General features: G+C 40.5%; 2 protein-coding genes across 13 annotated transcripts in view; both read left to right on the forward strand.

Annotated features, from left to right (window-relative positions):
• The window catches only part of TENT2 (terminal nucleotidyltransferase 2), a 74071-nt gene extending 67510 nt beyond the window's left edge, over positions 1-6561 (forward strand). For all 11 annotated transcript variants that reach the window (XM_054489747.2, XM_063665440.1, XM_054489748.2 and 8 more), the window contains 2 exons: positions 2240-2319; positions 5118-6561. In XM_054489747.2, coding sequence (XP_054345722.1) covers positions 2240-2319; positions 5118-5192 — 155 coding nt within the window. In that variant the 3' untranslated portion in view covers positions 5193-6561. The remainder of the gene's footprint in view (positions 1-2239; positions 2320-5117) is intronic.
• Positions 6562-9672: 3111 nt separating this feature from the next.
• CMYA5 (cardiomyopathy associated 5) lies at positions 9673-112571 on the forward strand. Of its 2 annotated transcripts, XM_054488478.2 has the most exons (13): positions 9682-10018; positions 48502-58993; positions 63461-63556; positions 64861-65094; positions 66720-66742; positions 72460-72578; positions 78530-78679; positions 81587-81733; positions 82837-82984; positions 102690-102823; positions 104687-104786; positions 107145-107318; positions 111712-112571. In XM_054488478.2, exons 1-13 carry the CDS (start codon positions 9870-9872, stop codon positions 111956-111958), a joined length of 12213 nt encoding a protein of 4070 aa, XP_054344453.1. In that variant the 5' UTR covers positions 9682-9869; the 3' UTR covers positions 111959-112571. The 2 variants fall into 2 exon arrangements, 1 of the variants encoding a protein (XP_054344453.1); XR_008502663.2 differs by lacking the exons at positions 66720-66742; positions 81587-81733; positions 82837-82984; ... (2 more) ...; positions 107145-107318; positions 111712-112571 and having other exon boundaries at positions 9673-10018; positions 78530-78643.
• The last annotated feature ends 31608 nt before the right edge of the window (positions 112572-144179 follow it).

Genomic DNA, 144179 nt, shown 5'->3' on the forward strand with positions numbered 1-144179 from the left:
GTATGAGAAATAATAAACATAAACTTTAGGCATTCACCCTTTCTAGCTGGTAAGATTCGAGCTGTCTTTATCCCTCTTACTTGTGGTTGATGGACAATTTCATGACTTACAGATGGAAGAAAATAGAATCTTTATGTGTGATTCTTATATTGACATAAAATGAGTTATATTCTTTTATACTTAAAATATTAGTGCAAGTTGGACTTTTATAAATAGAAATTGATTTTGCTTTAAAAATTAAATGATCTGAAAAAATTTTCTTCTCTAAAATTAATTTACATGTAGTTGAATATATCCTTGAGACATTTTGAATAGAAAACTGACTTCAAGGGATAAAATTATTCTCATAGATGCTAAATTGAAGACCTTTGTAAATCTGGAGGTTAAAAAGTATAAATAGTTGAGAATCAGCATTTGTAGAAAACATCAGATTTTGGATGTTTTAATCTTGAATTATATGCAGTATTTTAAGAGTTTGTGAATATGAAATTAAATCTCCTGCTTTGGTGTGCTAATAAATTGCACTGGGTGGGCATTATTTTAGTTACTTGTGTTCAGTTGAATACTAAACCCTGTTCTGAAGTGCTATGATGATGCAATTCGGTATAATTTGGCATATGACCTTATTCTGTTAAGGAAAAGAACCCCACAATACTGTGATAGTAAACTGCTTTTTAACATAGCCTTTCTAAGCAATAAAAAATAAGCAAAAGGAGTATTTAAAATTATGGGCCTGTGTAGATTATATGACAAATCTAAAAGTTTTGTCCTTTCCATCAGATTCCCTATTCTTCCATACTTTTTCTAGGTCTTTCCCCTCAGTTACCTTTCCTCTTACCAACAACTTCATTCTTTCTGCCTCCAGTCTTTTGCTTTCAGCTTTAAGACATATATAGGTCTTCTCATTCTTGAAAAATACTCTTTATTTGGTCCTACTGGTTCTTCTATGCATTTTTCCTCCTTTTTCTGTGCTAAAATTCTTAATTTCTAGTAATTTTTACCTACTGCTGGCATTATTTTAGACATTTCATCTCATTCCTGATGCCTTTAGTTATCCTTGTCTTCTCATTACTATCTTCAGTTTCCTCATACTCTTCTGGTTTCTTCCTATCTCTCTATGTGGATTCTTCTTTCTTGTGGGTGAAAGGTGAGTGGGATGGTGGTGTGAACATGGAAAGTATGTATATTGGAGACACACATACATAAAAACTGTTCCTTTGTTTTTTTCCTATCTTCTGTTTGCTTTTCTCTTTTTCTATTTTCTTTTTCTGCCAAATTTCTCATGCAAGTTACTTCTTTTTTCTTTTCTTTTCTTTTTTCTTTCTTTTTTTTTTTTTTTTTTTTGAGATGGAGTCTCTCTCTTTCTCCAGGCTGGAGTGCAGTGGCGCGATCTCGGCTCAACTGCAACCTCCACCTCCCAGGTTCAAGTGATTCCCCTGCCTCAGCCTCCCGAGTAGCTGGGACTACAGGCGTGCACCACCACGCCCAGCTAATTTTTGTATTTTTAGTAGAGATGGGGTTTCACCATGTTGGCCAGGACGGTCTTGATCTCTTGACCTCGTGATCCACCCTCCTCAGCCTCCCAAAGTGCTGGGATTACAGGCGTGAGCCACTGTGTTTGGCCAGACTTCACTGTATCTTTTTCTAAACCATCCAGTTGGGCCATAACTCCCTGCATTGTCTTCCATTTTCTCCAGTATTGAACCTCTACCTTCAAAGGACAAATCAGCTTTTAAGTTAAAATTAAAGTTACCTTTCTGTGATATTTAACATTAACTGCCTCTCTTCGATATAATGCTTTCTTCTTTTTGATGACTTTTTATTATTTTCCTAAGGGTAGGTCTTTGACCCTCTGTAATTTTTCAGAAACCTTATCCACATTTATGATTTAGACTTAACACACCTATGCTGATGACTTTCATTTTTGATCACCCTCTCCCTTGAATTCCATCTACCTTATTAGGCAGTTCATAGTATATTAAGCTTTTCTTTATTTTTTTATTTTCTTTATTTATTTTATTTTATTTCTTTATTTCTTTATTTTATTTATTTTCTTTATTTATTTTCTTTATTAGATTTATTAGTATATAAATCTAATAAAGATATTAGGCTGACCCATCTGAAATTGCAATTTTTGTAGGTCAAAAACTGTTAACATATTGACAGCATCAAACCTAAAAAAGAAACTGTAGCTCTCATTTTAATATTTTTTTCTTTACATTTGCATTTAACATTGCAGAACCTTTTGATGGAACAAATACAGCCAGAGCAGTGCACGAAAAGCAGAAATTTGATATGATCAAGGATCAATTTTTAAAGGTAAACAATGCATTAGATCAACCCTAGAAACATTGGTAGACTAGTATGCTTTAAACAGGAAAAAATACGTGTGTAATAGAACAGAATGGTTTCTCTTCTGTGAATCCATTAATATAGCATGATAGGGAACTTATTATTTGAATTTAGTTAAACTTTTCCTTCAAAGAGATCTGGCTCTGTTTTTATTCACATTGCTTTCACTTTCATAGAAATAAGCATTTTCTCTTTTCTTTTTGAGACGGAGTTTCACTCTTGTTGCCCAGGCTGGAGTGTAGTGGCACAATCTCAGCTCACTGCATCCTTCACCTCCCAGGTTCAAGGGATTCTCCTGCCTCAGCCTCCCAGATAGCTTGGATTACAGACGTGTGCCACCACACCCAGCTAATTTTTTTTTTTTTTGTAGAGACAGGGTTTCACCATGTTGGTCAGGCTGGTCTCAAACTCCTGACTTCAGGTGATTCACCCCGCTCTTCCTCCCAAAGTGCTGGTATTATAGGCATGAGCCACCGTGCCCTACCAAAATAAGCATTTTCATAGTGACCTTATTAAATTTCTAAAATGAGTGGATAAAACCTAATGGACTCTTTTCCCTCCTTAGTATATTGGGGAATTTATTGTGGCCTTAGAAGGAAGCTGATGTCTGATCCATGCTTTTTCTAATGTATACCCCACTGTCACAGGAATTAGAGTGCTGTTTTATCTTTGTTTATATTTAGTAAAGTTAAAATTTATGTATATGTCTGTGTCTATAGTATGAATTTATTCATCAGTGATGTTGCTAGATGTGGTCTTAATCTTCAGGGACTTCCACAACACATTGTAGAAATGCCTTGATATATGTATTGAGACATGGAGGGGAGGGAAAGCTTTGTAGAAGAAAAAGATGAGAGAATTGCAAAGATCATTTTAGAGGCATACTTTTTCATTATCTACACATTCAAGTGGACTTTATTTTAATGATAATTTAAAATGCAAGTATTGAGGCATGAGTATCACTGGAACCCAGGAGTTCGAGGCTGCAGTGGGCTATTATCAAGTTGCTGCACTTCAAGCCTAGACAACAGAGTGAGAGACTCCACCTCTAAAAAAAAAAATGAATAAAAATAATGGCCAGGTGCAGTGGTTGACACCTGTAATCCAAACACTTTGTGAGGCCAAGGCAGGAGGATTGCTTGAGGCCAGGAGTTTAAGACCAGCCTGGGCAATGCATAGCAAGACATAGTTCACACACACGCACACACGCATGTGCGTGCACACACACACACACCCCCCCCCACCCCACCTCACCCCACCCCACCCCTGGGTGTAGTGGTATGCACCTGTGTCTTAGCTACTGGGGAGGCTGAGTGGAGAGAAAAGCCTTGAGCCCAGGAGGTTGAGGGTGCAGTGAGCTGTGATTGTGCCACCGCACTCCAGCCTGAGCATGAGTAATAGAGTGAGACCTTGTTTCAAATAAATAAATAGATAGATAAAATATAAGTATTCTATTACAAGCTGTCCTTCAAATGAGACTTTCTTAATTTGGCAACCAGAACAGAAAATTTGTCTTATAGAAATTCTTTAATTTTAAAACAAATATTCAAGAGAATATTTTTGTCTGTCAGATTAAATTGAGAACTCAAAAACAGCAATGCTACATTGGTGTTCTTATTGATGAGTGAGCTTTCATTTAGGATTGTTTAGTTGTAAAACCAGTACTTTTAGACAATTGAATAACTGACATGAGACTAGAATACAAAGATCTGCAGTCACCAAGTAGTGAGACAGATTTTTAGCTTGTGAACAAGTTTCTTTTCTTCTCCTTATCAATTCAAATCACCATTTGAATTTTCCAGAGGCATACATAAAGTGCCTTATTGTAAATTTACTCTCTCCTTCATAAATACGATATATTTTTTTGAGACAGGGTCTTGCTCTGTTACCCAGACTCAGGCAGCCTCAATCTCCTACGTTCAATGATCCTCCCACCTCAGCCTCCTGAGTGCTGGGACTATAGGCGTGTGCCACCATACCCAGCCAATTTTTGTATTTTTTGTACAGACAGGGTTTCACCATGTTGCCCAGGCTGGCCTTGAGCTTCTGAGCTCAAGTGATCTGCCCACCTCAGCCTCCCAGAATTCTGGAATTATAGGCATGAGACACTATACCCAGTCTCATAAATATTATTTTTAATGGAAAAAGCTAGTAAAGATGTAAGACAGTCAATCAAATAATTGAAATAATCCTCTCTTCTCAAATCCAAAGGTTTTGTCTTAATTACCTTGCTATTTTTAGATCGAATTAATCCGTGAATAAATATTAATATTGTCAGTTGTATCTTTCAGTACCACCTATGTGCCCATTTCTTTATTAATGAATTGGAACCATAAAAATATAGAGTTTTTAAATAACATTTTCTTTTCTGATGACAGAAACAATACTTACACTGTGTTAAAAACTTGGAAAATAAAAACTCAACCAGCCTGGGCAATACAATGAGACCTTGTCTCTACAAAAAAAGTTTAAAAATAGCTGAGCGTGATGGCACACACCTGTAATCCCAGCTACTCAGGAGGCACAGGTGGGAGGATCTCTTGAGCCTGGAAAGTGGAGGTTGTAGTGAGCCGAGACTGCACCACTGCACTCCAGCTTGGGCGGCAGAGTGAGACCTTATCTCAAAAAAAGAAAAAACTTGAAGGAAAAAATTATTCAAAATTTTATCACCTAGAGAGAACCAACTATTAACATTCTTTTAAACTCTCAGTCTTTTGTTCTGCATAAATTTTAGGTTTTAAGAATGATTTTTCTTTTTCTCCCAGTCATGGCACAGATTGAAAAACAAGAGAGATTTGAACAGTATACTACCTGTAAGAGCTGCTGTCCTGAAAAGATAACTGGCCTCTATTTCTTAATAAATTCTTCCAAGAAATAAAGAACAATAGTTTCATCATAATACATTATGTTTACCTCCATCATAGTTGCTTTTTTCATAGTTCTTGTTTTCATGTTTTATTTTTAAAAAGACATATAAAGATTGCATATTTTATTATGACATTTCCTAATAAAACCCTTTGATTTAAAAATGTATTTTTGAAAATGTTTACATTGATGATGAGTAATATTGCATGTGTTTTCAGGTGATCAGATAAAATATATTTTGGGAAATTAACTGAACAAATAAAAAGTTTTTGATATAACTTCAATTAATTGTACCACATGCTAATCCTGAAGAGATGTGTAGAATTTTGGAAAGGGTCTAATTCATACATGCTTAAAGTATAACCTACGTTAGATAGTTTGTTGTCAAAGTCTGTTCTAGTAAAGTGAAGATTCAAGTCAGTTGTTCAGTTACTTGAAGCAAAACGAAATCTTTCATTTCAGTCAAATCACTGCAGTCATGAAATACTGAACAGTTGCCTTAAGTCTTTGCTTGACTCACTGGGGTAGACTGAGGCTTTGGGTGTGTCTGTATTAGCATTTCATTAGTACTTCACATGCTTTTGATGTACTCTTGAGATTGCTTTAAATTTTGTATTGAAACAACAATACATTTTGCACTGTAGTAATAGGAGCACTAACTCTTACAACAGTTAGTGAATTGTTTTAAAGAATCAGTTCAGTGTAGACGTTTTGAAAAGATTGTTTCCTGTGCTTTATGATAGCTTAGTGCAATGTGCACTTCTGTTTTACTTGTCATTTTCCTGCTCTATTTTCTCTGTGACATGAAGCAACAGAAACTGAGATCAAAGTTAAGATTATATCCTGTTTGTAGTATCACATATTTTTCTGTGTACAATTATAGGATTGTAATCTAAACTGGAATTTTTAGGCAGTAAGCCACTACAAAATGTTTTAGATAAGACACAATAAAATTATTATAAATAAAAGCTAAATGTTTGTAAAAAAATCTCTTTTTTAGTATTTCTTTTTTCACGTGAAAGAAGTGATAGCTGCTAAAAAAAAGCTACAGTGTTTATTAAGGTTCTTTTTGATTTATGTAAATATTTGTAAATTGGTCAGTGCCTGTAAATTTAAATATAAAAAGTAATCTTGAAAACAGTTTTAACTTTTTCAAAAGGACTATGTCCAACATTTTTTAGACCTGCTGTAGTACAGTTTTGTACCTCTAATGTATTTTTTTTTGCAGACCAAATGCTAAAACTTTTGCTTTTCTTTGACTTGTAAAAGGTGCACATTTTCATTTTCTTCTTTAAGTTCAAATTTTTGTATGATGTCAAATGCAATAAAATTTATATATGGACATTGTTGAGGTGCTTTTTTTTTCTGTGAAAATCTTTGCTTTGAGATGAGACCGAGGCTATAGTTATCATCTAGAACTGAACTAAATCTACTTATTAGCCAGCTAACCACATCAATATCTTATGTCTCTGGCATTATGAGGAATGAAAGTTTACACATAGTGAATTTTTTAGATTCCTGATGTGTAACACTTTTTATGCATTTGAGCTTTTCATATTTTGGGGGGAATTTTTCCTAAAATTGATACTGTGCATCTCTTAATCAGAATGTACTGAGTAGAGTTAATATTCTAGTGATGACTGGGTAATCATTATAAGCATTAGTCATAGTACTATTCAGTAATACTGTGCAACTTTCAGGGATGGGTAAGTATGTACCCTCTGCCTAATAAATGCATTTCCATTTATTAGGAAATGCCAGTATTATGACATTTCCTAATAAAACCCCAGAATTTACCATGGTGTGGGTTCCTTCACTGTCACTGTTTTCTCAGTTTTCAGTGGCCCCACCCTTACTACTGCTTCTTTTCATTTGTTTTACCACGAAAAACAGATCAAGAAGTCACTAAACTTAGACCCAATTCTGTATCAGTAGACTGAGGCCTGAAATTATGCACATGTGACTGGCCAAATATGTCAGATAAGTGAACTGTTAATATATGAGAGAATTTTCTAGACTTTTAAGTTATTAATCTCAATTATTTGTGTGGTGAGTACTAAATTATTTTCTGTTTGTGTTGATCTGTCCATTTCTGTATATAGTTGTCCCTCAGTATATTGAGGGATTGGTTCCAGGTCACCCTGTCCTCTTCAGATACCAAAATCCACAGATGCTCAAGTCCCTTATATAAAATGGTGTAGTGTTTGCATATATCCTACACACATTCTCTTGATACTTTAAATCATCTCTAAATTACCGGATACCTAATACAATGTAAATGCTATGTAAATAGTTGTTATACTGTATTGTTTAGGGAATAATAATGACAAGACAAAAAGTCTATACCTGTTCAGTACAGATGCAACCATTCTTCCTCCCTCTCCCTACCCCCTCCCAAATATTTTTCATCCTTGGTTGAATTCACATCCTACATGGATACGGAGGGCTGACTGTATTTGCATATGTTGTTAAAGTGGTGTTTAAAATGTGCAATCTGTACTACAATTCTAAATTTTAGATTGATTTGAACTAGGATCTTCGCAAATAAATCTCATAGACATTAATGTTTGTAAGAAATTTTTAATTAAATGATGGAAGGAACATAGAATGGCTACCTGTGATTTTGATTAGTGTTTAACAGATTGCCACAGCTGCGATTGAATTCCTTTTGTCCTTGGGGACATTGGGGATTACTGATGGTGAAGTCTAGCTGGTGTTAAGAGAATAAATATTGCTGATGCTAAACCTGGTTTAGTGAGCTGTGGAAGCCTTGACTCTGCTGTTTTCCCTCCTTATGCCCCACTAGCTGATGTATCTGTACTGTAATTCAACGATTTACAGTTCATTACCTCCAGACATAATGCATGCATACCAGCTAGTGTAACTGGTGAATAATCCCCAGCTTACAGTCATATTTAACAACTCTGTGACTTGCTATAATTAAAAATAAATGTTAACTCTTCTAGCCATCAAATCATTCTCATGAAATGAATATCTTTATTGTAAAGTTACCTCAATTTGTACATAGCAGGTCTGGTTCTGTTCTCTTCAGGGAGCATCCATTATATGTACCTGCTATGTGCTAGCTACTTTGCTAGTGTGTAGGCTTGTAAGGGATGAGGATGGTGGGACAAAGAAGAGTAGTAAACTTACAAAGTCTTCTGGGGAAGGAGATACAAACATAATTTGAATATAGCATTATGTGGGAACCTGGAAGAGAGGTACTGAGTTTAACTTTGGGATTTCAGAGAAAGGTGGTGATCTTGAATGATGGGTATCCTGGTAAAAATGGGACCAACTTTTGAGGCAGAAGGAATTGGGTTAATAAAGACACAGTGGAGTGACCTGACAATGTTGGGAACTCCTGACTTCTAAAGACACCTGACTAGCTGGGCGTGGGGGCTCACACCTGTAATTCCAGAACTTTGGGAGGCTGAGGTGGGCAGATCACCTGAGGTCAGGAGTTCGAGACTAGGCTAGCCAACATGGTTCAACCCCATCTCTACTAAAAATACAAAAATTAGCTGGGCATGGTGGTGCGCGCCTGTAGTCCCAGCTACTCGGGAGGTTGAGGCAGGAGAATCGCTTGAACCCAGGAGGTGGAAGGTGCACTGGACCGAGATCGCGCCATTGCACTCCAGCCTCGGCAACAAGAGCAAGACTCCATCTCAAAAAGAAAAAAAAAAAAGAGTAGACAGGTAAAACATGGCCTGTTAGGCAACCGTTACCTTTGTGAGGATGTTGGGGTTCAGTCTTTGAGCAGTGGGAAGCCATTGAGGGGTTTTAACCACAACTTGATCCGGGGAAAGGTTTGGGGCATTTGGGCCAGTTTCAGACAAAACTTAGCTTTTTGCTAACGTGGGGGAAATTGCTCCTCCTCAAGGTTTAAGATGAGTGGAGATAAAGTTTCTTGGCTCAATAACAGGGACCGCTGAGCAAGAAAATACACAGTATATTGACTTGCGATATAAAGAGAGCCGGGACGGAACACTGGTTCAAAACTGGGCTTTTGAGCATGGCACACCTAGCTTTATTTCTCATTGGGTCATTTTACTAGCAATGACAGCCTAAGCTGCTGGAGCTCTTCGGAGCCTCAATTTCCTCATCTGGGAAACCAGCACTACAGTAAAACCTTCTACAGGTACCACCGCAGAATCGAGGTAATGAAAGCGAGACCCTTAGCAGAGTGCCTGGTAGTTAAGTGCCCAGCTCAGGATATTGTTTGGGATAAAGGGTCCAAAAAGTAGCTCAGCTCAAAACCGAAAAGACTCACTCTGGAGGAAATAAGAGACGGGGCTAAGTTGCCTTTCCTCCTTCGAACCCCCTGGTGCAGCCGGAGCCCGCGCCCCTTAAAGTGATCTCCAGTTGCCCGAAAGGCCCGCCAGGGATCTGGCGAAACGGGGGCGGGGAAGGGCTCAGGGAAGAGGAGAAGCTGAGCCCGGGCCCCAGAAGGTTGGTGGCGAAACTTTGACGCCTTCTATTTAAAGTCGCGGGGCTCGCCCGTCCCCGGCGCCGGGAACCCGAGCCGCCCCCGCAGGGGCAGGGCTGGGGAGGGCAGGGGCCAGAGCAGTCGGAGGGAGAACACCAGGCGCGGCGCGGGCGGCTCCGGCTCCGGCCCCGGCCCCGGCCCCGGCCCCGGCCCGGGAGAGGCGATGGCGAGCCGCGATAGCAACCACGCTGGCGAGAGCTTTCTCGGCTCCGACGGGGACGAGGAGGCGACCCGGGAGCTGGAGACCGAGGAGGAGTCGGCGGGCGAGGAGGACGAGACGGCGGCGGAGTCGGAGGAGGAGCCGGACACCAGGTAGCGCGAGCCTCTCTCCTCGGCCCAGGGCCTGCAGGGCAGCTAGCAGCACCCTTGCTTGTTTGCTTTAAGTTTTTAAGCTCTGGGGTTCGTTTTCCTCGAGCTAGGCACTTTCTGGGTGCACTGTCGTTTAAAAGAACTTGAAGGTGAAGGTGCTCGCTGTCAGCTGGAGTGACAGGCCCGCCTGCAGCAGAGTTCATTACCCCCGCCCCCAGCTCCTTGTGACTCGCTGCTCTTGTTTATTCCTGAGGATTTACTTAGGTCCTGCCTAACTGCCGAAATGTGCTGGAACGCGTACATCTGGCCCGAGGCACAGGAACAATCGCGAAATCCTGCGCTAGAGGAGAAGGGGGTGGGGTGGAGGCGGTGAAGGCGCACTGGTACCTTCCGATAAATGGCGGTCTCCCTGGGGGCCTAGCAGTAGGCTAGGCTGCAGTAAGGTGACCTTATTTTGATACAAAGGCCCATAAATTCTGTGGGGGGAAAGAAGCATGAGTTTCAGTAATCCCTGTTCTTCAAGTCCTGGTCCCAAATATCAGTTTCCGTGAATGCAATGAAGTAATACTATGTAAAAAAGATGCACCTCCCACCCTTCCATCTCCCACCTTCCATCCCTTTAAGAAGGCCCTAAAATGAGAATAATATAAATCATCTAATCTCTATTTGGATTTGCTTCTACCTTCACTTGTTTTCCTTGAGTATGGGTTTTGGGTTGTTTCCTGACTGCGTGTCAGTCAGTAATGTCTCTTCCTCAGTCTGTTCGTAACAGTAGAAAGGCTTTGAAGGTGGCAGGTGGGTGTGTACCATCTCAGAACGCCCAGCTTACCTAATCAAAGCCAGCAGAGCCGATGTTGAAGAAGTAGCCCATAGAGGGGCATTGAGGAGGATGGATGGTCAGACAAGAAGTCCTGAATGTATGTCACCTGTTTATCAAACAACTACCAAGTGGGAAGCAAGCACAGTCCCTGGCCTCAAGGACCTTGTGGAAAAATTTTCCTAACTTTTTCTCCTATGGGGAAACGTTTCCCTAACATGGGGAGTGTGAGACTATATAGAGGTGGAAGGGAGGACTATGGGTACTGTGCAAGGGCAGAAGAGGGAGTGTTGAGCTGGAGCTGCCTCGAAGTAGTGGGCAGGGACTACAAACAGGAAGAGCAGAGGAGAAGGCACCTGTAGGAAGTGGATCAGGGAGTAGGGGACCTGTGATCCCTTGGCAGTGTTGAGAAGGGGAAGTCTGTCAACCTCAGCTTTTATAACCTTTCCCTTACTGTTGCCTGGGATCCTCATATCCTTGCCCAACCACAATTTACAACCAACAGAATCTGAAAACTCATTTACACTAAAATGTGAGCAGCTGACAATTCACCACTTTGGGGTTGCATTGCCATTTGACAAAGGTCAAGGCCTTCAGAAAAGGATGTGATTTGTCTGCAGTAAACTTCAGCCTGTTCTGAGTACAGACAGTAAGGTGGACACCAGGGAAAGAGGTCAGAATAAATAGAGTGGAGGGAAACATGAGGGAATATGGAAAATGGAGGCCTGGAAAAAGCATCCAATTTATTTTTTATTGGATGATAAGGGTAACAGGAAGTCAGCAAAACTTCTGGATTTAGGAAAAACACATATCGACAAAAAAGCATCAAACTCTGTAAAATATTTGAAGAGATTGATTCTGAGCCAGATATGAGTGACCAATGGCCTGTGACACAGCCTGCAGGAGATCCTGAGAACATGTGGCCAAGGTGGTTGGGGGACAGCTTAATTTTACACATTTTAGGGAGACATGAGACCTCAATCAAATACATGTAAGATGTACATTGGTTTGGTCCAGAAAGATGGGAAACCTGAAGGGCATGGGGGCTTCTAGGTTATAGGTAGGTTTAAGTTTTTTCTGATTGGCAATTGGTTGAAAGAGTTAAGTTATTCTCTTAAGACTTGGAATCAGTGGAAAGAATGTCTGCGTTATGGTAAGGGGATGTTGAGACCAAAGTTTTGTCATGCAGATGAAGCCTCCAGGTAGCCAGCTTGAGAGAGAATAGATTGTAAATGTTTCTTATCAGACTGAAGGAGTTGTTCTATCAGTAATTCCAAAAGGGAGGGGGGTGTAGTGTAGTGAGGCATGTTCCATCTCCCCACCTCCACCATCACGGCCTGAGTGAGTTTTTCAGGTTAGCTTTGGAATGCCCTTGCTGAAAGGAGGGATCCATTCAGATGGTCAGGGGGCTTAGAATTTTATTTTTGGTTTGCAAACCTTCATTTTTAAAAATTCAAAAGGCACAAAGTAATCTGTAAACTTTACCCTTTCAGGTATAGTATATATAATTATCTATAGTTACCTTTCTGAATTGAGGAAAAATTCTCTTTAATTATAAAATGCTTTTGTAGTGCAGGAAAGCTCATCATTTACATACACCAACATGGATATTGGATCAGAGAACTATCCTTCTGATATATCATCCAGTGATATGAATGTGACATGTAGCATTAAGAGGCCTGTGAATCCTATTAGTTGTTCCATAATGGGCAAATCCTGTCCTCTTTGAGCCCAATTTTCTCATCTGTAAAATAATAAGAATTCCTAATTCATAAGGTTGTCATAAGGATTGCATAAATTATGTGAATGTGTGTAGGAGTGCTTGGTTCTTAGTAGGTTCCCGTTAAGGTTTAGTTTCTTTTATTCCATCAGATGACTCATTATTAGCAGGAAGGCTCTACCTTCTGCCCACCATTCAACCATGAAGGGAGAGATGGTCCCAGCTTTCAGTATAAATAATGATCCTATTTCACTTTGTATTCATTCATTCACTAAACATTCATGGAGTGCCTACTATTAATATTTGCCACAGACAATGCAAGGTGCTGGGGATACAAAAATAAGAATCCATTACTGTCCTCATGTTCACATTCTAGTTGGAGAAACAGAAGAACATAATTATGTCGTTAGCTGTTAGAAGAGATTTAAGGAAGAAAAGGTGTGTATGAAGCACCTCAAAGTCTTGGGATCCATACTACCTGGAAGGGTTGGAGAAGGCTTCATCATTGGAGCAGCGTTTTGAATCATAATAAAATGCCTCACAGTGCTTGTAGTATGTGGATATCAAAAAAGATTTTTATGTTTCTAAAACTTCACGGGAGAACTTTTGTGAAAGGCAGATTATAAAACTCACAGGATTTTAGAGCTAGCAGAGGCTTTGGAAGTATCTGTTCCCAACCGATCTGATTTTAGATTCAGAAACTGTCAGGAGTCATTTTTTGAAAGTCACACAACTTTTTTTTTTTTTCTTGAGGTAGGATCTCACTCTGATTGCCCAGGCTGGAGTGCAGTGGTGTGATCACGGCTCACTGCAGCCTTGACTAACCAGGCTCAGGTGATCCTCCCATCTCAGCCTCCTGAGTAGCTGGGACTACAGGTGTGCATCACCAGGCCTGGCTAATTTTTTGTATTTTTATAAGAGACAGGGTTTTGCCATGTTGCCCAGGCTGGTCTTGAACTCCTTGGCCCAAGCAATCCATCTGCCTCCAGCCTCCCAAAATGCTGGGATTACAGGCATCAGCCACCGTGCACGGTCAGCCACAGAAATTTTTGGAATAGAATTAGGAGTAGACCCCAGGTGTCCGGACTCCAATTTAATGTTCATTAATTTATTCATTTGGCAGATATTTATTGAACTCCTACAATGTGCCAGAGACTTCCTAGGCACAGGGAATACAGCTGTGAACAAAATGAATAAGGTCTCTGCCCTGCTAAAACTCACTCCAGTTTGGGGAGACAAATAAATAAAACATATAGTATGTCAAGTGGTAATAAATTATGAGGACAAATATAGCAGGATAAACGGATGGGGTATATTTGGATGAAGTGGTGAAGAAAGCCTCTCTGATGAGGTGACATTTTAGCAGATACTGAAGGAATGAGTTTCTAGGCAAAGGGATGACCAGGTGCAAGGGCACTGAGGCAGGGATATGTGTCTTATTTGAGGAACGCAAGTTGGTCAGGATGCTGGAACAGAGTAAGGTAATGGGGTGAGTGGTCAGAGTCAAAGCTAAGAGATAGTTGGGTTGCAGATCATGTAGGGCTTTGTAGCCCATGGTAAGGACTATGAATTTTATTCTGAGTAAAATTGGAAGCTATGTTCTGTCTACTGTACCAGTCAGGATAAAAACAAACAAACAAACAAAAAACAAGGAAAGCACAGTGATTGCAATATTCCTTTAAATAATAAGCACCTATACATTTGTATTTTCATTTGACTAATATTTATTAAACACTTACCATGTGCCAAACTCATGGTTTCCTGTATGGAGAGGAGACAGAAGTAAATAGGACTGTTATTTTTGTATTTCTTTTGCTGTAGACCAGTGAAAGCCAACTCTTTCAGCCTTTCCCACAGATCACTTAGAAACTTTTCAGCATTTTTATTTTGGGTCATTCTCTGTTGATCAATTTTCATTTCTCTATTTAAACACAGAGGATTTTTGCCACAGCAGTAACCAAAACTTAAAAATCACCTTCAATTGCAGCTTTGCCAGTGCTTCTATAAAACAGGTCTGTCTAAGCTGACAGAATTAAAATTATTAGTGACATTCACATTTAACTAGTCCTTGTAGGAATAAACCTTTTGGAAGGTGCAAGGAATTTGTAAATGGTTTTTGTTATCAGTACAGAGCACTCTGTTTCCATATATCTATTTATATGGTGTCTCCCACAGATATGCTTACCTAGGTGTTTTGACAAGTGTGTTATTTGAGCCAGCCTTCTTCGGAGGTCAGTGGAAAGAGCTCAGAATGGGAGGGGTGACTGCTCAGGATGCCAGAGGCTGAGGGAGGATAGAAGATAACAGAGTCACTTGTAGCCAGAAACTGAAGAGCTATTTAAGTGTTGGCTGCATGGATATTATATGTCCTTGGTAAGACTTTGACTCAACGAAGAGTTAAACTCAGCAAGAGTTGGAATTATTATTATTTTTTCTTTAAAAAGGCAAACTTACTAAAAAGTGTAGGACATACTGATAAAATTTTACACACAAAAAGTCCATAGTCCCTGGATATTCTGAAAACAGGCGTAATGAAAACCTTATTTTTTTTAGTCATTAAACCAAATTCCCCTTCCTACCAACATGACTTAAGAGAATCAAGTACAAGAGACGAGCTGTGGCTGTACATGAAAATAAGCTTTGATTTAGTCCAGCATTAGCATATAGAAATATAAGGTGAGCCACATATTTAATTTTAAATTTTCTAATAGCCACATTTTAAAAAGTAGAAAGAAACAAGTGACATGAATTTTAGTAATCACTTAACCCAATATCCAAAGTATTACCATTTCAACATGTAATCAGTGTACAACTTATTAGAGATATCTTACATTATTTTGTACTAAGTCTCTGAAATTTGATATTTTTTAAATACTTACAGCACGTCTCAATTCATCCTGCCTAACCACATTTTGAGTGCTTCATAGCCACATGTGGCTAGTGGCTATCATACTGGACAATGCAGGTCTGAGAAAACCTAGAAATCTGTTAGCTTCATTGGAATCTGGAGAACTGCTGCATTGGTAATAAATTCTATATGCCAGGCCCTGTGCTGGATACCAGGGACACAAAGAGGACTGGATGACACAGTTGTTTTTCCTCAAGGAGCTCAGCCTGGTGAGTGGAAGTGGTTAATTTCAATGTAATATCATAAGCACTACACTAAGGATATTAATAGAGGAATATCCAAAGACATTCTTCCTAAAATGAGATTTAGAAAGATTTCTGTAGAGTGACACTGCAGTTGGGTAGAAAGATATTCCAGGCACAATATGTGGTTAGGTATTCCTTTAGTTCCTGGTTCCAGTTCTTGTGCTGCTAATTGCTGCTGTGTCTAAACTTTCTTGTTATTATCCAGAATCATCTCAGGATTTTTTAGGGTTGAGAATATTTGTTGATTGGATAAGTGAATGGTGTGAATAAATAAATGAATAAATGAGTGCGTGAGTAAAGGGCAAGCCTTCCAGACTTCTACAAGAAGCAAGTTTAGTTGGAATATTGAACTTGTTAGATCAGGTAAGATTTTTGTTGGTTGTTGACAGCTCATTTACCAGGGATTGACAATGCCCAGTGAATGTGGAAAGTCAGTAGCTTGGAGGGAACAGTGATAAGTACTGAAGGATTGTTCAATTAAGGTGTCTGCAGTCATCAGTGCCCCCTTCTGTGACTTGTCAGAAAGCCACCCCTAGACTGACCCTTCAGCCAGATCATAGATGGAAAAATAAGAATAGGCTTTGCTTTTTGCTCAGAAAATTTTTCTATTAAGACAAACAAAGTGGATTCAGTTCCAAAATTCTTCATCCTAATCTGATAAAGTCCAAGATATGTGGGAAGATTAATTGATGCTACTGTTCAGTCCACCAAACTAAATATTCAGAGCCCTCTCAGGGAGCTGTTAATGTGTTTTCTTCCTGTTAAGTATGCCTCCTTTTAAGAAAAATTCACTTGCTAAATAGAAATTTACATTCACTGTTGTATACCAGAAATATGTACAATTTTGATTTAAAAAAACTTTTAAAGAAATTTACACTCACTGCAAATTTCCTCCTAATGGCTGATTTCACTAGGGCACTTAAATTGTTGGTTTATGAATAAAATTAATTTCTTCCATTTAAAGAAATGTTTTTATTGGCTGGATGCGGTGGCTCATGCCTATAATCCCAGCACTTTGGGAGGCCAAGACAGGCAGATCACCTGAGGTCAGGAGTTCAAGACCAGCCTGGCCAACATGGTGAAACCCCATCTCTACTAAAAATACAAAAATTAGCTGGGCGTGGTGGCAGGCGCCTGTAATCCCAGCTACTTGGGAGGCTGAGGCAGGAGAAGCACTTGAACCCGGGAGGTGGAGGTTGCAGTGAGCTGAGACCGTGCCATTGCACTCCAGCCTGGGCAAAAAGAGCAAAACTCCATCTCAAAAAAAAAAAAAAAATGTATTTACTGTAAGAAAAGAGACTTATTCATTCAAAAGATATTTACTGTGGGCCTACTGTGTGCCAGGCAATATAAACATGTAGTGAACAAACAGGTAAAGTTATTAATCCTCAAAGTTTAGCCTCTGGGAAGGGCAGGTATTAAATAAATAATCTCATGAGTAATTAGCTAAAGCAAATGCATTGGTACAATGAATCAGACCTAGGAAGCTGAGGTAGGGGCCTGCTAGGACCCTCAAGTCCCAGTCTCTGAAGACTCCTTGCTCATTCCCCTGGGAGTTTTCGGTCAGCCTCTGGGTCCCTCTTGTTAGTCCTCCTCCATCTGCCTACAGCAAAAGGTTTCACTGTCTTGTAATGAGTGTCTGGCAAGACAGCCTGGCTGCTGATGACTCTTATCCTAGAAGGGACTTCAGACGTTATCTCCCTTACCCTCATGCTTCTGATGAGTGAACAGAGGCCCAGATAAGAGGAGGGAAACCGTCACTTAGTCAAGGAACATCTAATCTCTTCCAAGCGCTATCACTTGTTATTTTGAGTTATTTTTACAATAGCTGTCTGATAAAGGCATTGTTTTCATTCCCATATTGAGTAATTTACCTAATTTCAGACAGCTGGTAAGTAGCACAGCTAGGACTCTAACTCCAGTCTACTGGCAGGGACCGTACTGGAACCATCATCATTTCAGGGCTCACCTCAAGATTACGTAATATATATATTATACACACCTGTTTTTATTAGCCAATTTATTTCTTTTACATTTGAGTACAATTTTGCTATTTTCAAATAATCATTTCAATTTACTTCAAACTTTTTTAAAGGCAGAAGCATCAAAGACCCAAAAAATCTGCATAGTAGCTAATCTTAGCAATATTAAGTTTCCTGATGTGTAATAAGGAGAGTAGATCTTATGTTTAAAATAGACATTAGGCAATCCAGTGTGATTGCATTTTCATAAGGCCAAAGATAGTAGCACCAAAATAACTTCCTTATATGCTGTATGGGATCATGTAACAAACTTGCAACAGTTATTTACCATAATATGTATAAAATTCAGATCCTCTGTTTAAAAGACAATTTATATTAGTTTTGGGGTCATGAACTTTGAAGTTTTTCTATTTATTTATTTTTTCCCTAGAGGACATGAGAAGAGATTGAGACAACTGACTTCGGCTCTTCTTAGAATTTTGGGAGCTCCAAGAAAAGCTTCAATAAATCCCCTAGTCATCCATCACCATTTTGGGCATAAATCAGGTTACATTGCATTAAAAAAACAAAAAACAAAAACAAAAATACTCCTGATAGAACTGAGAAGACCAAGATTATCATCCTGGCTGTGCCACTTACTAGTTGTGTGACGTGGGGCGGGATACTTCACTTCTCTGTGTGTATCACAGCTTTCCCACAGCTTTCCCACTTTCTCCCTGATTGGCCCCTGTCTACCTCTCTCAGCTCATCTCAAGCCACTGTGCCATTTTCACTACATGCCAGCCAGCAGGCTAGTGAGCTTGTTCCTCATCCAGGTCTTTGCTCTTGCTGTCTGCTGTCTCTGGAATGCTTCTTTAAATCCACTCTTCAGGTTTTGGTGCAAATGACACTTTCTAAAAGAGGCTTTCCTCAACTGCCCTGCCGCATGGGCTTAGTTCACTCCCTTCGTGTCTTTCATGGTCACATCATTCATTATTTCACATTGCTCTTCATAGCACCTATCATTATCTGAAATTTTATTTATTATTGCCACCACCAGAATGTAAACTCCATGAGGGAAGGGGCCTTGCTTCTCTGTTGCATTGCCAACAGCTAGAACACAGTGCCTGCTACACAGTAGGTGCCTAATAAATGGTGCTTATGGCCGGACACGGTGGCTCAAGCCTGTAATCCCAGCACTTTGGGAGGCTGAGGCGGGTAGATCACTTGAAATCAGGAGTTTGAGACCAGCCTGGAGAACATGGTGAAACCCCATGTCTACTAAACATACAAAAATTAGCTGGGCGTAGTGGCGTGCACCTGTAATCCCAGCTACTTGGGAGGCTGGGGCAGGAGAATCGCTTGAACCCAGGAGGAAGAGGTTGCAGTGAGCTGAGATGGCACCACTGCACTCCAGCCTGGGTGAGAGAGTGAGACTCTGTCTCAAACAACAACAACAACAAAAAAAAAAGAAAGGAAAAGAAAAAAGAAATGGATGTTGAATGAATGAGTATTGGGTTTCACCATAACATTTTATCCCTAGGATCTCAGCTCCTTCTGTCTGATGAACACCATTCGTATTACCACCCTCCTAACAAATCATCTTGTTCTTTATTATCCTTGTGCCAAGTTAATAAAGGGCACGGAGAATGAAAACTGAGCAGTGGTCATTGAATCTGGCAAAACGCGAGTCCATAGGGAGAGATGAATAACAGAAATGCAGACACCTTTGAGAGGGTTTGAGCCTATCAGCATCTGCTTTAAATTGAATCCATTTTTGAATAGATCCTTTCAAATACAGGATCTAGGTTACTTTCCTGAGAGAAGAGGACACTAGAAAGTGGAAAGAGGGAAGTGGGTGCCTAGAAGAGGAGAGGGCACCCAGAGCAGACTGGGTGAACAGGAGTGAACCTGGGTATCACCCAGGAAACTGCAGAAAACTGGCTACAAACTCTTGGCCTCAGTCACTGATAACTGCAGGAGGGGTGACATTCTTATTTCCCTGACTCCTCAGAGAATCCGATACAGAAGGGGAAGAGGAGCATGCACAGAGTTAACCGTGTTGACTTATAAACTAGAACTGCCTGAAAACCAAATGTGGAGTTAAAACATCTGATAGAGTTAGGACCCCTAGTGTATTTACATACTTGACTCCTTAGAAGAAAATTCTAGTGGAGTCCCTGGACACCATCCTAGGTGGTCAGGGAGATGCAGGATAATACAGCCTTTGTGGCTGGAGGGCCAAGCCCAAGAGAGGAATGCTGGCATCTGAAGATCAGGCCTTATTTATCTGAATAACTGACTGGAATCAGTGGTCTACTTTACCTTAGAGAGAAATGGCAAGAAATGGCAACCACTCTTATATTTTTCTTTCTCTTTCTGTTCCAGTTCATACTTGCTGCTCAACCTGCTACAGTTTTCACTTGTCAATCTCATAAGTTTCCTTTGACTGAGTTTGCATAGTTTAACACTTTAGAATCATGAATTCAGAAACCCAGGCTTTAGTGACAACACTGCCACCGAAGCGGTTTCAGTTTGCTAGGAAAGCCTTATGTAAGTTATTTTCTGTAGGTGAGAGGTGCTGCCTTGGGTTCCAGAATCTTCGCCAGTTAGTTTTGATTTGCAATAGAAGTAAACTGTGATCAATTTATAAGCAGGAAATTGGTTGGTAGCTCATAAATCATGGGAAGGTTGGAGAACTAGTCATTAAACAGGAACAGCCCCTCAAACCATGCCTTAAAACTGGTCTGATGAATTATTTCAACTCAATTTTAAAAAGACAACCCAATTTAAAAATAGGCAAAGGATCTGAATAGAAGTGCTCTAAAGAAAATATACAAATGTCCAGTGAGCACATGAAAAGATGGTCAACATCATTATCCATCAGATAAGTGTCAAATAAAACCACAACAAAACCTGAGTGTCTATTAATGGATGAGTGGATAAGGAAAATGGGATATATAGACACAATGGAATATTATTCGGCTATAAAAAACAATGAAATTCTATCATTTGCAGTGATGTGGATGGATCTGGAGATCATTACGTTAAGGGAAATAAGCCAAGCACAGATAGACAAATATCACATGTTCTCAGTCATTGGGAGCTAAGAAAGTAGATCTCATGAAGATAAAGGGTAGACTGGTGGTTACTACAGGCCAGGAAGGGTAGCAGGGAGGCAGGGATGAAGAGAGATTGATTAATGGGTACAAATATACACTTTGGGCTGGGCGCAGTGACTCACACCTGTAATCCCAGCACTTTGGGAGGCTGAGGCAAGCAGATCACTTGAGGCCAGGAGTTCAAGACCAACCTGGCCAACATAGTGAAACCCCATCTCTACTAAAAATACAAAAAAAAAAAAAAATATAGCCGGGTGTGGTAGTGCATGCCTGTAGTCCCAGCTACTTAGACAGGAGAATCACTTGAACCCAGCAGGTAGAGGTTGCAGTGAGTCAGGATTACGCCACTGCACTCCAGAGCAAGACTCTGTCTCAAACAAACAAACAAACAAATACACACTTAGAACAAATGATACCTGGTGTTTGATAGATCAGTAGGGTGATTGTAGTTAACATTAATTGACTGTACATTTCAAAATATCTAGAAGAAAATAAATTAAATGTTCCTAGGGTAAAGAAAAAATAAATGTTTAAGGTAATGGATATCCTAATTACCCTGACTTGATTATATAAATGTCTCAAATGATCACATGTACTGAGAAAATATGTACAGCTATTACATATCAATAAAAATAAATTAAAATCTCTCACACACACACACAAAACCACAATAAGATACCACTTCACACTTTCTAAGATGGCAAAGACAGATGTTGGGAGAGGATGTGGAAGTATCAGAATCCTCATATAACACTGGTAGGAATGTAAAATTGTACAACCACTTTAGAAAACAGTCTGGCAGTTTCTCAAACAGTTAAACATAGAGTTACCATATGACTCTGCAATTCCACTCCTAGCTATGTACTCGAGAGAAATGAACACATTTGTCCATATAAAAATCTGTACATTAATATTCATAGCAGCATTATTCATAATAGCCAATAAATGGAAACAACCCAAATGTCCATTAACTAATGAGGAGATAAAGAGGCCAGGCGTGGTGGCTCACACCTGTAATCCCAGCACTTTGGCAGGCCGAGGCAGGTGGATCATGAGGTCAGGAGATGGAGACCATCCTGGCTAACACGGCGAAACTCCATCTCTACTAAAAATACAAAAAATTAGCTGGGTGTGGTGGCGGGCGCCTGTAGGCAGGAGAATGGCATGAACCCGGGAGGCGAAGCTTGCAGTGAGCTGAGATCTTGTGACTGCACTCCAGCCTGGGTGACAGAGCGAGACTCCATCTCAAAAAAAAGAGATAAAGAAAATGTGGGCTGGGTGCAGTGGCTCACACCTGTAATCCTAACCAGTACTTTGGGAGGCCAAGGCAGAAGGATCATTTCCACCCTGAGCAACATGGTGAGACCCTGTTTTTACAAAAAAATTAAAAATTAGCTGAGCACGGTATTGTTCTAGCTATTCTGGAGTCTGAGATGGGAGGGTTGCTTAAGCCCAGAAGTGTGAGGCTATGACAAGCTATGATCGGCCACTGCACTCTAGCCTGGGCAACAGAGCAAGACCCTGTCTCAAAAAAAAGGGTTATATTCGTACAATGGAATATTATTTGGCCATAAAAAGGAATGAAGTACTGATACATGAATGGACCCTGAAAACTTTATGCTAAGTGAAACAAGTCAGATACAAAGGAAAACATATTATATGATTTCATTTATATGAAATGTCCAGAATAGGCAAATCTGTAGAGACCCAGAGTAGATTTGTGTTTGCCTAGAGCTGGAAGGGAGATGTGGAAGGGATTAGGGGTGATGCTTCAGGGGCGTGGGGTGTCTTTTTGGGGTGATGAAAATGTGCTAAAATTATCTGTGGTGATGATTGCACAACTCTGTAAATATACTAAAAGCCATTGAATGGTACACTTTAAAAGGGTGAATTTTATAGTATGTGAATCATACTACAATGAAGCAGTTTTTAAAAAATCATCTGGTGAGGAAACTGTTGCCATGGCTGGGGCACTAGATGTCACAATTTGTGTTATTGCCACATCTGCACCAGCAGTTCCATATTGCAGCAACTGGGACCCCTGCTACTGCCAGAGAGAACAAGGAGCTACACATCTATTTCTTTCCTCAGTAGCTCTCAAGTCAGTCTAAAAACGGATGTGAAGGTCTTCCCTAGGAGAGTATCTAGTGCTGTCAGCTCTGTCTCCCCAGGCCCCCCAAGGTGGGGAATTCATCAACTGGGAAGACAGATCATTTGCTCAACTGTCTTTTTGGATGTCAGATGTCTGCTGGATCAGCAGGGGGCCCCAGGCTAGACTTTTCTTCAGATTTTGTTACCTGACCCTCAGATCATTTAACACAGGATGCAGTATATTTTGCTATTTCTGTGGATGTACAACACTTTGTTTAAGCAATAGAATAAACTAGTTAATATTTCCCAAGGAAATTTAATTGAAAATACAACATAGGTCAGTGAACAGATAAAACCATATGAGGTTGAAGTTTTCCCCCATTAAATATCAGCTGAATCTGAGTATTCACTGTTTATTCCAGCATGGACATTCCATTTTACAATAAGAACAAAGAAGTCTTTCACTCTGGCCTCAATATGACCTGTATTACACACCTTGGTATTTCTGCTTTGGGGTTTCAAAACTCCTTTGAAATCCTGTCACTGTTTGCTATTATCAGGAAGTTAATTCCTTCTAAAGCCTTTTGGTCTGTATGCCTAGGGTAATCCTCCTTTGGAGAATTGTCACCATCTCACAGGTGGGCTATAATAGAGTGTATGTATATGACCCTGGTTCAGGGGAGAAATCAGACTGCAGTAGTATCAGATTTTCTTCTCTGGTAAGTTGGAAATGGAGGCAGAGATTCTCTTTAGTTAGCTTGCAGGTTTGGAGGACGTTTCTCAACTTTTTGGAGATCTATTCAACTTTATTTTGATCTTTTCTTGAAAATATTAATTTTTCTATCAGTCAAAAAATATTCTAGGGCTGGGAACAGTGGCACATGCCTGTAATCCCAACACTGAAAGGCTGAGGCAGAAGGATCGATTGAGCCCAGGAGTTTGAGGCCAGCCTTGTCAACATGCGGAGACCCCATCTCTACAAAAAATTAAAAAATTAGCTGGGCATCGTGATGCACACCTGTAGTCCCCAGCTACTTGGGAGGCTGAGGTGGGAGGATCATTTGAACCCAGAGGTCAAGGCTGCCGTGAGCTGCGATTGCACCACTGCACTTCAGCTTGGGCAGCCAAGTGAGACCGTGTTAAAAGAAAAATTCTAAATGTACATCTGTGAAACTGTCCAAACTGTCCAAGATGTGGTAAAGAAGAGTATTAGCTAAAATTGCTGAGCATAATTTGGTATCTAAGATGGTGTCCAGGAAAAAAAAAGGTATTTAATGCTAAATAAAAACTCTCTGTCAAGGCAGGAATCCCAGAGTGTAGAAGGGTGGGGAGGTGACAATCTGTAGGGAAAGGGTATGACCCCCACTGTGGGTCTGAATGCTGTATCACACTCAAGTGTGTTTCTGAAACCTTAAAACAGTTCACCCAAAGTAGAGCGACCAGAATCCTGTGAGCAGACCCTGTGTGCAAGGGTCTGAAAGCCATTCAAACTGGTCCTATCACCCAGGAGAGGCTCCATCCTTCATCAAAGCAAGTCATGCCAACAAGCAGAAGTTTTCCTACCCCTTTATTTTCATTCTCTTGGATATAGAGATTAGAAGAGGGAAAAGCAATAAAATATCTTTTCTGAAAGCCAGGAGTCCCTGCCTTTGTTCTTGGTTGATCTCTTAATCTCTTTGGGAAATAATTTTCTGTTACTGAGGGTGCCATTTGGGGGATAGCCATGTTGAGAGAGAGAGAGGGAGAGAAAGAGAGAGAGAGAGAGAGAAAATACTTGCAGAGACAAGGAGAGACCAGAGCCAAATTGACACATCAGAGATAGAGTAGCTCCCTTGACTCCTGATGGTTTACCTGTTTGCCCTTCACTGGGAGGCCTAAATATACCTCTGGCCCCTGGAACCTATGAGAAGTCTCTATTTCTTTAAAATAAAAACCGTCTATTTAACGTAGCCTGAAAGAGTTTGTTCTTTACCACCACAAGGGCCTTAACCCCTTCTTAACATTTCTAACAGCTTTTAAAAATTTTTCTTCCGTCTTGGCACAGTGGCTCATGCCTGTAATCCCAGCATTTTGGGAGGCCGAGGTGGGCAGATCATGAAGTCAGGAGTTCAAGACCAGCCTGGCCAATATGGTGAAACCCTGTCTCTACTAAAAATACAAAAATTAGCCAGGTGTGGTGGCGCATGCCTGTAGTCCCAGCTACTCAGGAGGCTGAGGCAGGAGAATCGCTTGAACCCAGGAAGCAGAGGCTGCAGTGAGGTGAGATCATGCCACTGTACTCCAGCCTGGGTGATAGAGCGAGACTTGTCTCAAATAAATAAATAAAATAAAATAATTTTCTCTTGCAGGCCTTGGCAACACATGTGCTCTAACCAGAGCTAGCCAAAAGAACCCCCTAAAACTGGAGTTATGCCCTACATGTCCAGAAATACTATAGATAGATAGATAGATAGATAGATAGATAGATAGATAGATAGAGTATTTTTTTTTTTTTACAATCAGGAATGTTTTGGACATCAATAACCCCAACACTGAAACCCAAAGCTACCATTAGTCCTTAATCACCACAACATGTCTGCAGAAAATTTTTAAAAACCTGCTTCAGAATTGAAAGAACTTTTATTTCCCACCCACACATCTTCCCACTGCAAATATTTTAAACTTGATTGAAGAGAGTTACAGACCTGAAGAAATGTCTATATTGACCTAACACCAACTTAAGCATATATCATCCAGGAGCTGGTAGAGAAAAGGTCTTGATCAATCTCAGTTTGATCTCATGAATCAGAGTCTAGGACTTTCTTTCAGTCTCTCCTGGAGTTCTCTTGGAGAACTGAATACTAGCAGTTCTCTGGAATGCACTGTTGATAGCCACTTGACGTCTTTAAGCCTCAGAATCTGAAAGAAGCAGGTACTGCTACCTGCTTCACAGGTACGTGTGGGGGTAAATGAGAATGGAGATGCACAAGGACATCATATGTTCCTGGCACAGAGTGGGACATGGACGAGTGTCAGTTTTCTCTTCTCTCCCTTCCCCATCATCTACTAGTACCCTAAACTATTGCAGGATCTGGCCAGCAGCCCGCAATGCAACAGGGCTCTTTGTTCCCAGGTGGATCTGCAGGTCGAGAAATAATAGACACACACAAGATAGTGAAAGCTGGGTCCAGGGGAGTCACCGCCTTCTGGTCCTGCAATGCCACCAATGTGCTGGATATACCAGCATTTATTATTAAGTTTATTGAGGGCGGAGGTAGGTTAGTGAGGGATTTAGGGTCATTTGATTATGAGGTGAGATGGTCACATGGGGATGAAGTAATTCTTTAACATAACATCTGTATGCAGAAGTACAGTATACAGAGATAAGAATTTACAATATAGTGTGTGCATCAGTAATTTCTAACAGACCCTTAAAACAGAAACACAGTCTTTGCATAACCTATGATTAGCAAGATATTAATCAGCAGTAACAGTTGCAGCAAAAGCTGGTTACAAACAATCCGTAGAAACAGGACTTGAAGCTAGACAACCGGTTAGACCAGAAATTCTCAGAAGGGAGTGTGCCTTAACCCTAAAGAGGCCTAGAAGAGCCATGGCAAGATCAGGGCGTTTATAGCCCTATCTTATCCATATGAACAGGTGCCCCTCATGCGTCCGTTTATAGGCTCTCCACAAGGGTCGCATGCCATTCCCAGAGCTGTGAACATCTGCTTTTCTGGGATAGGAATCTTGGTGATGTGAAACCTCCCTGACTGCACGTCCATTCATAGGCTCTCTGCAGGGGGAAGCACATCATGTGCTGTTGGCTCATTCTGGCAGTCCAACCTGGCATTGTCTTTACACAGTCCTGCATGCAATTTTGTATTTACAATAATCAGGAGCATTTCATCTTTTATTCCATAGCAATAGTTTCAGGGGGTCTCCCTACACTGAACATGAGTTGTTTCCTAGGTTCATGTTGCCATTTCTAGCAATGCTATTCCTCAGCCAGCACTCCTTACCCTGCACCCTCAGTTGAGCTGCACTCCTAGATGTACAAATAACTCTTAGTTTTTTTGCTTTGTTTTAATTTTAAATCAAAACTAGGTGTGAACTCCGGTGTGGACTGCACCTATCCTCATTAGTGTCTTTTCTCTAATTCTCTTGGTGTGGCTTGTCGGAAAATGTTAAAGCTTTCTAGTTAGTATTTGAATACATTTCAGGGTCCTAAATGGTGAGTTTTAAAGCCCCACTGCAAGAATTGTCAGCTTTGAACAGAATAGAGCCAGGAATGATGCACCTGCAGCCACTGAGACATACAACTGGAACAGCCCACTCAGCATAACTTTATGAATGTTTCTGGCACTAGAAAGGATTTCGTTTTACATTTCTGTTTGTTTAGGGACCGTGTGTAGCTTGCCTTTGGAACACGTAATACACACTCAAAGATGTTGACTAAGTTAATGAATAATAAATGATGATGAATCAATGAATTCAATGAATAATGAATGATACAGGGAAGAGTAATTAGAAAACATATTAATTTTGCTTAGTTACACTTTCCAGAGGTAATCATTATTAAAGAGGTACCTTTTGTCTTAATTATAGGCTTATTAATAAATTAAAGTGGGTTTATGTATCTTCAAAGTTTGGACTTCAGAAGGTTAATTCAACACTGAAAAGGAAAAGGAAGAGAAGAAAAATATTTTCATTTGTCATTTGCCAAGTATGACACCAGATGTTTTACATATCATTTCAACATAACTACCTTATAAAGTAGATATTAGCCACCTGTTGAACTGATGATGACCTTCAAGCCCCGGAAAGGAAGGGGAAGTAATTTGCCTGAGCTCACATAGTGCCTTAGTCTGTTCATAGTGCTATACCAAAATACCTAAGACTGAGTAATTTAGAAATAACAGAACTTTACTTCTCAGAGTTCTGGAGGCTGGGAAGTCCAAGATCAAGGCAGTGCAGATTCAGTGTCTGGTGAGGGCTTGAGCCTCCTTGCTGAGTCCTCATACAGTGGATGGGCAAAAGGCCCTAGGGTGCTCCCTTCAACCTCTTTCATAAGATTGCCAATCCCATTTGTGAAGCCTCCATCCTTGTGACTTAATCGTCTCCTAATGACCCCAGCTGTTAGTACTGTCACATTAGTGATTATGTTTCAATATATGAATTTTATGAGACACATTCAGATGATAGCACATAGCTAGTAAGTAATGAAGCCAGGATTTAAACCTAGGCTGCTCTGAAGTCAAAAATGCTATTTCTACCACTACCCCTTGCTGTTTCTATCCCATGGGCTTAGCACTGTGGTGTATATTAAGATAATGACACATAGTTTCTGCCTCAAGAAACTTATTGTTAAGTAGAAGACACATGGCAAATTTTAATCATAATAGAAAGTAACATTTGGCCGGGCATGGTGGCTCACGCCTGTAATCCCAGCATTTTGGGAGGCAGAGGCAGGCAGATCACGAGATCAGGAGATCAAGATCATCCTGGCTAACACAGTGAAACCCTGTCTCTACTAAAAATACAAAAATAAAATTAGCCGGGTGTGGTAGCGGGTGCCTGTAGTCCCAGCTACTTGGGAGGCTGAGGCGGGACAATGGTGTGAACCTAGGAGGCGGAGCTTGCAGTGAGCCGAGATTGTGCCACTGCACTCCAGCCTGGGTGACAGAGCGAGACTCCATCTCAAAATAAAAGAAAGTAACATTAAAAAAAATGAGCTGGGTGTGGTGGCTCACTCCTGTAATCCCAGCCCTTTGGGAGGTTGAGGCGAGTAGATCACTTGAGGCCAGGAGTTCGACATTAGCCTGGCCAACATGGTGAAACCCTGTCTCTACTAAAAATACAAAATAGTTAGCCAGGTGTGGTGGCTCACACCTGTAATCCCAGCTCCTCGGGAGGCTGAGGCACAAGAAACGGTTGAAGCTGGGAGGTGGAGGTTGCAGTAAGCTGAGATCATGCCACCATACTCCACTCTGTCACTCTGGGTGACAGAGCAAGACCCTGTCTCAATTTTTTTTTAAATTAAATTAAATTTAATTTTTAAAAAATGGTAGTTACCAGAGAAGTACTCTACTGAATTCCAGTAAATCTCAAGTATTGTATTTCATAGAAGAAAGTGAGATAAAAGCCGGCTCAGTGACACTTTGGTTTTCTACAAACAGGTATCAAGACAGGGCTCACATGGTACTCAGTGTTGCTAAGAGTATGGGTAAGAATGTGTGGATCTCGTACACACTACTGATAGGAATGCAAATTAATCAACCTCTCTGGAGGGAAAACTGTCAATATGTGTAAAAAGCCTGAAAAAATTATTTTGCTTTTGAGTCTCAAATTCTACTGCCATATTATTCTAAGAAAAAAAATGTGCTGAAAGATGTACCTGTAAGGATGTTTGTCAGAGTTATTACAGAGAAAACTTGGAAACAATCTAAATGTTCAACAACGGGGTACTGGGTAAAGAAAGTGATACATGATGGAATGCTATGTTAACTATTAAATAGGAAGTTGTGGAACTGCAGTGATCAAAGTGTGGTTTTCTTTCAGGGCATCCACAAGATCCAAACTATTTTTATAGTAGTTCTAAGACATTATTTGCATTTTCCACTTTCATTCTCTCATGACTGTATAGAGGATGAAAAGCTCATTGATTTTTTTTTTTTTCAGATTCCACATTGCAACTAATCTTATAAAAAACTACTACTTTTTAAGTTTTGGTGTGGTATAAAGAAAATATCAGCTGGGCACAGTGACTCATGCCTGTAACTCCAGCACTTTGGGAGGCCAAGGTGGGTCGATTACTTGAGGTCAGGAGTTTGAGACCAGCCTGGTCAACACGGTGAAATCCCGTCTCTACAAAAATACAAAAAAAAAATTAGCTGGGCCTGGTGGCGTGCGCCTGTCATCCTAGCTATTTGGGAAGCTGAGGCAGGAGAATTGCTTGAACCCGGGAGGCGGAGGCTGCAGTGAGCCAAGATTATGCCACTGCACTCCAGCCTGGGTGACAGAGTTAGACTCCATCTCAAAAAAAAAGAAAAAGAAAGAAAGAAAAAGAAAATATTCAGAATTATCTAAAAATTACTCCTCCCTTTTCCAACTACATATCTCTGTGAGGATAGATTTTCTTTATATATTCCTACTAACAGAACATATTCACATTTTGAATGCAGAAGCAGATGTGAGAATTCAGCTGTCTTCTGCTAGGTCAAACATTTAAAAGATTTGCAAAAATATAAAATAATGCCATTCTTCTCACTAAATGTTTTTGTTTGTGTGTTTTGGAAAATAACTTTTTATAAAATATGTTATTGATCTTGACATGAAGTAGGTTATTATTATAATTTTTAGATGAATTAATAAAAATTTAAAAAATTCTGTTTTAATTGCTAGTACCCTAAATATTGATAAATATAACCCACATGAACAAAAGCTTTTTGAGGTCCTCGATAATTTTTAAGAGTATAAAGTAGTTTTGAGACCAAAAGTTTTGAGAATAGTTGTTGTGGACAAGTGTATTTAATAGCATGAAAAAATGTTCAGAATGTATTTTTTTATTTAAAAAAAGCACATTACAAAACATATCATTTGTGTAAAAGAGGCACATCTCAGGATAGACCAAGAATGAAGAATGCTGATATATTAAAAGTGGTCATCTGAGTGCTGGGATTACTGGTTGTTTTAACTTTCTTTTTTTGTGTGCTTCTGTTTTCCTATACATCCTACAGTGAAATTTATATTTGGTAATCAGAAAAATTTCTTATTTTTACAGATAGGACCTAAAAATCTTGAGCTTTCCCCTGAGTTCAACTGAGGAATGGGGGAAAATGTATTAAGGGTGGCCTGTATTATGGTTTTTAAAACATTTTACTGGATCAAATGCACATCATTTTTAATGGGTTTTTCTGTCTTTCTCTTTTGTGCGTGATTAGTAAGAGAATATTATGGGAAATTCATCTTAATTTTTAGAACTCCTGAAGAGATGTAAGTGCTATAAAGTCTTATAACAATGATTTTGGGGATGCAAAGTTTTCCAATAATCTCACTTATTCCAATACAATCCTCTATAAAAACAAACAAAGTTATTGAATCTCCAATTCTGAGGTTTTACAAGTCAGAAATCAAAAGGCTACTAGCAAGTTATTTCCTAATGTATCAATAAGGATTTTACTTAATCTCTTTGTTTTTCCTCCTGTGCTAGAGACTTCTTTTTATAAGTTCTGTTTTACTGTCGGTTATGTTTTAGGTAAGAGGTTTCTTGTGTTTTTCTGGTGGTGCTGTTTGAGCCTGATGATGGGTCCATCAGGTAGGTCTTTTGGGTGCTTTTCACTGGCAACTCCGCCAATAGCCAGGCTGCTGCTGATCTGCTTTCAACTTCAGAGGAGTCAGGCACCCCTGCCACTAACCGTACCTGGCAGAATTTGTCTAAAGTGGAATAGCCACTAAAGATGGTACAGAGAGAAGAAGAATGTTAACTATATAGACAATTGCTTGGAAAGTTGAAGAGGAGAGAGGCAAAGTTTAATTGTCAATATAGGTTTTGTTAGCAGACTTTGTAAATTATGTTCTTGAGAAATGAATCTTTCAGGTCGCAAAGGCTACATTGGAGAAAGAAATTAACCACTTTCAAAAAAAGATAAAGATTCCCGTACACCCTTTATAGATCACTGGTTTGAGAATAAAGAAAAAAATGGGGGCTGGGAAATTTTCTAAACATTTTCTGCATGCACAAAAGAACATACTTTCTAATACTGTACTTGAAGAAAACACAAAGTTAACGGCGCTAATAAGTTATCATCCAGAGCTGATCCAGCAGAAAATGTTTGAGGATTTGTCAGTAACCATAATATAATGATTAATTTTTCTTGATGAATTATTGGCGGCATTAATTGTGGGCCTAGATCAAAATTCAGTGGAGGAGCACCCGGAAATTAAAGAGAACGTGTATGGTTGTTGTTCAATCACAATTTTTTCAGTCTGATCCCCTTGCATCTTCACTCCCCCTTCGCATATGGTACAGCAGTATCTCAAGGATGCTTCTCTCCATAGCTGGAGAGTGCCATCACTGGGCCTCCAGAGGACTCTCTCTTAGGTTTATCCAAACAGGCCCGGAGAACCAACACACTGCCACCCAAGTCTCTCTGCTGGCACCAGGCAAAGGGGTCCTCTCTCCTGAAACTCCAGGGCTGGGATGTACTTCACCTATCCCTGTTCATCCCAGCAGCATCTGCTGGAGTGAGGCATTGGTGTTTTATTTACTTATTTGTTGTTTGTTTATTTATTTTTGAGTTGGAGTCTTGCCCTGTTGCCCAGGCTAGAGTGTGGTGCGCGATCTTGGCTCACCGCAACCTCAGTCTCCCGGATTCAAGCAATTCTTCTGCCTCAGCCTCCCAAGTACCTGGAATTACAAGTGTGCACCACCATGCCCGGGTAATTTTTATATTTTTGTAGAGATGGGGTATCACCATATTGGCCAGGCTGGTCTCGAATTCCTGCCCTCAAATGATCCACCCTCCTCAGCCTCCCAAAGTTCTGGGATTACAGGCATGAGCCACCGCACCCGGCTTATTTTTTTTCTTCTTAAAAAATGACAGAGAAAAAAAGAAGTGTTGCCAAACATTATACTAGGTATATGGACAAACCCCGATTCCATCTAATAGATGAGCTGGGCTTTATTTTTAAATGTATTACTATTATTATTTTCAAGGCTACAATGTAAGGGCTCTTTCTCTGTTGCAAATTTAATACAAAAAATTGCTGGAAGGCCATGAAGGAAATCTGATCAGATTTCTCCTACTTTTTGGACCAATTTGCCCTCATACTTCATGTTTTTATGGAGTTATAATTGTATTAGGAAAAAAAAAGTCAGTGTAGCAGGTGGGGAGAAGTCTATCGTGGCTCACTGGTTTATTTTAAAAAAGATCCCAACCTGACATATTCTATTCAGATGAAGTGCTCTGTCTCTTAGTAACCACCACTCAACATTCACAGGAATTTGACAGCAGTGGCTGGCTTCTGCTCTGTGCTAATACTCAGTAGCTGTTGAAGAATTCCAGCACCAAACAGTTAAGCCTATTTAACTCCTTTGCTGGGAATCCCAGGAACCTGAACATTCTCATCCTCCATGGTTTTTCACTTGTATCCTCAGCCAAGGTTGGTGTTGCCTATGGTTGAGTGTCTTTTCTCACTCTTGAGTCTGCCTACACCAGTGGTTCTCAACTATTACATATCTGGAGACATTTTTTATTGTCACAGCCTGGGATAGGGTACTAATGGCATCTGGTGGATAGGGGCCAGGGAGGCCATAAACATTCTCAGCACACAGGACAGTCCCCACCCCGCTCCACCACCCCCCCAACCCCCCACCCGCCATCACAAAGAATTATCTTAGCTCCTAATGTCAATAGTGTCACTTGCGGAGGTGGAGTGCCCACCTCCCAAGACCACAAATAATTGAGTTTCCTATGTTTTGGTCTGAAGCAGTCACTAAGCTATGTAATAATGCTGTCACGCCATAGCTTATTTATTTTGGTTCTCTGGACCTGGTGTCTCTTTGTCCTTAGTTTTTTATAATAGTGGAGAATTTAGTGGTTGAGTTTTATGCTTTTCGCTGGCAGATTTGGATGTGTGCTTGCAGTTTATGTAATTGAATAACAGCCCCAGCTCACGGCCAAGACCTGAATAGATAGATACTCCCTAAATATTTACAAATTGATTGTGCATGCTAAAGCCCAAATGGCTCTTTTTTAACTCTGGAGAGAGAAATGATTTCTGCAATTCCAGAGTTCTCAATGGGTCATGTTAACACATTTACCTACTACTATGTAGATACTTCCTACTTGGAATAAATGGAGTCTATGCATGTGGCCCACATGTAGTATTTTGGTTCGGGAGGAGTGGGGGTAGGAAAGAAGATACTCAGTACTTCGAAATCTACCTTCACATGGATTGCATCTTCATCTTGTCCTGGTTGTAAGGAAGGCACATGTCTTAGTCACTCAATGACTCAAGTTACCTTGGCTGTTAATAACAAGTCTATGTGTATCCCACCGTTAGCTAATTATCAGGACTGTCCAAAGCCCTAGGAAAGAAAGAATGATGGTCGTTTTCCAGTCTGCTTGGAGGTTGGAATAGCATTTGGAAGCATCTGCATAATACGAACATATATATCACTGGGTTTTACAACTTTCAAGAAGATTACAGACTTGCAAAGGTGCCCCAAAGAATAGCCAGACACACCGTATGGTTTCACACCCCTCTTCTTTTGCACATGTTGTTCCTTTTACCTGAATTGCTTCTAACCACCTGCATCCTGGTTTTCCTGGAAAACTCATTTTTATCTTGCAAAACCTCACATCCGTCTGTCATACTCTGTGATTGTATTCCAGACCCCTCCTCTCACACATGTATTCAAACAGCATGCCCCACTCTATCCCAAAGTTTAAAGATGTCTTTCTCTGTACCACATCTGATGTCTTTTTTCTTTTTTCTTTTCTTTTCGTTTTTTTTTTTTGAGATGGGGTCTTGCTTTGTCTCCCAGGCTGGAGTGCAGTGCTGTGACCATGGCTCACTGCAGCCTTGAACTCCTGGGCTCAAGCCATCCTTCGGCCTCAGCCTCCTGAGTAGCTGGGACTGTAGGCATGTGCCACCACACCTTGCTGGTTTTTAGAATTTTTTGTAGAGATGACATCTCACTATGTTGCTTGGGCTGGTCTTAAACTCCTAGGCTCAAGTGATCCTCCTGACTTGGCCTCCCAAAGTGCTGGGAGTACAGGCATGAGTGGCCATGCGCAGCCTCACATGGGACGCCTTTTGCACATTCTATTGAAGCATATGTCACACTGTATGATAACAGTCTGTTTTCAGGTATATCTCTATGCTAGTCGCTAATTTCCTGGAAGGCAGGAATTGTGTTATTCTTCTTTATATTCCCATTGCTTTGCATATTTTGGGTACTTCTTAGAACTTAAAAACAGAATTCTTATTATTTATTTTGCAAGGCTCATTTAAAAAATTTGTGAAATGTTACTAATTCACTGGGGTATCTCTGGTAATGGGACAGAGATAGAGGTGATGGTAATTAAGGGAGACTATGTAGATTAATTTTTTATAACAAGAATGTTTTTATTTACTTTTGTAATTGAAATTAATTATGTATGTGTATATGGAGGTTTTGTTTGCTGCTGTATGCTCATAGCCTAGAACAGTATGGTCCATGGTGGATGTTAAATATTTGTTGACTAAATCAAATAATGAATCTAAGAGCCAAAGGCAATAATATATGTGCAGGTATTTGGAGAGTCATTAAGTGATATGCAACTATAGCTTATTATTATTATTATTATTATTATTATTATTTTTTGAGACAGAGTCTCACTCTGTCGCCCAGGCTGGAGAGCAGTGGTGCGATCTTAGCTCACTGCAAGCTCCGCCTCCTGGGTTCACGCCATTCTCCTGCCTCAGCCTCCCAAATAGCTGGGACTACAGGCGCTCGCCACCATGCCTGGCTAATTTTTTGTATTTTTAGTATAGATGGGGTTTCACTGTGTTAGCCAGGATGGTCTCGATCTCCTGACCTTGTGATCCACCTGCCTTGGCCTCCCAAAGTGCTGGGATTACAGGTGTAAGCCACCGTGCCCAGCCAACTATAGCTTATTATTACTGTCTCTGGAAACTAGATGCCTGGTGAGTGTCAGAGCAGGGGTTAGAATCCAGATTTCCTTACTCCTGTTAGCAGATGGTAACAGAAACAGCTGTAGAGCTGGCAGGGCCTGAAGCTAAAGTAACCTGAGGCATTTCCTTTAAGAATACCAACTTTTATCTTTTTTGCATAATCTGGTTCAAATTGTCAACCCTATTTTTCCAACTCATAGACATTTTTGCAGTAGATATAATATGACTTATCACTCACTGGGTAATATACCTCTAAAACTGTTCTGTGTTGCTTACAGAGCGTTGTGTCAACCACTATAGTTCTGGAGTTCTTAAAGCTTATGCAAATAAAGATGTGCACATGCTGTGTGCTTCTGAGGGAGATCTGTATGGGATCGTGGCATTGCTGAGTTCTAACTGGTGGATTTCTCTTGGTCTGATTAGGTCCAGAGGTCAGTTTGTGGTGGATACTCACAAGCACGTAGATTATCTATTATATCTGTTCTTACTATCAAGTGGTGTCCTTTAGTTCCTACCAGCTAATAGATGGTATGTGTGGCCATTTATTTGTATTAGGATTTGACTAGTACAATTACTCTCTTTTCTTTGATGAAGTTCTGAAACGATAGATAAAGGAAGGGTAGCTAGAGATGAAAATATCAACTTCATCATTTATAGAGCTGGTATCAGAGAATGTGGCTTAGATACAGGACAACAGTGTGATTTCTACTACTGAATCTCAGAAATAGACAGATTGATATATCCAGTCACAGGCTGTGAAGAACCACAGCCTCTCTTCATATACTTCATAGCACAAGGAATATTTTATGTTGGTGCAAAAGTAATTGCGGCTTTTGCCACAGCTGAATGGGGAAGAGTGATAAAGAGAAGCTAGGCCAGCATTGTTGTACGAATAGATGTCCTTCTACTTGAGAAGAAACATCTGAAATGAGAAGTTAGCGTCTCAACTAACAAGTAAATTACTATCATGCATTTTAAGAAATTTTAACGAGCTAAAAGATATGAATCTTTACATCACATAGTTTACTCCTACACTCTTGTATAGATGACACAGGAAAATGTTCACAAACAACAACTAAAACTAAGCTGGGAGAACACTGATTGTGTCTAGTGATGCTGTTGTACAGGTGAGGGCTTAGGTAAGCACTCAGTTTGTTTTACTATGGAGCTACTTTCAGTAGCAACATCCATATACATCCTAGATTTCAGAAGATTAAAATAAGGCAACATTAATTTATATTTATATCACAAATCTATAGTGCAGACCAAATTGATTAATTTGAAGTGAACTTTTAAGACCTTTTAAAAATTTGCACCAAATGGTGATCTTGCTGTAAAAGACCACACCTAACATAGTGCCTACCTAGTACATAATTTGAGCTCAATACATACTTGTTGAGTGAATAAATCTTGACTTAAAACAGATGATGCCCCAGGCAAGCAAACCACTCCTGTTAGCAGGCTACTCTCTAATAATCATACTCACTCTTTTGAGTTGTATTTTTACTAAGGATCAGTTGTGATTGTTCCAGGACCTTTTTATACTAGTTATACTTGTTATTGCTATAACATGATTTAGTTAAATGTTGCTTAAGCTGATGAAATATGAGTACAAAAGTAAAAGAGCTGTTGTTCCTCTGAAAACAAAGGTGAATGTTTTAGAAAGACTTTATAAGGAGAACCACCAAAAGAAACACTAAAGGACGTTGATTCCTGCTTACAGAAAGTTTATAGTCTTGTAGAGGAGCTAAGATACACATACAAATAACTTGAATGTAGGATGAACAGGAGAATATTACATTAAGATTCCAGAAATTCAGAGGCAGAAATTTACTTTTGGCTTGCAGCATCACTGATGGATACATGGAAAAGTTGATATATGAGCTGGTCTCTAAAATAAATAAGAGATAAAATATACAAAGATGATTCATTCTAAGTGAAAAGAAAGATATCAGCAAAGGCATGAAGGGTGAAGCCTATGTTTGGCTGGCTTATAGAGTTAATGAATGGGAAGATAACCAGGTTTCAAATAGTAGAGAGCCCTAACTTCCAGGCTTCTAAAATACCTGATCGTTGTGATAACAGGATCCTTATTCTTTCCATCCACAATGATGCTGAATGGCCTTTAGTATATCTACAAAATGAACACTTTCTATTATGGCATAATTATGCTGTGTAACAATTTATTCATTCATGGTTTCATGAAATTTTTTCTTAACTCCCTAATGGCATAAAAGTTCCTTTTAACCTAAGCTATTTTATATTATAGTTTGCTGAACTTTTATTCAGCAATGCATATTTTTTTCAGCTAAACACATTAATATTAAATTAAATCTTGGTGAAATATTAATTGTGAGTTAATGATTGCTTTTAAGAATTCCATTTTTTAAAAGACTCACATAAAACACTAACAGTTTGTATTAAAAGATCACAAGCTTTCTTGGTGTTTTATGGCTTAAAATATATCTTTCAAAGCTTGTAATATAAGCAGGATCATATGTGACTTCCCCATTTTAATAACAATTGATATTTAATGCATTTTAAAAGACTTCATGAGAAAGATATCTGACCCATTACATTCTTTTGTTTTATACACTTCCTGTTAGTGCACTGTGATTGCTTGAGAGAATAAAGCATCATGCAAATCTAAGGTATTTTTCATAATTATATTCCTATAAAGAACTTTAATGTTACTTTAACTGCTGATCAGAGGAAGGAACTACAAGTTCCTAGAATACAAATCTTGAGCTCCGTAGAAACGAAGTATAATAATATAATCATGCTGCATAATGACATTTTGGTTAATGACAGACTGCATATACAACAGTGGTCCCATAAGATTATAATGCCATATTTTACTTACTTTTTCTATGTTTAGCTGTACAAATACTCACCATTGCGTTACAGCTGCTTACAGTATTCAGTACAGTAACATGCTGTATAGGTTTGTAGCCTAGGAGCAATAGGCTATACCATATAGTCTCTCTGTAATAGACTCTACCATCTAGGTTTGTGTAAGTACACTCTATGATGTTTACACAATGATGAAACTGCCTAATGATGCATTTCTCAGAATGTATCCCTGTTGTTAAGTGACACGTGTTATACAAACTTAACCTTCAGATAAAAATAGAGAACCCATTTCACTTCTTCAGAAGTGTAGGGGTTTTTTTAAGGAAAGAATGAGAGAATCAATTCAAACCAAAGATTGATGAAGAAATGTGGGAAACTTATTTTGGTAGCTCCTCTATGATGGCTACCCATTTCCCTCTTTAAAAGTTCAATTTGTACATATGTGTTACCTCCCTCATATTTTTTCACTTATAAAATGAGAAATATTATAAAACCACAAGGCTCTTTCCACTCATGATTCTAATAACTTAATTTTCCATAAGTTACTGGTTTCTGAGCTAAGATGAAATAGGTGTGCCTAGGAAGGCTGATCACAGCCTAAACAGGAAACAGGAAGTTTTGGCATGGTCATCATATTCCAGAACCTAATCCTTCATTTTGAAATATCAGATGTTATATTTTTTAGCATATTTAATGAAATTCATTTTTTGAGAACTGGTTTACACTAATACAACTCACAAAAAACACATTTAGAAAAATATGTCCATTTAACAGTTGGAGATAAGAAGATCACCAGCAAATGTATTAAAGCACCATTCATAAGTTATCTCATTTCCTTCCTACCATGCAAAGGGACATGAACACACAATGAAAATATAAATTAGAATTTATCAGGGAAAATTCAGAAAGGGAGAAGTAGTAGAGCACACACAATCCTATAAGCTCTCATCTCACAAAGAGTAATGCTTGCTCAGGGCATAGCTGGACTACTATGGGAAGGGAAGGGCTTCTGTAGAAGAATGATGCTTATGTAATGCTTAACTTATTTATAGGGATGGCAGATATGGAAATAAAAGACAAAATTGAACTTTGTCAGAGAACTGAAAGCAATGAAAAGAATGGAAATTCGAAAACTGAAAAATACAATAATAAAAAATGACACATTTGATTATGTTTAGTAAGCAGTTTAGACACAGTTGAATACAGAATTAGTATGCTGGTTGATAAATTGGAAGAAACATCCAAATGAAGCACACACAGGATACAGTGAAATGTTTCAATTTGTGAAAAACTGGGATCTCAGATGACAAGAGAGGCAATGAGGCAGAAGCAATATTTGAACAGAGTGTGGCTGAGGATTTCTGGAAAATGCTGAAGGACATTAATCTACAGATTCCAGAAACCATGCAAACTCCAAGCAGGATAAGATGTCTAAGAATATGACAGTAACTTCTGAAAACTCAAGACAACCACCAAATCCCAAAAACAGTTGTAGGGAAGTAGTGGGGGAAAAAAGTCCAAATCATCTTCAAAAAAGTGACAGTTACACTGACAGCCAACTTATCAATACAAACAATGGAAGACAGAAGACAATGGAATGATATTTTTTAAGTGCTAAGATAAAAATAACTGCCAATCTAGATTTTTTTTTTTTTTTTGAGAAGGAGTTTTGCTCTTGTTGCCCAGGCTGGAGTGCAGTGGTGCAATCTCAACTCACTGCAACCTCCCCCTCCCAGGTTCAGGCAATTCTCCTGCCTCAGCCTCCCAAGTAGCTGGGATTACAGGCATGCACCACCACGCCCAGCTAATTTTGTATTTTTACTAGAGACAGGGTTTCTCCATGTTGGTAAGGCTGGTCTTGAACTCCTGACCTCAAGTGATCTGCTGGCCTCGGCCTCCCAAAGTGCTGGGATTACAGGCGTGAGCCACCACACCTGGCCCAATCTAGAATTTTATATCCTGAAAAAATATTCTTCAAGGATGAAAATGTAAAAAGACTTTTAATGAAAAAAGTAGGAAGAGCTTGTCCCCAGAAGATTCACACCAGAGGAAATACTAAAGGGAGGAGGAAAATGGTTCCAGATGGAATCTTAGAGATACAGGAAGGAATGAAGCACAATAAAAAGGTTCTGTATCTAAGTAAATCTAAATAAATATTGACAATAAAAATAATTATATCCCACATGGCTTAACATTTAGATTGAAAATACAGAAGGACATGTAAGTTGAAATTAAAGGATTCATGGTCTTTGTGTTGTCTGGGAATAGGTAAAAATATCAATTTATATTAGACATTAATGAGTCAAAGATGTATGTTGTAATTTTCAGGGTAATCACTAAAATAATAGTCAAATAGAATGTAGCTAACAAGCTAATAGAAAAGGAAATGGAATAATAAAAAGATTCAATCCAAAATAAGGCAAGGCTGAGTGTGGTGGCTCGCTTTGTGAAGCTAAGGTGAGAGAATTGCTTGAGTCTGAGAGTTTGAGACCAGCCTAGGCAACATATTGAGACCCCCATCTCTATTTTTAAAAAATAAAAAACAAAATAAGGCAAGATAGGAGAGAAAAAGGAATATAGAATAGGTAGGACAAATAGAAAATAAATAATAAGATGACAAATTTAACTCCAAACCTATTGGCAATTATATTACATTTAAATGGACTAAATGCTCCATTTAAAAGTCAGAGAGCTCTATTTAAATGGTCAGAATGGATTTTTTAAAAACTATATGCTGCTTATAAGCGACATATCTAAAATACAAAGATATAGGAAGGTTCCAAGTAAAAATGCAAAAAGATATATCATGCAAATGATATATATGGATGGATAATGCAAACATTAACCAAAAGATAGCTGGCATAATGCTATTAATATCAAAGCAAAGCTTTAATAGTATCAAACTAGACTCTAGAAAAAAATCTTTATTTACAGATAAAACGGACATTTCATTATTATTGAAAGTTAAAACTTCCAGAAAGATATAACTATTCTAAATCTATTATTACCTATTAATATAGATTCAAAATGTTTAAGTCAAATATTTACAGAACCATAAGGAGAGACAAATCCACAATTGTGTTAGAAAATGTTAACACATTTCTCAGTGTTAGAACTGGCAGACAAAAAATATAACTAAGGCTAAAAAAGATCTGAATAACACAATAAATAAGCCTGACTTGGTTAACATATATAGAACACTGTTGAAAAACTGCAGAACATATGTTCTTTTCATGAACCCATAAACATTTTTCTTAAAATGGCCATATAGCCATAAAGTTTCAACAAATTTTGAAGTATAACTTCATACAAAATAAATTCTCTGATCACAATGCAATTAAACTAGAAAGTAAACAAAAAGATAATTAGGAAATCCTCATGTATTTTGAAATTGCAAAATACATTTTCAAATAATCTATGGGCCAGACAAGAAATCACAAAGGAAATTTCAAAACATTTTGAGATTAATAACTTTTAAAATGCTATATATCAACCTTTAGATTATACATCTAAATGTGTGCTTAAAGAGAAGCACATGTCTTGACTTCACATGTTAGAAAAAGGGAAAGTTTGAAAATTAATGACATAAGAATCTATCTGAGCCATGTGCAGTGGCTCATGCATGTAATCCCAGCACTTTGGGAGACTGAGGTGGGCAGATCACTTGGGGTCAGGAGTTCGAGACCAGCCTGGCCAACATGGTGAAACACCATCTCTACTAAAAATACAAAAAATTAGCTGGCATGGTGGCGCGTGCCTGTAATCCTAGCTACTTTGGGTGGCTGAGGTGAGAGAATTGCTTGACCCAGGAGGTGAAGGTTGCAGTGAGCCAAGATTGTGCCACTGCACTCCAGCCTGGGTGACAGAGTGAGACGCTGTCTCAAAAAAAAAAAAAAAAAATCTATCTGAAAAAGGTAGTATAAATATTAAATAAAAAATTGAGATGACACAACCAATATCAAGAATGGCAAAAAAAAATGAGTAAAATTTTAGGTCTTACATACATTTAAAAGATCCTAAATGGATATTATGAACAACTTTAATTCAATGATTTCTAAACATTTAAATGAAATAGATAAATTCTTAGAAAAGTACAAAATAAAAACTAACACAAAACAAAAAGAAATTCTGAAGTCATATAACTATTAAATATTAAATTGCTAACTAAAAACCTTACCACAAAGAGGACTCCAGGTCCAGACTGCTTCACTAATAAATTCTACCAAACACTTAAGGGAGAAATAAGGTAATATTTTACACACTCTTCCAGAGGAGAATAAAGGAGGGAACAATTCCCAGTTTGTTCTATGAGGCATCATCATCTTGCTACAGAAACCTGACAAACACATTATAGAAAAGGAAATTACATAGGCCGGGTGCAGTGGCTCACGCCTGTAATCCTAGCACTTTGGGAGGCCGAGGTGGGCGCATCATGAGGTCAGGAGTTCGAGACCAGCCTGGCCAACATGGTGAAACCTCGTCTCTACTAAAAATACAAAAATTAGCCAGGCGCAGTGGCAGGCACCTGTAATCCCAGCTACTCGGGAGGCTAAGGCAGGAGAATTGCTTGAACCCTGGAGGCGGAGATTGCAGTTTGCCAAGATCACACCACTGCACTCCAGCCCGGGCGACAGAGTGAGACTCCATCTCAAAGAAAAAAAAAAAAGAAAAAGAAAAGAAAAGGAGATTACAGGCTGGCCATGGTGGCTCACACCTGTAATCCTAACACTTTGGGAGGCCAAGGCAGGAGGATGGCTTAAGGCCAAGAGTTCGAGAACAACCTGGGTGACATGTCAAGATTCCTGTCTCTACAAAAAATTAAAATATTAACCAAGTGTGATGGGGCACACCTATAGTTGCAGGTACTTAGGATGCTGAGGAGAGAGGATTGCTTGAGCCCAGGAGTTTGAGGTATCAGTGAGCTATGATCGTGCCACTGCACTCCAGCCTGGGTGACAGAGTGAGACCCTGTCTCAAAAACAAAACAATAAAAAAAAAAAAAAAAAAAGGAGATTACAGGGTAATATCACTCATTAACATGGGAGAAAAATTTCTAAACATATTATTAGCAAACAAGAAAATCTTGCATTATATAAAAATATAATATATCACAGCCATGTTGAGTTCAGTTCAGGAGTTCAAGATTGGTTTGTTATTTGGATATCAATCACTGTAATTTATCACATTAACAGGATAGAAAAGAAAATATGATCATTTCCATAGTTTCATTAAAAAATTTTTAATCGGCTGGGTGTGGTGCCCCAAGCCTATAACCCCAGCACTTTGGGAGGCCGAGGTGGGTGGATCACCTGAGGTCAGGAGTTTGAGACCAGCCTGACCAACATGGTGAAACCCCATCTCTGCTAAAAAAATACGAAATTAGCCAGGCGTGGTGGTGCCCGCCTGTAATCCCAGCTACTTGGGAGGCTGAGGCAGGAGAATTGCTTGAACCCGAGAGGTGGAGGTTGCAGTGAGCCGAGATCGCACCATTGCACGCCAGCCTGGGCAAGAAGAGCAAAACTCCATGCCCCACCCAAAAAATTGTTTAATAAAACTTAACATTCATCATTTTAAAAAACTGCCTTAGCAAACAGGAATAGAAGGAAACTTCCTTCGTCAGATGAGGGTTATCCTCCAAATGAAAGGGGAGCCTTTGACATCTCTGGTATCCGTCTGTTTGCTTGATCTAACTCAGATCAGCTGAACCTTCTCCTTGCCCAACGCTGAAAGTGTGGAGGAAGTGATCTTCCCAAGACATTATTTGTCTCACTACACTCCTATAGATAAATCTATGTGGGATGTTAACTGATAATCAGAAGGCTGCTTTGTGAGAATGCAGTCAGAGGGGAATGGATGAGATGATTTTCATAGCCAGTATCTTTTAACTATGAAAAGCTGATATGTACATAGATGGGAACACTGAATGGTATGGTGACCATTTCTCTTCTGTTAATACATTGTTTCTTTAGACTGAGTGTAATACTGCCATGGCTTTACACATGCTAATACTGTATAGTCATTCTCTAGTTCCCGTTGGCTCTGTCATTCAACTTTGGGTCTCTCAGTGAGCCAGACTGTTTATTCATGCTACATTTTTTATATCCTATGACCTTTTCTTGGAATGACCTCCCCACCCTTACACCATCTCCTATCTTCATTCACTTAGCAAACTCCTATTTCTTCTTCTACAAACCAACTCAAGTATTTTTCCTCTGAAGTTGTCCCTTCTTTATGTTCTAATTGTATCTTGCCTATCTTCTGTAATAGTACTTATCACACTGTATTAAAATGTTCTTAACATTCAACTCAGCAATTCCATTGCTGGGTATAGACCCAAAGGAAAAGAAATCATTCTACCAAAAAGGCATGTACACTCATGTTCATCGCAGCACTTCACAATAGCAAAGACATGGAATCAACCTAGGTGCCCATCAACGGTGGATTGGATAAAGAAAATATGGCACATATACACCATGGAATACTATGCAGCCAGAAATAAGAATGAAATCATGTCCTCTGCAGCAACATGGGTGCAGCTGGAATCCATTATCTGAAGTGAATTAGCACAGAAACATAAAGCCAAATACTGCATATTCTCACTTACAAGTGGGAGCTAAATTTTGGGTACACATGGACATAAAGATGGGCACAATAGACACTGGCGACTACAAAAGTGGGGAGGAGGAAGAGGTAAGAGCTAAAAAACACACTGGGTACTATGTTCACTATTTGGATGATGGAGTCCCATCACCCAAACTCAGCATCAAACAGTATACCCATGTAACAAACCTGCACATGTTCCCCCTGAATCTAAAATAAAAATGGAAGCAGGGTGCGGTGGCTCATGCCTGTAGTCCCAGCACTTTGGAAGGCTGAGGTGGGCAGATCACTTGAGGCCAGAAGTTCGAAGCCAGCCTTGCCAACATGGTGAAATCTCGTCTCTACTGAAAATACAAAAAATTAGCCGGGCGTTATGACACGCACCTGTAATCCCAGCTACTTCCGAGGCTGAGGCAGGGGAATCACTTAAGCCCAGGAGGCAGAGGTTGCCGTGAGCCAAGACTGCACCCCTGCACTCCAGCCTGGGCAACAGAGCAAGACTCTGTCTCATAAAATAAAATAATAAATAAATTTTAAAAACTGGAAATTAAAAAAGAATGTTTGGTTGTCTCTCCATATTAGATTTTGAATTTCTTAGAAGAAGGTTCTAAGTGCTTTATATTTGTACTCCTAGTATTTGAACTCAATGAAAGTTTATTAAGTAAAGAAATACATGAATGAATGAAAATGTGTAAGCAACTATTGAGTGAGTGAATCAGTAGGGCTCTCCTGTCTTGTGACCACCATGTGTGTTCTGTCCTCAGCACTCATTAACTCATTCTAGCTGGTAATGAAAACTTCTCTGATTGGGCACATAGAATTTACAATCAATAGTTAACTCTAAATTGAACTTATAATTGAATTTTATAATGCTTCTACATTCATGGGCATTCAAAATGCTGACTTCCCAGATGCATGTCATAACCTTAATTTTTAATTTCATCCTATTTCTAAGTGACATGGAAGAGAGAAGATGTAGGATGAGTTGAAGGTTTTTTGTGGAATAGCTTTAATTAGGTACGTAAAAGAGCCTGAAAAAACAGTTTAAAATAAGATTCCGTTCAGGACCAAGATACAGTATGAATTCCTAATTAAGTTCAGCAGTTTAATACCCAAGCAAATGAGTGAGAGCACAGTTGCGGGGAAGTGGAGAGACTACTTCCTGACCCTTCACTCATGGCATGTATAGAAAAGGATATAATTTATAGTACACTAGGGTTGAATGGATCTGGCTGCTTGCTATTGCAGGCTAGTGGCCCAAGGGGTCTGGCTGCTCCAGACTCCCCGTGGCTGTGCTGAGAACTAAGGAGACCAGGATTTCAGGACAGCCATAACCCCTTTGCAGTAGACTGCTGGGGAAACTCTGAAGCTTAATAAGGGAAGTTGAGTGCACCTGCAAGGACTTATGGTCCTGGTCCCCACCCAACCTAACAAACCAGGAAGGGTTTACAGTGAGAAAGAAAGATATGTGCTATTTAAGTGTCAGAGCTAGGATTGTTTAGGCCAGTGATTTTTTTTTTTTTCTTTTTTGAGACGGAGTTTCACTGTTGTCACCCAGGCTGGAGTGCAGTGGCGTGATCTCAGCTCACTGCAACCTCCGCCTCCTGGGTTCAAGCGATTCTCCTGCCTCAGCCTCCCGAGTAGCTGAGATTACAGGCACCCGCCACCACACCCAGCTGATTTTTGTATTTTTCGTAGACATGGGGTTTTACAATGTTGGCCAGGCTGGTCTCAAACTCCTGACCTCAGGTGATCCACCCGCCTCGGCCTCCCAAAGTGCTGGGATTACAGGCGTGAGCCACTGTGCCTGGCCAGGCCAGTGATTCTGAATACATGTTGTAGTCACCTGGCAGCTTTTAAAACCTAAAAACATAGCAATGTGAAGACCAAACCCTTGTACAATTAAATCAGAATCTCTGTGGAGAAGGGTATGGGGCAGTATTAGTGTTTTTTAAAAAGTTTCCACAGGTGGTTTTTATAATGTTTCAGAGTTAAGAACCTCTGATATATGTAGAGACTGATGATAAAAACAGTTTACTAAGGGACATAAATCTAACTGTAGATTTTTTTTTCAATTGCCTTAATTTAACACTTATGTTTAGTGTTTTTAACAGAAGGTTTTTTGTTTTTATTGTAGACAGATGTAAGCCAGTCAGTAGCTGGGCTTCATCCTGCATATTCCTAGGAGGAAATATGTTTATGAAGTGATGGCAAACGTGGCTGCTGCATTGGTCAGGAATGATAACCGCAGAGGAATTGAAACCCAGCCTTGAAGAGTAGGTAGAATTTACAGTTGCAGAAGTGGAGTGTGGTTGGGGCTCTGCATTCTAAATGGAGGAACAGCATAAGTACAAGTGAGGAAGAGGTAGAAGACAATTTCAGAGACGAGCACTACAGAGTCTAAGATGGGGGCCCAATAGCAAATGAAGGGGCGGCCAAAGCCAGCCATCTCGGAAGGGATGTGAGACCAGTCCACGGACACAGCCTTTCCACACTTCTGTATCCTGTAGCAGCTGAAAATGATCATGCCCAGGCCCCTTTCATCATCTGTCATCAGGAAGGCCTGACTACAGATAACATTTATTGAGTGAGCACTAACTACATGCCAGGAATGTTCCCTAAGCATTTCGTGTGAGTTAACTAATTTAATCTTCACAACAACCTCACAAGATAGGTTCTATTATTATCCCTGTTTTATAGATGAGGAAAGTGAAGCACAGTAGGTTGACATTTTTTGTGACCTTTCTCTATTCAATGATCTGTTTTCTCTTTATCATGACTCAGAGTTCCCAAGATCTATTTGCCAAACGGCGAATTATTGTCAAAACAGGAATTTACCTGTAGGGGTAGGGTGCAGGTAGATCCTTGGAAAGAATATCAGATAGAGATCAGAGAGCTAAGGATTTTGAACATCTTTTTTTTTTTTTCTGTGGATATGAAGAATTTGCTGAGATTTTAAAGCAGGGGGTGGCATACTGAGCTGTTTAGTAAAGCCAGTCTGGGAGGATGGGGCACAGTAGGTTGAGAGTGGGGAAAAATGAGGTACCTGTGATACCAGCTGACCAGTTAGGAAGTTAATGGCAGTGACTAGGAGGGAAGTGGTGAAAAGCTGGGTGAGGTGGCGATCGTGGTAACAGAGAGAGCACAGATACAAGAGTTATTATGAAGATCCTGGTGACTAGAGTGGGCTTGAGTGACTGCTGAGTCCCGAGGAGATCAGGAAGTCAATCCTGATGAGAGAAGGTGGTAAATTTAACTTTAGCTTTTTTGAGTTTGTGGAATAGTGAGTCATTCCAGCCTGGGATGTGTCATTGTATTGGGTATCCTGACTTTGGTTTTTAAACTTTATTTGATATACATCCCTCTTTTTGACATGGATGGCAATATTGATGTCTGTATTTTAATTTCACATTAGTCCTTTACCTGGTAAAAATATATTTACTTATTCTATTAATTAATATTATTTTATTATGATAATATATAATTAATATTGTTATTTGCTGTAGGTTATCAGACCAGGATGAAGAGGGAAAGATCAAGCAGGAGTGTATCATATCTGACCCCTCCTTTTCCATGGTGACAGTCCAAAGGGAAGATAGTGGGATAACCTGGGAAACCAATTCAAGTAGATCTTCTACTCCTTGGGCTTCAGAAGAAAGTCAGACTTCTGGTGTGTGTAGTCAGGAAGGGTCAACTGTGAATTCTCCTCCTGGAAATGTTTCCTTTATTGTGGATGAAGTGAAAAAGGTTCGGAAAAGGACTCATAAGTCAAAGCGTGGTTCACCATCATTACGCCGGAAAGGCAACAAAAAAAGAAATTCTTTTGAATCCCAAGATGTTCCAACAAACAAAAAAGGCAGTACTATAACTTCAGCAAGCCAGGTACTAACCACGGAAAAAGAGAAGTCATATACTGGCATTTATGATAAAGCAAGAAAAAAGAAGACCACTTCAAATACACCTCTGATTACTGGGGCAATATACAAAGAACACAAGCCATTAGTGTTAAGACCAGTCTACATAGGAACAGTACAATATAAAATTAAGATGTTTAATTCGGTTAAAGAAGAATTAATTCCTCTACAATTTTATGGAACATTGCCAAAAGGCTATGTAATTAAAGAAATACATTATAGGAGAGGGAAAGATACATCCATTAGTCTAGAGCCAGATTTGGACAATAGTGGTTCTAATACAGTGTCCAAAACAAGCAAATTAGTAGCCCAAAGCATAGAGGATAAAGTAAAAGAGGTTTTTCCACCCTGGAGAGGCGCACTCTCCAAAGGATCAGAGTCCCTAACCTTAATGTTCAGTCGTGAAGGTCAAAAGAAAATTTATGCTGATTCTCCCCTAAATGCCACGTCTGCATTGGAGCACACAGTTCCCTCTTATTCAAGTAGTGACAGAGCAGAACAAGGAATACAGCTCAGGCATTCACAGTCAGTGCCACAACAGCCAGAAGATGAAGCAAAACCACATGAAGTGGAACCTCCATCTGTGACACCCAACACACCTGCAACTATGTTCCTGAGAACAACAAAGGAAGAATGTGAGCTTGCTTCACCAGGAACTGCAGCTTCAGAGAATGACTCTTCAGTCTCACCATCATTTGCTAATGAGGTAAAGAAGGAAGATGTGTATTCTGCTCACCATTCCATTTCTCTGGAGGCAGCGTCACCAGGTCTGGCAGCATCTACCCAGGATGATTTGAACCCAGACCAAGAACAGCCGGACCTGACTTCAATAGAAAGGGCAGAACCAGTCTCTGCAAAACTGACCCCTACCCATCCCAATGTCAAAGGAGAGAAGGAGGAAAACATGCTTGAGCCATCCATTTCTCTTTCTGAACCTCTAATGTTAGAAGAACCAGAGAAAGAAGAAATAGAAACTTCCCTACCCATAGCTATTACCCCTGAACCTGAAGATTCTAATTTAGTAGAAGAAGAGATCATAGAACTTGATTACCCAGAAAGCCCATTAGTTTCCAAGAAGCCGTTCCCACCACATATGTCCCCTGAAGTGGAGCACAAAGAAGAAGAGCTTATTCTACCATTATTGACAGCATCAACTCCTGAACATGTTGCTTTGTCTGAGGAAGAAAGAGAGGAAATTGCATCTGTTTCTACTGATTCTGCTTTCGTATCAGAGTATTCAGTACCACAGGATTTGAACCATGAACTACAGGAGCAAGAAGGTGAGCCAGTTTCCCCATCCAATGTAGAAGCTATAGCTGAACATGCAGTTTTGTCCGAAGAAGAGAATGAGGAATTTGAGGCTTATTCCCTAGCTGCAGCCCCTGCATCTGAGCACTCTCTCTCACCATCCACAACTGAGAAGACTTCGGAGAGCCAGTCTCCACTGTTTTCAACAGTTACACCAGAACACATGGTCCTATCAGGAGATGAGGCCTCAGAAAGTGGGTGTTACACACCAGACTCCACATCTGCTTCTGAATATTCAGTTCCATCACAGGCAACAAAAGAGTCACTGAAGAAAACAATTGACCATAAGTCCCCGTTAATGTCGAAAGGTGTTTCTGAGTACATGATTCCAGCAGAAGAGAAGGAATTCACTGGATCATTTACTCCAGCTGTGGCCCCTGCTTCTGAGCCCTTTCTCTCACCATCCACAACCGAGAAGACTTCTGAATGCCAGTCACCACTGCCTTCTACTGCCACATCAGAATACGTGGTCCCATCAGAAGGAGAGGACCTAGGAAGTGAACGTTTCACACCGGATTCAAAGTTGATCTCCAAATATGCAGCCCCACTCAATGCAACACAGAAATCTCAAGAGAAAATAATCAATGAGGCATCCCAATTCAAACCAAAAGGCATTTCTGAACACACAGTTCTGTCAGTAGAAGGCAAGGAGGACATTGGACCATCTTCCCCAGATTTGGTTGTTGCATCTGAACACTCTTTCCCACCACACACAACCGAGATGACTTCTGAATGCCAGGCCCCACCACTTTCAGCCACCCCATCTGAATATGTTGTTCTATCAGACGAAGAGGCAGTCGAGTTGGAACGGTACACACCCTCTTCTACATCTGCTTCTGAATTTTCAGTACCACCATATGCAACACCGGAGGCACAGGAGGAAGAAATTGTCCATAGATCTCTAAATCTAAAAGGTGCATCCTCACCCATGAATTTATCAGAAGAAGATCAAGAAGACATTGGACCTTTTTCTCCAGATTCTGCATTTGTGTCAGAATTCTCATTTCCACCGTGTGTAACCCAGGAAGCAGAGAAAAGAAAATTTGAGTGCGATTCTCCAATATGTTTAACATCACCATCTGAGCACACTATTTTGTCAGATGAAGACACTGAAGGAGCGGAACTGTTCTCTCCAGACTCAGCATCACAAGTTTCAATCCCTCCCTTTAGAATCTCAGAAACAGAGAAAAATGAACTTGAGCCTGATTCACTGTTAACTGCAATGTCTGCTTCAGGTTATTCCTGCTTTTCAGAAGCAGATGAGGAAGCCATTGGATCTATAGCTGCTACACCTGTATCTGAGCAGTTCAGTTCATCACAGAAGCAAAAAGCTGAAACTTTCCCTTTGATGTCTCCGCTTGAAGACTTAAGTCTGCTGCCTTCAACAGATAAATCAGAGAAAGCGGAAATTAAGCCAGAGATTCCAACAACCTCAACATCTGTATCTGAATATCTCATTTTGGCACAGAAGCAGAAAACTCAAGCATATTTAGAGCCTGAGTCTGAAGACTTGATGCCTCCACATTTAACCAGTGAAGTGGAGAAGGGAGAAAGGGAGGCGAGTTCATCAGTAGCTGCAATACTTGCTTCTTTACCTGCACAATCACCTATAGTAAAGGAAGAAACCAAACCTGCATCTCCACATTCAGTTTTACCTGATTCAGTCCCTGCAATCAAGAAAGAACAGGAACCCACAGCAGCACTCACTCTAAAAGCTGCAGATGAACAGATGGCTTTGTCAAAAGTCAGAAAGGAAGAAATTGTGCCTGATTCTCAAGAAGCTACAGCACATGTATCACAGGATCAAAAAATGGAGCCTCAGCCTCCAAATGTTCCAGGGTCTGAGATGAAATATTCAGTTTTGCCTGACGTGGTAGATGAGCCAAAGAAGGGTGTCAAGCCCAAATTAGTTCTAAATGTGACTTCTGAACTAGAACAGAGAAAGTTGTCCAAGAATGAGCCTGAAGTAATAAAACCGTATTCACCTCTAAAGGAAACATCTTTATCTGGACCTGAGGTTTTATCAGCAGTGAAAATGGAGATGAAACATGATTCCAAAATAACAACTACACCTACAGTGCTTCATTCAGCTTCCTCAGGAGTGGAAAAGCAAGTTGAACATGGTCCACCTGCACTAGCATTTTCAGCTTTGTCAGAAGAAATTAAAAAAGAAATTGAACCCAGTTCCTCAACAACTACAGCATCTGTAACTAAGCTTGATTCAAACTTAACCAAAGTAGTAAAAGAAGAAATCCCAACAGATTCATCTCTTGTCACTCCTGTAGATCGTCCAGTTTTAACAAAAGTAGGAAAGGGTGAATTAGGAAGTGGTTTGCCACCACTGGTAACATCTGCAGATGAACATTCAGTTCTTGCAGAAGAAGACAAGGTGGCAATTAAAGGTGCTTCTCCCATTGAAACTTCATCCAAACATTTAGCTTTGTCAGAAGCAGAGAAGGAAATTAAATTTGATTCACTTCCAAGTGTCTCCTCTATAGTAGAGCATTCTGTTTTGTCAGAAGTAGAAGCCAAAGAAGTTAAAGCTGGGTTGCCACTAATCAAAACGTCATCTTCTCAGCATTCAGAGGAATCTGAGGAAGCAAGGGTAGAAGACAAACAAGGTCTTTTATTGTCTACAGTCCGTGACTCTGAACATTTGGTTTCATCACAGAAGAAGAGCTTGGTGTCTGCCTCAGAGGTGTTAGGGCCTGAATATGAGCTTTCACTCAGCCTATGGGGTGAGATAAAGAAGGAAGAAACTGAACTTCCTTCATCACAAAATGTGTCACCTGCATCCAAACATATAATTCCAAAAGGCAAAGATGAGGAAATAGCAAGTTCATCTCCTGAGCTGGAAAATTTAGCATCAGGTTTAGCCCCAACATTACTGCTCCTCAGTGATGATAAGAACAAACAGGCAGTGGAGGTATCTTCTACAGCTCAGGGAGACTTCCCAACAGAAAAACAAGACGTTGCTTTGGCAGAGCTGTCTTTGGAACCTGAGAAGAAAGACAAGCCACACCAACCGTTGGAATTACCAAATGCTGGGTCAGAATTTTCTAGTGATTTAGGTAGACAAAGTGGATCCATAGGTACAAAACAAGCAAAGTCTCCCATAACTGAAACAGAGGATTCTGTTTTAGAAGAAGGCCCAGCTGAGCTTAGGAGCAGAGAAGGAAAAGAAGAAAATAGAGAGCTTTATGCATCTTCTACAATGCCTGCAATTTCAGAGCTTTCATCATTGCTTAGGGAGGAATCTCAGAATGAAGGAATTAAACCTTTCTCTCCCAAGATCGTCAGCCTAGAGTCGAAAGAACCACCTGCCTCTGTAGCTGAAGGAGGCAACCCAGAAGAATTTCAGCCATTTACTTTTTCTTTAAAAGGATTATCAGAGGAGGTTAGCCATCCAGCCGACTTTAAAAAGGGAGGAAATCAAGAAATAGGCCCATTACCACCAACTGGAAATTTGAAGGCACAAGTCATGGGAGATATTTTAGATAAGCTAAGTGAAGAAACAGGCCACCCAGATTCATCCCAGGTACTCCAGAGTATAACAGAACCATCAAAGATTGCTCCTTCTGACCTCCCTGTGGAACAAAAAAAGACAGAAAAAGCACTTCATTCAGATCAAACTGTTAAATTACCTGATGTAAGCACCTCTTTTGAAGATAAACAAGATCTGGGTATTAAGCAGTTTTCATTTATGAGAGAGAATTTGCCTTTGGAACAATCAAAATCATTTATGACAACCAAGCCTGCAGATGTCAAAGAAACAAAAATGGAAGAATTCTTTATTTCTCCAAAGGATGAAAACTGGATGTTGGAAAAGCCAGAAAATGTGGCTAGTCAACACGAAGAGAGAATAGCAGGATCTGTGCAGCTGGATTCCTCTGGCAGCAATGAGCTGAGGCCAGGGCAGCTCAAGGCTGCTGTGTCCAGTAAGGACCATACATATGAAGTGAGAAAGCAGGTCCTGCCGCATTCTGCTGAAGAATCTCATTTGTCATCACAAGAAGCAGTATCTGCTCTTGATACTTCCAGTGGTAGTGTAGAGACCTTATCAAGTAAAAGTTACTCTTCTGAAGAAGTAAAGCTGGCTGAAGAACCAAAGTCTTTAGTCCTAGCTGGAAATGTAGAGAGAAACATAGCAGAGGGGAAGGAGATTCATTCTTTGACGGAGAGTGAAAGTTTGCCATTGGAGAAAGCAAACACAGAGTTTTCCTGGCCTTCCAAAGAAGATAGCCAGGAAAAAATTAAACTGCCTCCTGAAAGATGCTTCCAGAAACCAGTGTCTGGCCTATCAGTGGAACAGGTGAAGTCAGAAACAATCTCCTCTTCTGTCAAAACAGCCCATTTCCTGGCAGAAGGTGTGGAACCTGCATTGGGCAATGAAAAAGAAGCACACAGGAGCACACCTCCTTTTCCTGAAGAGAAGCCATTGGAAGAATCAAAAATGGTTCAGTCAAAGGTTATTGATGATGCTGATGAGGGAAAGAAACCAGCACCAGAAGTAAAAATACCCGCGCAAAGAAAACCCGTCTCCTCAATCCATGCAAAAGAATCTCAATCCCCAGAGTCACCTGAGGTGACACAAAAGCCGCCTACACAGCCAAAGGTGGCTAAGCCAGACCTTCCTAAGGAAAAGGGAAAGAAAGGAATTTCATCTTTCAAATCGTGGATGTCCAGCTTGTTTTTTGGATCAAGCACTCCAGATAACAAAGTTGCTGAACAAGAAGACTTAGAAACACAGCCAAGACCATCTGTAGAAAAAGCAGTGACTGTGATAGAGCCTGAAGGTACAAGTCCCACCAATTTTAATGTAGCTGAGAAACCAGCTGATCATTCATTATCAGAGGTAAAACTTAAAACTGCTGATGAACTCAGAGGTACTTCAGTAAAATCTGGTGATGGTCAAAACGTTAAAGAAAAATCCATAATTTTATCAAATGTAGAAGATTTACAACAGCCAAAAACCATTTCTGAGGTGTCTAGGGAAGATTATGGAAAAAAAGAAATCTCAGGCGATTCAGAGGAAATGAACATAAACTCAGTAGTTACTTCTGCTGATGGTAAGAATCTTGAAATTCAACCTTATTCACTAATCGGTGAGAAATTGGTTATGGAAGAAGCCAAAACTATTGTTCCTCTTCATGTTACTGATAGTAAAAGAGTCCAGAAGCCAGCAATCGCTCCTCCATCTAAATGGAATATTTCTATTTTTAAGGAAGAGCCAAGAAGTGATCAAAAACAAAAATCACTCCTTTCATTTGATGTAGTAGATAAGGTGCCACAACAGCCAAAATCAGCTTCCTCCAACTTTGCAAGTAAAAATATCACAAAGGAATCAGAGAAACCAGAGTCAATTATTTTGCCAGTAGAAGAATCAAAAGGCAGTTTAATTGATCTCAGTGAAGACAGACTCAAGAAAGAAATGCAAAATCCTACTTCCTTGAAAATTTCTGAAGAGGAAACCAAACTCAGGTCTGTTAGTCCAACTGAGAAGAAAGACAATTTGGAAAACAGATCATATAGCTTGGCAGAAAAGAAGGTGCTGGCAGAAAAACAAAACTCTGTGGCCCCATTAGAGCTTAGAGATAGTGATGAAATAGGGAAGACACAAATTACACATGGATCTAGATCTACTGAACTGGAAGAATCAAAAGCCGATGCTATGCCACAGCACTTCTATCAAAATGAAGACTACAATGAAAGACCCAAAATCATTGTTGGTTCTGAAAAGGAGAAAGGTGAAGAAAAAGAAAATCAGGTATATGTGCTTTCAGAAGGAAAGAAGCAGCAGGAACATCAGCCTTATTCTGTGAATGTAGCCGAGTCTATGATTAAAGAATCAGATATCTCCTTAAGTCATTCTTTGGGTGAAACTCAATCATTTTCATTAGTTAAAGCTACATCAGTTACTGAAAAATCAGAAGCCATGCTCTCAGAGGCTCACCCAGAAATCAGAGAAGCAAAGGCAGTAGGAACCCAACCACATCGTTCAGAAGAAAGTAAAGTTTTGGTGGAGAAAACCAAGATTTTCCTGCCGGTGGCTCTTTCTTGTCGTGATGAAATAGAGAACCACTCTTTATCTCAGGAAGGAAATCTAGTATTAGAAAAGTCAAGCAGAGATATTCCAGATCACAGTGAAGAAAAAGAACAGTTCAGAGAGTCAGAGCTTTCGAAAGGTGGTTCAGCAGATATCACAAAAGAAAGTATGAAACAAGGATTTCAAGCAAAGGCAGTAGGAACCCAACCACATCCTTTAGAAGAAAGTAAAGTTTTGGTGGAGAAAACCAAGACTTTCCTGCCAGTGGTTCTTTCTTGTCATGATGAAACAGAGAACCACTCTTTGACTCAGGAAGGAAATCTAGTATTAGAAAAGTCAAGCAGAGATATGCCAGATCACAGTGAAGAAAAAGAACAGTTCAGAGAGTCAGAGCTGTGGAAAGGTGGTTCAGTAGATACCACAAAAGAAAGTGTGAAACAAGGATTTCCATCTAAAGAATCCGAAAGGACTTTAGCTCATCCTTTTGATGAAACTAAGAGCTCAGAAACACCACCATATTTGCTGTCATCTGTAAAACCACAAACTCTTGCTTCAGGACCTTCTCCAGAAATTAATGCAGTGAAGAAACAAGAAATGCCACAATCAGAATTGACTCCAGAAAGGCATACAGTTCATACTATTCAGACATCTAAAGATGACACATCCGATGTGCCTAAACAATCTGTTCTTGTTTCAAAGCACCACTTGGAGGCTGTGGAAGATACCCATGTAAAGGAACCACTGTCTTCAGCAAAAAGCAACTATGCTCAATTTATATCTAATACATCAGCAAGCAATGCTGATAAAATGGTTTCTAATAAAGAAATGCCCAAGGAACCTGAAGACACGTATGCAAAAGATGAAGACTTTACAGTGACTAGTAAGCCAGCTGGACTTTCAGAAGATCAGAAGACTGCCTTTAGTATCATTTCTGAAGGCTGTGAGATATTGAATATTCATGCTCCTGCCTTTATTTCTTCAATCGATCAGGAAGAAAGTGAACAAATGCAAGATAAGTTAGAATATTTGGAAGAGAAAGCCTCATTTAAAACCATACCACTCCCTGATGATAGTGAAACAGTTGCTTGTCATAAAACATTAAAGAGCAGGTTAGAAGATGAAAAAGTTACACCATTGAAAGAAAATAAACAAAAGGAAACTCATAAGACAAAAGAAAAGATATCCACAGATTCAGAAACTGGTGATTTATCGTTTATTCAGCCCACAATTCCCAGTGAAGAGGATTATTTTGAAAAATATACTTTGATTGATTATAACATCTCCCCAGACCCAGAAAAACAGAAAGCTCCACAGAAATTAAATGTTGAAGAGAAACTCTCAAAGGAAGTTACAGAAGAAACTATCTCGTTCCCAGTAAGTTCAGTGGAAAGTGCACTAGAACATGAATATGACTTGGTGAAATTAGATGAAAGTTTTTATGGACCAGAAAAGGGCCACGACATATTATCTCATCTAGAGACCCAAAGCCAAAACTCAGCTGACAGGAATGTTTCAAAGGACACAAAGAGAGATGTGGATTCAAAGTCACCAGGGATGCCTTTATTTGAAGCAGAGGAAGGAGTCCTATCACGAACCCAGATATTTCCTACCACTATTAAAGTCATTAATCCAGAACTTCTGGAGGAGCCACCTGCACTTGCATTTTTATATAAGGATCTGTATGAAGAAGCAGTTGGAGAGAAAAAGAAGGAAGAGGAGACAGCTTCTGAAGGTGACAGTGTGAATTCTGAGGCATCATTTCCCAGCAGAAGTTCTGACACTGATGATGGAACAGGAATATATTTTGAGAAGTACATACTCAAAGATGACATTCTCCATGACACATCTCTAACTCAAAAGGACCAGGGCCAAGGTCTGGAAGAAAAGCGAGTTGGTAAGGATGATTCATACCAACCAATAGCTGCAGAAGGGGAAATTTGGGGAAAGTTTGGAACTATTTGCAGGGAGAAGAGTCTGGAAGAACAGAAAGGTGTTTATGGGGAAGGAGAATCAGTAGACCACGTGGAGACCGTTGGTAACGTAGCGATGCAGAAGAAAGCTCCCATCACAGAGGACGTCAGAGTGGCTACCCATAAAATAAGTTATGCAGTTCCATTTGAAGACACCCATCATGTTCTGGAGCGTGCAGATGAAGCAGGCAGTCAGGGTAATGAAGTCGGAAATGCAAGTCCAGAGGTCAATCTGAATGTCCCAGTACAAGTGTCCTTCCCAGAGGAAGAATTTGCATCTGGTGCAACTCATGTTCAAGAAATACCACTAGAAGAACCTGAAATCCTGGTCCCACCTGAGCCGAGTGAAGAGAGGCTCCGTAATAGCCCTGTTCAGGATGAGTATGAATTTGCAGAATCCCAGCATAATGAAGTGGTTCCTCAAGACATTTTATCAGAAGAACTGTCTTCAGAATCCACACCTGAAGATGTCTTATCTCAAGGAAAGGAATCCTTTGAGCACGTCAATGAAAATGAATTTGCTAGTGAGGCAGAACAAAGTACATCTGCTGAACAAAAAGAGCTGGGCAGCGAGAGGAAAGAAGAAGACCAATTATCATCTGAGTTAGTAACTGAAAAGGCACAAAAAGAGCTGAAAAAGTCCCAGATTGACACATACTGTTACACCTGCAAATGTCCAATTTCTGCCACTGACAAGATGTTTGGCACCCACAAAGACCATGAAGTTTCAACGCTTGACACAGCTATAAGTGCTGTAAAGGTAAGTAGATGTTGAACACACATAATTAATAATATACATATACACATTTAATTTGCTTTTACATTTTCTCAGTTTTAAAGATGATTAATATTTGATCATTGATCTTTAAGCAGAATGGTCTGAAAGCAAACTAAGAATATTTCTTCCAGAATTTAGTTAAGGTAGGCTTGACAGACATTCATGCTTAAAAATCATGCTTAGAATCAACCAACCGCAGATCAAACATACCCAGGAACACACACACACACACACACACACACACACACACCAATAAAAAACAATAAGAGGGGGCCGGGTGTGGTGGCTCACACCTATAATCTCAGCACTTTGAGAGACCGAGGTGGGAGGATTGCTTGAGTCCAGAAGTATGAGACCAGCCTGGGCAACATGGGAAGACCTTGTCTCTACTAAAAATACAAAAATTAGCTGGGTATGGTGGCGCACACCTGTAGTTTAAGTTACTTGGGGGGCTGAGGTGGGAGGATCAGTTGAGCCTGGGAGGTCAAGGCTACAGTTTGCTGAGATCCCGCCACTGCACTCCACTCCAGGTGACAGAGTGAGACCCTGTCTCAAAAATAAAATAAAAATAAAAATAAAAATAACAGCAATAAAAATAATACAAATAAAAGCAATATAGTACAGCTATTTACATAGCATTTATACTGTATCAGGCATTATAAGTAATCTAGAGATGATTTAAAGTATAGGAGAGGATGTATGCCGGTTATATGAAAATACTATGCCATTTTATATCAGAGACTTGAGCATCTTCGTATTTTGGTATCTGCTGACATCCTGAAACCAGTCCTCTGCAGATATTGAAGACAACTGTACACACTGTGTGCCACACATTTTTCTAGGCCTAGGGGCTAGCAAGAGAGACAACACAGGGTCACTGCCCTTGAGGAGCTTGGTATTTTATGGCAATAGCCCTTAACATTACCAAAAATGCCAAATAACTTGAAATTTAAAAAATTACCTTTGAGCAAAAAACTGCAAAAAGCATAGTTTCCTTCCTATTATCTACAATATCATCCTTTAAAGAGACACATTTACAATACATTGAGACATTTCATTGCAAGTTACATATAAATAATACATTAAGACAGTTTAAAATTTTACTTTCTTTATATTTCCTTTTAATTTATAAAATTCATGTTAGAAGCAGAAATTTTTTTGCATTCTTTCTGGCTATGTCTGTAGGACCCCAGTGTTCCAGATAAGTTAGTCCCAACATGTATCCTCCTGTAAGTGACTATAAATACTCCACTTCCCTGAGATACTGTTGGAATGTAGTCTTTGAGACTCTCCTCTGCCTTTCCATAGCCCTCTTACTGTTCTCACCATTCTTACCTCTTTAATCCATTCTCCATAGGGCAGCTGGAATTATCTTAAAATTACTAAATAACAATAACAATTGAGGATTTACTCTGTGCCATGCACTATTTTTTGTTTTTGTTTTTGTGTTTTAGAGACAGAGTCTCGCTGTGTCACCCAGGCTGGAGTGCAGTGGTGTAATCACAGCTCACTGCAGCCTTGACCTCCCAGGCTCAAGTGATCCCTCCACCTCAGCCTCCCAAGCCCCAAGTAGCTGGGAATATAGTCATGCACTGCCACACTGGGTTAATTAAAAAAATTTTTTTTGTACAGACAGGGTCTCCCTATGCTGCCCAGGCTGGTCTAGAACTCCTGGGCTCAAGCGATCCTCCCTCCTTGGCCTCCCAAAGTGCTGGGATTACAGGTGTGAGTCACAATGCCCAGTCTTAAGTTCTTTATATACAGGATATCTTTTAGTCTTTCTAACAGCCCTGTCACTGTCATTAGTTTGCAGATAATAAAATTGTCTCAGAGAGTTTAAACGATTTGCCCAAGGTCATGGAAGGCGAAACTGGGGCTGGTACCCAGATTTTTCTGATGCCAGAGCTCATGTTCTTGACTATATACGCATACTGCTTGGCTCAGTACCTTGCTAATGGTAGTGATTTTCAATATGATCATTCAATTAGGTCCTTGTTAAATAATTATCAGACTCATTTTGATTCAATAGGATAACATTAGAATCTTGGCGTTTTTTTAACTCCCAAATTAATCCTTCTCAACTTGTCTGATATTGGTTCTAGTTCTCCAGGGTATAATTTTGTTGAAACTTTACTTGTTAAAGTTTGGGGTTAGGGAGTAGGGCAACTTCTTTTGTGAAATCTCAGACATCAGATGCATGAGCTACGGTGGAAGTGGGCCCCATTCTGTGGTGACAATTTGTTTTAACTCACAACTACTGAGCACTGCCAGCAGAAAGAAGACTGAATTTTTTTGGTCTTCTCAATATGTTTTGTTTATCTCTATGAGTTTTAGATATTAAAAAATAATCATCTAAGTATTATCAATTTAAAACAAATTTTATAAGTAGAGAGATATGATATCTCCTGCCTTAAAATCATTTTTAAAGTTTTTTTTAATTCTTGATCTTCTCTAAACAGTATGAGAAGGAGAAGGTGGGAACCCAGTTGACTAAAGCCAAGCAGCTAGCTTCATTTCATTAAGTCAGCCATGAATATTAGTAAGAGTTGGTTGGTTGGCAATTCCTCCTCCTACTCCTCCTTTCTCCTCCTTCCTCCTCCTCCTCCCGCCTCCTCCCTCTTTCTCCTCCTCCTCCTCTTCTTCTTCTTCTTCTTCTTCCTCTTCCTCTTCCTCTTCCTCTTCTTCTTCTTCTCCTACTCCTCCTCCTCCTCCTTCTTCTTCTTCATCCTCCTCCTCCTCCTCCCCTTCTTCCTCCTCCTCTTCCTTTCCCTCCTCCTCCTCCTCCTTGTCCTCCTCCTCCTCCTCTTCTTTTTCTTCCTTTTTTCTTCTTTCTTCTTTGACAGGGTCTCACTCTGTTGCCCAGGCTAGAGTGCAGTGGCATGATCATCATAGCGCACTGAAGCCTCCTGGGCTCAAGCAATCCTCTCGCCTCAGCCTCCTGAGTAGCTGGGACTAGAGACACATGCCATCACACCCAGCTACTTTTTAAATTTTTAGTGGACACAAGATGTCACTATGTTGCCCAGTCTGGTCTCGAAGTCCTGGCTACCAGCGATCTTCCCACCTAGGCCTCCCAAAGTGCTGGGATTCCAGGCAGTAGCCACTGCAGCTGGCCAGTTGGCAACTTTTTAAAAATAAAAATCAATTTAAAAAATTGTAGCTTGAGAATTTTCTAGCATCTTAAGGGCAGGCATTTGTGCCTGTTCCAGGAGCCAATGGCTGCAGTTATAGATCACCCAAGTCCTTGTGTCTCCTCCCCAGTCCATCCCCATCATGTGCTGTTATTTATTTTCTTCATTTACTCACTCCCTTCCTGCATTCTCAGTGTTTATTTATCTCCCATTGTGTGTCAGGAACTGTGCTAATCATTGAGAGAGAAAAAAACAAAGGAAGATGGACTTGTAGATTCCCAAAATCAATACAATGTTGTGAAAGCCCAATGTTCTGAGAAACTAACCTTTTGGGAGTGAAATGGTGGGGTAGGAAAGGGAACGTTAGTAAAGGTGTCTCTAAAAGGTGACGCTTGGGTGAGCTTTAAATGAGATAGAGCTCTTCTAGCAGTCAAGGTCAGGGACAACATTCTAGAGCCAAGGAATACCATATGAAGGCACACAGATGAGAAAGAGTGCAAGGACAAAGTCAGCTTGTGTGATTGGAGCCTGGGGGCTGTGGAGAAGAGGTAAGGGCCATAGAGGGAAGTAGAGACCAGATCCTGAGGAGACCTCCATCAATGTTGTATCTCCATCAGTCTGTGGCAGTGAATCAGACAGCTGAAGCTCTGCTATTTTTTCTGCTTTGTTATTTTTTAAGTTTAGCAAGATTGGCTGTTGCTAGGTTTATAATTATGGCTAAAGTGGATACCATGCTCCCCTATCACCCCATACGTTTTCTAGTTGGCTATTACCCCTTGAGTATTTTAACCCTTTGAGGGTCATTAGAACTTTTAGGTCCCTTTATAGACAGTCTCTCTCAGTTGGTATGCTAAATTTTGGGCCTTGTAGCACTCTGATCACCTTCTCAGGCCATTGGTGTAAATGTGAAGAAATTACTCAGGTATATTGGACCAGTTTAGCAAAAAGACTCCTCTCTCAGAACATATAAAAACCAAGGCCTTACTAGAGAGAACGCATTCAAATCCATAGTTCATTAAAACAGGTATGTTTTGAGCTCATCAATTTATCAAGAAAGTCCATTCTTTCACTTAAGAAGATATACTGTCTTTGTGTAGTTGTTTTGAGGTTTTCACTCAAAACCTCCTAATTGTTTATCATACAGAATTATCTATAGTCAGATGAAGCAGTATAGAAAATTTAAGAACTCATTTGTTAGTGGATATAGTATAGTAAGTCTCTACCAAACATACTAAATTTATAAGGAATTTGGAGCTCACTGGTTGAAGTTCTCTTCCTAAATGTCATATACTAAGGATATCTTAATTCTTTTCTTCAGGTTCAATTAGCAGAATTTCTAGAAAATTTACAAGAAAAGTCCTTGAAGATTGAAGCCTTTGTTAGTGAGATAGAATCCTTTTTTAATACCATTGAGGTAAGTTAACACACCCATTTTACCTTAACCTGGCTTGTTCACAGTATCAGAAGTAAATGATTCTGAGGTGAAGGGATCTGACTTGGGGATTTTATGCGCATGTGTTGTTTGCCATTGTTGGTTCGGTTCCATTCAAAGCAAGAATGCTTAAAGTCTTCTCTCTGTGCATAATGAGTGAGACTCCTTTCTGCCTATGGATAAAAGATTTGCCCTTAACAACAGACATGCATTTATTAGACACTTACTTTAATAGGGCAAATGCTTTACATGCTTTACCTGACTGAATCCTCACAATTATATGAGATAGGTGTTATTATTGTTCCAATTTTATAGATAAGAAACCAAGTCTTAGAGTACATTCCTCGTTTTCATGCCTCTCACTGGGTTAACTCTGCAGAAATGCTCTGAGTTACTGTCCAGTGTCCCATGCCCAGGGCCAGTGAGTGCCTCTCATAGCACAACTATCTCTGATGAGTTCATGCTCTCCTAGCTGCTGGCTCCTGTCCCTTCTGCAGGGAAGAGAGGGACTAGCAATGCTCCATCCTTATACAGAGATGGCCCAGGCACCCTCACCAGTCAATCAGGACTGGCAGAGGGCCTGAGGCCACTGCAGAGGCTGCTGCACAGTTTCCCTACTACTGGGGCCACTCCACATGCTGGTTTGCTTGTAAGAGGTCTGCTTAATTCATGTTGCAGATCAACTAGTACGTGCTAGTTATTTCGGGTGTCCCCTTCCCCAGGTGTCCTTTTTAGAGAGTAAATTATGGGATCATCTTATTACTAGCCCCACAAGTGAGGACAGCCAGGCATCTGGATGTGTCTGGACAGGCAACAAAGTTTCTCTCACTGTGGGATAACTGCCATCTCACTGGAGAACATTTGGGGAGGTAGCCCCCATTCCATATCTGGGCTTTCTGCCTTGCACTGTGATATTAGTGGAGTGATGCCTTTCCACCTTCTGAAGGCCAGGGATGCTCACTCAGCGTGATGCCGTTTTCAAGTTTCATCATGTGTGAGTGCAGGTGGGCAAGACTTCCATAAGAATATATATATATTTTGTATTACGGTAGCTAAAACTTTCTTGATGATACTGTTACGGTAAATTCTACTGCTTTATTGTGAAACTAATTGTGGGAAAGGGATTGGTAGATTAGAAATTTGAACTGTGCATGTGATGTCTGATTCTCTGATCAGGATGCCAGAGGTCAATTCTTTAAAAGGCTGGTGTTTCCAAAAAAAAAAAAAAAAAAGCATGCATTTCTTGTTTCATTCAGAAGTGGGCTTTTTTGCTTGTTTGTTTTCAGGAAAACTGTAGTAAAAATGAGAAAAGGCTAGAAGAACAGAATGAGGAAATGATGAAGAAGGTTTTAGCACAGTATGATGAGAAAGCCCAGAGCTTTGAGGAAGTAAAGAAGAAGAAGATGGAGTTCCTGCATGAGCAGATGGTCCACTTTCTGCAGAGCATGGACACTGCCAAGGACACCCTGGAGACCATCGTGAGAGAAGCAGAGGAGCTTGATGAGGCCGTCTTCCTGACTGTAAGTGCCAAGTAAAATGGGCTCAAACACCTTGCGCCCACTCTGGCACATCTACTTTTAAAGCTTCATTTTTCACTATTCCTTAAGATTATTTATATCTCTGTGTGGGATTTATATAATTCTGGCATTTAAACATTATTTGGGCATGCCTGATGCCTATAGAAAAGGCCCAGCAAACCCTGAAAGCCTCAATGCCCAGATCCAGCTGAAAGATACATGGAGACAGCCCACAGCATCATCATTCCATTGCGTCCCACTGGATTGATTGGTCATTGTCTAAGAGGGAGGGAAAAAAGCCTTGTTCCTGCCATGCTTTCCCTCTGAGGGCCAGCTGGCGTCCTCAGGCTGGCTCCTGAGGCTGTCCTCTTTACTCCCTAAGCTGAAGTGACCACTCATATGGGCTGTTCCCCCTCTGAGCCTGGCCAAGGGACTGAGAGTAACATTTGGGTGTGCGAAAGGATGACATAATGGGGTACCCCTCTCAGGTAATAAATATGTTGGTGTTTTTACAAGGGGTTTCTTGGGGACAGGATTCCTTAATTCAAGCAGGTAACTTGTAGACATGGAAATTCCCTTGAGTGCTCCCCAGATTGCACCAGCAGAGACACCTCTGTGCTCCCTGCAATTCCCTAGAATATTCAGTGAGGTGCTGGGTCTCCATGAAGCCAGGATTAAGCAGAAATAGTGGAGATGTTTTCCCTGAAGGCAGTTCCAAGCGTAATTGTCACACAGCGGGAAGCACTGCTCTTAGGATGACTGGGAACCTCCCTTTCAAAGTTCCCCATCCCCCTACCCTTTAGAAAACTTCGGAGATACAGCAAGGCAAAACGGAACAATGTTAGCCTTTTGATTTGCCTCTGGGGACGGCTCTTGCCAGGGTAAATTTGGGTGAAGTGGACATGGCCATTCTCAAAGAGAACTAAACTCATTACATTGTTTTGTGTGTAATTAAGGCAAAGCTTCTTATTCATAAATTGGGCACTGCTTGTGAAGCATAATGTTAATTAAGTGCTTTTTGTTCCCTGAGAACCTTATCTTTGTTCTATAAGAATAAGAATAATTTACTTCTTTCTAGAAGAGCAAACTGTAAAAAAAAAAAAAAAAAAAGGCATTTTTCCTACTTATAAAAGTAATATTACTCATTTTTTAAAATTGGAAAATATAGAAAAGCACACAGAAAATATCACTCAGATAAATACTGATTACATTTTTGATATCTATCCCTCATTGAAAACATTTAAGTCATTTTTCCTGCTTTAGAGAATTCTATTCTGGAAGCTAAGCCATTGGTTGATGAATAGAGAGAAGCAGAGCATAAGCAACTCATTGCCAGTCCCGCTGATCACAGAGACAGAGCCAACTGCAAATGAAACCACCCTCCATCCCTGTCCTGACACTGCTCATCCCACTCATTCCCCCTCTCCTGCATTTTGCCTTCTGAGCACTTATGTCCTTGCTGCCCAGGCTGAGACAAAAACAACCTCAGGGAAGCTGAGGGGTTATGATTTTCAAACGTGGGTAATCTTAATGCTCCTGGTTGTTTTTTCTTTCTGTTGTTAATTAGCTTCTCTCTCTCTCTTTTTCTCTCTTCTCCTCCTCCTCCTTCCTCTGTCTTTCTCCCTAAGTCGTTTGAGGAAATCAATGAAAGGTATATAAAACATGATACAATGTAGTGGCAAACAGCATGACTGGATGCTTGCTTTTTAATATTTTGGTGCTTTATGGAAAATGAGCTGCCAATTAAAAAATGCATTTAGTGGGCTACAGTATTTTCACTTTTAGACACAGTGCTTTTAAAAGCTAAATGACAGCTTTGAAAGAAAACTGCATGTGCTTTAGTTAAATAACAATTATCATAATGTAGATTTTTAACTGCTTCCTCAAGATGTATTCTGCATTTTCAGCCTAATCTAGGCCATCTTTCCTGTCACTGCATATAGAACATTTTGTAGATACTTAGATGCATTGGTTAAATATGAGTATTTGAAAGAATCATTCATATCTGCCTTGAGTAATTTTATGATTTATGTAATTTTAATGGACTGTTCTATCATTTTCTCTTCAAAAGATAGTCATGCATTTATCTTCTCTTTCTGCTCAGCTAACCTAAATGAATCTCCCTCTTTTGATTTTGTTTTGTTTTGTTGGTGTTTTTAACACTTCATCTAAGAGAATTCTTCATTCTTTCCAAAAGCAAAACACTCAACAAGAAAACATGTTGTCTATAAAAACATGTAACATCAGATTTATGTTTATCTTTCAGAGCATCTCATATTATAATTCTCCAACAGATCTGACACGTTCTTCCTTTTGCCCCATAGCAAGACCTGAGGTCTTTCCTTCTGGTTTGACCCTAATGTTTTCTCCTTTTAGTGTAATTTTAAATGTAAATTTCTAAATTGTAAATACCATCTTCAGTTTACTTCCATCCCAATTCAAATCGTGATACAGCATAGAGTAAAATCAGAAATTTGTATCTATATTGTATTATAATATAAAAAAGGATTTAGATTAGAAATATGATTTTTTTAGGTAATTGAAATCACACAGATGAATCCTATTTACCTAAAACAAATTCTATTCAACAGAATATTACCAGTTAGTTTTTGAAAATAATTTGACTTACTGACATTAATCAATAAGTGTTTTATAACAGTGGCTATGTTATGAATAGAATTCCCCAAGGAGCTTTTAAAAATGCTGATGCCTGAATCTTCTGAGATTCTGATTTAATTGCTCTGGGGTGTAGATGAGCATTTTTAAGGCTTCCTAGATGATTCTAATGCACAGCCAGGGTTGAAAGTTCTGGTTTATACAATCTATCCTTTGTCCGAGTAATTCCCCAAACTGGCTGTGCCTAAATCACCTGTGCAATTTGTTTAACCAAAGATCCTTTGGTCCCACCCCAGATCCACTACATCAAAATTTCCAGAGTGAGACCAGGCATCTGCTTGTTACCAATTCTCACAGACAAGTCTAAGATACCAGTCAGGTCTGGAAACTGATACCCAGGCCTTATTCTGAGTTTCCTATCTATTTATCTATCTATCTATCTATCTATCTATCTATCTATCTATCATCTATCTGTATTTTTTTGAGCCAGGGTCTCACTCTGTCACCCAGGCTGGAGTGCAGTGGCACGATCTTGGCTCACTGCAACCTCCACCTCTCGGGTTTAAGCAATTCTCCTGCCTCAGCCTCCCAAGTAGCTGAGACCACAGGTGCACTCCACCATGCCCTGCTAATTTTTTTGTATTTTTAGTACAGATGGGGTTTTGTCGTGTTGCCCAGGCTGATCTTGAACTCCTCAGGCCAAATGATCTGCCCAACTCCAGTTTCCTTTATTTTAAACAAATTATTTTTTCTAAATATTATTGACATTTCTTTTTATCCAAAGAGCACGTGGATTTACAGTGCCATTCCATCTATACTGGACAGTGTAGATGCATATTTGCTTACTTATATTTTATCCATTCATGGAAGTTACTGCTCAGTAAGAAAATTTGGTGAGTGAAAAGTTGAAAAATGCAATAGAATGTTTTTACTTTTCTAACCATCAGAATATTGCAAATATAAATTGACATCCACTTAATACTAAATACTCTTTCTTCGGTTTTGTGCTTAAATGTGTTCATCTGTGTGTCATTTTAATTAATTTCTATTTCATTGTCCGGTTGACAGTGAATTAATTTTTTGCTAAAGCTGCCTGTCTCTTAAAGGAGAGTACACTTGGGCTAACCATTATTTTCCTGTAAAGAAAAAAGACAACAAAATTCTGGGATTTGGTGAAGAAAGATGAACAATTAAAGGAAGCACTGTCAAACATGTGCATGTACACGTGCACACACTTGATGAAGCTGGGCGCCATCACTGAAAAGCTTTCCATGTCCTCAAGAAAACTTGTTTCTCAAAGTCTCAATGTTATTGATATTCCTTTCTATAAGAAATGCTAATTATCTACAATTGGCCCTTGAACAACACAAGTTTGGACTGTGCAGGTCCACTTATATGTGGATCTTTTTCAATAAATATATTGGAAAATTTTTTGGAGATTTGTGACAGTTTGAAAAAAACTCAGAGATGAACTGCATAGCCCAGAAATGTTGAAAAGTTAAGAAAATATTAGGCTTGTCACAAGTACATAAAATATATGTAAATATTAGTCTATTTTATCATTTACTATCATAAAATATACACAAATCTGTTATAAAAATTAAGAACATCAACATTTGTGCACACAAACACCACCGTCCATAGCACCATATGCAGTTGGGAGAAATGTAAACAAACATAAAGATACAGTGTTAAATCATAACTGCATAAAATTAACTGTAGTAATACTGTACTACTCAAATAATTTCTACAACTATACTGCTACCATACTACTTTAATAATTTTGTAACCACCTCCTGTTACTGTTGTGATGAGCTCAAGTGTTGTGAATCTCTGCTTAAAATACTGTGTCAGCTAATCATCTCCCCGTGAGCAGTTAGTCTCTCCAGTAAATTGCATATTGCAGTAAAAAGTGATCTCCTAAGGTTCTTGTCTATTTTTTTTTTTTTACCATATTCAATGTGATACCATAAACCTTGAATAACGCCATGATACCCATAGGAAGTGGCACTAGTGATCCTGGATGTGCTCCCCAGAAACAGAGAAAAGTCATGACATTACAAGAAGAAGTTGAACTGTTTGATCTTTTCAGTAGATCGAGGTCTGTAGCCACCGTTGCCTTCCATTTCAGGTGATTCATCTTGTGAAGAGATGATGTAAACTTAAGATATTAATAAATACAGTACAGTACTGTAAGTGTATTTTCTCTTCCTTATGATTTTCTGAAGAATTTCTCTTTTCTCTAGCTTACTTGATTTTAAGAATACAGTATATAATACGTATATAAAATATGTGTTAATCAACTCGTGAGGTTATTGGTTAAGGCTTCCAGTCAACAGCAGACTATTAGTAGCTAAGTTTTTGGGGAGTCAAACAGTACACATGGATTTTCAATTGTGCAGAGAGTCAGTGCTCTAAATCCCGTCTTGCTCGAGAGTGAGTTGTGGTTTATTTTACCTTGCCACTTTTTCTCCCTCCCTTCATATTATATCTCTAAAGGCAGTGCTTGTATATTAAATGATTTTTCTTAACACTAAAAATGCTTAAATTAAGAAATGCTGTCAAGCATATTTAGACTCTACATTTGCATATCTTGAAAAACACATTTGCTTAGAAAATGCTGTTTGTTGAGGGGATTCATTTTTTTTCTCCGTTTTGCTCTTTTGTGTTATAATAATGAAAAGGAGTTGCAACCATTGTAAGACCTGCTTCTAAAAGGATGTCTGCTTGCCTTTTCATATGCTGATGTTAAACTGGAATAGGTCAGTGCATAAGAGAAAACTCTAACATTTTGCTCGTGGTACCTACAATCAGAGCTTTTGTGCTACAAAATGTCCTACATTAATACCCATCAGTGATGTGTATTTTTAGAGGGCTTAGTGCATGTATGGGGCACCATTTTTGTTCATTCTGAGCCTATCATTTCCACCCTCTCCACCCCCACAGGCTTAATTTAGGCTCGTGCTGTCGTCCCTCACTAGACACTTATGGGGTTCTCCCACCTGCCCTCAGACCTCTCTTCTCTGCTTACCCTGATCCTTCCTTAGACACTTGCCAAGATAGTCATCTAAATTTCCGTTTTATAACAATTTTGTGGCTCTCCCTGCCTTAAAAGACAAAATTGAACTCTCAGTGGGTATGAAAGGCTCTTTATAGTCAAGCCACAAACCACTTTTCTATTTCATCCCTGTCTGTGTTTCCCAACTCCCACAGTGCCCTCTGGCCCTCAAATGTGCTGTACTTGGCCACATCTCCATGCCTGGGTTCATGCCCTTCTTCTATCTGCAATGCCCTTACTTATTCTCTCTTCTGCCTAGGAAACTCCCACTCATTAAGACCCAGCCCAAATGATACCTCCTCTTTGAAGCCCCTTTGGAACCACCTCCCCTAAATCAAATGATAGTGAATTTTATTGTTTCTGACAGTAGTAAGTGTAGAAGTCACTCTTTAAATATTCAGTTTTATTTTATAATATTTTTCCTTCATACTGACCATAAATCCACCATCACTGAGATCCTGATATCCTCACCCCCACAAAACTATTGGCCTCTTATTTATTCAAAATATGTTTATTAAATGCCCACCATGTGCCAAGTAATGCATTAGAATACAGTAGTGAACAAAACAAAGTCCTTTCCTGCATATAAACGGTATTCTGGTGAAGCAGACAGACGAAAACTGAAGAGGCTGTTATAAGTCTGGGGAAGTAAAACAAAGCCTAGTGAAGAATGGAGGGGCAGGGAAGGCTGTATTAGTAGCGTACTTTCTGAGGAGTTGACATTTGAACAGAGATCTGAATTAAGTCAAGGAAGGAGCTGAGCAAGTGTCTGGGGGAACAAAATTCCAACAGCAAGTGCAGTGGGTCTGCTGGGAAAACCAAGACATCCATGGAAATGAAGCCGATGCGGTTCCTTGCAGCCGACTGAGTTGCTGGAAGAGAATTCCAGTCTTGTGTGAGAGAGGTGCACAGAAGAGAGCTGCTAATCTACTTGGAGGCCTCTCATGCTAAAAATAAATTCTTCTGCAAACTCTGTTTCCTCTTTCCCTTCAGAGTTAACCTTTTCGTCATTGTTTGTTTAAATCCACATTTCATCTGGATACAAATACTTAGACTTAGCATCAGCTGGCATTCCAACTAATGAGGGTGTTGAGTCCATAAAGCTGTTGATTTAGAAATTGTGGCTTGTTTAGTCTTTTACGAATGGTAGGCCTTATCCTCTCATTGCTCTTTCCCCAGTACCTAGCACAATGCCTGGGACATAGTAAGTAAACATGTTTTGAATGACAAAATGATTAGAAGCTTAATATCGAGGTTTGAGAACAAGGACATCTACAGTGTGTAAGTTTCTAGATGTGCTCTTAGCATTTTTATCCTTTCAAACCTCAGTGGGTATGAAAGGCTTTGGATATAAATCCTTTCCCTTTAGGAAATAAAGAAAATAATCACTAAAATGAAGTAATTTTTAGGACCAACTTTATAGGTAAAACACTTAAGACTGTATTGCTTGATAGAATCTTTCTAACTAGAGGATATAGGAATGAAATTTCCAATATTACCAGTTGCCTAAGAATAGATTTTAGACATATATTTCAAGACTTTAAAGCTTTAAATCCTTTTTTGGATAGAGTGAAAGGCCCTGCCTTATGCAAACCACCACTACCAACACCAGCTTCATTTTGAATAATTTTTTTCACTTTCATTCTGTATGTTAATAATTTTTTAACTTATGTAGAGCTCTATTCCCCTGATAGGTTGCTTTCTGCAATGGAGAGCACTGCTTCTTTAGAGAAAATGCCTGCTGCGTTTTCCCTTTTTGAACATTATGATGACAGCTCGGCAAGAAGTGACCAGATGTTAAAACAAGTGGCTGGTAAGCATTTTAATATATTAATTACCTAGATGAAATATGGCAGTTTTTGCTTGTTTGTTTTGTATGTAATGATATATACAAAAGATTTTGAGTGTAAAGACATGTAACTGGAAAAAGAAAAGTATTAGTTGTAAAATGTTACAGCTAGACTCTGAAATTGAGCATGGGACGAGCATCCCATTTCTGTGCATTTCCATCTGAAGCTTTATGACTTGCTTGAAGATTGAGGAGGTGGAAGAAGCCATGGAACCAAAGGGTCTCCTCTTTTTTTTTTCTTTAATTTAAAAATAGGATTTCTCTCCCTCTCTTCTCATTTGCCTCATACCAGCAGCCAGGTATAGAAGAAAAAAGAAGTCAAATGTTTTCCTACGTGTCAAACAGATTTCTTTTTATGAGTGGTTTTCCCCTCTTCAATTCAGTTCTTTTCCCCTTTTTTCAAACTAAACAGATGAGCTTAGAGAACTATCAGCTCAGCACCATGGTCTGTAGCCAGGAGCCTCCCACTCAGCTGTCAGAAGCATCCTGCCAGCTCTTCACAATATTTTTTAATGTGCTATTTTAACAAACAGGACAATGAAACTTATTTAGATTTTTCAAAGCTGCCATGTTTCAGTGAAGTTACCAAGTTTTTCTTACTGTACAACATGCTCAGATGTCCTCCTTAAAAGATGCTATAGTCTTTCAAAATCACCTTAAAGATTACAGCTATTCAGGAGGCTGAGGCGGGAGGATCCCTTGAGCCTAAGGGTTCGAATCCAGCCTGGGCAACATAGTAAGACCCCCATCTCTAAAAACAACAACAATAACAACAGAAAAAAACCCAAAAAACAAAAACAAAAAAGATGGCTGTTGTGTTTAAATTGATGATTAACTTTCATTCCTGTACAAAGAGTTTTAATTTAGTAACTACTAAAAAGGCAACTGTATGTCTAAAAATACAAAAACAACATGACACCACACAACACACAAAAACCCAAAACTCCACCAGCCCTTTATGAAATTAAAAACTCAATCATTGATCTTAATGGATTTTCTCTAGAAATGTCTCAAAGTGTTTTCTTGTAATGTCTTTAAGAGGGATTAGGCTAGGGCAGTGATTGCAAACTAAGAAAGTTTGATTAACAGAGCTGGTCTTTTGCTTTTAAGGGATTCATTATATGCCATTGTTCATTTAGGAGGATATGCTTTTCAATACTTAATGGGCAATGAGAGGACATTTAATATATTTTAGAGGTCACAGAGTTAAAATGTCACAAAGTGTTAACAATTAACTCAGCAAGTGCACATGGCAGTCCCTGTGGCTGGAAGCCTTTTATGGAGAGACTGATCTCAGAGCCATAAATGTTACTTAGTGCGTCTGTTTCAGAAAATTGGAGCCCAGGGTGTTGACTTGCTGCTAAATAGTTTTTGTTCATTTTGTGACACCTCTCAGAAGTCCTCACCTGTTACCTGAAAAGTTTATCTGATGACCCCCTACCTAAACTAAGCAGATATAATGAGAAAAGGATGTGAGTTTTCCAATGAGAAGTAGCAGCCCATACGATTTATTCCATGCTTACACGATGGCTGGCATTGTGGAAAACATTAAGCATATCAAATCATCTAATCTCACCACAACCCAAGGAGGTAGGTTTTGTTATTCCCATTTGACAGGTGAAGAAAGGTGAGGAAAGAGAGGAACAGAAATATGTTATATTTTCAAGACAACACAGCCAGTTGGGGTGTTTGGCAGGGGAGTTTGGCTTCAGAGTCTGCCCCCCAACGAAAAGGCGGAGTGCTGCTGAGAAAGATGAGAGAAACAGATCATGATAAACAAACATGAATCTAGGCTTCCTTGATGCTGGCACCTGGGGATTTTTTTTTTTAATTGTGGTAAAATACACATAACAAAATTTACCATCCTGCCCATTTTTAATTGTACGGTTTAGTGGCATTAAGGACATTCACATTGTAGTACAACCATCACTGCCATCCTCTCCAGAACTCTTCATCTTGCAAAACAGAAGCTCTAGATCCATTAAACACTAACTCTCCATATTCTCGCCTTCTCCTGGCTCTGGCAGCCACCATTTTACTTTCTGTTTCTGTGAATTTCATTACTCTAAGTACTTCATCTAAGTGGAATCATACGGTATTTCTCTTTTTGTGACTGGTTTGTTTAACTTAGAGTAATATCCTCAAAGCTTACCATGTTGTAACATGTGAAACTTTTCCTCCTCTTATCTATTCATCCATTGGTGGATACTTGGGTTGCTTCCACTTTTTGGCTATTGTAAATAATGCTGTTCTCCTGAGGACATTCCAAAGGCCAGGTTGAGTGGAAATCTGTTTCCGGCCACAGATTCCGAAGTCCAGTTTGGTTAATGCTTAACTCCCCAAGTGTGGCGGCTCTTTTTGGGCACATTTCATCAGGCAGAGGGGTGATTCTTCTACCCAATTCCTTAGCCTCTTATAATGAAGCCCTAAACTTTCATTTTGGTATTTTTTGGTATCATACCTTTTTTTCCGCCCCCAACACAGAGTCTCACTCTGTCGCCCAGGCTGAAGTGCAGTGGCACCATCTCGGCTCACTGCAACCTCCGCCTCCTAGGTTCAAGCCATTCTTATGCCTCCGCCTCCACAGTAGCTGGGATTACAGGCACACATCACCATGCCCGGCTAATTGTTGTATTTTTAGTAGACATGGGGTTTTGCTATGTTGGCCAGGTTGGTCTCCTGCTCCTGACCTTAAGTGATCTGCCCTCCTTGGCCTCCCAAAGTGCTGGGATTACAGGCATGAGCCACCACGCCTGGCCGGCATCATACTTATTCAAGTTTATTACTGTAAAAGTGTAAACAGAGTTGCTAAACTCCGGGTCTCTGATGTTGTTCTACCACATAAGAATTGTAAATCCAGCCATTATTATTAGATTATATCTATGGAATATTCTTATTGCCTTTTCATTTTAGAATTCTTTGAAAAGTAAAAGTATTTCCTGTTTCTGAAAAGAGGTGTTTTACCTTTAATGCTTTTGGGGGAAGGAGCACATTAAAACAAAATTTCTAACCTATATACTTTGCTTCTTCCTTGAAATTAAGTGATTTTCTTGGATCAATTAATCAGTTTTTAAGTTTGTTAATTTACCCGAGAAAGAGAGAGAAATGTGAAAGATGTTTTCATTTTTAAAAAGCAGATACAGCTCCATGTATAATTCATAGGATAAAAGGGGGAGCATTTTCACTGTTCGTGCCTCAAGTAATTCTCAAATACTGCTTCAAAGATGATCGACAATCATTGAAACATTCTGCTTGGTCCTTTCATAGACCTGGGTGACATGAAAATTTACTGAACTACATTTATCTGGACAGACTCATTTAGAATGTGACATCCATTCCTGCTGGGAAGACAAGCAATAAATTCCAAGACAGTATCAGGGTCTCTGACCCATGATCAGTTCCTGGGGAGGTGCTCTCACCAGCGGCCTCTGCCTCAGCATGCAGTTCGCTCCTCAGGTCTTACCTCTGTGGCTTCTGTGGCTTTCCAGATGATGGGCCCCTCGTTCAGCCCTCATCTTCAGGAGCTTCCTGCCTTGCCCCTCTGTTTCCTGTGCTCCTGCCAAGGCCCCTTTGCTTTCTGAATGTTAGCACTGCTTACCGGTCAGCCACTTTGCTAAGCACTTGATAGATATTATTTGCTTCCTATAACGACACTGGGAGGTAATACTATTATTATTGTTTTCTCATTTTAAAGATGGGGAAACTGAGGCTAAGTTAACAGAGGGGACGGATCTGGTGTTTAACCTTGGGCCAGCCACTCTGCATTGAAGTCCATGAACTTGACCCTTCTCCTCTTCTGCTTCTCATTTTTCACAACTGTGTATTTCTTCAGCTCTTTATCGCTATTGCATCTTCTCAGTTTGTCTCTTTTTGTTACATTCTTTAGACCCATTTATGTTTTTCTCATTTTTACCTTCTTGCTGAACTGATCTTTGTTTTTCTTTTCCTTTGGTGTCCACTTTTAATAAAGTAATCTCATAAAATTTGACCCATATTATTAATATTTCAGTAAACTTATCTCTCGGGAAATTGTTGACTGGAAAAAAATAACCATAAAAGATAAATGTAAAAACATGCTATTGGGCCAAGTGCAGTGGCTCAAGCCTGTAATCCCAGCACTTTGGGAGGCCGAGGTGAGTGGATCACCTGAGGTCAAGGAGTTTGAGACCAGCCTGACCAACACAGTGAAAGCCTGTCTCTACTAAAAATACAAAAAAAATGAGCTGGGCGTGGTGGCGGGCACCTGTAATCCCAGCTACTAGGGAGACTCGGGCAGGAGAATTGGTTGAACCCGGGAGGTGGAGGTTGCAGTGAGCCGAGATCACACCACTGCACTCCAGCCTGGGTGACAGAGCAAGACTCCACCTCAAAAAAAAAAAAAGCATGCTATCTTTTCAACTATGGGAATAACCTTTTCCTCTAATCTGTAAAATATGTTCAAAGATTTTATGTCATACGTTTTGGGGGAGAATTGCATAGAAGCTTGATTTATGGCGTTGCATATACCATTAATGTTTGTACAAATAATCATGAACTTTACAAGTTTCTAGGAAAACATTCAAGGATTTTGTTGTCATTAAAATTCAGAACAACAGAGTTATACTAGATGTCTAAAATGTATGCTGAATCAGTAGGCTACTTTTTCTCTAGTTTTTATATATTTTGTTTAATTTTTAAAAAGTTAATAAATAAAAAAATTGATAGGGATAGCCATGTTGGAAAGACAAAATGGGATAGTCGTTTCAGAAAGTATATTTTGATATTTTATTTTTACAAGTATTTTTCAGGCTTGAAGATATACCAACTATATCTTAAAATGGTTTCATTTGCCTCTATTGTGAATATAGAATCTATATTGATATAGAATAATACAACCTTGGTTATTTAGTAAAGCATGCATGTGTTTTGTTTTGAAGGATAAGCAAGTCAGTTGTTGCCTCCTCTAACCTACATGAGTTTATTGCTCCAACTATAGGACTATAGAAGAGTATTCTCAAGTGATCCCATTTTGGAATACATTTTTGTTTATTTCTGTGTGTATTATATATGTGCACATGTACAAATGCATAGAAAACATTCAACTGCAACAGTGATTGCATCTAAAGAATATGGCTGGGCGTGGTGGCTCACGCCTGTAATCCCAGCACTTTAGGAGGCTGAGACAGGTGGAATCCTTGAGGCCAGGAGTTCAAGAACAGCCTGACCAATATGTGAAACCCCACCTCTACTAAAAATACAAAAATTAGCTGGGTGTGGTTGTGCATGCCTGTAATCCCAGCTACTCAGGAGGCTGAGGCAGGAGAATTGCTTGAACCTGGGAGGCGGAGGTTGCAGTGAGCCAAGATTGCGCCACTGCACTCCAGCCTGGGTGATAGAGCAAGACTCCGTCTCAAAAAAAAAAAAAAAAAATTGGCCAGGTGCGGTGGCTCATGCCTGTAATCCCAACACTTTGGGAGGCTGAGGTGGGTGGATCACCTGGGGTCAGAAGTTCGAGACCATCCTGGCCAAGATGGTGAAACCCCATCTCTACTAAAAATACAAAAATTAGCCAGGTGTAGTGGCGGGTGCCTATAATCCCAGCAACTTGGGAGGCTGAGGCAGGAGAATCGCTTGAATCTGGGAGATAAAGGTTGCAGTGAGCCAAGATCGTGCCACTGCACTCCAGCCTGGGTGACAGGGTGAGACTCAGTCTCAAAAATAAATAAATTTAATTTAATTTAAATTTAAATTAAAAAATTAAAAAAAGAAAAAAGAATATAATTGGGGTTGGGGGTTTGGGGAAACAAGAGAACCCTTCTACTTTTATACCATGTATTTCTGTATTGTTTGAATTTTTTTCAACAAGCATAAGTAACTTTTGCCCCAAAAATTAATAAAAACAGCATTAGTTACAATAAATCTTGTTTATATTCCAGTTCCACAGCCTCCTAGATTAGAACCTCAGGAACCAAATTCTGCCACCAGCACAACGATTGCAGTTTATTGGAGCATGAACAAGGAAGATGTCATTGATTCATTTCAGGTTTACTGCATGGAGGATCCACAAGATGATCAAGAAGTAAATGGTAGGATTGCTAACACAAATACAAATGCATCTTCATGCATCTTCGTGTGAAGTATTTAAATATACACCTGTATTATGACTCTTCCCACAAAGCATTTATAGCCATTTACAAAACAACAACAAAACCCCAACAACGATTTAATGAAATAATAACTACAGAAGCAAAATTTGGGACTCAAGATCAGGGAAAACAAAATGGCATAAATATTATAATAGTCAACACGAATATTGTAATTGAGATTCACATTTGGCTTTGAGCTCTCAGAATAACAGGAGCAATGAAGTGGTTCTCATTTTCAGAAAGGAGGTAACATACCAGAGTTTCAAGGAAAATAAAGTTTTAAACAGTACGAAAGCCTGAAAGACAAGTGTCACATGTTCCACTTTTAGGGAAGAAGCCATAGAGAGGACAGTGTGTTCCACAATGGCCTGAATGCAAATGAAGCATGGGATGTCATGGGTGGCAGTTTCTCAGGTCTGTCTTTGCTAAAAGCCACCAACAAGCCACGAGGTTCATTCAGTGTTCACAGTTCCCAAGGCATGGGCCTAGGTATGGTGTAGTCTTCCTGTGTCCCAAATTAATGTGTGGATAGAAATGAAAGTGCTTAGTAGGGTGAATGGATGGTATGTTTTACAGCTGAGCCTCTGTAAGTATCTCTCGGCTCAGAAGGACTTCTAATAAGCCCTGGAAGCCAGGCAGTTTGAGGTTGTGCTTCCTGATGAATCAGAGCTGGGAGTGCTGCCATTCTGTGTTGCTTGTTGAAGACAGACCCACATACTATGGGAAACAGATGAGCATGTGGCAGGCTTGGCGTCCTAACTCAGGCACCCAATTTGTAATCAGGAATGACTGGTAATATATTATACTATTACTAATATTTAAGTCTTTTGAAATGTCATGTGATAATTAATTTAGAAAAAAGTTTAAAAAAGCAATTATAGGCATGGTGTAAAGTTGGCTAAATCTGTCTGTAATGTAATTACTCCTGTTTTATTGACCTATTTCCATATGCCTGTCACAGCACAACCAAGTAAGTGTTACTATCCCTATTTGTAAGTGAGAAAACTAATGTGAGGTTAAGTAATTTGCTCAAGGCCTTGCAACTTGTACATGACTGGGGGCAGGAGTCAAACACACATCTTTCAGGCTCCAAAGTTTATTCTTTTGTTTGTTTGTCTCTGTGTGTGTTTTGTTACACCGTACTTCATCTCCATCTATTTCTAGCTGTTTTCTGAAACACCATGGCTCTCTGAGACCCTTCTTATCAAATAGTTATTGCTTGGCGTACTTTTTTTTTTACTGGGTTTCACCTCCACTCCAAACACTTCCCTATCCTGTGTCTCATTGTTTCTGTGCCCTGAACTGTGTTAATAACAGTTAGCTAATCTGATAATCTAGTCTGTGATACCATGCCATGTTTAGTAGGGTCTCTAGTCACACGTTATGTGCACTGTTAAAGGGAGTGCCAGGGTAATAGGATGTATTAGTTTATTCTCACACTGCTATAAAGACATACCTGAGACTGGGTAATTTATGAAGAAGAGGTTTAACTGGCTCACAGTTCCACAAGGTGTACAGGAAGCATGGCAGGGGAGGCCTTAGGAGACAGAATCATGGCAGAAGGTGAAGGGGAAGCAAGCACATCTTCCCATGGCTGGCAGGGAAGAGAGAGAGAGTAAAGCAGGAAGTGCTACACACTTTCAAACAGCCAGATCTCTTGAGAACTCATTTATGAGAACAGCAAGGGAGAAGTCCACCCCCATGATTCAATCACCTCCCACCAGGCTCTTCCTCCAACACTGGGAATTACAATTCAACATGAGATCTAGGTGGGGACACAGAACCAAACCATATCATAGGACCTTGCCTGAAAGAATGATTCCAGTGAAAACTGCAGACACAGATTCTGGGATATGGGAGAAATATTCTTCAGTGTACAAGTCCTTATGAGGTTCTTTAAACTGAACTTTCTGTCCAGAAAGTACAGCTCATTGGAAAGGAGAGAGGCAATTGAGAAACCTGCTATAAGTTGAAGAGCTCCCGATTTTCTTTTAAAGAAACAGTCTGGGTTCTTAAGTGGAAAAGTTTTGAAGATGTGACATTCAAGAGTAATAAGGGGGGGATAACTGAAATTACCATAGACAAAATTTACAAAGAAAATCATATGTTTTAAAGGAGATAAAATTTCAGTAAGAATAATCAAATTGGCCCAAATTGGTAGGTTTGTTCAGAATGGTATTGGATAATGTTTACTATTAAAATATTCAAAGTAAAATATTTTTTTAAAATTTTAGGAGGAAAATGTCTTAATTGGACAAAGTTACTTCTTAGAGTAGCTTATGACCTATCAAAGTTATTTAAGTATTTCTATAGATTGTGGAACTCTCTAGTGGAAAGAATTCATGAATTCATGAGAAGGAACCAGGATTTGAAACCTGGAAGGTCATACTGAATACCAAAATAGTTTACTAACCTGTAAAGACGTTTAAAAACCTTGAAATTGTCCTTTTTTAATGACATACTCTTCTGAAATATCGGCACTGGTTCTTAAGATTTTCTTGAGAATGTGTTACTGAGATTTAAGCTAACATATACATTATGTAATTTTAATATTCGTTACTGAAATAAGTTACTTTAACTGTGGTATATGAAGCTCAGAATCTTACTAATATGCTATTATTTTCTGATAAGTGTTAACAGGTATTACTATGTCATCCTAAGTATCTCTTTTCAGAATGCTGTTGCTTTCATATGTATTCTAAGGAGCTGGTTTTCACATAATGGTATCTGTAAGGTTATCAGTTTGCGTTTTCCACTGGAAGAAAATCATAGATGACTTTCTCCAGTAACTATAACTTTTAATTAACTTTGGAAGACATCTTAGATTTTAATTGTGTCTTATGCTAGAGTTGGTAGAAGAATACAGACTGACGGTGAAAGAAAGCTACTGCATTTTTGAAGATCTGGAACCTGACCAATGCTATCAAGTGTGGGTGATGGCTGTGAACTTCACTGGATGTAGCCTGCCCAGTGAAAGGGCAATCTTTAGGACAGGTAAGGAGATGGATGCTAAGGGTGCGTTAGAAGACAACGCTCAATTCTTCACAGACTCTTGAGATCAGCCAGTAAGTGTTTATTAAGCACCTATTGTGTGTTGAGTGTTGTGCAAAGTGCTGGTTATACAACAATGACTAAGACTGGGGTCCTGTTCTCAAGAAGCTCATGCTCAGGTGGGGAGATGGAAAAACAGAGGGTCATAGAAAATGTGTGGTAAGGGCCATATCCAGATATACACAGGTTATTATGAGAACACTCCAGAGGGGCACCCAAGTTGGCCTGGGGCAGGGGCAGGATTGGAACTGCTTCCTAGAACTGATGCCTGCAGAAAATGCTTTAAAGGATCAATAGGAAGTAATGCGTTAAAGAAGGATATTCCACTTGAAAAAGACATGAGCAGAGGCATCAAGGCAAGAAACAGTATGGAGTGTGCAGGACACTGTAAGAAGTTTGGTGTTATTTCTTAGACTTAAACAAAGGAAAGACAAGATGAGAAAGGCTAACATAGAGAGGCCGTGTTTGCAAGGTAAGAAGCTTGGGCTGTGTGTGGGTGCTGGGAACCCCCAAAAGGTTTTAAGCAGTGGTATTTAACTGGAAATGCATTCTCACGATGAAATCTTTTCACAGGGTATGAAGCCTAAACCAAGGCTGCACTGCCTTTAAGATAATGGTAACCTGCCTCAGGGGAAGAAATAGTTTACTCCTACCCTTTATCCTTTCCTCTTGCCTTTTAAAACAAGCCTTTATTGAGCACCTACTGAGGACAAGATCATCGCTAACTTGTGTGTACTGGGACAGGGGAAAGAATCTTTATTTTGATTTGCTTGTATATGTATAAAGAAAGTCTAGTGGGATTTATAGGAAGCTACTATTAGGGGCTGTTTGGGGATGGGTGAGAACTGGGCAATGTGGAAGGCAGAGAAGGGAGAGAGACATCACCATCTATATTTGATCCCTTTTGGGTTTTTAACACAGAATACATTTTCTGATAAAAAATTAAAAACAGAATCATGCCGAAGCCGTGGAAGATCACGTGCTTCTTAGGTCCCAGGAAAGCAAGCTGGCATTGCTCCACGACTGTCCTGACTCTCTTTCTGCAGCACCCTCCACTCCTGTGATCCACGCTGAGGACTGTACTGTGTGTTGGAACACAGCCACTATCCGATGGCGGCCCACCACCCCAGAGGCCACGGAGACCTACACTCTGGAGTACTGCAGACAGCACTCACCTGAGGGAGAGGGCCTCAGGTAAGGGGCCCTCTCCATGGGAGAGACTGCCCAGAGCCAAGTAACCAAGCTCTGGGCCCTAAACTACCCTCTAGCTTCTGCTCACCAAGGGAGAAATGCAGCCTAAAATCCTGCTGAGCTAATGAAGCCACTGACTTGATTTGCAGCTCTATCACAGTTCATCAACGAACTCCAAGTTTGTAATAAAACACAGGCTACAATACAGAATAACTCCCTTGTAAGAAAAATGTATGTGAATTTTAATGATAGAACATTCTTTGAGGTATTTAACTTCAGTCATTAGACAGGATTTATGCATATTTTATGGGTTTTTTACTAGCTATATCAGAATCCGTACCACCTAACTCAGGAAACTAATAGTGAGCTTGTGTATAATGTAAATCCGAATGTCTCCATGATAGATTGGTAACATAAAGGAGCTAATTACATATATATTATCATGGAGACATACCTGCCTCTCCAAAAGCATGAAATATGTAAAGAGATTCTTCTAGGAAAAAAGAAATGTGACGCTGTCTCACCAAGATGCTGAAGCTGACATTCATCAGTAAGCGGCTGTGCATCCACTAGGCATTTGGTAAATGTTAACTTATCTACCGAGGTGGTGTTTTCTTAACCTCCCACCTCCTTGCTGTGGAGCAGCTTCGTGTACCATGATGCACATTCAGATCATTCTTAATACTCATATTTTGATAGAGAGGTTTTTAGTTTTTCTTTTAAACCAAGTTTATTGAGATAAACTACTTTGGTAGGATATGGAACTTGGGAATAATGGTATGAAACTAGACAGCTTTTTTTTTTTATTACACTTTGAGTTCTGGGATATGTGTTCAGAACATGCAGGTTTGTTACATAGGTATACACGTGCCATGGTGATTTGCTGCACCCATCAACCTGTCATCTGTATTTGGTGTTTCTCCTAATTCTATCCCTCCCCTACCCCCCCACCCCCCAAAAGGCCCCAGTGTGTGATGTTCCCCTCCCTGTGTCCATGTGTTCTCATTGTCCAACTCCCACTTATGAGTGAGAACATGAAGTGTTTGGTTTTTTCTTCCTGTGTTAGTTTGCTGAGAATGATGGCTTCCAGCTTCATCCATGTCCCTGCAAAGGACATGAACTCAATCCTTTTTTATGGCTGCATAGTATTTCATGGTGTATAAGTGCCACATTTTCTTTATCCAGTCTATCATTTGGGTTGGTTCCAAATCTTTGCTATTGTGAATAGTGCTGCAATAAACATATGTGTGCATGTGTCTTTATAGTAGAATGACTTATAATCCTTTGGGTATATACCCAGTAATAGGATTGCTGGGTCAAATGGTATTTCTGGTTCTAGATCCTTGAGGAATTGCCACATTGTCTTCCACAATGGTTGAACTAATTTACACTCCCACCAACTGTGTAAAAGTGTTCCTATTTCTCCACATCCTCTCCAGCATCTGTTGTTTCCTGACCTTTTAATGACTGCCATTCTAACTGGTGTGAGATGGTATCTCATTGTGGTTTTGATTTGCATTTCTCTAATGACCAGTGATGATGAGCTTTTTTTCATATGTTTGTTGGCAGCATAAATGTCTTCTTTTGAGAAGTGTCTGTTCATATCCTTTGCCCACTTTTTGATGGGGTTGTTTTTTTCTTGTAAATTTGTTTAAGTTCCTTGTAGATTCTGGATATTAGCCCTTTGTCAGATGGATAGATTGCAAAAATTTTCTCCCATTCTGTAGGTTGCCTGTTCACTCTGATGATAGTTTCTTTTGCTGTGCAGAAGCTCTTTAGTTTAATTAGATCCCATTGGTGGATTTTGGCTTTTGTTGCCATTGCTTTTGGTGTTTTAGTCATGAAGTATTTGCCCATGCCTATGTCCTGAATGGTATTGCCTAGGTTTTCTTCTAGGGTTTTTATGGCTTTAGGTCTTACGTTTAAGTCTTTAATCCATCTTGAGTTAATTTTTGTATAGGATGTAAGGAAGGGGTCCAGTTTCAATTTTCTGCATATGGCTAGCTAGTTTTCCCAGCACCATTTATTCAATAGGGAATCCTTTCCCCATTGCTTGTTCTTGTCAGGTTTGTCAAAGATCAGATGGTTGTAGATGTGTGGCGTTATTTCTGAGGCCTCTGTTCTGTTTCATTGGTCTATATCTCTGTTTTGGTACCAGTACCATGCTGTTTTGGTTACTGTAGCCTTGTAGTATAGTTTGAAGTCAGGTAGCATGATGCCTCTAGCTTTGTTCTTTTTGCTTAGGATTGTCTTGGCTATGCGGGCTGTTTTTTGGTTCCATATGAACTTTAAAGTAGTTTTTTCCAATTCTGTGAAGAAAGTCAGTGGTAGCTTGGTGGGGATAGCATTGAATCTATAAATTCCTTTGGGCAGTATGGCCATTTTCACAATATTGATTCTTCCTATCCATGAGCATGGAATGTTTTTCCATTTGTTTGTGTTCTTTCTTATTTCTTTGAGCAGTGGTTTGTAGTTCTCCTTGAAGAGGTCCTTCATATCCCTTGTAAGTTGTATTCCTAGGTATTTAATTCTCTTTGTAGCAATTGGGAATGGGCATTCACTCATGATTTGGCTCTCTGTTTGTCTATTATTGTTGAATAGGAATGCTTGTGATTTTTGCACATTGATTTTGTATCCTGAGAGTTTGCTGAAGTTGCTTATCAGCTTAAGGAGATTTTATGCTGCGATGATGGGGTTTTCTAAATATACAATCATGTCATCTGCAAACACAGACAATTTAACTTCCTCTCTTCCTATTTGAATACCTTTTTTCCTTTCTCTTGCCTGATTGCCCTGGCCAGAATTTCCAATACTATGTTGAATAGGAGTGGTGAGAGAGGGCCTCCTTATCTTGTGCAGGTTTTGAAAGGGAATGTTTCCAGTTTGTTTTATTTATTTATTTATTTTTGAGACGGGGTGTCGCTCTGTCACCCAAGCTGGAGTGCAGTGGCATGATCTCGGCTTACTGCAACCTCTGCCTCCCAGGTTCAAGTGATTCTCCTGCCTCAGCCTCCTGAGTAGCTCAGATTACAGGTGCATGCCACCAAGCCTGGCTAATTTTTTTGTGTATTTTTAGTAGAGACGAGGTTTCACCATGTTAGCCAGGATGGTCTCAATTTCCTGACCTCGTGATCCGACCTCCTTGGTCTCCCAAATGCTGGGATTACAAGTGTGAGCTGCCGCGCCTGGCGCTTCCAGCTTTTGCACATTCAGTACAATATTGGCTGTGGGTTTGTCATAAATAGCTTTTATTATTTTGAGATACAGTCAATGAATATCAAGTTTATTGAGAGTTTTTAGCATGAAGGGGTGTTGAATTTTATTGAAGGCCTTTTCTGCATCTATTGAGATAATCATGTGGTTATTGTTATTGGTTCTGTTTATGTGATGGATTATGTTTATTGATTTGTGTATGTTGAACCAGCCTTGCATCCCAGGAATGAAGCTGACTTGATTGTGGTGGATAAGCTTTTTGATGTGTTGCTGGATTTGGTTTGCCAGTATTTTATTGAGGATTTTCACATCGATGTTCATCAGGGATATTGGCCTGAAATTTTCTTTTTTTGTTGTGTCTCTGCCAGGTTTTGGTATCAGGATGATGCTAGCCTCATAAAATGAGTTAGGGAGGAGTCCCTCTTTTTCTGCTGTTGGGAATAGTTTCAGAAGGAATGGTACCAGCTCCTCTTTGTACCTCTGGTAGAATTCGGCTGCGAATCTGTCTGGTCCTGGGCTTTTTTTGGTTGGTAGGATATTAATTACTGTCTCAATTTCAGAACTTGTTATTGGTCTGTTCAGGGATTCAACTTCTTCCTAGTTTAGTCTTGGGAGGGTGTATGTGTCCAGGAATTTATCCATTTCTTCTAGATACTCAAGTTTATTTGCATAGAGGTGTTTATAGTATTCTCTGATGGTAGTTTGTATTTCTGTGGGATCAGCGGTGATATCCCCTTTATCATTTTTTATTGTGTCTATTTGATTCTTGTCTCTTTTCTTCTTTATTAGTCTGGCTAGTGGTCTATTTTGTTAATCTTTTAAAAAAAACCAGTTCCTGGATTCACTGATTTTTTGAAGGGTTTTTTTTTATGTCTCTATCTCCTTCAGTTCTGCTCTGATCTTAGTTATTTCTTGTCTTCTGCTATCTTTTGAATTTGTTTGCTCTTGCTTCTCTTGTTCTTTTAATTGTGATGTTAGGGTGTCAATTTTAGATCTTTCCCACTTTCTCTTGTGGGCATTTAGTGCTGTAAATTTCCCTCCAAACACTGCTTTAGCTGTGTCCCAGAGATTCTGGTATGTTGTGTCTTTGTTCTCATTGGTTTCAAAGAAGTTATTTATTTCTGACTTAATTTCATTATTTACCCAGTAGGCATTCAGGAGCAGGTTGTTCAGTTTCCATGTAGTTGTGTGGTTTTCAGTGAATTTCTTAATCCTGAGTTCTAATTTGAATGCACTGTGGTCTGAGAGACTGTTTGTTATGATTTCCATTCTTTTATATTTGCTGAGGAGTGTTTTACTTCCAATTATGTGGTCAATTTTAGAATAAGTGCAATGTGGTGCTGAGAAGAATGTATATTCTGTTGATTTGGGGTGGAGAGTTCTGTAGATGTCTATTAGGTCTGCTTGGTCCAGAGCTGAGTTCAAGTCCTGAATATCCTTGTTAATTTTCTGTCTCATTGATCTGTTTAATACTGACAGTGGGGTATTAAAGTCTTCCACTATTATTGTGTGTGAGTCTAAGTCTCTTTGTAGGTCTCTAAGAACTTGCTTTATGAGTCTGGCTGCTCCTATATTGGGTGCATATATATTTAGGATAGTTAGCTCTTCTTGTTGTGTTGATCCCTTTGCCATTATGTAATGGCCTTCTTTGTCTTTTTTGATCTTTGTTGGTTTAAAGTCTGTTTTATCAGAGACTATGATTGCAACCCCTGCTTTTTTTTTTCTTTCCATTTGCTTGGTAAGTATTCCTCCATCCCTTTATTTTGAGCCTATGTGTGTCTTTGCACGTGAGATGGTCTCCTGAATACAGCACACCAATGGGTCTTGACTCTTTATCCAGTGTGCCAGTCTGTGTCCTTTAATTGAGGCATTTAGCCTGTTTACATTTAAGGTTAATATTGTTACGTGTGAATTTGATTCTGTCATTATGATGCTAGCTGGTTCTTTTGCCCGTTAATTGATGTAGTTTCTTCATAGTGTCGATGGTCTTTACAATTTGGTATGTTTTTGCTGTGGCTGGTACTGGTTTTTCCTTTCCATGTTTAGTGCTTCCTTCAGGAGCTCTTGTAAGGTAGGCCTGGTGGTGACAAATAGCATTTGCTTGTCTGGAAAAGATTTTATTTCTCCTTTGCTTATGAAACTTAGTTTGGCCAGATATTAAATTCTGGGCTGAAAATTCTTTTCTTTAAGAATGTTGAATATTGGCCCCCACTCTCTCCTGGCTTGTAGGGTTTTTGAAAAGAGATCCGTTGTTAGTCTGATGGGCTTCCCTTTGTGGGCAACCCGACCTTTCTCAGGAAACATTGTTTCCTTCATTTCAACCTTGGTGAATCAGATGATTATGTGTCTTGGGGTTGCTCTTCTCAAGGAGTATCTTTGTGGTGTTCTCTGTGTTTCCTGAATTTGAGTGTTGGCCTGTCTTGCTAGGTTGGGGAAGTTCTCCTGGATAATATACTGAAGAGTGTTTTCCAACTTGGTTCCATTCTCCCTGTCACTTTCAGCTACACCAATCAGACGTAGATTTGGTCTTTTCACATAGTCCCATATTTCTTGGAGGCTTTGTTTGTTCCTTTTCATTTTTTTCCCTCTAATCTTGTCCTCATGCTTTATTTGATTAAGTTGACCTTCAGTCTCTGATATCCTTTCTTCCGCTTGATTAATTCGGCTATTGATACTTGTGTAGGCTGCACAAAGTTCTCGTGCTGTGTTTTTCAGGTCCATTAGGTCATTTATGTTCTTCTCTAAACTGGTTATTCTAGTTAGAAATTCCTCTAGCCTTTTTTCAAGGTTCTTAGCTTCCTTGTATTGGGTTAAAACATGCTCTTTTAGCTTGGAGGAGTTTGTTATAACCCACCTTCTGAAGCCAACTTCTGTCGATTAGTCAAACTCATTTTCTATCCAGTTTTGTTCCCTTGCTGGTGAGGACTTATGATCCTTTAAAGGAGAAGAGGTGTTCCGGTTTTTGGAATTTTCAGCCTTTTTGCACTGGTTTTTCCCTCATATTCGTGGATTTATCTACCTTCGGTCTTTGATGTTGGTGACCTTCAGATGGGGTTTCTGTGTGGACGTCCTTTTTGTTGATGTTGATGCTATTCTTTTCTATTTGTTAGTTTTCCTTCTAACAGTCAGGCCTCTCTGATGCAGGTCTACTGCAGTTTGCTGGAGGTCCACTCCAGACCCTATTTGCCTGGGTATCACCAGCAGAGGCTGCAGAACAGCAAAGATTGCTGCCTGTTCCTTCCACTGGAATCTTCATCCCATAGGGGCACCCACCAGGTGCCAGCTGGAGCTCTCTTGTATGAGGTGTCTGTAGACCCCTGCTGGGAAGTATCTCCCAAGACAGGAGGCATGGGGGTCAGGGACCCACTTGAGAAGACAGTCTGTCCCTTAGCAGAGCTCGAGTGCTGTGCTGGGAGATCTGCTGCTCTCTTCAGAGCTGGCAGGCTGGAACATTTAAGTCTGCTGAAGCTGTGCCCACAACTGCCCCTTCCCCCAAGTGCTCTGTTCCAGGTAGATGGGAGTTTTATCTATAAGCCCCTGACTGGGGCTCCTACCTTTCTTTCAGAGATGCCCTGCTAAGAGAGGAGGAATCTAGAGAGGCAGTCTGGCTAGAGTGGCTTTGCTGAGCTGCGGTGGGTTCCACCCAGTTTGAACTTCCTGGCGGCTTTGTTTACACCGTGAGGGGAAAACTGCCTACTGCCTACTCAAGCCTCAGTAATGGTGGACGCCCCTCCCCCCACCAAGCTCGAGCATTCCAGATCGACTTCAGACTGCTGTGCTGCCAGCTAGAATTTCAAGCCAGTGGATCTTAGCTTGCTGGGCTCCTTGGGGGTGGGATCCACTGAGCTAGACCACTTGGCTCCCGGGCTTCAGCCCTCTTTCCAGGGGAGTGAATGGTTCTGTCTTGCTGGTGTTCCAGGAGCCACTGGGATATGAAAAAAAACTCCTGCAGCTAGCTCGGTGCCTGCCCAAATGGCCACCTGGTTTTGTGCTTAAAACCCAGGGCCCTGGTGGTGTAGGCACCTGAGAGAATCTCCTGGTCTACAGGTTGTGAAGACCATGGGAAAAGCATAGTATCTGGGCTAGAATGCACTGTTCTTCATAGCTTCCCTTGGCTAAGGCAGGGAGTTCCTTGACCCCTTGTGCTTCCCAGGTGAGGTGATGCCCCACCCTGCTTCTGCTCGCCCTCCATGGGCTGCACCCACTGAGATGAGCTGAGTACCTCAGTTGGAAATGCAGAAATCACCCACCTTCTACATTGATCTCACTGGGAGCTGGAGACCGGAGCTGTTCCTATTCGGCCATCTTGCCAGCCACCTCTAGACAGCTTTAAATAAAGTGTGTTATTTAAGCTCTTGTTTATCTTCATGATCAACAACTATTTTTTAGTTATGATGTGAAATTTTATATGACTGAGCAATGATGATAGTTTCTTTCAAGTTGAAGACAGGCTTCGCAAAATAATGATCAAAGGGTGAATTAATATCAGGTGGGGGACATTTTGGTGGGATGTAGGCATTTAAGCAGAAGTGTAAACATAATAAATGTTCAAGAAACAACATCTCTTTTAATGTGCCAACTGCTGGAAGGCAGGCTTCCGTATTAGCAAATAGCTTAGAGGTGAACTCTGGCCAAAACAGGGAGAGAGGGGAAAAAAAAAAAAAAAAAAAACCAAACCAGACTTTTATTGAGCATTTACTATGTGCCAATCACTAGCCGAAGTACTTTAGGTATGTTGCCTCATTTAATCCTCACAAAAACTCTTAAGATGAAACAGACACTTTGAGAGGCTACTCAGCTCGTATTAGCAGTCAGGATTTAAACCTCATTTTGTAAGATTTCAAAGTCTAAGCTGTTAACCCTTGCTTTATGTCACTTAGGGGAGTCCTGGACCTTAACTGTGAAAACTCATTGATGCTATATGAGAAGAACCCTGTATCAGAAGTGCCAGAGTCCCAGAGTAATCTCTCCCACCGTTTTCTACCATCAGTAAGGAAAACCCAGCTCTTTCAGAGGCAAGATCAGCCTGCTAATGAAGGCTCTGAAATGACTCATTCCCTTTATGGCATCCGTCCCCGGTTGGTATTTGCATAAATCACATCAGCACAGTTGGATACTTAAATCAGCAGAAATCTGGAAACCCTGAGACCTAGTAGCCATCTTACTAGGGAACAGTGATGTCATCTCATAAATATGGCTACAAGGAGAAGGGATGGGGGGATGGCGTTCCATTGAGGGCCTTCAGCTGGCCGGGAACTTGCCTACTCTCAGTGAACCTTCTCAGCAATCCTATGAGGCAGTTAGTGATCTCCACTAAATCAGACTCAGAGAGGTTAAATAATCTGGCCAAAGTATGAAATGATGGAGTGAGGGTATGGAGTCAGGATTCAAACGCAGGCCTGTCTTCTTCTTTCCACTAGTTTTAGAACTGCTGCCCTGAATAGACTGAGGGATCCCTCAATAGCCTGATGACTGGGTGGTACTGTGCATCCTTAGTTTTCTCTGTCCCACGAAAAACATAGATATGAAGAGAGAATGCACTACCATTCAAATCCCCTCTCGTTAATGTTTTTCCCTTCCCTGATTATCCTGGGGCCTTTGCAACTAAAAAAAAGAAAAAAGAAAAGAAAAGACTCCTTCTGATAACAACAATGCATTCCAAAAAATCCTTTACGAAAGCCAAAGAAACCAATGACAGTTCCATTTGTAGGTAAAAAAAAAAAACCATCCACCAATTTCATTAAGACCAACATCGAGCTTATTAAAACATAAGGCTTGTCATTAGCTTATTCTATTTGAGATCTTGCCAATCGATTCATTTTTATTTTTCTTGTTGCAGGCAAGCATATTAGGGGCTGGCTAAGCAAAAATTTATAGTAGTTGTAGAACAATACAAGGGGTTCTTTGCTATTGAGTGGTTATAGTCCAGCAAATTTAGAAATAAAGGGAAATTGCACATGCGAAGCCTTGTTGATAGTTTAATGCTGTGTTGGAGATGGAGTTGCTTTCCATTTAGGTACTAAGAGGCCCCTCAGTGCCAGGAGGTGCAACGATATGTTCAGTCCATAGCCCAGGTTTGACTCCAACCTCTGGATCCCTGCTGAGTCTGACAATGGATAATTTTTTGAGGCAGGAAAAAATTTATTGGCCACAAATTACTACCCTGTTCATTTGCTAAGTCTACTGCTGACACACCACATCAGAGCCATCCGCCATCAATACAGGCCTCAATATCTTATTCCCTAGGTTGGCATCAACAGACTGAAATAATTCATCTTTAATCTCAGAGTCCCAGGACTGCAAAACTCATTTTTATATCTCTTTGGTTCTTCAGTGTAAGAGTTCAAGACAGAAGGAAAATTCTGCTCTTTGGGAGTGGCCATGTGTTGTGGTTCTTTTGACCATCTGGTTTTCACAACCAACTTCAAAACGTTCTTTACACAGTCCGATGCTTCAAAATTCTGTAAAACATTTAACTATTTAACTACGGTCTGTGTAGTTCAATCTCTAAGATGTCAGCTGTGGAGAACAAGTCTTACAGTAGAATTGATATATAAAGAAGCTCAAAACTTGATCATCTCTAGTCAATAAATGCAAACAATTCCTCCTTTTTGTCTATTATATTAGAACCCCATTCTTCACTTTGATTCTCTGTACAGCAATGGATAAAGTTACTTTGTCTCTGAGAAAGAACAGCAAGCCAAGATTTGTTTTATTTCACTCCTTTGTTGGTTCCATGAAGGGATCATTGTGTGAAGTTGTCATCTCAGTGCCTATGACAGTGCCTGGCATATTGTAGCTACTCAATAAATATGTGTTACTGGCATGAGTAAATATCAATTAGCATCAAACACATAACACTGACTAGTAAGAAAAGTTAGTCTAGCTTTGAGGATAATCTCTTATTTAAAATGGGGACAAAAATAAATTGTGCCAGCAAAGTAAAGAAGAATGGATGGATTAATTGTAGTGCTTGGATATTTAACCAGGAGATAGGACTAGTCTAATCTGTGGACTGGAAACCTTCCCATGGGTAACTCATAGGGAAGGACTTTACAAGCTTATTTGTCCATTGGTTATATAACCCTTACATAGGTTCTGAATTTCATGCAAAAACTCTATAGTACTAAACTAGATCCAAAAGGTCCCTGAGGGAAATTAGGGGGATCAAAGATTACTTCCATTTGTTGTGGCTTAGTTTAACTGAGCCTGGACCGTAAATGGGGTATGAACGGGCAGCTTATCTGTGTAGATACTCAATAAATGTCTGTTTCACGAATGAGTGAATGAATGAATGAATGAATGAATGAATGAATGAATGAAGTGGGTTAACCAATCTCTTTTTGTCCTTGCCCACTTCAAGCCATCTAACTGGCTGGATCTCCAGCGAACAAGACAGGGAGCAAGAGCTAAATGAGTTCACATTTCTTTTCCACCCCCAATCCCCCAATAAAACAAGCAGGCTTCAAAGCTCTGGTATGGTGTAGGAAGACAAGTTGAAAGGAAATGAAAAACAAAAAGGCAAAAAAAGATGAGTAATATTAAATCACACGCACACATGAAGAGAGGGCATTGGTTGTCCTCTAGACTGGAGAATCTAATTTTGGTTGCCAGAACAGAAACACATCCATCTTCAGACCTGCAGTCCTTCCCCAGGTACAATGGCCTCTGGTGATTCCAATTTAAGACTAAAGGTGCTAGTTGAACTTTTATGGTGGGTGTTTGAATGGAGTGAGCCTACTGTGCCCCCAAGTTACATGACGCAGTGTCTGAAATAGCTGAGCAACTGCCTCCATTCCATAATCCTCACAGAAAACATTTGCATATTTTTGCATGTGGGCACCGAGGCTCGGTCCCAGCAGTCGGCCCCTGTTGGGTTTGGGGTAGGCGGGAGTGACAATCCCCGGCTTGTGCGCGGGGGCTGAGGGAGCTCCTACTCACCTTCTTCCTGTTTTTCTTTGAATGCTCTCCTCAGGTTGGGTGGGCTCAAAACACTTTCAAAAATTTTCCACCGTTCTGCTGTTTCCTCAGCTGTTCTGTCTCTCCTGTGTGGAGAGAAGTCAGAAGAAGTGTGGGTGGAGGAGGGAAAACTGAGAGAAATATAGTACAGGGATTAGCTGTGTGGGCTGCAGCGAGAGAAGCCGTGTATTGAATGACAAATCTGTGCGAGTCAATACGCCAGAAAGTAGCTGGGAGTGAGTCTCCTGCTCCCTGGCCCTGGCTGAGGCTATGGGCTGGGGAGACCCTCCCGGGGCCATCCTCCGGGGCAAGCATTTCCAGGGAGTTGGGCTCAGGGTGCTGGGCCTGTGAGCTCATATTCCTCCTTCTTCCAGCTTTTGGGGCCCCACCTGGTGGAGCAGGAACAGAATTGCCTGTCACAGGTGGGTGGTTTCAGCTGGGGACACCCACTGCTCTGTCTGTGGAATAAGGACAAATAAGGGTAAGTTTCCTAATGAACTTAGTGCACAGTGAGGAATCCCAGCATTTTTCTTTTCTTTAAATCTTTCTTCCTAAGCCTTCAGATGGATAGGTGATGACTGACCAGTGGTCAACAGCAAGAGATTGGAGCTTCCTTGCACCCTGTGGCTAAAGGAGGCAGTCATTCCTGCTCCTTGCTTCTTCACAGGGTGACAGGAGGGTCACTGACATGATTGGGCCAAAATTCTCATTGAGTAATTAAAAGCTAGTCACCAATCTGTATGTGAAATTGTTTTCCTGACCCAGTTGTCATATCCCTCTGTAGGGAGCCTTTGGGAGAGGGAGTTATGTGAAGATGATTCCCCATCGCGCCCCCCAGTGTCTTGGCGTTTGGCTTTTCCTAAATGAAACCTTTCTTCCCAAATGACCCTTATTTGACTTTGATCATGTACAACACCTCCTAGTTGTACAGTAAAACCTCAGTCAATGGAAACCCAATCAGTTCCTTCACTTCTAACTTAGGCCTGTCAATTTCCAAAAGTATTCAGGTTGTCCACAATGAAAGACCCAAACATAGTAGAACCAGTAAAACAATCCTGTGAGAACAAGAGCCAAATAATGCAGGACTGAGGAGACCGAAAGTGAAGAACTGAACCTCAATGGAACACAAAATTTAAATCTGAACTTACTGGCAGCTAAGGAGAAAACAGGAGAGAGGGGGAGACAGCAAGAGGAAAAAAAGAGATTACATAACTCATCTCTTTTTTTAAAAGGAAGCACATTTCACTAAGAGAGACAATTATATTTCTTGACATTCAGCTCTAAGATGAATTTTTCATGTAGATCTTTATATAAGGGCTATTGAACAAGATAATAGTGATTGTCTTTAAGAGCAGTTTTACAAAATCTGCAAAAACATTCTCTATATAACCATTATTTTAAACAGGATCTGAAAGCATAATGTGAAGTCACCATTCTGGGCAGGCAGTTTTATGAGGATCTCAAGGAATTGTTTGCCTGTGTGACTGTGGAGGGGTAAAGAAGGGCCTAGAGAATCCAGAGGAATGAATGTTACTAAGCTCCTAGGATTCTCTGCCTGGAATATAAATGATACCATTCAGCCTTTGGAGGGTAACTATAGAGAAAACAAAAATCTAGAGTCTTTCTGCTGGGACCTTTGGCTTATGCTGATTTTGCAAGAATGTCTAATTATAGGAAAGCCTAAGCCCCATGGTTGTCAGGATTCAGCTCCCATATTACTTTTCTACAGTGTTGTGAACTAAGAGTGATGTTAGTTCACACCTGTAATCTCAGCGCTTGGGGAGTCTGAGGTGGGAGGATCGCTTGAGGCCAAGGAGTTCAAGACCAGCCTGGCCATTCAGCCCCCATGTTATTTTCCACACTTTTATGAACTAAGAGTGAGACGCTTACCATCGAGTCTCATAATATGATCATTTATCAAAAGAAAAATCGTTCTGTTCAAAAATTTTTATTTACCAACTTTTTTAAAAAGGAAAATCTTCTCAATCCTGATTTAACCAAGTGTTTCACCTTAAACAAAAAGATCCATATTGACAGTTAGTTAAGATTTTGTAAGTAGCTTCACACAGCCATGGCTATTCAGTTAGTTTTTTATATTTAATGTTGCTCATGTTCTCAAGCAGTTTTTTTTTTCCTTCCCACACCTTCTTACCCCGCATTATCTTATGATTATTTTTCCCAACCTAAATGATCATAAAAATCAACCGGGATGCTTACTAAACACTTAGATTCGAAGGCCCCTCTTAAGATTCCGATTTAGAAGATCTAATATGCCCAGGCAGGCTTGGGGAACACTGCCTTACCAGCTGGTCCTTCAGGGCCCAACCGGGTACTCTGTTCACAGTTCACACTATGTGGTGTCGACTGACTGCCTGAATGTTGGTGCTGCCAATGTGAATGTCAGTAAAAGCCAACTGTGTTTTTAAAAAAACAATACCTACTTAGCCATCTGTGGTACACTGCAGTGACGACAGTAACTGTAGGCTGCTCCTAGGAGTCACAGCACTGGATTCCTCCATATTGTTTGTACATAGGCCGCCCCCCTCCCCTGGGGAGAAAGCATGCTTAGATCCAGGGGTTGGACATGGTGGTGCAGAGAACAACTACACCCTGTAATTGCCAACCCCTCAAGTTACCTTAAGCACATACATACTCCTTTCCTTTTTGTCCATCCCATACAAATTGCTGAATTATCAAATTCCTGGAGAAGCTACTTTACAGTGTTCAAATTAACGTCCCCTTTGAGATTGTGCAAACACATTCAACCAACTCCTGAACTTCTGAGATGGTAATATAGCTCTTAAAAGTAAGATATTTAATTAAATTTGGATAGAGAATATGTATTTATGGTACAAATTAAAAAGATACAAAAGAGAATACAGTGAAAATTAAGTCTCCTTTCTACCTATCATTTACCTACCCAATTCTCCTCCCCAGAAGCAATTACTGTTACCTGATTCATATTGATCCTTCCAGATAGTCTATGCACATACAAACATCTATAGTTTTTAACAAATGGTAGCGTACTATATGTTTCACCACTTTGCTTTTCTTGCTTACAAATATTCCTTGGTGAGCATCCCATATCAATACATATGAAACTACTTCAATTAAAAAAAACAATTTTAGGCCAGGTGTGATGGCTCATGTCTGTAATCCCAGCACTTTGGGAGGCCGAGGTGAGTGGATCGCCTGAGGTCAGGAGTTCGAGACCAGCCTGGCCAACGTGGTGAAACCCCATCTCTACTAAAAAAAAATACAAAAATTAGCTGGGCTTGGTGGCAGGCAGCTGTAATCCCAGCTACTTGGGAGGCTGAGGCAGGAGAATTGCTTGAACTCAGGAGGCGGAGGTTTCAGTGAGCCAAGATTGTGCCATTGCACTCCAGCCTGGGAGACAAGAGTGACACTGCATCTTAAAAAAAAAATAAATAAAAATAAAAATAAAATTTTGAAGTTTTAGTGTATTGTTTTAAGAATATAATTTAGGCCGGGCACAGTGGCTCACGCCTGTAATTCCAGCACTTTGGGAGGCCGAGGCAGGTGGATCACGAGGTCAGGAGTTCAAGACCAGCATGGCCAAGATGGTGAAACCCCATCTCTACTAAAAATACAAAAATTAGCTGGGTGCAGTGGCAGTTGCCTGTAATCCCAGCTACTCAGGAGGCTGAGGCAGGAGAATCGCTTGAACCCGGGTGGGGCAGAGGTTGCAATGATCCGAGATCATGCCACTGGACTCCAGCCTGGGTGACAGAGTAAGACTCCATCTAAAAACAAAAAAAAGAATATAATTTAACTTATTTACCAATTGAGAGGCATTGAAGTTGTTTCTATTCTCTTGCCATCACAAACAATGCTGCAGTAATAAACCTTGTGCATATATCATTTCACACGTGCAAATATATTTGTTAAATTATTAGAAGTGGAATAACTGGTTAAAAAGTGTGTACATTGTGAATTTTGATAGATATTACTGAACTGTCTCTATAGAGGTTGTAGTTGTTTGACTCTGACTAGTGGTGTATAAGAGTGCTTAGTTCTTCATACCCTTGCCTAAACAAGGGATGATAAAACTTTTGATCTTCTGACAATTTGTAGAAAATGAAATCTTATTTTAGTTTAACTGTGCATTTCTTTTATTAGGTTGAACATCTTTTCATATGGTTCAGAGCCACGTACAGTACTTCCTTTTCTATAAACTGTTCACTTCCTAGCAATTTTTTTTCTCTTGGATTGTGGTATTTTTTCTTTTTGATTTGTAGAAGCTCTGTTTTTTAAGGAAGTTAGCTTTCCTATTAAGATATAAGTTTCAAATCTTTAAAATTTTTTTACTGTGCATATTTTTTATAATAATTGAGTTGAATTTATCAATCTCTTTTGAAAATAGCTTTTAACTTGGGTAGCATATTTTAAAATGCCCCCCTGCCCCCGCCACCCTCTCTCTTTCTGTGTGTGTGTGTGTGTGTGTGTGTGTGTGTGTGTGTGTGTATGTTTATTTACTCATGTTTTTTGTAGTAGCCAATACAGTAATTTCATTTTTAAAACCAGGTATTTTATCATCTGGAATTTATCTCAGTTGATTGTGTGAAGTAGGAAATCCTACTTTTTTTTTTTTTTAGTATGGCTATCTAGCTGTCCCATCAGGAAAACCCATCATTTTCCCTTCTGATCTGAAATACTTCCATTATTATACACTCAAGAGACTATATGTTTGGGTCTATTCCTGGCCTTTATAATCTGTCTATTGATCCATCTATTTATGCCCCAGGACCATACTGGTTTTATTATTGTAGCTTTATAATTTAGAATTCGTGGTAGATTAGGTTGCCGCTTCCTGACTTTTTTTCTATTTGCTAGTTTGTATTTGATATGATCTTTAGAATCAGGATGCGTAGCTTCCTCCATCAGCCTGCTCCTGACAATTTGTTATTTTTAGAGATCATGTAAAATTTATAGATTAACTTAGGGAGAATTGAAATTTTTATGATGTTGCATTTTCCTATCCGAGAACTGATGTGCCTTTCCCTTCACTCAAGTCTTTTTTTGTGTTTCCCTCAGTAGCATCTTAAAAATATTCTTTATATAGATCTTATATATTCGTATATTTTTATGTCTGTCACTATTCTAAATAAGATTTTTCATTTTATCTCCTATCTAGTTGTTATTTGTATATAAAGGCTTTTGATTTCTTGTATCAGTTTTATATCTAGCCATCTTACTGAATTCTCTTATTATGTGAGAGTTTTTCAGCTGATTTTCTTGGGTTCTCTAGATAAATGGTCCCATCATCTGCAAATGGTAGTAATTTTACCTCCTACCTCCCAGTGTTTTTAACCTCATGTTTCTCTCTGACTTAATGGGAATGTTTTTAATATCCCCCTTAACCATTATGTCCCCAATTATTTTTTACTTCATAAAAATCCTTTTCAGTTCCTACCAAAAATGATTCTCACCCCATTGTCCATCTTAATCGTGGCAAACTTTCCAGTTGCTCCTTGCCAAAACTCAAGAATAAAAGGGCCCAAGCTAGAGATGCTGCCCTCTCAGGCATCAGCTGCTGGGGGCTTCCACTCATTGCCTCTGAAACAAAAGAGAAAGAGACCGTCTCTCATTCGCAGGGCAGCCCAAGGCCTTCTGAGGAGACAGTGAGTCTCCTCTAAGTCATTTCTCTCTGCTTTGTAGCAGTGGAGCTACCAAGGGTGAAATGAGCAGGTTGAGAGGCCTCTGAAGCCTGCTGGGCACAATGCTCTGTGATAAGTTTCAGCTCCACTCGAGCTTATCATCCACCAGCAATCGACTTCATGGCTGCTGCTCAGAGGCTCTAGGTGCTGCGCTGCTCACTGCCCTCACGTCTCTGGGACCTCCACACATAAAGCCATCTCTTTCCATTGCACTATGGCACTTGTAGGGAGGATCCCACGCTTAGGGCCCAAAATGAGACCATTTGAGTCAAATTTCTAATTGTCTTTCAAATTGTATTATTGGCTGTAGACTTCCAATCATAGTCACATCGGTCATGTTATTTACTGGTATAAAATCCCTAAGCACCGACTAAGTATCAACAATCGTGGCTTCATTTGCTGTCTGATCACTCACCTTAGTTTGGGTATTCTGTGAACTTGAATTCTACTGCAAACTATGCAATGCTTGTTATAAGTCATATGGACTTAGTTACAATTATGACAAATTTTTGTTTCTAAAATTAAAAAAATCATAATCTCTGGAAGAGTGCTACTCTTTAGATCTCAAATTCCATGCTTTTTAAAGCAGGGACAGCTGACGTGAAGACTTTGGTGACATCTGAGTGGAGTTAGAATAAGTAGACAAGGAAATGAACCATTTGTTCTAACCTTTTTTGCTTTGTTCTTGGCGCTTGAGCATAAGATGGCAACTTATATACAATAAAACACCACCACATTTCGTATTACTTTTGTTTGTGTGCCTGCTGCTTTTATTTCACAGATTCAATGAGGACATTGTGCACATTTGTCAAATCTGCCTGACCTGTTTCATGCACTGAAAGCAGGACGGATCCCATATTTTGACTTCAGTACCATGTAAACCTTTATTCTTTAAATGAGCAATGAGACAGAGCATGCAGTTGACTATATATGTGGAATTTTCTCCTTGACAGACTTCATCATCTTAAGGGCAAAAACTTACCTAAAAAACAGTATCCTTGCTATTTAACAACTGTGTTGTTATAAAATGAAGCCAGTGTGTTCTCTTTGTCTCTAAAGCTAAAATTTCCCCACCAATCCTTGTCACTTTTCCCCTTCCCACCCCCGCCTCCTCAACAAGCCCTCAGAATAACAGGCAGAGACAGGGCCTGGGCACATGATAAGTGATCAATACATATTTATTTAGGGAGCGAATGAAGTCTGAAATTCAGTTCAGGCTGACTATGCTTAGTGAGACAATAATTTTGTTACTAATTATAATTAATGTTCATTTAAAACATTTCTTCAGTCATCAATTCCAATAAGATAAGCAATACATCTGCCCCAGAATAATATTCTAGATATTAATTAGAAATTACATTCTCAATCATAGGACATGGTTTTTCATTAATTAACTGAAGCCTAATTAGTTGTCAGTGGACGTGGGGCTCAATGTCATTGATCCAGTCTGAGTGTATCTAAGGACAGTCCTCTCCTGAGGGCCTGGTCAGGTGATCAGTTCTAAACTAACAACCAATATGATTCAAGGAGTTTGCACTGACCTTTTCCAGACATGGGCACTAAACAGCAGTTACACAAGCAGGTCCAGGGTGCTTGCTCCCCTTGCCCCTGGCCTTCTGAGGGAACACAACATGAGTTTTGTCCTTTTAGACATGGGGTCGGGGTGGGGTGGTTATTCTGTACAAATGTTTTGCTTTTAAGAAGTTTGAAATTTGTTTGTTTTCTGGGCCAAGAACACTTTTTCCTTTTTCTGGTTCTCCATGTTATTCTCTAAGACAGGTATTAGGAAGTGAAATAAATCAGCAAAAGTAGAAATAACCTGGAAAAAAATTCATCTGTGGATGAACAGTGACCACTCTTTGATTCTGATGCTTTTGTGGTATATTCATTAATAACAAAAAAAACAAAGACAAACAAAAAACCCTACCCTTCTGAGAATGAACATGAAGGCTGTTGTACTATTATATTCATTGACAATTATATCTCCTGGGAGCAGGACTTTGGCTCTCCAGCACCCAGGTTAGGAACTTTCATTAGCAAGGAATCTAACTTGTAACTCTAAGGACTCTCCAAATGGAAGTTTAAAGAAAGAGCCCTGCTTGCTTTTTTTTTTTTTTCTTAATTCACGCTCTAGGCTATGATATCACACAGATTAAAGAGAATAGGAAAGAAGCACAAAACTATTCTAGCTTGTTGGCAGATTCAGAGAGCTCCATCTTCAAATCCAGCAAGTCTATTTGTATTAAGTGGTAGGGCTGTTACAGTGTATTTGCCAAGCCCACTGCCAATTAGACACTACTATCAGCATTTTTCTTTTAATTTAAATAGGCTATTTAGGAACAGCAACGTTGAGGATTTTTTTTTTTTTTTTTGCAATTAGAATTCTCTTTTCTTGCCAAGATCGAGTTTGCTTTAAAAGATTTCATCTTCTTTAAAGATCTTTGATTTCTATTAACTTTGGTGGCTTTAGCGTGATGATCATGTACAAAATCATCGTAGATTGGTTTAATATCATCTTAATCCAAAAGTGCCCTCTGGCCAAAAATTGATAAAGAAAATGATATATTCTTGGAGATTCACTAACCACAAGAGTAGTCTGTTTTCTGAATTTTTTTAAGTGTCTGGTTCTGTTGCAAAGAGCATTCTGGAAGGCACATAATAGAAATTATTTGATAAAGTAATCTTAGTGGACAATGGCCATTTTGTAGGACCTGGCTTGCTAATCCAGTGGCCACAAAAGGGGAAGAAAATAAGTTATTTGTTGCTAATAAAAGATGTTCATTCACTACCAAATTGAAATAGGAATCATTTAGCACATGGCATTATATTTAAAATTATTATTTTCCTCTTGTATTTAGATCTTTCTCTGGAATCAAAGGGCTCCAGCTGAAAGTTAACCTCCAACCCAATGATAACTACTTTTTCTATGTGAGGGCCATCAATGCATTTGGGACAAGTGAACAGAGTGAAGCTGCTCTCATCTCCACCAGAGGTACTTTCTCCTTTGCACACAGTGAGCTATTTCCAAGCTATTTCTTCCCTTCCACCCCTCAGAGAAGATGTCCTAGAGGGCAACTTTATAAACTCCCAACCTACTGTCGGTAGGTTTTTGTCATGAGGACCCAAGGTTGGTCAAAGGTCAAGATATTTCTTTTGTTTTTCTGCTTTACAGGTTCTCAACCTTGGCTACCTATTAGCAATCAGCCAGGGTGCTTAAAAAATACTGTTTCCCTACCTCCACTCCTGAAGATCCTGATTGAATTGATCTGGAGATGGGCTCAAACACTTATGTTTTTAGAAATCTCTATAGATGATTTTTTTTTTTTTGAGACAGAGTCTCACTCTGTCGCCTAGGCTAGAGTGAAGTGGCATGATCTTGGCTCACTGCAACCTCTGCCTCCTGGGTTCAAGTGATTCTCATGCCTCAGCCTCTCGAGTAGCTGGAATTACAGGCACATCCACCATGCCTGGCTAATTTTTAGATTGTTTTAGTGGAGATGGGTTTTTGCCATGTTGGCCAGGCTGGTCTCAAACTCCTGACCTCAGGTGATCCGCCTGCCTCAGCCTCCCAAAGTGTTGGGATTACAGGTGTGAGCCACCACGCCTGGCCTCTCCAGATGATTTTTATCGGACTCACAATGTGTTATAATTTGTGGATATGGTGTGTGTATGTGTGGTAGGTTGGGGATATTCTTTGAACTGTGTGAGCAAGTTACTAGCCTTATTCTGTTTATTCTTGATGCCTGGCACATAGTTTGTGATAGTTAATGTTTGTTGAACGAATGACCAAAAGAGTAATTCAAGGAAGTGATAAAACTATTCAATGACATTTTTGGGAAAATACCTAGATGATGCCAACAAAAAATGTTTGTCTTTGCAATTTTTGTGAAAGGAAGTGAGGAATGGAAAGAGGACCATTTTATTATCTTATCCTAGACCCAGAGCTGGCACAAGGTTGAGTGGGCGCAACAAGCGATCGGCTTACCCAGCAACATCTTGTGCTTTTGCCTCGTTTGTGAGATAGTCAGGGCCAGCCTGATGTTTATGAAGAGAAGATGCGAGGGCTGTCTTCCCAGCAGTGTTCTCCCTGCAGTCCCAATATGGTGCCTGTCCTTCCATTGTTAGAGTCTCTCCTTTAGGTTATACCAGTGCATCCCCCATTTTTTTTCTCAAGACGGAGTCTTGCTCTGTCGCCCAGGCTGGAGTGCAATGGCGTGATCTCGGCTCACTGCAATCTCTGCCTCTTGGGTTCAAGCTATTCTCCTGCCTCAGCCTCCTGAGTAGCTGGGATTACAGGTGCACACCACCATGCCTGGCTAATTTTTTGTATTTTTAGTGGAGACGGGGTTTCACCATGTTGGCCAGGCTGGTCTTGAACTCCTGACCTTGTGATCTGCCCACCTTGGCCTCCCAAAGTGCTGGGATTACAGGCGTGAGCCACCTCACCTGGCCTGTATCCCCAAATTTTAATATGCACACATATTTCCTGAGGATCTTGTTAAAATACAGATTCGAAGTCAAGAGGGCTGCGGTGGGGTCTGAGAGTCTGAATTTGTAACTAGTTTCCAGGTGATGTAGATGCTACTGGTGCAAGGAGCACACTGCACAGCAGGTGAGCACTAATAGAGGGTACACCATGAGGACGTGCCTATGGCACCACGTAGAGGTAACCAGCCACCAGCATCCACGAAGGCCTTATCATGAGTGAAATTTTCAGCTGTGGATCTGAAGACACTGCATGGGGGATTTTGACATCAGGGGAAAGAGAGTCTAGGGTCTGAAATGTGGGGCTTAGCCTAGGGACAGCACTGGTCCTCGTGGCAATGTTTTAATCCTATTTTCTCACCTGCAATAGGAACCAGATTTCTCTTGTTGAGAGAAACAGCTCATCCTGCTCTACACATTTCCTCAAGTGGGACAGTGATCAGCTTTGCTGAGAGGAGACGGCTGACGGAGTAAGTAGAAGAAGAAAGCACAAGTGGGCTGATGGCCCAGCAGTAGGGTCTTAGGGTGTGTCGCCTCAGGGTGGCCTCCCCTGAGCATATTCATGGTGCAGTGAACATGTTGGGATGTGGTCTCAAATATCAATGTGTGCACATCCACACTGTTTGGCTGTGGTTCCCTACCGAGCAATAGTTCATCACTTGGAGGAAGTGTCAATATTTTTATTGGAAATATAAGCACAGATGGTTTGGTTAAAACATTGGCTATTTTAAGGTATGATCTCTGGTTCAGTGGGGGAGAAAAAGGGTCCAGTAATTCATTTATTATTTTTCTATAGCAAATCAGATATTTTATCAACCCTCTTGAAAAGGCATAGAAGAGGCTGGGCACAGTGGCTCACTCCTGTAATCCCAGCACTTTGGGAGGCCAAGGCAGGCAGATCATTTGAGTTCGGGAGTTTGAGACCAGCCTGGCCAACATGGTGAAACTCCATCTCTACTAAAAATACAAAAATTAGCCAGGTGTGGTGGTGCATGCCTGTAATCTCAGCTACTCGGGAGGCTGAGGCAGGAGAATCACTTGAACCTCGGAGGTGGAGGTTGCAGTGAGCTGAGACTGTGCCATCGCACTCCAGCCTGGGAGCGAGACTCTGTCTCAAAAAAAAAAAAAAAGACATAGAAGAGAAGGACATTTTATTGAGTTCCTAGTTTCTGGCCACAGAATCTTGCTTCCATAGTAGCTCCCGCAAAAGGAAGCATCAAAGAAAAGAAGAGGGAAAGGCGGAGGACAGGGTGGAGGAAACTGCCCTGTGATTTGCCTGCAAGCTCTGGGGGTTATTTTGCAGATCAAAATGGCAAAATGGGAGAAGGTATGTGAAACTCTTGAAAACTGTAACACATGTGAAACACAGGCTGCTGATGGTGCTGCTGTGCCCTGGTGTCGGTGGCTGGCAGGTGCTCCCAAGAAGGCACTGAGCCAGCCAGCAGTGACTTGCACTGTTTCCCTGTCACATTGCTACTTGCCTGTCTGTGGCCAAGCTCAGGTGTTACCTGCTCCTAGTTCTGGCCAAGGCTTCTCTGGACCCTGGCACCCTTTGATCTTACCTGTGTAAAAGAACAGATAACTTGTGGGGTCATTTGTCAGCCACTTACTCATCATCATCTTCAAGCAGCAGCCCTGTCTTGTGCATCTTTGAATCCCTCAAATCTAGCATGGGGCCTGGAACATTGCAGGTGCTAAAAATATACAAATGAGTGAATTCAGGGAAAAAATAGATTGAAGAAATAGATTGAGCTTTTCTGTCTTTTGGATTCCTCAAAACATCAAAAAGAAAATAAATAGATTGGAGGAGGGTAAGAGTTCACAGATAATAACCGATGATAACTGTAATGTGTTTTATAGAATTTTATATATTATCAACCTGAAAATTAGCTCATAAATATCAGGCAGCTGGGCCTTGCTCCAGAGTGAGGGCTTGTCAGTAGCCACCTCTCTGAAATGAGGTTGAGTAAAGACATGAAAAGTGAAATACATTCCCTTGCATTAATCATTTTCTCATCTGTTAAAGGGGAGAGGGAGAGAGTGCTGACTGAATATTAACACTGCTTAAATTAAAAATGCTTCCTTGCTGTCTCAGCCATTTCCAAGCAAAATTGAGCAATTCTTGCAAACAAGGTCACCCATCAGCAGTTGAAAGTGCTTTTGGTTCATTTCACTGAGGTGCTTATAAAAATAGCTAAGGTGAGACAAAAAGAAACCTTCAACCAACCTCTTAAGGGCTCCTACTACAGTTCAAAGAGGCCAGAATCTTGCAGACTGTTGACCGCTAATTATACTCAGTTAATTCCACACTTGGCTCTGGCCAGCACTAGCTGTCATTTAAGAGCTGCACCTCATTTGGTGGCTGTGTCCAGTAAGGTCAGGAGGCATAGAACTCATGGTTAAGGTTTTGGAGATTTCTTTTTTTGCAAGTTTTGGAAAAAAAACTATGCAAATTATGTTTCCTACCTGCTTCCCTTGTATTTATGAAGAGAAGTCGCCTTAAAGGCAGAGACTGCAGCATTTCTTTTTGTCCTACCATTATTCTAGTTATTTCCTGATTCCCAGCTCTTTTAAGAGTTGCAGTGTACAACATGCATGTTGTATGTATGTAACTGGCAATATGTCAAATGCCTGTTGAGAGTTTGGAGAGTTCTGTGGTGATCTGGTTAAGGTTAGGGATACAATGAACAGAGTATCTTTAGTTAAATTCCAACAGTTTCCAAGGGCAGAATCCTGCCTAAACTGTGTGAGTTTGTGAATGTTTATGCTCATGAGATACAGGCCGGCGATTCCTGCACTGAGCATACTCTGATTGACTTCACCCGCAGAATCCCGTCAGTGCTGGGTGAGGAGCTGCCTTCCTGTGGCCAGCATTATTGGGAAACCACAGTCACAGACTGCCCAGCATATCGACTCGGCATCTGCTCCAGCTCGGCTGTGCAGGCAGGTGCCCTGGGACAAGGAGAGACCTCGTGGTACATGCACTGCTCTGACCCACAGAGGTAAGCGAGCCCTTCCCCTCCCCTCTTCATCAAAATATTATGCTTGGGTGTCCAGGCAGGGCTCTCTGAGGGACCTGATAAATAGCACCCACTTCCATGCTCAACTTCTGAGCCAACTAAGAAAGAAAACAAGAGTCAAGTATATGGAGATGAAACTCTGACTCTGATTACTGAGGAAGCTGATTTTAGAGTGTGTGAATCATACCTGAAGAGGGTTTCTTATATTAAACCCTATTATGAGGCAGACTTACCCAACCAGAGCCTGGGCCAGGTCAGTTTCCTTGCTCTGCAGGGCAGAGTTGGTGCCTGGAGAAGCAGAGAAGGATGTGTGTCTCCCTGGTAGCTAGTGAGTAAGAGATAGGGAAGAGGGAGGGGCAGCTGGGCTTTGCATCACAGTTTTTCCTTCTGAACTCACCACAGGGCGGAGAGACACCACAAGGGTAATGCTAAAAGGAGTCCCTCCACAGAGAAGGAATCAACAGGAGTGAGGAAGAAGTGGATCTCCAACACCTCCCTCCACATTGGTCCATATCAGGGGTTGGCAAACTGTAGCCCATAGGCCCCATATAACTCGCTGCCTGTCTGTGTAAATAAATTTGCAGAAACACAGTCATGCTCTTTTGTTTATGTATTGTATTACACTACAATGGCGGAGGTGACAGATGTCTGCCAAATCCTAGGATATTTACATCTGTCCCTTTACAGAAAAAGTTTGCCAATCTCTGTTCTATATTACCTGTATTGTTTGGTTGGTTGATGTGAAAAAGCCATTAGCCTGTGTTAGCCTCAGAGCGATCAGGCAGGCATATTATGATCTGAATATGCTCGCAGTATGGTTTAATAGAAAGAACACTGGACTAGGAGCCAGGAATCCAATTTTAGGTCTGGCTCCATCCTAAATTAGCCTCCTGTTGGCTGTTTGCCATAAGTGGGTTAACCCTTTGAGCATACCTTAAATCAGCTAGCTCAGCAGGGGACAGTAATGCCTGGCTTGCTACCTTTTGGGGTTGTGAGGGTCACATGAAGTCAGGTACAGGGAAGAGCTTAGGAACGGTAAAGTATCATACAAATGTGAGGCATTATTCAAATGCAATCCTTTAAAAAGAAGCCTTCAATGCTTGCAAGTTCCCAGAAAAGGCCCACAGATTGGGATTTTACATATCTCTGGCTGCACATTTCTCCCTGCATCCTACTTGACAGTTTGATTCTCTGAGATGGTTCATAAGGACACCATCTCCAAGCACTACTTAAAGTCACATTTCATCAAGTCAGAGCAATTATGATCAATTGATATTCAGTGCTGTGCAATGCATAAGGACCCAGCCCCTACCCAGAGTTTGAAATCACTCAAACTCAGTTTACAGTTAGTAGATTCAGAGCTGAAACTACATATTAATTTCATGAAAATGTCTGTACACACTCAAATCTTTAAAAAACCCACACCAAGGGCTAACCTCCAATAACAAATTCCTAGGCTCTAGAAAACAAAATTGTATATTTTGTTGACCAGTTCAACCTACAGCTTTGGCCTTTGGCTCTTTCAGGCTTGGAGTGGGTGCCATAGATTCTGGGAGGAAGAGTGTGTCCCTTTGTGTGGTCTCAGCACTGAGAGGCAGGGTCTCAGGGCCCTCATGTCATCCTTCGAGGGCTTCGCATGGGCCACCCTGGCCTCTGGGACTCTGAGAACGCTCCTGTGGCAGCCCCTCCTGTCTTCTACTTTTTCTGGTTTAATGATTTTAAATCAACCTGTATCACTCTTGATTCTACTCACAGAATCTAGGTTTTCAGATGTCACAATTGGGAAGGAGGCGTGAAGATCATCTCAGGAGAGTCTGCTGGTTTCCTTCCTGTCCGTTCCTAAACTTGCCATGCTAGCTCAAGGCTTCCGCACCTCCTCTGCAGTTTCAGCAGCAGCCACCCAGCCTGCACCCTCACTTCTAGTCTCTACCCACTCGCAACTGGGAAATATTTCTAAAACATCATTTTCATCATGTCCCTGCCTTTTCTGCTCAAAAATCTACAAACATGTACAGTGGTGTCAGAACTTGGGTGGGACCACCTGCAGGACACAGTGAAGAGGGGCAGCCAGGGAGAATGTGGCCAGGCTGGGGCAAGGAGCCCAGAGGGGAGTTACCACCAGAGTCCAAAGGGGTCTGGGCTGAGTGCGGGCCAGAGGTGGGACTCAGGGGAGTAAGGGTCCTCAGTCCACCAGGAGGAGGGGAGGCAGTTCCAGGATCATGCAGGTGTTTAGAGCCAGGCTTCTGGATGATTATTTTTTGAACAGAGACCAGCCAGGCAGAGAGTCAGGCCCCACGCAGGCAGGCTTGGCTTCAGGCCAGAGTTGAGGTTAGTGGAATGTGTGCTCCGCCAGAAATGGAGACAGAAGCAGGGCTGGTCAGGTTCTGTGTCCTGCAGAACTGGTGGAGACAAGGATTCAGGAAATACCTTTCCCCACTTGGCCTCCCGGGTAGGGATTGGCTCAAGGAATAACCAACGCTGGGCCTGCAGGGACCAGGGACCTTCCAAACAGGGGAGGAGAAATGACACATTTAGGCATTCAGAACCCTCCAGACCAGCGTTATGCAATAGGACCTTCTGCAATAATAGAAAAATGGTGCCACACGTGGCTATTAAACACTAGAAGTGTGGCTGGTAGGACTGAAAAACTGAATTTTAAATTTTGTTTAATTTTAATGGAAGTGGCCACACTTGTCTAGTGGCTACTGTATTAGACAGGGCAAGTCTAGAGCCTGGCCCCTGACTTACTTATCCACGTAACATCCTAAAAGTCACCCCCGTGTCCTGTCCAAACCCAACAGGCCAATGGTGATGTTCTCTGCCACATATGGACTTCTTCAGCCACCTTACCATCACTGCTGCTGCCCTTACTGTGTGGATTTTTCTCCTTCTTTTTCACCTATTCAAGTCCTGCCTGTCCTTTCTGGCTGAGTGTGAGCCCTGTGCTCCCAAAGCCTTCTGTAAGAGCCCAGCTCACACTGCCAGTCCCCATCATTGCTACCTGAAACTTTTAGTCTGTCCTGCAGGTTCCAGAACATCATAGTATTGTGGCATCTCTCTCATTAGCAAGGCATTGAAAAGGTCCTTTATCAACTCAAAAGTCTCACTTATCTCCCCACCACCGTGAACCTCTGCCCTTCCACGTGAGCTTCTTTCTGCAATGAAGTTGCCAACTTGCCATCCCCTAAATACTTGCACTTGAGCTTCTGGGCCTTAAGACAGATGTTGCAAGTCTTGAAGATACTCAGCCCTCCCTGCCAGACCCGTCGCTTACCCAGATTCTTAGGTCCAAACTGCCCTGGTGTTGCTGTGCTCCCACCCCTCCAGCCTACACATCCATAGACCTTTCCCTCATCTCTCTTCTTCCATCTCTCATTCCATTCCTTCCCCTACCTTCAGGGCCCCATTCTCAGTTTCTAAGACTACTAGGAGAAAACCCCAAACTTGTGTTACTTTTTTACATAGAGCAATTTAGCTTTGCTGGTCAGCAGTTTTCTCCTTTCCAGCCTGGCCTTGAACCTTTCCCTTCACAACCAAAACAGCTTCATTAAATGTGTCTAGTAAACACTTGAAGATCTACACCCTGAGAGGCATTCCCAGCTGTGGTCCGAGTTTCAAATGTGAGCAGTTTTTCCTTCCTGTCCCATACAGTATGGGATCCCAGAGGGCAAGGACAGCACTTCCTGTCCTTCACATGCCCCAGAGCGCCTAGTAAAGTGCTGGATACATGGATATGCGCCAGGAATAGTCGTTGAGTTGAATTTGTCTGAATTAAAGAGAGGAATCAAAGGCAACCCCGCTGGTGGCAAGGCTGCAGAAAACCTTGAGAAAATAAAAAGGAGAGTTGGTTTGGGGAAGGGGGAGTGGAAACAAAGGATGAAGTTGGCAAAAATAATGAAATATTCCTTAAACTTCATAAAGGCCTTTATGTAAGTTACCTATAAAATTTTAAAACTGTAAAATTAATACATTGTATGGAAGGCAAGCTTGCGGTACTTTTAAAAATACATGGCAGCCTCAAAGGAGTTTTATTCAAAAGAATGACATGCCATGAATGCGGTAGTTAAAACATGTGGGCAGCTGGGAGAGAATTAGAATGTGGAGAAAAATCACAAGGGAGGCATATGTTGGCTATTCTGGGACTGCCTCCTAATGTAGAAGGAGCAAAATTATTAAACATGCTCATCTGTTGGGATAAGCTCTGCATTTTAGCATCTAGAAGAAATCTAGTGAAAGTATTTGGGACAGCATTATTGCAACTCCTTATTGTGAAGTGGAGTTAATAACTGAAGAATTGGTTATTCCCAAGTGATTTTCCTTATCAAATTCTTTGAGATTTCCAGAGTTTTACGTTTCCCATTCTCTTTCATTTCAGATACACATTTTTCTACAGTGGTATCGTGAGTGATGTTCACGTGACTGAGCGTCCAGCCAGAGTGGGCATCCTGCTGGACTACAACAACCAGAGACTTATCTTCATCAACGCGGAGAGCGGGCAGTTGCTCTTCATCGTCAGGCACAGGTTTAATGAGGGTGTCCACCCTGCCTTTGCCCTGGAGAAACCTGGAAAATGCACTTTGCACCTGGGGATAGAGCCCCCGGATTCTGTAAGGCACAAGTGATCCTTGGCTTTCAGAATTTGCAAGAGCAGCGATTTAAATTTTGCGGGGGGGGTCTGCTGTTCATTCCTTTGGGTGCTATACATTATTCAAAAAGTCTCCCACACATTTGCACTAATGATGGCTGCATGCGTAGCAATCAGCACGTGAGCAAAATCAACAAGAAAACCTTGACTTGACAGAGCAGTGTGTGAGTAAACAGAATGAAAAAAACAACCTCCACTCTTCAGTTTATATAAGTTTGAGTTCTTTCCTAAATTAAAAGATCTACACTTGAGTTGGGAACCAGAAGAGAGAAATGGACTTCCATCTGTTTTACTGGTAAAGGAAATCCTCTGATGGACAGGTCAGAGTGAAGGAAGGTTGTGCTGGTAAGACATCTCCTCTGACGAAGAGCCATGGACGCTTTCCACAAAATGTCACCTCACTGCACTAAAGGATGATGAATCCTAATCATTAAAGAAAGCGTTTCAGCTGATTTAAATGTATAATTAACTCTTTTGTAATAATGTGTACTGTAGAACATGAGTCTCTCCTCCCTAAAATTTTAAATGTAGAAAAGTGCTATATAGTAGAAATATCCATTTCGTTAAATAAATGGTTAGAGTCTATAAAACCAGTCGTGTTATGTGAACTTACTCCATGTAACTTACTGGTCTGGCATCTCTGGAGCAGGACAAACTGCAGAGTAAAACTCATTACACTTCAGTGTGGTGCACTACTATTGATTTTCCTGTGAGAATTTTACACACACACACACACACACACACTTTAAAATCTAATCACTCTCAGACCATAGTTATAGTCAATTAACAGAAGCTGGGAATCTATTTTTACTAAAATTAAGTGGTCAGTTTAAGATATTATATTGAATCCCTCAAAATCTTTCTAAAATATGTGTGCAAAGTGGATAAATCTAGAATGTATGTCAAGATGATTGTGCTTGTCTTCTATAATGTAAATGTGTTGATCATACTTGTAGTTTTTAAAAAATACTTCAAAACTTGAATTCAGATGTTTTATTTTATTTTCTTTTTTCTTGTTTTTTTTTTTTGAGATGGAGGCTCACTCTGTCGCCCAGGCTGGAGTACAGTGGCATGATTTCGCCTCACTACAACCTCCGCCTCCCAGGTTCAAGCGATTCTCGTGCCTCAGCCTCCTGAGTAGCTGGGACTACAGGCATGTGCCACTACAACTGGCTAATTTTTATATTTTCTTTTTCAGTAGAGATGGGGTTTTGCCATGTTGGCCAGGATGGTCTTGAACTCCTAACCTCAGTTGATCTGCCCGTCTCGGCCTCCCAAAGTACTGGGATTACAGGCATGAGCCACCGTGCCCCGCCCAGATGTTTTCTTGAATTGAGAAATAATATCCTCCTTTCTGAATATATTCTAAAATCTCTTGTTTAATAGCTAGAAAATCTGAACTGGATCTGTAACTGCCTTACTAGAGCCCTTGGAGGCCATTACCGCCCTGACTGCAGTTCCAGCAGTTGCTGGCAAGATGCAGTCTTGGTGAAACTGGAGAAGTAGCTTGCTGCTTTGTGGAGAATGTTAGCTTCACTTTTTCAATCCTTGAAAATGTTAACCTCAGGTTCTGACTGCTCAGCCAGCCATGCTCATTATTACCGGTGGTTGTTGTTGTTGTTTTGGTGTGAATGTGTAACCACATGAATTTTAGAATTTGTCTCAGTTTGGCTTTCTCCAAAAGTAGACCAACTTCAAGGCTCAGTGCCTGTTTTTTACCTAGGAGGTGATTCCAGGAAGAACATTTGAGGAAGCGGGTAAAGTCATTAAAGGACATGTGTTATGAGTGGGTTATTACCACTGTGGGCAGCTGGGCTCTCCCGTGCTGGAGGACCCTCTGGAAACCACACAGAGCATGCCAGAAGCTGACGCTCAACTCCTGTCCAACCCCTATTGTTGAAGGTGGCCTGGAGTCATTCCCATCCCCCACCTTTCCAAGCTGCATTTCCTGGTCCTGAGAAAGCCCTCATCAAGAGTAAATGAGAAACACAGACACCTGAGAAGGTATGTCGAAAACTGCCTAATGCAACTGCACATGCACCCTCGCTAGCCGGGGGTGAAGGGGACCAAGTGCCAGCAGCATCTGCCATCAGGTTGGAAGCAGCTCTGGTATAAAGGAGAAAACCACCATAATGGGAAGAACTAGGTTTGAATCTTGATTGATCCCCTAATAGATAATCGCTTCGGGCAATTCAGATCCTATAGTTATGCCTTTTCTCAGGATAATTATAAACACCAGGTTAAATGAGCGTGTGGAATGACACAGCATTTTGTAGTTTATATGACATGACAAAGGACTCCAGAAATCCTCTAAGTCCAGCCCTCCACTCCCCAGTGAGTGACCCTCCTGTCTCTGACTTTGTGGCAAGGGGACTGTGGAAGGTAGGGCTCTGGGGTCAGGAGATCCATGTGTCAGCAGCCTCTGTCTGCCGAGTGATAGGAGGTTTCTTGGTTGGTCCTTGGGCATTATTCTAGTACAGACAAGTAGAACTAAATTAATACAATTTCCACATTCTATTAGAGAATTGTCAAGCATGTTTTTCTTCCTTGGCCCTTCTCTGATGTTCATTTCCCTTCCTTCTTTCCTTCCTCTTCATATAACACAGAGCCTCAGAGGGAAGGAAGGAAGTCAGCAAATTTTGGTCAAAATTGCTCCCCTGGAAATCTGTCAATGATGTTTATTAATTTAATAACAGGTACAGCACATGAATTCTCTCTTTTAGTCCTCATCAAAACCTTGTGGAATAAAAATTGTTGTCATTTTCTAGCTGAGGAAACTAGTCTCAGAGCAGTTAAGTAACTTACCTTGTTCACAGTCACAGCTGGCAGGTGGCAGAGTGCAGATTTAGATACAGCTCAAATTCTGACCTAAGATTAGAATGATTATATTTTGCTTCATTCCTTACATAGATCATTTCCCCACATATATGTGGTGTGTGAGAATTATGTGTGTGCACACACTTGCATGCATATATACACTTTCTCTTCCCCCCCAGAACTGACTTCCTTCCTAAGCTTCTGTTTTGTTGTTGGTGCTGTCATAACTCTTGGAAGATATGGGGTTACTTTGATTTTTATTTCAATAGCAATGTGACCTTAATTCATGTATGCCCAGCGCTATTTTCACATGGTTGTTTTAGAGTTCAAAAGAGTCTACACCATTCTGTTTGTGGAGAAAATACTTTATCATACATGAAACACAATTCTGCTTCTAGAAGATATGGGGTCAAAATAAAGGAGTTTGTGGGGGGAAAAATGAGGATTAACACTGGGGTCATCCTCTGTTTGCATACACACCTGGCAACATTAGATGGACATATTCTTTGTTAAAGTCGGAAATATTTTTCTGTTGGAGCAAACCAGAACATGTTCCTGTTGTTTTTCTGGAGGTACTTCCTCAAAGTCCAACAGAATTAAAGTATTGTACTTCATCACACACACTTACTAAGATGTGTGCTTAAAGTCCAAACACAACACTCTCCCATCAGAAGCATCCTTAAGGCCTCTGAGGGCTGTATCTGAAGTCCCTTCTCATCCTCACTGTGCTCATTACCCATTAATCATCAGAAGTGTTGAGTTGCTGAAAGAACCCACACAGTTTACACAGGGCTCAAAACAGTTTATATTGGTGGAACAGCTTTTTTACAGGCAGAGGAAACAGTACGGCCACACAGAAGAAGGATAGGCATGGAAAGGGGTCCTGAGATCTCAGGCACAGGCCTCTTTGGCCTCTCACTACTGGGTTGCACAGTGTGCACATTGTTTCCAGGCCTCTAACTGCCAGCAGTGTATGTGTGTTGCAGCTTGATGCCAGGAAGCTCAACTTTTGTCTGTGGTGGTGATGGTCTCTCATAGAAGGTGAGCTGGTCACAGACACTTTCTAGCTATGTGATAGGCGTAACCTTTGAAACTCACCTTCCTCACTCCTGCAGCCTCCACCAAAACCAGGTGCAACATCAATCCAATGATTTTTACTAAACAGTGCTAACAGGCAGATACATCCTGCTCTGAAACAACCGATGGATCCATAATATAGAATGTCACTTATTGCCAATTAATAGATTCCATGGGCTGGGCACAGTGGCTCACACCTATAATCCCTGCACTTTGGGAGACAGGCAGGCTGATTGCTTGAGCCCAGGAGTTTGAGACCAGCCTGGGCAATGGGGTGAACCCTGTCTCTACCAAAAATACAAAAAAATTAGCCAGGTATAGTAGCACTCACCTATAGTCCCATGTTCGTGCCACTGGAATCCAGCCTGGGTATCAGAATGAGACCCTGTTTCAAAAAAAAAAAAAAAAAAAAAAAAAGGATTCCGTGTCATTGTCCAAGCCTCAGTGGTTCTCTAGGCATGCAAATTGGCAATTAACATCAGGTGAAATTAACTCACACTAAGTACTTCTTGGCTTGAATTCCTGAGCCCAGCTGCTAAGGGGTGTTTCAAGAATACTACTAGGAAGAGCTGAGTGCCTCTGCTGCCAATAGCCATCCTCTTTAGGTCCCTGATTTGGTGACTTTTAGGGCTAGGGTGTGAGTCCAGGCACATCCCTGAACTGAGTGAAGTTGGAGTTGATTTCCACCCCTCACAGTGCTCATGAGGGAACATATATCCTGGGCTGTTTTTAGAGCAGGAGATCAATGCATCTCATTTTCCTTTACTACACCTGAAGTGTGCCTCTCTTTCGTGTGCCCCTGTTTTGGTCCTGAGTGAACTCTCTTTCTATGCTGGACTTGTTTTTACTATTAATATCAGTAATTTCAGATCTCCAAGTAATATATGAGCTTTATAATAGTTTGAGAATAGTTAAGAGAATGAGGACTATTTGGCTTGGAACAAAAACACCTTAGGGAAGGATATAAGAGGTCTTCGAAGATTTGAAGAGCCGTTACACGGAAGGAATTAAGCTTAGTTTGATTTTTCTACTAAGAGCAGTGGGTAGACGTCCCACCAATGGGTAGAAGTTGAGGAATTCAGTTGAAGAGAAGGAAGAACACCCATCAGTGACAGCTGGCTAAGGGGCATGTTGCTTAGCGGGTTATGAGCACTCAGGCAGAACGATCAACTGTCTGGAATATCAAAGAGTGGATTCCTGCTTTAGGTTCTAGATAGATGGTGTTTAAACTGTGTTTCTGGAGTACTGGGATTCCATGGAGGTGCCTGAAGGTCAATGTGGGATCCAACAGGAAGGCCAAGTGGACATAAATTCAAACCCCTATCTCATTTCATCACAGTAGCTCAATTTTTATCTATATTACACATTGGATTCCATATTATAATTTATTTGATAAAACACCTTCTATGGTTAAATAATGTTTGAAAACTAGAAAACCTCTAAGATTCAAGTCTGAATATGTGACCCAGGGTGACCCCAAAGCCTACAAGTCCTCCATTCTTTCAGGGTCCCCTTTCTTTTACTATTTAAATACTGATGTGATGTTGCCTGCAAGACATTCTGTTTCCTATCCCAAATTTCCAAGAATTCCTGTAGGCAATTACATGTTCCTGGTTAACACCTCTGACCTCCTGCTTCCAAATGCTCCTCCTCACCCCTAGCCATCTCATCATTACTTCTTAATGTTCCCCTAGGCCCATTTGGTCTGCATCATCCCAAAATATGGACATGGTGCTCCTTTGATCCCTTAAGGCAGTGCTAACACAAGGCTGCCATCGTTAGTGGTTAACATGGCTTTTGTTGAAGACTTGGGGTGACTGAGGGCAAGTTTTCATACGTAAAACTTCATACATAAACATGAAGCTGGATGGAAAACATCCAGCATTGTGAGGAGCCCTTTCTGAACTTTTCTTCACCCCATTTTCCTGCATATTGAACAGACTACTCCATTTTATATTATTCTGTAAGTTTTAGCCTCTGCTCAAGCTTTGGTTTTTCAGAGCAGGCAATGAAATGAGAAAACACCAAATATAAAAACACCTCTCTTACCAGTATAGACATCTTTTATAATTTTATGACAGCAAAATTTTGTACCCCTTATCTGTGTCTCTGCTATCCTTCCCAAGTGTTAGGCTTCTCTCTACAGAACTAAAAGGCCCGTTAAAGCAATTCTCCCAACCAAAGCACATTCCTCTTCCCAAGATGAATTTGGTCATTACCTCTGAGGATGGTTTTAGAATCCCCTTAGCATCTCCCCTTTTGTGGTTTTCTGTAGAACTAGCCAATGATTGAAAATTCTTTTTCAACCTAACTGGACTTCATTTTGGGTTGCCCCAATACCATGAAGAACTTTACTCTTTGAAGGATTTCAAGGAGAAATGATACCTGTCTAGAGTCAACATGCTACTTTAAGATTTTATAACTTAGAGGGAAGTGGTTAAAATAATTAAGAAAAAGAAAAAGTGGTGAAGGAGAAGCACCAATCATTCAGCACATCTGTAGTTGTGTTCACTATGGGTTGGGCACCATTTAGGCCTTAAGGAAATGGCAGTCATTAAATCAAACAAAATCCCTGCTCTCAAGGAGCCTGCATTCTAGTGGAGGAAGACGGACAATAAATACAGGTATTGTATGTCAGTGGGGAATAAGAACTAGGAAGAAAAATACATCAGAGAAGAGAATAAAGAATAGTAAGAAGTACCAGCTGGGCACAGTGGCTGACACCTGTAATTCCAGCACTTTGGGAGGCTGAGGTGGGAGGGTCACTTGAGGCCAGGAGTTTGAGAACTGTGTGGGCAACATAGTGAGACCCTGTCGCTATAATAAAATAAAATAAAGTAAAACAAAATTTTAAAAAGTAATAGCAGGTAGGGGGTGCTGTATATTTTAAGTATGATAGGAAAGTATCTCTGATAAGATGATATTTGGCTAAAGAGCTAAATGAAGGAGGGAGCAAGCCCTGTGGATGTGTGTGAGGGAGGAGCATCCCATGCAGGAGGAATAGAAAGCATGGAGGTCTTGAGGAAGCAGGATGCGGGTGCATTAGAGGACGAGTGAAGATCCCAGTGGGGCTGCAGTGGAACAAGGGGGAGAGAATGGTAGTGGATACAGTCCGAGAGTAGCTGGGGACTGGTTCACAATGGCCTTGAAGGCCAGGTAAAACCTTTCTGTTATATTCTGAGTGAGTTGGAAAGAAGTTATAGTCATGAGGAACAGAGGCAATGTTAGTCAAAAAATTTGCTTTTCCAGTGTTTGGGTATCAAGTTTTTCAATATCAAATGGGGGGTTTTATAAGGGCCTCCTGGCCTGGCCTTTTGCCATTTTCAGCTTCTGCAGAGAAGTGCCAAAAGGGCTGTATGGGTGGGAGAGAAGTGCCAAAAGGGCTGTATGGGTGGGAGAGAAGAACAGGCATTCTTTGTCTCATTCTCAGCTCTGTCCAGGATCCCTGTGGCCCTGCTCACTTCCTGCTTTCAAGAGGAGCAGCTGCTGCTGATTGGTTGCTATTAGGACCAGCCTAGAGCCAAACTGGGGGGAAAAAAACCCCTGCTATTTTACCCGGGCTGACTTTGGGCTGAATTGAGTCTGTTTGTCCACTATGAAATGTTGGCAACCACCAAGAGTGGAGAAAAATAGAAGCACATTTGAAGGTTTCATATCTTTTTAACTGTGTGATTTTACAGTTACAGAGAAGATGAGATAATGACATAATCTAGGGAGCCTGTCTGGCCAAACAGGCCTCATATGTGTGTATCTATGTGTGCATGTGAGTGTGTGTGTATATTTCATATGCGTGAACATGTTTGTGTGTATCTATATGTATACGTGTGTGCACTCACGTGGGGAGGTAGAGGGGTGGGAAGAGGTAAATTATCATGACAATTCAGGGATGGTTTTCCCATTGAAGAGTCCAAAACTGGACTTGGGAGAGCTTTTAAAGGTTGTCAGATCCATGGTACTCAGTCACACTAATCAAGCTCACAAAAGACTAATTAATAATTCAGAATGCCAATTGCTTAATTTATAGTGAGAGATCAAATTGCCAAGGGGGCTGGGGAATGCGTATCTGCTAGTCAGGGAATTCTCTCACTAGGACACTGGGCTCCAGGACCTGCAGGCACCCACATTTGGGGCTGGGCTGCACAGACTGCTTGAGGCTGCCTACCTGTCAAACTCCACATTCTCAAGAGAACAGATGTATCTTCACAAGAGAAGCCTGTGACAGTCAAAAGATTGTTTGGTGATCAAGGCAACGCACGTGGATGGTGTGAATGGCCAACATTATTGAACTGCATGGCCAGCCATGTGGCCCAGATAGTTGGTTTTGCTGGTTGGAGTACTTTCTTCCTGCATCAGCACTGGGCTTCCCTGAGAAATCCTGATACTTTGCCAGGGTCTATCTATTCAGTCTGACTTCTTACATTCACAATTCCCTAAAAAAAAGATGTCTGAGGACTATTTCCCAGACTATAGTTTTCTTTTTTATTTAGTGAATACTTGATTAGATTTCTGGGCCCTCCCCCTCCTGCTTTTGATCTGAAAACTATTGTGCCTGTTATGGTAACCCTTGTGGATGATAGAACTTCATTTAGTATGTGAAGATCCTGCTAACTTAATACTCAAAAGAAAACCATTCTTGCAAATGCACATGTCACATTTCACCATCTCCCATGGGTTGACTACAGGTGGGAAGGGGAGGACATTTTCATTCAAGGATTTGGTGTAATTGATGAGACAGAGCAGTTCAGAACCAGAACCACTTGAAGATCTGGGCTGAGACACGGCTCTGCTCGTTCATATCTATGTGTCTTTAGACAAACTGTTTAGTGTCTCTTAGAGTCATCATTGTAAAATAGGAATAATACTTGCTATGGTTTGAATGTGTTCTCTAAAGGTTGTGTTAAAAACTTAATCCCCAGTACAACAGTGTTGAAAGGTAATACCTTTAAGAAGTGATACGTCATGAAGGCTCTGACCTCATGAATGGAGTAATGTCATTATCCTGGGAGCGAGTTTGTCATTGAGAACAAGTTTAGTATGAAAGTGAGTTTGGCCCCCTTTTGCTCTCTCGTGAACTCTTTTGCCTTTCTGCCTTCTGACTTGGGATGATGCAGCAAGAAGGCCCTCCCCAGATGTGAGCCCTCAATTTTGGGCTTCCCAGCCTCCAGAACCAAGAGCTGAATGCCAATAATTTTAATTAATAATTAATAATAAATTTATTTTAAATATAAAGAATTATATAACTGTAATTCTTTATAATTATATAATTATATAAATAAATATATAATTTTTATATATAAAATTATATAATTTCTTTATTATAATTCAATTATAAATTACTCAGTTTCAGATATTCTGTTATAGCAGCACAAAATGGACTAAGATAGGTGGTTCATTCAGACAACAAATATTAATCAATTACTAAGATGCCAGGCACTGCAGTAGGTACTAGGCATACAGCAGTGACCAAATTTAACAAACATTCATGCCCTCAGGTAGCTTATGTTCTAGTGAGAGGAGCATACAGTGAAGGAGGTAAATACATAAAGTGTTTACTGTCAGAAAGTGACATATGCTGTAAAGAAAAATAAAGCAGAAAAGGGCTGTTATGACAAGTAAAGGAAAAAATTAATGTATGTAAATTCTTGGCAGAGTGCCTGGCATAAAACAACAGCAAACATTTTAGCTGTTCTTACTAATTCAGCTACAATTATAGAGCTTGGTGTACCCCTTGGAATGGCACAATGTCGTCTCACACACCTCGGCATGTAGTTAGGCTACCCATGACCACTATATTCTCAACGAAAGTTGAATATTTTTCTATTTTTGCTCAGGGCAAAAATTCAGGAAAAGTATTTAGAACAACACATAAATTATCCTTAATTTCACCACTCAGAGATAACTGGTATTAACATTTGATGTATATTTTCCCTGGCTCTTCTTTTTTCTTTAGACACACATCACACGTTTTTAAAAATGCAAATAAATTCCCTGCTATCTAATCTGCTTTGATCACTTAACGCTGTTATGAATATCTCATGTCAACAAGCACAGATTCACATCATTATTCTCATGCCCAGGTATAGTCCACTGAAAAGGTCAACCTTAAACCTTCCAACTGTTCCCTCACTGATTGATACATATCCAATTGACATCCCAAGTTTTCATTTCTGTGCAAATGCTTTGGTTTTAAAGGCACCAACTTCACTATTTGGCCCCGAGTTTATCTTGATTTTTATCATGGGAAAGTGTATGTTGTTTCCATATTTACTATGAACTTTAATCAGTTTTTATAAACCCAGCAGGGAAGATTGAGTAGAACTCTTTCATAGGGCAAGCTTGGTGCCCACTTTCGTTTACAGTCAATTCAATGTCATCATATTCAACTTAAATATATTTTTAACATTCACCATGTTAGGACACCACACTGGCTCCTTTTGGAAGCTGAGATGAGTAAGACATAATTCTTGTCTCCAAGGAGGCCGTGACAGATACACAGACATCTGTGATACAGTATATAGGTCAGAAGAATCATGACGTTTCAAAGTAGAGAGAGAACATACTGGTTTGGTGTTCTCATGAAAGGTTGTGCAGAGTTCAGAGCATTTGGGACATGCTTTTATTGTAGTAGGTGGTGGTGAGGATTAGGGAAGTCTGGACAGAGGCAAGAGTGTGAGACAAATGGGAAACAGGATGAGTTTGGGGAACCATCCAATCGGACACAGGAAACAAGTAAGGAATCAGTAAGCAGCAAACCTGGAAGGTACCTTGAGCCCAGTTGATAATAGGTGTTGAGATAACAGGCAGGAGTGTTTTTACTTAGCACAGTACATGATGGGGAGTTATTAAAGATCTTTGACCTGTGAATAAAGTGGAAGAAGTAGGAGTGATTATTGATGTGAGTTGCCAGCTAGCAGGATAGTTATGTGGTTATGAAATTCTGAAGTGGAGTATTGGCTAAGGGAAGGGAAAGCAGGGAATAGACCCCAGAAGACTAGGTTATAGAATCTAGAGGCCAGAAGGGGAGATGAAAAGCAAAAGTCCCAGAGTACACAGACTTTTGAACCTGGGTTCCTGGGAGCATGACTGTGCTACTAGCAAAAGAGGCAACAGAGAACACACAGCGGGCTTGTGGGGAGAGACATCATTTCAGCTGGGACTAGTTGAGTTTGGGGTCATCCAAGTGGAGCTGTCCATCAAGTCTCAAGCTCATGGACAAGCTTAAGGTCAGGGGTCCATATTTGGGCATTTTATGCATTCCAAGACTCCCTTACCAGCATTGTGAACTTGGGGAAAAGTTATTTAACCTTTTTATACCTCAGTTTCTTCATCTGTAAAATTGGAACAATAGAAGGCCTACTCATCCCACTCTTAGGGCTGTTGTGAAGAATAAATTATTTAATACCCCCCAGGCACATAGAGTAATGCCTGGCACGTAATATGTACTTAAATGTTTGCTTTATGTCATCAGCATGTTGATTAAGCAGGACTCTTTAGATACAGTCTTAAAAGACATTTTATTTTTGTCTCCTTTGTCCTTTAAAGGTTATTCTGGGGAGAAGTTCTAAATAAAAATGTAGGCAGAGAAACTCAGGAGGACTCAGGTGGCGTGCCTTTCTCAGAAGAAATGTCTGGACAAAGGCCAGATGGCTGAGTAGAAGTTGGCCAGATTGAGGGAAGTGCATTGTAAGGGCAGGAGGAAGGAGAGGAGAGTGTTTCTGATATACAGTAAAGGTGACAGGGTGAGAGCCTGATGTCTTGGAGGAACTAAAGATAGATCTTTACGGCTGCGGAGGTGGTTGTGGGAGGTGACTCTGGGTGGTGGCTGTGGGACGGCTGCAGGGTGATTGTGGAGATATCTGTGGGGGTGACTGTGGAGGGTGTGGCTGTGGGGCTGGTAGTGGAGAGGAATGTCTGTGGGGGTGGGGGACTGTGTGTGCCTGTAATTGTGGAATTGTGGAGGTTCCTGTGGTGTGAGAGTTCTTCTCTGAATATGGCAGGTCTTAACACAGGGGCTCATACAAAGTGGGCAGGAAATAAACATTGTTGAAAGTGAAGTCTACAAACTATACAGGTTTTTCATTCTTCTTTAACACAATTTCCCTTCTCACAATTTAAAACCATCATGCATCAACTTCCTGCTTTTATTCACTGGAAAATTTTAGGTCCATCTTCAAGTGGTTCCTGACTTGGAAATCAGAGGGAGAGAGCTCTTTTGGGTTCTTCATATAGAAGCTCTCATGGAGTTTGTTTGCTGCTAACCACGTTTTCCCAGATAGTAACAATTGAAGGCAAGTAAGGGATTGAAGCCTAGGGCCAAGAATTATCCTTTAGATATGGTGAATAAACTTGACTCTGTTCAAAGCACAAGATATCTCAAAGGTCGTTATCTTTAGAAAAAATGTTGATCAATGATATCTTTCAGGCAATCAACTGTGTTGAAATATAATTTATACTGCTTTTTACTTTCTCTTCTTTCAGTGAATTAAATTATAACCAAGCTTATTTCTTGATTTACATTTCTCCTTAATTATTCTGAGCTAAGCTCTACCCTGCAGAGCTCCAGAAAATGGATAAAATATGCATTTGAGTGTCGAACAGCAGCGGCAGACACCTACACACCAAACCCTGGCTGTGTGGGATGCTGCCATTTTCCCCAAGTCGTTTCAGGTCAGAAACACCTCTGCTCCCAAAGAATACTGCTTAGGGGCCCACACACACAAAGTCTCTATGCATCTTATGATATGAGAATCAGGGAGAAGCTCATTGTTCTGCACCCTCTTGAGAATAAGACCAGGGCTATTTTTCTGCCCCTATAGGCATAGAAAAGATTCTCCAATTATTCAGCCCAATAGGACCTCTACAGGGCTTGAAGTTCAAAATCAGAGAATAATTTTGCTTTATTGCAATCCATTTAGCAGAACCTTCTTTTTAAAATAACATTAATACGTATCATTGTGGAACATTTGGAAACTAGAAAATTATGATGCCTAAAATAAAAAAGTACCCTCAATTCCACAGAGTTAGTCTCAGTTGGCTTGTTCTTTGGCTTTTGGCCTTTTGCCTCCTCTCTTCCCATAATGCAGATGTAATGCCTAGAAATGTCACAGGCATCTTACAACCTTGAAGACTAATTCACAGGCTGAGCATGAAGGAGCATGAAGGTGGAGCCTGGGTTCTCAAAGACATTGTTGAAGCACCATTCTGGTTCTGTACTGCTACCTCCAAACTTTCTGTTGCTTGAGTTAAATAAACCTCTATCATTTGAAGCCATTAAAATAGCTTTCTATTGAAGTATAACTTACTTTTGGAAAAGTGCATCACAAGTTTACAGCACGATGGAGTTTTTCATAGCTAATACACGTGTAGACAGTTCCCAAATTAAGAAAAAGAACATTATCATCCCTGAGAAGTGACTTCTTGTCACTCCCACTTCTGAAAGTAACCAGTATCTGAAAGTGACCATAGATTAGTTTTGTCTGTTTTTGAACTTTATACGAACCAAAGCACATAGTTTTCCCTTTCTGTCTGGTTTCTTCTGATTAACATTCTATTTGTGAGATTTATTCATGCTACTGTGTATAACATTATTTGTTCCTTCTGCTTGTTGTGTGATAGTATAATTTATAAATATACCACAATATATTTATTTATTCTTCTGTTCATAGACATTCGAGCTGTTTCCAGCTTGAAGCTATTTACAAGTAGTACTGCTATGAGCACTCTTGTACGTATCTTTTAGTGAATACATGTACACTTTCTGTGGGGTAAGTAACCAAGAATACAATTCCTAGGTCATGACATAGGTATGTCCAATTTTAGTAGATACTACAGGTATCCAAATAGTTTCCAAAGTTGTGTCAATTTACACTCCAACCAGCAGTGTATGAGAGTTTCAGTTGCTTCATAGCATTGCTACTACTTCATACGAATTGTCTATTTCATTTTAACTATTCTGATGATATGTAGTAGTATCACATTGTAGTTTAATTTGTGTTTTCTTGATGGTTATGCAAGTTGAACATCTTTGCATATGTATATCAGCCATTTGGATATCTTTTTTAAAATTTCCTGTTCAAATATTTTGGCCATTTTTCTATTACGTTATCTGGGGTTTTTTTTTTGTAGGGTTTCTGTATATATTTTGAATATGAGTCTTTTGTTGGATATATGTTTTGCAATTATCTTCTCCCTTTTCTGTAGCTTAATTTTTCACTCTCTTAATAATTTTTGTGAAAAACAGAAGTTTTTAAGTAAAATTCAATTTATCCTTTTTCCCCTTTATGGTTAGAAACTTTTGTGTTCAATATAAGAAAGTTTGCCTACCCTAAGGTCATGAAGATAGTTTCATGTGTTTCCTTTTAAATATTTTATTTTAGTTCTCACATTTAGGTTTTATATATTGTATGTATATATACATAAATAATTGATATACATAAAAACTATATAATTGATTTTTGTGTGTGGTGTGAGGTAGAGGTCAAAATGCATTTTTTTTTCCTCATGGAAAAAAATTGATCTGATCCTATTTATAAAAAGACACCTGTTCTCCAATGCATCTTAATGTCACCTTTGTCACAAATGCTTCAGCTATTCAAATAGTTTTTGTTATTACTAGCAGCCAGATAATCATATTTGCTCTATGTGTACATATATGTGTATGAGTGGGTATACACATATGTTCTCCTTCATTCCTTCAACATTCTTTAAGAATATAGTTTTTAATATGTGCTTAATGTTTCCTTGTATTGATGTACCATCATTTATCTAACAAATACTCTGATGCTGAATATTTAAGTTGTTTCCAACTTTTGGTTATTATGAGTTGAAAATGAATGACCTTGTCCATAAATATTTGCACAGGCATCTCATCTTCCTTAAATAAGTTCTCGGAAATGGAATTATGGGTTAAAATGTACAAAATGTTAAAGGCTTTTGGTAGATACTGCCAAATCAGCATAGAGTTAAACACTACCTGAAAAAATGGGGAGAATGTGCACTTGAAGTGCCTAATTCTGCAGCTGAGAAGCCAATAATACCACTTTAAAATATAAATATATTTATTTGACTTTTTTCAAACAACTTTACTGAATTTTCTACTATTTACCTTTCTAATGACAACCGAAGTCATCAGATTGGAAATTACTTGACCTAAAAGTGAGATTGGCTGTCCAGGGATACCAAAAACAATTTCAATATAAATGCCTGCCTATTTATTTCTTGTAGTTGAAGCTGAGAATGTGAGCACTGGAGGCAGGCTGTTTTCACATGCCACACATTATTTCTGCTTTCTCTTTTAGTTCATAGATTAGTTTTTTTTCCCTTTCTTTTGCTATTGTCATTTTCTTAAAGTGACTGTCATACAATTGTTCTTTTTCTTCATTCCCTAAACACTGAGTACAAGCCTGAGTCTTAGTGAATGATTCTCTCTCTCTTCAGGGTACAAGGTTTACATTGAGTCAAAGAGGTTAATACGAGCTTTTGGATTTTGGAATTAAAATGAGATCATCTCTTAGCAACTACGCTTGAAGTTAATGCCATGTGTTCGTTTGCAATTGTATGTTAAATTGGCTTTGGTCAATCAATGCTAGGTTAAAAAATAGAGGCCATGTAGAACTTCTTGCTCCATTATGATAAATGCTGTGACTCTCAAGGATTCTGCTGTGGACAATGGGATATAGAATTCAATCAATTTGGCACAATGCCGATTGCTTTCTAGACTGAGGAAAGAATTGACAGTTGGATGAAGAAAGGTTTTGTGGAGGAAGTGCTAATAGTGTTGACCTACAGGAAGAAGTCCTATGCTGTTGTAGGCAATCCTGGGTTGGTTACTATAGAAAGTGCAGAGGAGATCACTGGATCAGAGGACTTAGGCAAAAAGCACAAGTGGGCATTCCTGAGGAAGCCAGCAGATAAACTGCCCCAAATCAAGGAGGACTCTTGCAGCCTATTCTGAGCTCCATCTCAGTTGGTGTACAGAACCTCACAAACCAAGATAGGTATGGAGGGAGACAGGGAGAGGTCCCCTGGCTCTCAATCTTGCTCAGCATTCTGAGTCTGAGCTTTCTTTTGTTGTTTCTTCCTTTCTTTCTCTTTCTTTTCCTCCCCTCCTCTGTCCTCCCCTCCTCTCCCCTCCCCTCTGCTTTCCTCTCCTCTCTCCCCATACCAAGTTCTTCCTAACTGTCTGAGCCCCCTCCGTCAATGGCCTGAGTTCTTGACACTGAGGCTCATCAGCCAGGGCCTGTTGGAAGTAAGCAGCACAGACACAGACCTGCACTCTTCTATCATCTCCTCTGGTAAGACATCTCATAGATGATGCTCAGCTCCTGGACATGGCATTGGTGGGTGGGATAATGATTACTTGTCTAGACTGTGGCCTGACTAGATGGGGTTATATCTAGTCACTTGCCCAGGGAGGGACCAAGACATAGTCAGGTCCAGCATCTTCTCATAACATGAGACACCCCCACCCTGTAGTTCCGGTCCCACTGCTTTTGATTTCAGTGATGCCGACAAGAGCTAATTGGTTCTATTTAAAGTATGTTGGGGAAAAAAGTCTCTGTTTCTTTAGTTAGGATAGGGTAGGTTATACTTCAACAACAAAGCCCTGGACAGCTCAATAGCTCACAGACCAAAGGCTGTTTTCTTACTTTTGCTGTACGTCCATTGTGGGTTGGCTGTGGCTCTGTCTCATGTCATCCTCACTCTAGGACCCAGGCTGATAGAGCAGGCTCCATCCAGAACATCACTATCTCTTGCAAGGTGATGGCAGGAGGAAAGGGGTGGGGGGTGGGCAGTGGAGAGCTCAGTGAACCACTTATTGGCTCTTAAAACTTCTGTTTGAAGTGATACAAGGTTCTTCTGCTCAGATTCCGTTGGTCAAAGTAAGTCATGTGGCCAAATCTGCTGTCAGTGGAGTGGGGAAAGATAATCCTCCCCCAGAGAGCAGCATGGAATGTTTGTGAAAAATAATACAGTAGACCACACGTAGTCACCAGAGATTTAGAGATCATCTGTATGCTGAAGACCCTTAGGCTGGAGGTTCTTAGACTTTTTGTGCATCAGAATTATCAGAATTCAGTAGGTCTGGGATGTGTGCTGAGAAGTTGCATTTCTAACAAATTCCCAAGTGATGCTGAGATGCAGATGCAGCTGGTCAGGAGGCCACACTTTGAGTGGTTTCAGAACCACTGCCTTAGGCTTTTAGGGAGCCCCTCGAGCAAGCACCTCATCCATGCCCCAGGGCATATCAGCTCCTGTGTGGAGAGGCCTGGCTCACATGCTTCTCTGATTGCTGAGCACTATTTTAACAGAGGGCAACCAGATATTTATTTCCAAAGATGCTGAGAAAATAACCCTGTAGCATTTTATTTCCAAGCGTCAAATGTCCTGAAGGAGGTCCAGAACCAAGCAATGGGGGCATCACAATCAAGAAAGTTTCTGGCGGGAGCCAAGGCTCGGTCGGGGTGGGGGAAGCAATTCCGAGACCTGGTGGCTCCATCATGATATAAATGGATTGTAAGTGTCTTTTAATTTTTCTTACACCAAAATGTTCTTCAAGAAAAATGAAAATGATCTTTTGGCTCAGGACAGACAGGCAGACCAATGGAGTGGAATCAACTGCCCAGAAATTGACCCAATATGAAAACTTGAAATATGATAGAAAGTAGCATTGATGGCAGTAGGAAAGGATCGCCTATTCAATAAATAGTACTAGGACATTTATCTATCTGGAAAAAAAATTAGATCCTACAAAGTTCTCATTTATACTTAATCCAAGCAAGAACACTTATTTTCCTTTATAACCACAATACAGCCACCAAAATTATGAAATGAATATTAATATATTATTATCATCTAATAATGCTCAGAGTCCCATTCAAGTTTCATTAATTGTCCCAATAATGTCATTTATAGCAAAAGAATACAGTTCTGAATCATACATTGCATTTAGTTATGTCTCTTTAGTCTTTCTCAATCTGGAACAATTCTCAAGTTTCTTCTTGTCTTTGATAATCTTTTATTTATTTATTTATTTATTTATTTATTTATTTATTTATTTTTTGAGATGGAGTCTCGCTGTTGCCCAGGCTGGAGCGCTGTGGCATAATCTCGACTCACTGCAACCTCTGCCTCCCAGGTTCAAGTGATCCTCCTGCCTCAGCCTCCCGAGTAGCTGGGATTACAGGTGCCTGCCACCACGCCTGGCTAACTTTTGTATTTTTAGTAGAGACGGGATTTTGCCATGTTGGACAGGCTGGTCGCAAACTCCTGGCCTCAGGTGATCTGCTGGCCTCAGCCTCCCAAAGTGCTGGGATTACAGGCGTGAGCCCCCGTGCCTGGCCAATAATCTTTTTTTTTTAAATCCTACCTTGGTCCAATAGAATTGACTTTGATAACCTTGACCCTTTTAAGCAAGTTATTTTATAGATTCATTTTATATTTGGATTTCCCTTGTGTCTTCATATGATTCCATTCAAGTTATTTCCTTTTTGATAGGAATATTGCAAAAGCAATGCTGTATTCTTCCTGATGTATTCTATAAAGTGGCACACAATTTTGATTTTGTTCCATTATTGATGTTAACTTTGATCACTCAATTAAGATGAGACACGATTTTAAACTCACCTATCTGACAAACATGGAAAAGTCGGATAATGTCAAATATTTGCAAGGATATGGAGCAAGAGAAGCTGTTTTACACTGCTGAGAGGAATATAATATGACATAACTTTAGAGAGTAATTTGGCGATCCCTACTAATTTAAAAACGTGCATACTCTATAACAAGCAATTCCACTCCTGGATATGTTGTTAGAAAAACAAATGCACATGTACCAGGAGACATGTATAAGAATATTCACAGAAAACAACCTAAGTGTCCATCAATAGGACAACAATGCATAAATTATGGGGTAGTGGTACAGTGGAATATTATAGAGTACCAAAAAGGAAGAAAGAGAGCAACAACAGGCTGAAAATCAATCAATGTGGCTGTCCTTTGAAAAATAAATATCTTGGGCAAAAAAGGCTATAGAAGAATACATACTGAATGATTCCATTTACCTAATGTTAAAAAAGCATATGATACTAAACAATGTTTTGTAAAGCTATCAAGAAAAACAAGGGAACAATAAATACAAATTCAGGATAATGATAAGCTCTGGAAAGGAGAGGAATACATACTTCCAGAAGCAGTATGTATTAGTCCATTTTCATACTGCTATGAAGAAATACCTGAGACTGGGTAATTTATAAAGAAAAAGAGATTTAATGGACTCAGAGTTCCACATGGCTAGGGAGGCCTCACAATTATGGCAGGAGGCAAAGGAGGAGCAAAGGCACTTCTTACAGGGTGGCAGGCAAGAGAGCATGTGCAGGGGAATTGCCAGTTATAAAACCATCAGATCTCATGAGACTTACTCACTGTCATGAGAACAGCACAGGAAAACCCATTCCCATGATTCAATTACTTCCCACCGGGTATCTCCCATGACATGTGGGGATTATGGGAGCTAATTCAAGATGAGGTGAGATTTGAGTGAGGACACAGCCAAACCATGTCAGAATATTTGGGGGTTTCAACTATTATTCTGGTTTTTATTTTTATCTTTTTGAGACAGGGTCTCTACTCTGTCATCCAGGCTGGAGTGCAGTGGCACAATTACAGCTCACTGCAGCCTGGAACTCCTGGGCTCAAGTGATCTTCCTGCCTCAGCCCCCTGAATAGCTGGGACTACAGGTGCACATCAGCACACCTGGCTAATTTAATTTTTTTTTTTTTTGAATGGAGTCTCTCTCTGTCACCCAGGCTGGAGTGCAGTGGTGAAATCTCAGCTCACTGCAACCTCTGCCTCCCAGGTTCAAGTGGTTCTCCTGCCTCAGCCTCCTGAGTAGCTGGGATTACAGGCCCAGCTAATTTTTCGTTTTTTTTTTTTCAGTAGAGATGGGGTTTCACCATATTAGCCAGGATGGCCTCGATCTCCTGACCTCGTGATCCACCCACCTCGGCCTCCCAAAGTGCTGAGATTACAGGTGTGACCCACCATGCCTGGCCTAATTTTTAAATGTTTTTGTAGAGACAGGGTCTTGCCATGTTGCCCAGGCTGGTCTTGAGCTTCTGGCTTCAAGCCATCCTCCCACCTTAGCTTCTCAAAGTGTTAGAATTACAAGTGTGAGTCAGCATGCCTGGCCTTATTTCACTCTTTATAAGGGAAGAGGGGAGAATGGGTTCAGGAAAGAGTTTATGAGGGCTTCAGCTGTTGTCTTATTCTTTATACCTTATACATAAATTGTAAATCTCCTTTTGTTTGCAATAACTATTTTATAATTTTTTAAAAAAATATGTAACATTTCACACCCTCAGTTTTCTGTTTTTGCCATGGGCTGATGGAAGTTTCTTCTGGTCTTGGGCTAGCATTTGAAAACCATGCCCTAGCTCACATTGTTGGTGCAGAATCACATCCCCCACTCACCAATGCTGGCACTCATTTTAGTCATTCTCAGATTGACCATTTCTCCTAGTTTGCCCATGATAGTCTTTGCATATACCTGTAAATATGGTTTGTCTGTGTCCCCACCCAAATCTCATCTTGAATTGTTGCTCCCATAACTCCCACATGTTGTGGGAGGGACCCAGCAGGAGGTAACTGAATCACAAGGGCGGTTTCCCCCATACTGTTCTCATAGTAGTGAATATGTCTCACAAGATGTGATGGTTTTATAAGGTGTTTCCCCTTTCACTTGGCTCTCATTCTCTCTTCTGCCATGTAAGACGTGCCTTTCACCCTCTGCCATGATTGTGAGGCCTCTTCAGCTGCATGGAACTGTGAGTCCATTAAACCTCTTTCCTGTATAAATTACCCAGTCTCAGGTATGTCTTTATTAGCAGTGTGAAAACAGACCAATACACCTGTTACCCAGTCTAATTATGAATAATGCTTTCAAAAGTGTTCTGGTTTGGAAGGTAAATTATATCAAGTCCTACCTACATGTATATAACATCTTTATCCTCAAGAGTTCAGATGGCTAAAGAACTCACAGACCTCGTCCGTTTTATAGGTGAAGGGAAAGCATCCCTGAAAGAACACGTGATTGAAGTTGGTCCAGCCACTGGCCAGTCTCAAAGCTGGGGCCGGATCTTGAGTTTCCCCATTTCCTCCAAGTGCACTGTTCTTGTGCTGCTTCTGCCTTAACTAAGTCTTAGAGTAGACCTGGAAAATGCTGACCCCACACATAGGAGTGATTTCATTAACATCATTGATTCTCATGTCTAAAACAAGATTTAGGGAGATGGCCTTTTGAGAGTACACAGCAGATTGCTGGGAGGTTGGCTGCAATTCAGCACGACAAGTGCAGCTTATTTTTTGATTTGTAGTATCTCTGGGTTATAACACATAGAATAAGTCTTTGGCGTATGAACCTTATGCAAAAGTTATCTGCCACGATGAGCTAAAAATCCACAAAACCACAATAAATGCCTCTTGTGTGAGGACCTTTGTCCGTCTCACTCAATATTCTGTCTTTAGCAGCAGTCACGCTCATGGGGGCATCGTTGTCCTTCCTGGCATGAGTGAGGGTGGTAGGTGAAGACAGAAGGTGCAACAGTCTCAAGTTCTCCTTAATAACAAAGGATGCACTAATTCAGATCCCTGAAGGACTTAGTTTTAGCCTGGATATAAAGAATTCTCTTGGTTTATTATCAACTATGTAGTATATCGTAATTCATTTGTCCAGAGGACCACCTATTAGAAGCTTCAAAAGGTTCCCACTGTTTTTTTGCATTTTGTTATTGAGGTATAATTAACATATAGTAAACTGCACATTCTTACAGTATACAGTTAGATGAGTTTTGACATATCTGTAAAACTATCACCACAATTAAGATAGTAAACATATCCATCACCCTAAAAGTTTCCTTGTGCCTCTTTATAATGAATCCTCACTGCCTACACAACCCTGTCCACACTGATCTGCCCTCTATCAGTACAGATTAGTTTGCATTATCCAGAATTTAATATAAACAGAATCATACTATATATACTCTTTTTTTTTTGGCCTAGTTTCTTTCATTCCATGGAGATGCCATCCCTGGCATTGTGTGTACCAATAGTTCATTCCTGTTCATTGCTGAGTAGTGTTGCATTGTGTGGCTATACCACAATTTGTTTATTCACTTGTTGATGAGCATGTAGGTTGCTTTTAGTTTTGGGCTATTACAAATAAGCTGCTATGAACATTCACGTACAAATCTACGCATAGACAGATGATTTCATTTCTCCTGGGTAAATACCTAAGAGTAGAATGTCTGGATTATGTGATAGATGTGTGATTAAAGTTTTAAAGAAGTGCCAAATTTTCCAAAGTGGTTAAACTATTTAAGATTCCCACTAGCGGTGCATGAGAGCTCCAGTTTTTCCATATTCTTGCCAATATTTGACTTGATCAGTAGTCTTTGTATTTTAGAAATTCTAGTGGATGTATAGACATATAGTTTAAATTTGCTTTTCCCTGGTGATTAATGATGTTGATAATCTTTTCATGTGCCATTTGCTTTTTTTTTTGGTGAAGTATTCATTTTTAAACTGGATTATTTGGCTGTTATTAAGTTGTAAGAGTTTCTTTTATATATTCTAGATAAAAGTCCTCTGTCCAAGATATGTTTTTCACATATTATTTTCCCAATCTGTTGCTTGTCTTTTTCGTTTTCATAACAGTATCCTTTTTTTTTTTTTTGAGACAGGGTCTCACTCCGTTGTCCAGGCTGGAGTGCAGTGGCGTGATCTTAGCTCACTGCAGCCTCCACCTCCCAGGTTCAAGTGATCCTCCTGTGTCAGCTTCCCGAGTAGCTGGGACTACAGGCATGTACCACCACACTCAGCTAATTTTTGTAGAGACAGGGTTTTATCATGTTGCTCAGGCTGGTCTGAGTTTGGTCCTGGGCTCAAGCAATCCACCGCCTCGGCCCCCCAAAGTGCTGAGATTACAAGCATGAGCCACCGTGCCCAGATATAACAGTATATTTTAAAGAGCAAAAGTGTTTTATTCTGTTGAAATCCAGTTTATTGATTTTTTCCTTAATAGTTCCTACTTATATCCCATTTAATAATCCAAAGTTACTAAGACATTCTCTTGTATTTTCTTCTAGAAATGGTATAATTTTAGTTCTTATGTTTGAGTCTATGATCCATTCTGAGTTAATTTTTGTATATGGTGTGAGATAAATGTTGAGATTCCTTTTTTAACATATAACTATCCAGTTGTTCCAGCATAATTCATTGAAAAGATTATCCTTTTCCATTGAAAATGTCTTGTCATCTTTGTTGAAAGTCAATTGGCCATATATGTGTGGATTCTCCATTCTGTTCCATTAATCTCTATGTCTATCTTTGTGCCAGTACCACATGATTTAAATTATCTTTAAACTTTATATATATAGTTTATTTTACTTAATTACTTTATAATGTTTGAAATCAGTTCCTCTAATTATTTTTTATATGAAGACTATCAAACTTTTTTTTTTTTTGAGAGATGGGATCTCACTCTGTCTGCCAGGATGGAATGCAGTGGCATGACACAGCTCACTCCAGCCTTGACCTTCTGGGCTCGAGCAATCCTCCCACCTCAGCCCCCTGAGTAGCTGAGACTACAGGCATGAGCCACCGTGGCTGGTTCATTTATTTTATTTGTAGAGACGGGGTCTCATTATGTTGGCCAGGCTAGTCTCCAGCTCCTGGCTTCAAGTGATCCTCCTGCCTCAGCCTCCCAAAGTGCTGAGATTACAGGTATGAGCCACTGTCCTGGCCTCAAATTTTTTAGAATTTTGCAAACTTTAATCGAAACCCTATCTAGTCTTTGTCTCTATAGACTGAGAAGTCTTGATTTTTTTCTACATTTTCCCTATCTAGAGTCTTGATAATTATTTTAGTGGTTCTTTATTCCATTGCTTCTATTCCGGATGTGTTTTCTTTGGGTGTGTAATATGTGTGTGTGTGTGTGCATGCGTGTGTGTGTATGGATGTAAGGCACAGTGCTTGGCACATGAGTGAGCACAGAAAGAGTAGCTTCTCTTCCTCTTACTATTGTCATTGTCATTGACGCAAATGCAGTTTGCTTTCCAACATCTTTCCAAAATATATAAAGCTATTCACTCTAGTTTTGGTCCCGGCCATTATCCCACGTTAAATTCTTCAATAAATTTAACAATGATTCCTAGGTTCCATATTAGCTATTCTAGTGGATGCATTGAGGTATCTCATTATGGTTTTTATTTGCAGTTCCCTGATGATTAATGATGTGGATTATAATGATGTTGTACACTTCTTAGGACATAATAGAAAACTCAGATATTATTATTATAATTTAAATTCTTTCTCCCTAATTATATAACTGAACCCTTTTCACACTGATTTTTTTTTTCAAGGATCTTGCCCATTCACCTGTCTTTGAGAGAGCATTCTGTGGTTTGCCCTGATCAAATTAGCGTTTAATTACCTGAAAAGACACCCAAAAACTGGAGATTTCCTTATTTTCAGAACCAGTGATTTCCCTGGTTACTCCCTTTTAGATTTTTAAATAAGAGTTGTCCTGCAGTGACCCCAAGACCCTGCTGGGGCCTCTTCTCCATTGAGAGATACATTTACTTGTCTCTATCCTTTGTTTGCTTTCTTAAATTTGTGTTCTATTCATGACAAAACTTTCCAATTCCTAACCACAACCCCTAAAAATACAGTCTTTAAGAGTGGGGGGGGTGTGTGTGTGTGTGACTAGGTCAATGGGTTGGGAAAGTTCAAATCATGAACTCACGTAGCAACATGCAACAGTAGGCTTATATTCCTGCCTCCCTTGCTTGATGAAACCAGTCAAATTTCTGTTCAAGTTTCAGCAAAATTCCACTTTAAGTGATGATATGACTTTAAGTGGAGGAAACTATCTTATAGCATTTTGGAGGAAAAGGAAGGGAGGCTGACAGGCAAAGTTGTTAAATGTTAAATCAAAAGCTGAAAAGTCATTGAATGCAAAATAATTCAAACTCCAAGTGAGAGAGTTCAGGAGGGACTTCTCAGAATGAAGGGGAAAAAAATGTCAAACCAGCAGTAATTGAAGGAAAAGTCAAATGGAGGGTGGAAGTCTCCCTTCTCAGAAGCAAAGGGCTACTCTGTCTTTATTGCCTCCCCCAGTCTCCCGCCTTTTTAAACTGGGGACGAGGAAGGTGACAAAGCCTAGAGAAGACAGATGGAGGGAGGGCAGGGCAATCTGCTGGCTGAGCAAGAGCTGCAGGGGCAGAGGCCGAGAGGCCCCACCTTAGGCTAAAAGGGTCTGAGAAGTGGGCAAAAAGCTGCCAACAGCAGGAATATGAATTAAGGAGGGTGACCTTACAGAAATAGAAAAAATGACCTCTCTCTAAAATCTAGAGAGAAACGATGAGGATATTAGCTAGTTAGGAAAAAAAAGTCATTGCAGATTGAGGTATGAAAAGACCTTAGAGATTGCAGAACCCACCCTGTGTTTTATGGATGGCCAACAGCTGAGAAAAATGAGCCCTGGGTCCAGACTAGTCTACCAAAGTATAATATGTTTGTATTTGAACTAAAAAAAAGATAATGCCCCCAGTCTTCAAATAAATTGTACAGTCCTAGAAGATACGCTTTTTAAAAATCTTGTGGTTTTATGTAACACTTAGCACCTTCAGATCTCTGTTTGAGAAGCACCAGTTTCATTATCTTGCCCTAGGCCACAGCTTGTTTCATGAAATTTGTTTTTTTTGTTTGTTTGTTTTGTTTTGTTTTGTTTGAGATGGAGCCTCGCTCTGTCACCCAGGCTGGAGTGCAGTGGTGCGATCTCAGCTCACTGCAACCTCTGCCTCCTGGGTTCAAGCACTTCTCCTGCCTCAGCCTTCCGAGTAGCTGGGATTACAGGCGTGCATCACCACGCCCAGCTAATATTTTGTATTTTTGGTGGAGACAGGGTTTCCCCATGTTCGCCAGGCCGGTCTCAAACTCCTGACCTCAAGTGATCCACTTGTCTCAGCCTGCCAAAGTGCTGGGATTACAGGCGTGAGCCACCGGGCCCAGCCAGAGATTGTTTTAAATGTTGTTTTAAAGTCTTTTGAAAGAAATAATGGCCCTGAGTGGTGGTTCACACCTGTAATTCTAGCACTTTGGGAGGCCAAGGTGGGAAGATTGCTTGAGACCAGAAGTTCAAGGCTGCGGTGAGCTGTGATGACACTATTGCACTCCAGCCTGGGCTAGAGGGAAAGGGAAGGGAAGGGGAGGGAAGGGAAGGGAAGGGGAGGGAAGGGAAGGGGAGGGGAGGGGAGGGAAGGGAAGGGGAGGGGAGGGAAGGGAAGGGGAGGGGAGGGGAGGGGAAGGGAAGGGAAGGGAGAAGGAAGGAAAGAGAATGGAAGGAAGGAAGGAGGAAAGAGAGAAAGAAAGGAAGAAGAAAGAAGGGAGAGAGAGAGAAAGAAGGAAGGAAGAGAGAGAGAAGGAAGGAAGGAAGAGAGAAAGAGAAGGAAGGAAGGAAGGAAAGGAAGGAAGAAAGAAAGGGAAGGAAGGAAGACAAGAAAGAAAGAAAAGAAAGAAAGATCATCATGTTTGGTGCTCAATCAAAAGTTCCATACATTTTAATTTTTAAAAAAACAGATATGCTAGTTAAACAGTGTTGTGACATGCAAGTTCAATGGTATATACCAGAGGCAGAATGGATCAGGGCCAAGGAAGACAAGGGTCTTCACCCCTGCCACCCTCATCTCTAGCCTGGGCCTAGCTTGGACTGCTATGAGAGCCTTCAGCTGGTCTTCCTGCCTCCTGTCTTGCCCTCTTCCAATCCATCTTCTGCACTATGCCTCAGAGTGACCTCTCTAAAATACAACCTAACCATATCACTCTCTTGCTGAAACTCTTGGTAGCAACTCACTGACCACAGCATAGATTCGAAACTCCTTAGCATCCCTGCCCTCTTCTCTGTCCTTCTGTCTAGTAGTTCCCTTCCTAACAGACATTCAGGCTCTAATGATTGCTTCTTACCTTAGCTCATCAGGCCAGCTTCATCTCTGTGTCTTTGCTGGCAGTTCTCTTTTGCCTAGAATGTCCTTCTCCCCTTCCTTCTCTACTTAGAGAACATCACCTCAATGCTCGAGTTTCAAAGCAGGCCGGGTCCAGTGGCTCCCAGCAATTTGGGTGGCCAAAATGGGAGGATCACTTGAGGTCAGGAGTTCAAGACCAACCTGGTCAACATAGGGAGACCCCCATCTCTATACTTAATAAAAAAAAATTTTCCTCATACTCACAGTTAAAACTGATCATCCCTGTGATGATGTCTCACTCCTTCTTGCACACTTATCATAACACCTATAATATTTTATTGCACTTACTTATATACAAATTTATGTTAGAGAAATCAGTGGTTTTCAAACTTTAATGCATATAGTTTGCATTAAGACTTATCCAGTGTATAAGACTCATCCAGGAAATTTCTTTAAAATGCAGAATTCCTTGGCTTCACCCTCAAAGATTCTGCTTCAGTAGGCTGGCATCAGAGGGTTTCACAGACACTTCTGAGCCTAAGGAAAGCTTATGCTAAAGAAGGTCTGTCTTTACCTGAGCGAGGCACCATTTGGCCAAGGACAGAGGGCACTGCTGGTTTGTTTGACTCACAGGAGTATGAGCTTGAGAGGTCCCAACACCCCCTTCTTCCCCTCCTACTCTCTCAGGGGTAAAATATGCAAAACTCATTTATATTCCCACAAGTAGGTGAGAATAACATTCTGGGCCATCACCATTCAGTAATGGAAGCTTTCTGCAAAGTAGTGACAGGTGAGAGGAATGATTTCATTTTTCACTTTGACAATTGGGTGAAGCAGATTCCTGGCAGTTCTGCAAAGGTTTTATGCCCACATAGTTACCCAAGGGATCTGCTTAGCAACCAGGAGATGCTGCAAGGAGAAGAAAAAAGCAGCGGCGTCTTGTAACTGAGATGCTGGAGTACAGAGAGGAGAGAGGGGACAGCCCTGCCTAGGGGCTACTGCTTGTTCTCTGGTCTCCAAAGAGACTGGTCCTGAATGTCCCAGCCCCTCTCCCATACCCAGAGCCCATGCAGAGCTCACCGTGCTGGCAGCATCGTTCCCCAAGGGGAACTAGATTACTAGATTGCTTCTTTGTACAACTGTTTTTTTCTAAGTATAAAATTCAACCTATTTGTTGGAAGTTTTGAGGGAGTTCAATAAATAGCATCTTCTTCTATGCCTGGGTTTTGTACTGAGAAATAGACCAAAAAGGAGGCATTTGGCAAAGTAAATATGACCAGTTCCCTAATAAAGCTGATATTGCAGAATGAGGTTTATATCTGCAGGCAAGGGGGCTTTTTAATATTGAACTCCAGAATGGAATTTAACCCCCCGCAAACAACAGCCCCTCCAAACCTCCCCGTCTCCCACAGGGCAGGGCCCTACCCTCTAATACTACCACGAGCTAGGACAATCCAGAAGACTTGCTCTTGGCCGGTAGGTTGACTCCCTAGAGGAAGGGGAGTGGTGGGATTTGGGCAATCCCAGTGTCTCTCCTACACCACCAAGCTAGTAACTCCTTCAGCCTCCCAGGGCAGATTGAGTCAGGGGCCTAGAAAAACCTCAGTGTTACCTTCCCAAGGCAGGAAACATCAGACTTGAATCCAGGCATTTCCCCCAACCCAATCATGTTTACTGTTAAAAGATTTGGGAAATACAAAAAAAGTAAAAGAATAAAATAAAAATTGTAAGATATACTATATTTTTTCTATTCTAAGGCACATATCTCTTACTTTATCATATTTCTTAAATCAGGATAGGTTTTACAATTGATGCATGTTTAATATTCTATTATTATTTCTTCTTAAAAGACTTTTATTAAGCATCCAGTGCCTCTTTGTTAGTATCTTAGAAATAAAGAAATATGGTAAATTTAATTTTTTTCTTAAAAGATAGCTATTATACTAGCGCATCTTCCTGTGCCAATAAGTAGTGAAGACTTGATGTATAATAACTACAAAATGTCTCATCATCTGAATGTACTAGAATACACTCAACTCATCTCTACTCCTTGGCATTTAAGTTGTTGTTTTGCTTTGTTTTAGTATTGTAGATAAATTTCCTTGTGTCTAAATCATTGCTCCAAATATTATTTCTTCCCCTTAATAACAGGTCCTCCACTTCAGCATATTAGCCTTTTTAAATCTCTTGGCTTCCTATGTCCATATTGTCCCTCAAAGAAGTTATCCAGCTTAACTTCTCATCGGTATTGCCTGAGAATCCTCCTAGGCAATTGTGCTGAAAATTGTCTCTCAGCACAGTCGGCAGCTCTGAATATGATAGGGCTCTGTTATAAGGTGGCTAGTCTTTTTACAAATTCAAAGATTGTCCACCTTAATGTTTATCCTGTCACTCCTTGTCAACCCTCCCTCCATCAAGTTCAGTCCAGAGCGTCCTGGAAGAAAATGAACAAGCACAGAGGACAGGGTCAAGCACACACATGCTCACTGTTGTCGCCAAGCTTTGCCACCGGATCCAACACAGTACCATACAGTGTGCTGCTAGGCTAGGCTGGCTGATGTGGAGAGTGCTTTTGCCTAGGTGACAGACAATCCCACAGCCAAAGCAGGCAAAGAAGCGCCCACAGACAGCCTCCCCTCTGTCTACACCCATGGCTTCCCCATGGCAAGGAGGCACCACGGAGCAGAGCACTGCCCAGGCAGCGGCAGGCACAGCATTTGTCTGGACGCCTGGAGCATGCTGGTTTTGTTCCTCCCTGCACCCCCTTCTCTCTCTCTCTCTCTCTACCCCACTGTTCAGGATTGGAAGGACCTTCTTCCTCTGGAGGCCAAGGAGCACCACTGATGTGGGTGCTGGGCTGTGTCTTGGTCTCCAACGAGCCCTCCAGAGGCGGCGGCAAGGGGAGGTGCAGGCCTGGGTTGGATGGGGCCACGCAGCACATCTTAAGCAGCAGCTACCCTGGAACAGGCAGCACTAAGTGCTGGAGGAAAGACAAGATCTCATTTCTGCTGAGAGCTGCTTATGGCAGTGGTTCCACAGAACCCGTTCCCATTCCGACCCAGCTGCTCAGTCCTTGAGTATAGGCAGGGGACTCTGCTGGGGAGGAGCGCCATGAGCTCGCTCCTCAGAACCATGGGCAGAAGCAGATTGGACCGTCGCAAATGCAAACCTGGGTGTTTAGTGGAGAAAAAAATCTTTTCAACTCTTGGCTCTCCAGAGAATAATGTACCAAAACAAAATGGATCCTGAGGATATCTCTCAGCAGGATGACTTCTACCCAGGTTAAGCAGAAAATTCCAGGAGCTTAAAATGCCCAAATCACAACTTATTGTTCACCTGCTTCTCCACTGGGGTAGAGATTCTCTTGGGAGCTTCAGCTCAAGTGTTTTAAAGTAGAATATGTTTGGACTATTCTGAGTTAGATGGCTCACAGATGGGCTAAGCTCCTTCAAGCTATGGCAGTTTATGTTTAAGCAGTGTCTAGAATTAAGGGGGCTTATAGGATTTCCCAACCAGGTAATGAACTAGGGTAGGGTTCATTGGTAAAAGAGCCCAAGGAGAATTCCCAAGGGTCACTGCCAGGACAGTGGATTTAGACAGGAGAGAAGGGCAGTTTGAATGGCCAGTCTCTAAGGTCTCAGGGTCTAAGGAAGAGACTCTTTCTTGACATAGGGCAGGAGAGCAGGGTGTTTGATTTGCAATAGTGGGGCAGATTCTGCAAATCAGGCAGATTGCTCTCTCTGAGGGCAGTCCCCCTCAGAGAGACTACAGCCTTCCCTGGGGCTTTCCTTCAAAGGGACTCAAAGGAGATTTGGAGGGAACTCTCCAAGGGTCAGCATCTTATCAGTCCAGTAGGGCTCTGAGAGTTGACCCAGTCATTTTATTCAGCCCTGGCAGAGCAGAGAAGATTGGGGAAGTTGAGTCAGACACAATCCCATGCCCCATAGATCCTCACAGGAGAGGCAGAAAGGCGGCCCATGGGCTTATTTTTCCTGAGGTTCCATCTGTACGATGAGACTTCCTGCCTGGGGGCAGGATGGGGGAATAACCTGAGGGTCTCTCCAGCCAGCTGGGGAGAGGAACTTGGTCAAGTCCCCTGGACTGGGTTGGTCTCTGTGTTAGGAGAATGGGGGGAGCCTGCAGAGGCAGCTGGATGGAAAGTGGCCTTCTGTGTTGGGGCTTCCCCACTATCGACACTGCAGAGGCTGTACCTTCTGCCCACCATTTGAAAGAGACATTATGGAACGTAAAAAAAAAAAAAAAAGAAGAACTCAAAGGTAATAAGGAATATTTAAATCCTATAATCAAAGAAAACTAAGAGGTTAAGATGGGCTGAAAGCCAAACATTTTAAACAAGAAAAGACATTTAAAAATAAACTTTAACATAAGCAAGTTTGTTTAATATTTCAATATAAAAAAGGAAGAAAAAAACCTAAAAATAAGTTTGTTTTTTAAAATGAGATAAATAAAAGCCCTCAAGTTCAAAAAGTAAAATTTAAGAAATTTTTAATCTATGAAGTTGGAAGAAGAGTTAAAATCCCAATGAAAGAACATTGAGTTTTTTTTTTTTTTTTTTTTTTTTAAGACAAGATACAACTAGATGAGATTTAAAATAAGATAAATGGCTGGACTCCAATAGAGATTAAAAACCTAAAAATGAAGCTATACATGATTAAAATAAAAACCAAGAGCCATTGAGGCGAAAGTTAAAAACATGTTAGTAAGTGAAGCTAACAATATCGTAAGAATTGTAAACACTATAAAATAAAAGGAAAAAAAAATCCAAGATAAAGTGAAAGTGAAGAGTTTTTAAATTTGGAGAGAGGGTAAAAGACCAACAGGCTGAGGAGCAAGTAGCAGGCGCCTTCCAGGGCGTGCAGGTCCCAGGCACTCCTGCTTCTCCTGGGGAGTTGCCTCCAGGTCAATGGGGGGTCATTTATTTTGTGGGGTGAAGAGTCAAGACGCAGGAAATCAAGAGCTCCTCTCCCCCTCCTTGTCCTAGACATCGTCCCCAGAGGCTCACGGCTTGGTCTGACTCTGATGGTAATTCTCCTTGCTCCTCCATTCATGGAGGTGCAGAAGGAAAAGAATTTTTCAGAGCTGCTGCAGCCATGAGTCAGGGAAAACTGTCTTAGATCCTGCTGGGCCCCGCCTCCCCACAGGAAAAAGGAGAAGACATGGAAATGGGTGGAGAGAAAATCAAACATGGATTGAGGGTACACTGTCTAGAACTGTGAACCGTTCACTTCAAACGCCTTCTTTTCGTGTCTTCTGCATCAGAACCT

Source organism: Pongo pygmaeus, chromosome 4 (genome assembly GCF_028885625.2).
Source record: "Pongo pygmaeus isolate AG05252 chromosome 4, NHGRI_mPonPyg2-v2.0_pri, whole genome shotgun sequence".
Classification (NCBI taxonomy): Eukaryota; Metazoa; Chordata; class Mammalia; order Primates; family Hominidae; genus Pongo; species Pongo pygmaeus.

Coding starts and splice junctions, on each gene's coding strand:
- CMYA5 (XM_054488478.2), top strand. CDS start 9,870: ATGGCGAGCCGCGATAGCAACCACGCTGGCGAGAGCTTTCTCGGCTCC. Junction 58,994..63,460: donor CAGCTATAAGTGCTGTAAAG/GTAAGTAGATGT, acceptor TCTTTTCTTCAG/GTTCAATTAGCAGAATTTCT. Junction 104,787..107,144: donor GAGAGGAGACGGCTGACGGA/GTAAGTAGAAGA, acceptor CTTCACCCGCAG/AATCCCGTCAGTGCTGGGTG.